Source organism: Nelusetta ayraudi, unplaced genomic scaffold (assembly GCF_046127955.1).
Source record: "Nelusetta ayraudi isolate G7.1 ecotype Tasmania unplaced genomic scaffold, CSIRO-AGI_Nayr_v1 ptg000031l, whole genome shotgun sequence".
Lineage (NCBI taxonomy): Eukaryota > Metazoa > Chordata > Actinopteri > Tetraodontiformes > Monacanthidae > Nelusetta > Nelusetta ayraudi.
Genome location: NW_027466081.1, coordinates 6,189,252 through 6,307,500, shown reverse-complemented (window position 1 = coordinate 6,307,500; position 118,249 = coordinate 6,189,252). Strand labels below are relative to the sequence as shown.

Genomic DNA, 118,249 nt, shown 5'->3' with positions numbered 1-118,249 from the left:
TTGAGTTTCATTTGTACAGGGTCCACCTTTTAACTCTGCGCTTCTTAGGCGGAAATGGAGCCGAGCGCCCTCCCCCAACCCCAACCCCACCACCACCCAACCCCACCCCCAGACACTCTCCCTTCCCTCCCTGCCTCCCCTGCCTCCCTCCCACCGCCTCGGATCTATTTCGCCGTTTTCCCTTTTTTTCCAGTCGCTTCTCTCTCGCGCCGTGTTCACATCGTCGTCCCTTTTGTGCCATTTCAAAATGACACGGGGCTCGACGATTGTTTGATAACTGCGTCGACGAGTCCCTCGAACGTCGGGGGAACGTCTCATCTCTGTTTCTTTAAGGTCGACGACACAGCTGCACCGAAATGTTTATTTTCATTTGTGGAAAAAAAAAAATAGGAGTGAGGAAGTCAGGCTGATTTAATTTAGAATTTACGACGTGTAACATCTTGTTGATTGAATAACTGTTTTTGGAAGGACTCAAACTGTGTTTGCCTGCAAGACTTTCGCTACATTGAGGTGATAATTGTTTCTCAGCGGGTGATTGGGCTTTTTTTTTTTTTTGTTGCAGAGGAATTTAAATAAATTATAGGCTCTTACACGAGCTAATGCGTAAAGTTCAAAAGGTATCGCAGCGTTTAAAAGCTAGCAGCTTTTTATTGAATTAATGACTTTTGGAGTTCAGAGTTTACACTTTTACTGTCCCTGAGTGGAAAAGTGGAAAAGTGGAAATTTGTCTTGGACTCTGAATGCTGCTTCCACAGAAGAATAAACAACAGCGGCGGGACAAACGCATCACGTATAAACAGAAAGTGCCTGTCAGAAGTAGTGTTGCCACCCGTCCCGTTTTTCCCAGAATTGTTCTCTTTTTTCACCACCTGTCCCGGGAAAAATAAAATGTCTCCCGGGAAACAATTTGTCCCGTATTTTTTAGGGAAAATTGACAAAACCTCATTTGATTTCTGTCTGTGGTCTAGATAGGGTTGCCAACCCTCCCGTAAAATACGCGATTGTCCTATATTTGGCAATACTGATACTGATACGGGACGCACTTCACTTTCTCCCGTATATTTCGGGGATGCCCCCCGGAGTCGCAATGCGGTCAGAGACTGTGCGTCCTTCCCGTCAGGTAACCTCTAACCAACTACGTAGGAATGCCACCTAGTGGACAAACACACACATTGGCAGAAAATGGCTCTTACGTTATTTTTTTTTTCGGTGTGGATTGATTCAGACGAAGCACAGCTGGGGAACGACTTCTGTTTGGAACGTGTCTGTCTTCGCAGCGAGCGCAGACACAAGAAGTGCTAGCGCGCCAATAACGACAGCCAAAACTCCCTTGTAATGTAGTTCATCCCGTATTTAAGAACCCGCGAGGCCACGTTTGCGACTCTGAAGACACTCCGGATCTAAAGTGGCGTGTCTAAAGAAGCCTCAGACAATTAGCCAGAGTCGCTCGTTTCCACCAAGTCGATGGCATTTTTACAACTGTCCGTGTGATTTGTGCTGTTAATTTAGCCTTGGACCTTGAGGCCCCTCCCATCGCTTTCCCTCCCGACGCCCGACGCCCCCCCCCCCCCCCCCTCGGATGGATGAGACGAGTGACCACAGGCGTGAAGGAGTGCGCGCCCGCCTGCGTGCGAGCTCCACTGGATTAGTCTTCGTTTGGCGCCGGTGTCATAAAGGAGCGGCGAGACCGCCGAGCGCCGTGTGTGGCAGAGCAAAGGAAACACAGCAGGTCAGTGGAAGACACACACGCGTGCGTGCACACAAACAGAGGTGTGTGCACTATTAACCCCACCACGCCACCCCACACAGACACACACACACAAGCTCATCAACTTTATTTCGCAATCTTCCCTCAGAACCATTAGAATACCCTGAAGAAATGACTTTCCAATTAAAAGAGATCTAGAAGAAGAGGGTTTTTTTTTTTAATCTCCGGTTCCTGGAGTTCTTTATTCCAATAATTTAAATTGGAATTGATTTTTCAATTTACCCGCTGACTGCTATGGACGCGGAGCGTGGGGCCAAATAGGACTGCGCTTGCAGAATATTTGTCATGACGGCGCACTACATGTAAATTTGCACGGGCCTCTCGAATTGTAATGTATTTCCTCCTGTGAGAACAATCAGGCATTGCAGCACAATCAGGCCGTGTGTGTGTGTGTGTGTGTGTGTGTGTGTGTGTGTGTGTGATTATTGCTTCAGGTGTTTACTGCTCACTTTAAGGGGGATGGTTCACCCCCAAATAAGAGATCTCTCATGAACACATGACCATCCTGACAACATTGTTTGGAAAGATCTTTCTGCCAGTGTGGCAGTGCCAATGACTTGCATTCTACTATTTGACCAGTAGGGACCGCCAAAGTTGGTTGCATAAAGACAACTGGCTGTCATGACTGAAAGAGCACAAAATTAATTTCTCTACAAACTTAATCTGTCAAATGTCGCCGTTGTTGGTGGGGTGAGCGCATGCAGGTCAAGTGAGGGCAGGGCTGAGGTCTAATTGTTTCAGAAGAAAAACACTATGTTGCCATCCCGCTTATATCTTGTTGCTCAACTGTCGGTATTTTACCCAACAATAGTCGCGCCCAGCCACAAGCCGCCTTTATATGATCACATTTCCAAAGCTCTTACAAGAGACAGGAACAGCAGGAATGTAGCTGCTGTAAATGCTAACGTGCTTGTCTAGCAAACCTGTTAATACCATCACTTGGGGTCATTCAAATACACAGAAAAGTTTGCGGTACAATTGGTCTCAGAACAGCAAAGACAGCACAATGATTTTTGTTTTTTTTTACAGAGAAATAAAGTCACTCCTCTTCTACTTTCCTAAAGCTACGCTAAGTCGCCAAAGGATCCGTTTTATTATTTGCCACTCCCACAAGACTTTACGTGTTTTTTCTGACTCCTCAACTCGGGCCAAACTCTTCCAGTATGTTCTCAGAAACGGGGGCAGAACAATAATCCGTCCCACGAACCGCGGGGGCCCCCGCCAACTGCAAGTACGAGAACTCCAGCTGCGTTCTAATGATCATTTATTGTGTCTGCCGCCTTCAAAGTCCAGGCCCCGGACGCGACTGGAGCTGTTTTACAGATGCGTCTCGAGATGCCGGGGCCGGCCGCGTTCTCGTGCGGACGGATGGCTCCGTCTCTTGCGCCTGACAGCTTGCGCGAGGGCTCGTTGTCGTAGTCGTCGTCGCTCTCTCCTGAGTTGTTTTAATAAAGTTGTGCTGCCGGAGCGGTGAGGGAAGATTAATGGACGCACAGGAAGTGTGGCAGTTGTGAGAGGATGCAGGACAGAGCGGGCCAGCAGCCATCTGTTCCCTCTCCTTTACAGCTCTCTTAATAGAGAAGCAAAAACCAAACAACATGGATCTGAGCCCTGCAGACAGACACGCACGTACACACGTGCGCGCGCACACACACACACACCTTAATTGCGCGCCGCTAAACACAAAACATCACTTTCTGTGACAGAGATGAGAGCTGGGCTTTTGTCATTGTATAGTGTGTGTGTGTGTGTGTGTGTGTGTGTGTGTGTGTGTGTGTGTGTGAGCTGTGCGTGCATGCTCGCCTCCCCCCCCCACCCACCACTCCCCCTCCTTCCCTACCTTTCAGCGAAATAAAGTTGGGTGCGAGCCACGGCTGTGAGATTTAGATGAAAGACACAGCCTGGATGGAACGTGATTAAGAGATATGTTCTTGAGGCGAAACAGGACTTGGCGTCGGCTGAGACAAAACCTAATCAAATTAAAGCAAAACATGGCCATTGTTATGGAGTGTGTTCTGCGCCTGTGTCACGTTTGAAATGCGACGGTGTAAAAAAAAAATTTAAAAAAATGGACGCGTCCAGGCCGCGCGCGTGCGCCGCATCTCCTCGCGCGCGCGCGCGCACGTAAGCGTTTTTATTTATTTATTTATTTATTTAAGTCACATTTGCACGCAGGCTCTGACTAATGACGGTCGGTGCCCAATGATGCCTACAGCGCTTTATGGAGCTGTCTGGGTTATAAAAAATGTTTACTGTGATGGAGCTGAACGGCTCACTGAGAGAGTATTATTGTTTACAAGTTATCGCTGCGGATTAATTCACTCGGCAGGGCGGTTGAGGTCGCGGGTCGAATGGCGCTGGACTGTCGGTTCTCTGCTGGGGGGAGGGGGGGGGGGCAGTTTGACCGGCCCCAGTTTTGGTTTGTGGCCTGTTGTGCATAAATATATACGGAAAAAAAAACCTCTGTGTGAAGCAAACTGTTGTGTTCAGCCTCGTAATTGTATTGAAATAATAAAATTCATCCACCCATCTTCGATACCACAGTCACGGGGGTCGGGGGGGTCTTGCTGGAGCCTCTCCCACCGGTCATAGGGCGAAGGACAAGTCGCCAGTTCATCACAGCACCACAAAGAGACAAACAACCATTCGCACCTACGGACAATTTAGAGTTTCCAATTCACCTCACATGCATGTTTTTGCAATGTGAGGTGAATTGGAGAACCCACGCAGACACAGGGAGAACGTGCAAACTCCACACAGAAAGGTCCCAGGCCCGGAATCGAACCCACAACCTTCTCGCTGTGAGGCGGCAGCACTAACCACCAACCAATAAATTCAATAATGTCCTAATATAGTTGTTAAGTTAAGTCACAGAATTACTCAGGTCGTTGACCTGACCAATTCATTTGATTCTGTTTTTCATTCAAGGTGCATTTCTCTAACGCCAGCTGTGCTTTCTAGCGTCTTGCCCTGCTAGCGCCGGCTCTTCCTCTGGCACTTTCCTTCAGCACGTCCAGCTGTAGCATTCTTTCCCCCGGCCTTTTTTTTTTTTTTTCTATTTCTGCTCCCTCCTTGATCGATATGTGCAGCAGCCGACGTCCAACATCCTCTGAGGAGCGCCGCTGACTTACTTGCACACGATGGGCAGGCCGTTGCCAAAATGTATTTCCATCACCGCCCGGGCAGCTCTCTGCAGGGACGCCTTGCACCACGAGCTTCATTGCAGTGCCGCGACTGAGCGCTGACCCTTGCGACCCAAGAACTCAGAAGTCCGGCCCCGAACCAGAACTCACCCCACAAACAGCCAATCTGATCCCGGCCAGTATTTGTTTCTCTTGAGTTTTTTTTACCCTTCTGCCGTATTTATCATCAGCCTCTAATACGATTGACAAGTCCGACCGCCTCTGATTTGCTCCGACTGTACGTTAAACGACAACATGTGTCGTGGAAGTCATCCCTCCTCCCCCCTTTCCCTCCCTCCCTCCCTCTCCGTCCAGTGAAGACATCTGTACGACATGATGAAGTTTCCTCTCCGAGTATCAATCCTGTAATTGAGCCCAGGGAGAGAAGACGTGACGTGCACGCAGAGCTTGAGGGGGAGAGGCGGGGGTGGTGGTGTGTGTGTGTGTGTGTGTGTGTGTGTGTGTGTGTGTGTGTGTGGGGGGGGGGGGGTAGGTAGGAGGCCTCCTCAACAAACCGCAGCCGACGCTGCGTCCTCGTCCGCCTCCGCCCAACACGCACAACTCCTTCTGCCCCCCCCCCCCTCCTTTAAGCGTCGGCCGGCTCTCTTTCAGATGCACATTAGCTGAAATGAGTGCATTAGCATTAGCCGCCGCAGTATCTTAGCTCGCTGTTCCTGCATGCGCAGCAGCAGCATTGGTGGCGGCGGCGGCAGCTGCGGCGGCCCTGGGCCTCGGCCACAGAGGAGCGACACGAGCTGAATCCCATAAACGGTGTCTTCACAAGCTCGCCGCTGCGTAGCGCCGTCGCGGCGGCGTCTCAACTCGCGTCTCCTTAAGCATCTCGCAGCGTCTCTGCCCTCCCTTTTGTCGTCGCGCTCCCGCGCCGCGTCGGATCGCCGTGAAAACCTGAAGTGAGACCGGATTAAATATTAACCTGACACCCCCACCCCCAACACCCACACCCCCACTGGAGCCGCTATTCTACTTGGCATAATACAATTAAAAACATCCCCACATCCACTGAGCAGGGCGGCGGCGGCGGCGGCTGTAGGGGGGGGGGGCACTTGTCGAGAATACGGCGCTTTACTGACCTGAAACTTAAAACTAATCTATGGAGAACCTGACAAGGCCAAGGTTTCCATGCGGCACTTAGTCGAACAGAGAGCTGGGCGGAGGAGAAAAAAGAAAAGCGAGAATGGAGAGAGAGAGATGAGAGCTTTACATTATTTATATGTGCTAATGGCGGCTGTCTGTGCTCGTGTGGAGCGCGCGCGCACCAGCAACAGAACAATCTGCTAAAATAGACACACGGCTGCAATCAAGGCCGCGCGTTTCCTCCACCGCTGTTAACTGCAGGGTCAATTGCAGTCGGTTGAAGCACGTTTGAGACCCGTGCGCGAGTTGATCTCCTCTTAATGGAGACAAAACACAAGGCAGGAGTAGATTGCAACTGAAGTGGACATTGAAAAAAAATAATAAAATACGAGCTGAAAAATCCACTTTTTCTTCGCAAGGGAAAAGGAAAAAAGAAGTCTACGTGCACGCCCGCACGCACGCACGCACGCAGAGAGATACCCCCGGAAGGGGAACAACAACAGCTCGCCGTTTAACCTGATTTCAGCCACAAAAGGAATCTATTAGTCTTATTATTGTGCCGCCCCCTCAAGCTCGCAGCGTCGCGGGGAGGGAGACCCACCGTCTCGCCGCGCGTACGCACGCGCACGGACACATGTGCCTCTCATTTCCTACGCGGGGGCCAGAAGTATTCTTCAACATCCTATTGTAAAGTTTACCAGGGGAGAGGTTTGACGTATTAAAGCGCCCGGAGAGAGAAAGAGAGAGAGAGAGAGAGAGAGAGTGAGAGAGAGAGAGAAAAAAAACGTTAAACGATGTAAACGCAGGCAGCTGCCGCTTGCTAATGCGCTACACTAGACAAGGAGGCCCAGGCGAGGCTGGATGTGTACAGTATCTATATAATATTATAGGCTCCCTTTCATGTCCTCATGCCCTCTAATGGGAACAATATGAAGACTAATGGCAGCGGTAGATTACCGGGAACGTGGCTCCAGACCAAACTGCAGCGTTTGGTCTGCGTCTGCTGTGCGCTTTTTTTTCTTCTTTTTTTTTTTCAATATAAATATATGAAGACGGCGGCACGTCTGAGTGGCCGGAGAACGCAAGCTGCTGACGTTGGAGCAGTGCAAGAGCTCAAAGGATAGGAGTGATATGTTTACCCTGATTGATGAAGGGGTTATTTATGTCGGTGGAGTTGAAAAGGAACAGTTGACTTTTGACCCTCCTGTTTTTTGGAGTTCACGGGATAAATAATCCTGTTGACATTGTCTGGTTTGGTTATCAGAGCTTTGCAGTTTTTATTTCCTGTTCTGGTGTTATACTCTTTTTATTTATGATCCTTTTTTTTCTTATCAAAATATCTTTTCCATGACTCCAGCAGTCACCTCACCTCAACTTATTTGCCCCCCAAAAATTCAGTAAATCTCAGAAAAAAAAAAAAGTGTATTTAGCCCTCTGTTTATAGCTTCCTGTTAAAAACCAATTCTTTCTTGAACCTCCCACATTTTCAAGGGGCAAAAACATTGTGACATCACAAAGGGCAGTACTCCAGGACAGTCATGTTCACCGACAGGAAGTTGATTTTCTGTCTATCTTGTACTATTGTTGCACTATAAAGGTGTTTAATTTAATTTAATAACATTTTTTCATTATATAGGAGCTATTGTTATATATTTTCTCATATTATACCATACAATGCCAAGATTTCTGCTCAGGCATTAATTGAGCCATTCAACAGTCTGTGCACACACCTCCCAGCACCAAGCAGGAGGACCCCGGGGCCAGCAGCACCTCTGGCTGGGAGTAGTTGGGTAGTCCACCCAGGGCCGCCCCCAGCTGTACCCCGCGTTGCTTTTCTCACATTCAAAAGCAGCATTTTTGCCCAAAATCTGTTTCCACATCCTGTCGGGACCTTCGACGTGAGGACTCTGCCCGGAAGAGCTGGCCGACGCCCCGCCGTGCCACCGCCCCCGTAAGACGACGCCTCCGATATCGCCGCTTGATCGTCTGCCGACACGCAAACTCTATTAAGCCGTCTTCAAATATGCAAAAATGATATGATTTTGCAATGATTACATATTCACTTCCCCAGCTGGCTGGCTCCGAGCGCCTCCATTTGTCATCGACTATTGTGTCCAATTATATGATTAGCTTTGAACACTCCAGCACTTCGAGAGCTCTCGTGTGTTCTGCCGCGGAGAGTGATTCACAAACAAAGTCATTACAACATGTATTCACACATATCAAATAACAAAACAGATGGCCACTGCGCTCGCCGCCTGATTTGTTTTCCACACGAGTGGTGGGAGGAGGAGGGGGGACGGGGGGGGGGAAGGAGGCAAAGGGAGGAGAAAAAAAAAAAAAAAGGAGGTATTTTGTGTGAGCTGTGTTTAATGCTGACTGTTTTTATTCCCAGAGAAGAGCAGCTGGCTGTCGCGCTGTTAGATCAGCTCCTATGAAAGACAATCTTGTTTTCATTAATTTCTCTACAACAAAGGCACTTGTTGGGAAGATTTAGAATTACAGCAGGTAAAGCTTCCGGATAATTCATCACAGGGGCTTGACAGGAAACTTAATTGTTTTAAATGCCAGTTGCCGTGAGCAGCATGGCCGTCTTTTTTTTTTTCTTTCTTTCTTTCTTTGCCTTTTTTTTTTTTTTCCTTTTCCCTTCTCATCTTTGATGTGTAACAGGTGGGACAGATAGACGACTATGTCTGATGCCTCGCCTGACCTTTGACCCCCGTGGCTATAAATCCGCTCGTAGCTCCGGCGGTACAATAAACCCGCGGTCGCGGCTCCCAGAATTCCGCGCGAGAGATGGGAATCTTGTCGTCGCCCTCCTGTTGTTGGAGCGGCGTAACTCACGAGTGTCGCTGTCGAGTGTGCGAACCCCCGCCGCTGCCGCCGCCGCCGCGCTGAGTCACGTTGTCACGCTCAGGACTAAACTTGGAGGGAAAAAAAATGCTTTGTGTCAGTTGAAATGTTCTTTCTCAGCATTAGATGCCACTAAATCTAATGCTAATCACTGGTCCTTTCATTTAACAAATTTTCCTCTCATTAAGCTGTTTTGCGACTGACTATTTATACAAGCCGACGACTGCCGTGCCGCTCCGGTGTGTCTAGACTGTCTAATGCCAAGAGACACTAGTTACTCAGTGACACTGACACTCTGTGTAATCCGGTTAGGTGTGACAGACACGCTAACTCGATTTATTTTAACAAGTGGCAACGCCGAATCAATTCTCCGATCAGGTGATTGTTGGTTTGTTTTTGTGCAGGACACCTTCAAAAAAAAAAAAACACACACACACACACACCACCGTTGGTTTCCCCTTTAATTTAAATCGCCCCTAAAATAAACACGCTGCACGCACACACATTTTGTGCCTATGCTGTTATCGGTGGACGTGTGATTGCAGGATGTTGCATCGCACATTAAAATTTTCCACTGCGGTGATGTGTGGTGTGTGTTTTTTCCCCCTCCCTCGTCTCTTTTAAGGTTAAGTTTGCTTTAAATCTTGTAAATAGCTTTGCTGACATCTCTGGAGGATGTTACTGTAAATGCACTTTAAGTGACTGAATCATTTAACATCCGATCAATACGATTCACATTGCACCATAAACACACTTTGGTTGGATTCGTGCAGGAAGCTGCCGCAGTGGGGTGTAGTTAACCTCCCCGTGCTGCCGAGGAGAAACCTCTCCTGCGGAAAGGAAATGTTAAAAAAAAAAATATATATATATATATATATACATATATATATACATATATATATACATATATATATTTGCGATTACAAAGTCGGCTGACACCAGTGAAGACACAGACATGAGCGCTTTAAAACACTTTAAAGCAGAGGATCCAGAAATCCTTTAACACTTTACTCGTTAAGTGAAGAAAGTGCTGTTTTTGTCTCTCTGGCAGGTAGATGGTATCTAGCTGTGCCATGCTGCCATCACCTGGCTGACAGGTGTACAACAACATTCAGCAGCGTTAATTATGGTCCTGCCCTGCATGTGGTGGCTGGGCTCCTCATGCAGACGTTGAAAGAAAAAGATTTAAAGCAACACTGCATGGGTTTTCCACCTTGAAGTGATGGTTTTGAAAAAAAAATTAAAAAAATGGTAAATAGTTCATCATCTTATAACAGGAAGAATTACACCTCCGCAATTGTCAAAGTGCCGCCTGGTGGTTCTGTAAAGGAAGAAATGTCTTTTGGTTGCGTGCCCAGCAACCTCTGGTTTGAAGACACCTGTTAAGTCCCTTATACGCATAGTCTTGTCTCTTTGTCTCCTTTCCTGACATCTGCTATTAGAGAGCTTAGCTTATGTGTTGTAGAGTGTCGCTGTGAGGCAAGGTGTGAGTGCCGGGCAGGCAACCAGAGTCCTCCTTTGTAAGGACAGACTGGCTCACTGCATCCCATCCAATTTCCCCATAACAAAAACAACAAAAACATCAAAGTTGGGGAAATTGAATTAATGAAGAGACAAAAACAAAAATACTGTTGCTTGAAAATATCTCTTGATCTGATTGCATCATTGGACCATTGGGTGAATGAGGTCATGGAGCGCAAATGATGAAGCCATGAGTCACACTAAGGTGTCGCAGAGGCAAAGTCGTAAATAGCAAAACATCAAAAAGCAGCAACCTTCCAACTAACCCCCCACCACCGCCACTATTTCTAGCAGCTCCCCTCCCCCTGTGGAGAAAAATAGACACTGTCCGTGACACAATGGCAGGCTCCAAAATGTAAGTGTACACAAATTAACAGCAGGAAAGACTATAGATTTCCCTCTTCTTGGTTTTTGGTTGTTTTTTTTTAATTACGGTGAGATTTATTCACACCGGCTCCGGCTACACCTGCGCCCCGCATCCCCTCAACGCTTTGTCTGCCAGAGGAAAAAGATGGGGACAGGGAAAACATTTCAAGTCTCATGGGTGAGTCAATCAGCTCGGAAACGCAGATGTTTTTCGCCACAGCAGAAGCACTCCCATACTGTGAGCGTAAATTACTGCCTCGGATATTAATTGCAAGTTTTGATCCTGTTGATAATCAGACAAAGTGCCAAGTTTCCGCGGAAATCCGCCGGTCGTTGGGCCTCGCCTCCCGCTCCCTCCCGCCTCATATCATGGCGCTGGTAAAGTTGCTCATGGACCGGACGCTGCCCCCGTGGCGGCTCTTGCGCCTCACGCTCCGCAGGTAGTTGCGGTAGAGGATGACGCTGATCACGCGGTCCTGGAACTGCTTGGAGACGATGTAGTAGAGGACGACGTCCAGCACGGTGCTCAGGCTCATCAGGAAGGTGGTGAAGACGGCCCAGGTGCCGTACGGCCGGTCGTCGGCGGTGGCGTCCACAACGCCCACCACCCGCAGCACCATGTGCACGTGGAAGGGCACGAAGCACACCAGCACCTGCAAGATGAGCGTGACGATGATGCGGATGGACTTCTGCTTGACCTTGGGCTTGAGCTTGGAGGTGCGGCCGTGGACCAGGTTGTCCACGATGACCACGTAGCAGCCCAGCATGACGCAGATGGGCACCAGGAAGAAGAAGATCAGGCGCACCAGGTTGACGCTGGCGTCCCGCCGCCCGTGCAGCACGTCCTGCATCTTGTGGCAGGTGGTGTGGTTGGAGGCGCTGTCGGGGTCGTCCTCGGAGAAGAGCAGCGGCACAGTGCTGCCCAGCGTCATGAGCCACACGCTGGCGCAGGCAACCACCGTCTTGGGGATATTCCTCAGCTCCTTGCTGTGCCGAGGCTGCACGATGGCCATGTAGCGGTCGGCACTGATGAGGGCCAGGAGCCACAGGGCCGTGCACGGGTAGAAGACGGTGAGGGCGGCGCTGGCCTTGCAGAAGAGCTCGCCGAAGGGCCAGTAGTCCCGGTAGTAGTGGTAGACCATTCGGAAGGGCAGCAGCAGGATGTAGGTGAGGTCCACCACCGCCACGTTGATCATGTAGACGGTGACCGAGTTCCTCTTCTTGGTGGTGAGGGCGAAGACCCACAGGGCCGTCAGGTTGACCACCACACCGATGACGAAGACGAAGGAGTAGAAGACCAGGCTGACCGTGTGGTACTCCGGGGATCCCTGCTTGGGCGGGGCGGCGTCGGGCGTCAACGACATGTTGGAGGCGTTCAGCTCCATTCTGAAACCGAACAGACCAATGGTGTTTCTCATCTATTCGATTTATTTAGACCAATTGTTTTTAATAGGATTTGATTTAAAATAATTTCAAACCGAATGGGTCAATGTTTTAGGATATAAATCTACGAATCAAAAATAAACTAATAAAAAATATGTGTGTGTGTTAAAACATATTTGATGAAAATATCAAAAGCAATACCTAACAAAAAAAAAATCAAACAGTACAAATGGCAAATAGTAGTTACTCTATAGTTTGACTAAAAAAGGAGAATTGAAACGTACCTGGACACATTATGTAGAAGTGACCCCGTGCTGTTCCAAGAGTCTGAAAAAAATGACAAATTAGATTGAAGAAAGCAAACGCTTAGAGCGTCGCGGAACAGTTGCGCCTTCGCCTGAAACGTCTTGGTCAGTGTGAGCTTGAGGCTGCGGCTAAATAGCACCATTGGAGGGGCGTCTCAGAAGCTGCTGATGACATAATTTGTATAATTATTTTTAACTATCTTGCAGCTGCATTGTGGCTGGGAAAGAGAGGGAGGAAGTGAGACACGCCATGTCTGTTGACTGCAAAAACAAATCTAAACTAAAACCCACAACCGTTTGCCAGAAATAAGAAAAATACCCAAGTGTGGACATTCCCTCACCACTGAAGGTATGCAATTACACTGCAGCAGTACAACCTTTACTTGAAAGTAGAAAAATGCATAAAAGACACAAACTATAGTTGTTTAAAATAAATGCTATTCATTTATTATAGACCAGGGGCTGCACTGTTTTAGTGAGAGTAGAAGAGCATCACAACTCTTTCACTCGGACCGAACAACAGATGGTCGCAACAAACATTGTTATTATCAGGGTAGTCTACCCTATCTTCTACTCGCCTCATTAGCAAAAGTGTCTTTGTCAAAAAGGAGAGAAGTGGAGAGAGAGTGGAGAGTTCTCCAAGTGAAACGGAACACTTTCTATTTGTTCACAAAGACGAATGGGAAACCTGTGTGCTTGGTGTGTACGCAACAAGCTGTGCAGTGCAGAAAGAACCTTAATATTTGTCTCTCCTAGTAAACGCATAATGGCAAAAAAAAAAGTACAACAGCCTGAAGGACAACTGAGAAAGGAGAAGATAAATGATCTGCTCACACGCTTTAGGAAACAGCATACAATTCTCACCCGCAGTCAAAGGGTCAGGAAGGCAGCGGTAAAAGCTAGCCACCTAAGCTAGCAGCTGGCGAAATAGCATTAGCATTCAAGCCACATTCCGACGGTGAGTTCGTTAAAAGGTGCATAATGAAAGCTGCAGAAGTCGTGTGTCCCGACGAGCGACCTTTGCCAACGTTAGCCTGACGAGGAATACCGTGGCAGAGACGATGAAGCAACTATCTGCACATTAGGAAATGAAAATGAAAAAAGCACAATTTAATGTGACAGCTTCAATACAAAAATTTGTTTTGTTTTGGTGGAATTGTTTTACACACACAATGCTATTAAATTTATGTGTATATCATTTGTGTGGTTCATGTGTGTGTCATTTGTGGATAGTCACGATTCTACGTGTGAAAATGTCTGAAAAACAGAACAATTTCTGTTCATGTGTTTTTAAAGGGTACTTCATTAAATATGAATGTTTTCCTAATGAACTTCTTTGCAGTAAAACTAAAAGGGGAAAACATAAATTTATTGTTGTATATGGATAATTCTGCTATGATTTTACTCGTCCAGCCCACTTGACATCTAAATCGGCTGTATGTGGCCCCCTGAACTAAAATGAGCACCCCCTTGAAAAGGCTCCTTCTTGCGGTCTGTGGGCTGAAAGCGATAAGTTTAACTCCGGAAAGTGGTGCGATGTCAGTAAATCATGTGACTTCCCCTTGTCAAGTCAATGCAGCTTTTCCACAGTCCGTCACTGTAATCCTGTCTGTTGTGTGTCTGTGAGTGGCACACACAAGAAGCTTTGATAATGCTGTAAAATAAAACACCGACGACTGCAGTGTAACATCAAATAACTTTAGGAAAACAAGACCGGTCTGTAATCGCAGATCTGACACCGACATCTTAAAAAAACAAACAAACAAACAAAAAAAACTAAACAACTGATATTTATCTCCATCTTACCAAAAGGATCCGGTCGGCCTCGGCGCGGAACAATGCGGAGCTGCACTGATAATCTCTGTGATGAACCTGTGACAATGGTGTTCTGCTCTTCATTTGAGCACTCTGAGTCTCAAAACAGGGAAGTGAAGAAGTGAACACTCTCTCTCTCTGAGGGGTGATGTGATAGCAGCAGCAGCAGCAGCAGCAGCATGAAGGCCCCCTCCCCTGCATCACTTCCTGTGTTGACCGTGGCGCGCTGCGGTCTCGTGCCTTTACTGCGGGCCCCGCAACAAACAGAGGAGGGAGCCGCGAGCTCTTTTCCGCCGTCTGCAATTACACCCCCTTAAAGAAAATGATGCGCCATTAGAAGTGGGAGTGTGTTTGGCAGGCTGAGAGATGGCAGATTTAGGGCGAGTTATTGATTGGAAAAGTGGGGTCTGTCACAGCACATTAGTTCTCAGGGGAGTAATCCACAGCAGGTTGCTGCGAGAAGCATCTGCTGCTCGAGAGAAGTAATTAAAAACAGGATGTTGAGGCAGTTGCCATATAAACAGGAAATAAGACTGTGGTAATAGACACTTCACGCTGATGCCGTGAGATGTTTTCCCCCTTTTTTTTTTCTTTTTTTTTAAAACACCACGTCGACTTAATGGATGCAAAGCGCATAGCTCAGGTGAAAAGCTCAAGGTCAGGCCGGACCTGGGCTGAATACAGATTAATGTGTGTGATTAATGCGTGTGTGTTTGAGTGTGTGTGTGTGTGTGTGTGTGTGTATGTGTGCGTGTCAGAGGGAGCTGCTTACAACTATGAATTAGGAGATTTGGCTCAGAGAACGGTGTGCAGTCCAAACATCTCCCTCCTTCTCTTCGTGCTGACGCTCTCCTCTCCTATCCTACAGCAGATCTTCAACAAACTTAAAGAGATTCGTACTTTCCCACCAGTCAAACCGTTGGCTTTTCCTTTACGCACTTCCTGCTTTGATGCCTGACTCATTTATTTTGCACACGGCACGGTCTTTTTCTTTTGCTTTGCTTTTTTTTCCTAAATTACAGTATTTATATATAAGCTGCTCATTTCACTCTCATTCTTATTCCCGGGAAATAATTATCAGCTATGTGTCGAATAAATATCATAGCAGATGGCACTTTGTGTTCAAGGCAATATGTTGTTATGACAACAGTCTGTGTTGTGTTTCTCCCCCTCCCCGTCTTTGATACTTGTCATTTCACATTCAAGTTCTCCACTCGGTTACAAACCCCAAATCATCCCCGCCAATAATTGCATTTTGCACAGTGCATGTTGATATTTAATCACTCAACATCAAGCTCTTTTTTTTTTGCTGTTTTTCTTTTTTAGGAGGTGTGCTTGCACTCAGACCCCGTCATTATAAAATTGACGTGTTATTATTCCATGCAAAATATTAAACTTTGCAAGAAATTCATTAAATAAAGAAGTCCATACTTGCAGCCTGTCAATAACAAACCCCATTCTGTCGTATTTTAATAACACGATTATTGTGTTCTACTGCCCTCTAGAGGCGAAATGCACTCACTGCAAGTGGATGAGCATCGTCCGTTTCTAACACTGATTGATTACTGTACAGAGGGTGTTATGGAACCACAGCCCATGCATGACGCTTTTTTTCCAAATAAGGCTAAGAAATTATTTTTATTCGGCATTTGAAATATATGTGTACAATTTATCCGTGGTTAACAGCTTCACTGTCCATGAACGTGACAAAAAAATTCCCCCCATTCATATAGAAAACTGATTCATGTAAAAGCAGCATACTCGGTTTACTTCAGGTGTATTGAGACTTTTCGCTATGCCAGGCAAAGAAAAGCCTAAGATCCATCACTTACACATACATTAAACCGTCTATTAACTTCCTCAATCTGCAACTGAACGCAGACCACTTCCTCTTTCCCTCAACTTGCATATTCACCTCTGTCACGCATATAAACCGGTGTGTAATGCTAAATTACATTTTCCTCTTCCTTGCAACATTCCAGTTGGCCACAATTCAAACTTAAAAAAGTTGGCTGCAGGGGGCTTTTTCTGTGCTGCAAAAAAGTGTTTTGTGCTCAATAATGTGACATTGACTTGTCACAATACTGATGACAGCAGCATTAAACTGACTTCAGATGACAAACACTGGCCACGAGGGGCTCTTCTTTGCCACATCAGGATGTTGTCTCTGTACACTGAGTGAACCAAAACCAATACAGAACTTCCCCTTGTACTTTAAACACAAAATATTTGAAACATTTTGAGGCAAAGGACAGCAAAAAAAAAAAGTGGCTTTCAAGACTTTTCACAGTATAATAGAAGATCTAATCTATTTATTCTTCTCTTCCTTTTCTTGATAAAAAAAAAACAACAATATCACATTTCAAAAGACATGAGAAATCACTTTAATTTTCCTAATTTCTTATTTTCGCAGCTGCCAGACATGGCTGCAGCTCTGCACTACATTCTTGCCAACCTTTATTTTTCAGCAACATTGTTTAAATGTTGCTGTAGATTTACCTGAAACAAAAAGATGGGCAATATTTTTCTTCAAGGTTTATTACTTTAGATTGTAAAAGAAATAATAATAATAATAATAATCATGTCTAATGCCAACTTCAAAAAAATCCTTGAGATGCAGTCACACCAACCGTAAAAATATAAATACAATGCTATTGGCAAACCATCGCTCAAAAAGCTGACTCAATGTTAAACGACAGTACAATCATCAATCAAAACAAATGGAAAACATTGAAGTGGCAATACAATTAAAAGTAGTTCAAGCTTCCGTTGTTTTTCTCACCTCAAGACCGAAGAAAAAAGAAGTGTTAATTTGCAGCTCTGTTTTTGGCAAAACTTCAAGAAATGGCTTTAATTGCACAGACAGGTGCATGTCACACTTCACAGTCATTGTCGGCAGGGAAGTGATAAAAAAAAAAAGTCATGAGTTGAGACAACACAGCTGTGTGCTGAACTGAAACCCAGTTGCGAAACTTCTATTGAAACTCCTCTTTAAGAAATTCAGTTGATGGAGCTGCTGAGACGGTCCAGCTGTCCACCTGCAGAGTTGGTGGCCAGAAAAACAGCATATTTATCCTTCTGTTTTCAGCTTCCTGCTGAAACCGCAGCTTTGTTTCCACATGTTTTTCTGCTAACCACCAAAGATATTGCTGGTGATTTGTTGCATGATGTGATGTTTTCTGAATGCATCTCTCCGGTAAGGAAGTCCTCACTGGTAGCCGGTTTCAAAGTGGCAGCATGGCTGACTAGCAGCGTTCGCCTGGTCCAGCTGAAAGGAGGCCCCTTCTATTCATGCCGTATCACTCTCAGTTCTGGGAATCTCTCGGTGACCGAGGCCGTGACCGAGCTGTTGAGCTGGATCTTGTTCCCCTCGATGATGTCCTTGGAGGAGCCTTCGGGCGACGTCCGTGCCACGCTGGAGAAGGACATGCTGACCTGGAGCTTCAGCAGCTTCAGCAGCTTCCGCTTGTAGCCCTTGCAGGCGAAGAAGTAGACAAAGGGGTCCAGGCAGGAGTTGAGGTTCATCAGGCACACGGTGACGTGCAGCGACACCTGGAAGGCGGTGAGGTCGGCGCAGTCGGGTTCCGACGCTAGCTTGCGGATCATGTACTGCAGGATGTTGATGTGGTAGGGGCTGTAGCAGACGACGAAGACCAGTGACACGCAGACGATCACGCCGATGACCTTGCGGCTGCGGCCCGACTTCTCCGTCAGCCGGTTGCTGTTGGAGATCCGCTGCAGCTTGAAGCACAGGATGGAGTAGCACACCAGGATGGTGACCACGGGCAGCACGTAGCCCAGGACCACGGCGCCGATCAGGATGGCGGCGATGTGGTCCACCGCCTCGAAGTTGGGGTACTCCATGCAGGTGATGTAGCCGTCGGCCTCCTGGTTGCTCATGGACATGTTCAGCAGTGGCAGGGTCTGGCCCAGCACCAGCAGCCACACGGCCATGCAAATGTAGCGCACGTTGGCCACCTTCCGCATCTTGCCGAAGCGCAGGGGCGTGACCACCGCGATGAAGCGGTCCACGCTCAGGCAGGTCATGAAGTTGACGCCGGCGTAGGTGTTGATGTAGAAGACGAGGCCCGAGATCTTGCAGAGGGCCTCGCCCAGCGGCCAGTGGAAGCCCTGGGCGTAGTAGGCGATCCTGACGGGCAGGGAGAGCGTGAAGAGGATGTCGGAGATGACCAGGTTGAGGGAGTACAAGGTGGTGGAGTTCATCTTCTTCAGGTTGGGCCAGATGACGTGCAGGGCCAGGCAGTTACCCAGAAGCCCCACCACGAATACAACGCTGTAGATGAGGGGCATGAGGACCCGGGCGTACTCCCGGTGGTCGTACAAGGTGTCGCACATTGGACGTTTGGAGTCATTGTTGGTAAAGGAGGAGTTCATAGCGCCGGGCCCGGTGGTAGAACCCATCGTGACTTGGGAAGGAACCAGCAACTGAAAAAGCAAAACAATATACTACTTAAAGTCACATCATCCAGGTCATTATCTGGGAGGGGAAACAGAGAGGACCTAGCCAACAAACTAGAGCGACTTTTTTGTAAACGTTTTTCTCATTTCTAATTTCTTTTTTTCTAAAAAAAAAAAAAAAAAAAAGGTCATGTTTATCAAGGAAACGAGCGAAGGACTCTCGGGAGAAAGGCATCACGCGCAGCTCGCCGTTCAGTCGCGCAGTCGCGCATTTGGTGGAATGCAGTGCCACCCTGTGGTTGTTTTAGAGCAATGCCGACCAGAGAGAAATCCCGCCCTTCAGCTTCTTAAAACAGGCACGGTATTCAGGTGTGATTTATTTTTTCTTGTCACTTTGTAGTTTCACACTGTTTAATTAAAAAGCACCATTCACATAAACACAACAAAACTGATGTATGATATGTGGGAGAAAGGAGAAGCTATTTCTTCTTCTCAATGGCCTTAAGAAGGCTGAAGGTGACTGGTTAAAAAAGGAGACGAAAATGAGTGTTTAAACATTACACAAAGGAAGTTTGAGAACAATAACAGGGCATGGGTGTGATTCTCAATGCAGCTGCAGCGCCTTCACACTCTTGCCTGCAAAACAACTTGGTGTTGAGTGATAGCCTTGCCAATGAGGAAGTCTGCCTCCCCAGGGCGCTCTACTTTGAACGGCGGGCGGCTGGAAAGTTATATTGTTTGCGACCGAGCGGTTGCCCACTTGAGCAGGCGGAACGATGGCCACGTTTCCTGGCGATTAAAAGTGAAGGAGAGTGTGGGACAGTAGGACCAGTGGCCCATTTTTACACCTCTGCTCTGCAGGGTTTAATGCAACAAAACAACAAAAGAAAGAAAAATACATTTTGGGGTCATTAGTCTAATGCCAGTGAAGATGTGGTCCAAGTTGTAAATCCTTTGTTTTTTAAAAAAAAAAAATTGCCAAATTCCTTCCTAAAGGATGTTTTTGTCATTTCTTTTACTCTGGATAAATAGTCGCAATTGTTTTCCAAGTGGTGGCTTTCATATTAAAGCTGCCATCACTCACCACTTGTGAATTTAAATGTGTTCATTTGGCAAAAACAGTTTAGTTGGTTTTCTAGCCGAGAGTCAAAGCCAAATTAATATTGTCAATTGGGAAGCCAATTTGACGGCACAGCTCTATAAATCCAAACTCAAATCCTTCAGACAAAGACATATATATGACAAAAATGACTCATGAAGAAAACTTACCTAACAGAAGTTTATGCTGCTTGCTTAATTTTTTTTTTTTTTTTTAATGTTGTTGTTGTCTTTATATTGATCCAGGTGACATGACACTTCTTGGGCACTGAGTCAGTCAATCAGCCATGAGGTTTAGTCCAGAGTGAACTCTTGAGCACACTGGCCTGGAGGAGAGTGAGGGAGGGAGAGTGAGAGAACAGCGCGGCAGACCAAAAAAAAAAAAAAAAAAAATCCCAATCTGTTGCCCGTAACCTTAGTGACAAAATATCCTGCCTGTCTCTTTCGCTCTCTCTATCTTTGCATGTGCGCGCGCACGCCCCAGTGCCCACCCACGCCCTCCCCTTTTTTTAAAAAAAAAAAAGAAGAAACGCCTTTTGAAACTCACACCGACTGCATGCCGAGAGTGCCCCGGCAGCACGCGCCACTCGGCTCGTGTTTCACCCAGCCTGTCTGCCTGGCTTGGCACGCCCGCCTCCTTTGATTGATAAAGGCAGTTTTGTGGCGCATGGAGGAGGTGGGGGAATGAAGAAGGGGGTTGGGGAGGAGGCATCATCCGTGTCATATTTTTAGGGAAGGCGAGGTTTCGTACACACGGCCCGCCATGTGCGTCCTCTGGGGAGGATGTGGCTTTCCGCTGCAACACAGACGATCCGCAGTTGCTGTTCCGACGCAGTTGCTGCTCCTATAAAGGAGCGTTTGACTGATGCCAGGGCCGCTCCTTCTTCTTCAGGGACAGGTGACGACCCCTACTGTGGAATTCCTCCTTGGAAAAAAAAAAATATATATATATATATATGCCCCCCACCCTTGGCGTCACAGACAATTATGGAATGGGCCCCAGCGATAAGACCCAATTGTTCACTTTTCTTTTTTTTTTTCCAACCGCACCGACGTTCTGCGAAACTTCCCTTTTTCAGCGGCGAAGCACTTCTTTTTTTTTGTTGTTTTGGACTCGTTGAGTAGTGACTTGTCAAAACACACTCGCAAACTGTGTTTCAAGCGCACGTCTGTCACAGCTTCTGTTTTTTTTTGTTTTTTATCAATGCGAAACTGCGCGTGCGATGCTACGAGGGGCACTCGCCTGCCCTCGTGCTTTGGAAGCCTTGTGAGCTCGAGAGAGAAGACAGAGAGGCACATCAGTAACGCTGGCTACACGTGGGTGTAGTTTGTTCTTTACCCGAAGCGCGCCGGCCGGGCCTCTGAGTGAGAAATCACACGTGAGACTCCCTCACACCCAACGTATAAAATGTTGAAACCAAGCACAGGTTAACTCAAACAGTATGTTGTTGCCCTTGTGGTTTTCACACCTCAGAGTAGCTTAATCCTTACGTCGAATCTCTGCACCACCGTCTTGAAACCTGAAGGCACCGCAGCGGCGATCCAAACACAAAGTGTTGTTTTTACAGCTCGTAACCCACAACACTTGTTTTTTTGAGAACACTGCTTTGAAATGAAAGCCAACACTGCTCAGAATGTTTTCTGCCTCTCTTCGTCTAACAATTCTGACCACGCTCCGGACAAAGTTTCCTCGCTGCAGCGAGTCAGAGGAAACTGGGCGACTTCCTCACGCCTGCGGCCTTGTGGATCTGAGTCACTGGGCACCAGACGGCCACATCACATCCATCACTGACAGACGTGATATTTTGCCACGTCTATTTTTAGAGGACAATGGAGGGTGAATGTTGAAGGAAAAGTCGGCCCGTTATGCTTTTTTTTTTTGGTTGTTCTTATTGGGATCTTATCTCCGAATGAGAAAATACAAACCAATGATTTTCATCACATTGCTAAAAAAATAAAAAATAAAAAAAAAAAGTCAAAATAAGTAGACATGGAGTTGTTCAGAAAAACTGAGGGCCAACCACATGCTGGCAGGTTGTTTTTTTAAGATCAAATGATACTATACTTTCTAGTTTGTGTTCTAGTTTGTGGTGAGTGCGTGCTCTGCACTGAAAGGAAACGCGAGGAAACTTCTCAAAAAAAACAACAAAAAAAAAACAACCTCTTTACATCTAATGAAATGCCACGTAAATTGCGACAGATCACATCTGATTGCAGACTTATTCACTTCCTCATTGAAACTCACAACCAGCCACGATTTCAACTCGTTTTGTGACACGTCCAAGGACCATTTTTCTTTTTTATAATCATTAAATTATACAATTTTAAACAGGTTGAGTATCAGATAATATTAATAGTCTGAGTTACAAATTCAAAGCACAATTAAAGCCTTAATTTACAAAAGCCTTTTTTAATCATTAAGGTCATGCTCCCTTTTAAACCAAACGTGTATTTTTCTCTTGTTTGTTGTAAAGGAAGTGAGGTATTGCTTTCTCTTCTGCGCTTCCTAAACTGTTTTGTAAGACGCACACCTGTGACTAGCGGCAATGACTCAGCTGGCTGATTTGTTCCCACCGTGGTGAGGTTTGTCCTGGCATTGGGTTTTTGTCTCGTCATTTCCTGTTTTATTTTGGAAGACCCAATTAACCTTCCTCTCGTTTCAGATCACATTCCCCTGGTAATGGCTAGATGGTATCAAAGATTCGTAAGGAAGACGTAGCTTTGTAAGGAAGTGACATAGATTCTAACAAAGTCTTGTAGATTCTTTCCAGCTCTCATCGGAAGAGATGGAGTTTCAGAGTATCCCAGGCTCCACTGCAAGCATGAATTAAATAAAATCAATCAGTCAACAGTTAGGTTTAGGATCAGAACTTTGGTAACGGTTAGGTTTAGGATCAGGACTCGGGTTGACGGTTAGTTTTAGGATCAGGACTCGGGTAATGGTTAGGTTTAGGATCAGGACTCGGGTTGACGGTTAGGTTTAGGATCAGGACTCGGGTAACGGTTAGGTTTAGGATCAGCTTGTGGGATACAATAAAAGACAAATTTGTACTTTTATCCTGCAAATTTGTATAGTACAAGACAAACTTGTACTTTTATCCTCCGCTTCTGAGTCCTGCCTCGAGTCCTAGCCTGACAGTACACTCTGGCCACTGTCAGGCCAGGACTCGAGGCAGGACTCTGATGAAGAAGAAGGTGCACAGGAAAATGAGCTGAACGGAAAACCGCTCACTAGGAGGAAAAAGGACTAAGGTAGATAAAACCAAAAGCTAGATCTAATCTAATAACAATTGAAAAGCACTCGCACAGACGAAAACATAGTGGCAACAGAAGCTCACTTGTAAAGAAGGGGCAAAGAAACAAGAACATAAATTCACAATAGGTAACTGTGACTAATAACAAAATATTATCACAAACAAAAAGAAAAGAAACCCCCGCTCAATTTCAAGGGACAGTCGTCTTGCTGTGAGCAAGTTCAGGGGCGAGGCGTGACGGACGAAGACACTCTGGCACAAGATGAGAGAGACACAGACTATTTAAACACACAAGGTAACAAGGCACAGGTGTGAGTAATTAGGTCAGACGCACATGTGGCACATGAGGGGAATGTGCTCTGAAAGGTTAATCGGGTCTTCCAGAATAAAACAGGAAACGACGAGACAAAAGCCCTATGCCAGGACAAACCTCACCACGGTGGGACAGTTTTGATCTCATGTAAATCTATGTATTCCATACTATGTAATAAAAGGGAGCCTTGTCTCGATTAGACGATTAGGTCAGATTGCACGTTATCCTCCCATTTGAAATTTGTTTTTAAAGTCAGCAGTGCAGCACGTATCTGATGCTAAATAAGGAATGCCACCAAAGCTGATGGCAGGGTAATGCTCCTGTCGTATTTTCACTAAATACGTGTTGAGACATTCATGTCTGCCTCAGGGCGAGTTCCAGAGGATGTAGGGACACCGTGCGATGACTATTAGTTCATCAAACTTATAACAAAGACTCAGGGCAGGAAACGCACTTGGCAGCTGTGGCAGCTTGGCAGTAGCTGCTCTGCTGTGACTGTGGTCACGTCTTCGTAGAAAGCAAAGTTTGCCCGGAGCTGCTCTGCGCCGAGACTCTCTCGCAAGGTGTCTGTTGAACTCGTGGTCTTGCAGGAGCTTGGTTCTCACCAGCCCTGCGATGCGATACGCCGTCTTGTTTTCACAACTTTATTTCATTCGATCGTCAAACACCTGCTGCAGCAATGCCAACAATCACACTTCACATTCGACACCACCCTCCGTACCCGAAAGGTTTCGAAGGAGATGTCAAAAGCAGACATGAGGTATGCGCAAGACTGCACGGCCAGCTTAATCCAACCTAGAGTAAAGTTATTCAAGCAGCTCAACAAATCGGTGCAAATCTGTGCTTCAGGTCCACCGGCAACATTGATAGCAATGTTGAGCTTACAGACAACTCAACATTGCTATCAAGCCGCTGCCCGATAAACAGCTCAGTCACGAACGACTCCTGATGGCAAACTCTGCCTCCTTCTTGTCTCCAGGAATCTTAGGTCTGCATAAAAACAGGATGCTTCACAAAATAGTCAAATGTAACAAAAAAAGAGCTTAGACAGACAACCAGGGTTTATCTGATAGACTTAAAAGGTTACTTCCAAAACTCTAATGGTATGCAAGGAGTCATAGCCAGTTTATGTAGGCGAGTAGATTATAGAATAGATTAATGTCAGGTGTGCTTTTCTTTATTTGCTTTCAGCTAGCTTTCTAAGTTAGCTTCCTCAAGGGATGGCTGCTAATTTGCCTTCTCTTTCTGCATGCCACTCGCTTTGGAGTTCCATTTGACGGCCACGCTGCTGACACAGCTCAACCACATTCTCACACTCTGGCCTCGACTTTGTCGCCAACTCCATCACACAAACTGTTCACTCTTACTGCCTGTCCACAAATAGATAAATCTGTGGATGAACCGACTTCCTCCAGTTAAACGGCTCCTTAAGCTGAGATCTTTTTTAAACTGGCACCCTGCATCAGAGCCAGGACCCTCCGTAACGTTCTTGGTGTTCTCTGGCCAGGCCAGTCAGCTCTTACCAGACTTGACGTAAGGTTCACTCTGAAGGCACGTGTCAAACCTCTCTGCAGATCCTCTTTTCAACCACTCAGAGTCATTATGAAACACTGTCTCAGACTCAACCAACCTGGTGCTTAGAAGCTGTTGATTGCTATGTAACAGTGATGACATTTGGTACGTTCTGTTCTTAGTGGTGCCAGGAAATGGCATCAAACAAAAACAACAAATATACACCCCTGTCATATTTTACTTTTCTGTAAGAAAAAAAAAAAAAAAAAAGTATTAGGTGGGCAGATAAAGTTCCATTTGAGTGATGGCAAGTCTGCCTGTTTTTTTGCTTAGCACGTGGTTTAGATAAGATTGCAAAAGTTATGCAGGAAGCTGCGGCTGTTCCTCTAACTTCTGCAGAAAAAAAGCAAGACGTTGGTTTGGCAACAAATGTCAGTGGCGGTATAGAATACTACTAAGGGTGAAGACATTATTTTAAAAACGGAAAATACTTTAATACTGTTTTAACACACACAAATCCAGTCAAATATGAATCTTTTGCCAGCAACTGCTCATCACTGAACTTTCTCCACACTTGAGCAGAAACTTGCAGTTTCAGCGGTGGACTTTTTCCTTCGCTTCTGTGTGGTCACGGGTCATCCTAGTTTTAAAGTGTGATTTGGTAGCAAACAATATGTTCGACAAAAGGTTACACCTGTACGCCCTCAGCGTTGTCGTGTTGTAACTTCAGTACGTCACAGGATGGCAGCAACGTCTCGACTGCTCAATCACACAGGATCTTACGCAACAGAGGAAGACGCAACCAATCCTTGGTGGCTGGAAGTTCTCGCACTCTTAAATGGCCAAAAAGGTTTCAGGTAGACTTCTGCTGTGGGACAGTTCACATTGGGCGAACTGCACTGAACAAACCATTTAAAAGTAGATTAACAACATCTGAAGAGGCTACATAGACGCTTACGTACCGGAATCAGTGATTCTTAATATTTTCTCTGTGACTTCTCTGTATTTTCTACATGCGAGTCTGGTTGTCACGGCCCCTATCTTGTGATCGTGCCTTTCCAAATGACTGAGTTAATGCCCCTTTTGGCCAGGGGACCGCTGACGCATCAAACGCAACTTGGAGTCACATGTCGAACAGATGATGCCTGGCAAAATGCCCACGATGGACTCTGACTCTGTGCCTTCGAGGCAGGAACTCGATTCCTCGCCAGCAGAGGGTTAAACAAACCGGTCGCGGTGGAACAGTTGGCAGGCTTTACAGGGAATGTGGCCGCAGAAGAGACCGATGCACATTGAAGCTGAAACAGGTGATCGAATGTCCACCGTGCGTGTGCACAAGACTTAGAATGCTGTGCATTTTCCCAACTGAATGTGTACAGCTTCTACTGTGATTCTGACCAAACCAACACAGATGTGTGTTCAGGTTTGTGTGTCAGTGTTGTGGACGGGCTGCAAAGTCAAAAAGAGACGCTTCCTCACGGTTCAGACTGTGCTATTTGGAGGAAGTTTTGGAAATTTGGCATCACACCAGCTTTGAGACACCATTTCTGCGCCACACCCTGCAACCACCTGACCATTTGCCACAGAGAGACAAGAGAACTGAAACTGAAAACCGCAACCTGAAATGAGATGAGGAATTGTTGGAGGGTAGTGGAGGGAAGGGGGCCATAGACACTTGAAAAAATGAAGTAAATAAAAGACAAATACAGCACATTATGGTTATATTGGTCTATCACACGGGTCACCAACCTGTGTGAACCTGAGAGCTACTTCATGGTTACCGAGTCATTTGAAAGACAACCAGGTTGCTACACTCTCCTGAAATAACACATTTATTCAGTTATATATTATTATTATCATTATTAGTAATGATACTGACCTATGTGAAGACACTGATGACGTTAATGAGTTCTCAGTAATTATCCACAATAACTTGACAGGGTTGGATAAAATTGAATTTTAAACACAGCTCAATGAGTTGTGCTATTTTTAGAGGACGCCTGCAGGCTACTCGTGTAGTACTTGGGGGCTACCTGGTGCTCTTGGGCACTGTGTTGGTGATCCCTGCTCTATCGTATCTGTGTAGATTCCAAACTGATATTAACATTTCAGTTTGTCAATTTGTCAGGGTTTCACTTTTACACATTCTTTTAGTCATTGATTGAATTGAGAAAAAGAAGAAGTGCTCTGACCCTGTGCACAGTGAAGGAGATTTTTATTTAAGTTTTCATTTCGAGTTTTAAGTTGATTTTTCGTGAAAAAAGTCGATATAGAAAGTAAACATTTTGAGAATAAAGTGGGTGGTAGATTAGCCCAGTTACCCACAGTTAAACGTAAACTGCTGAAAACAGGTTTATCCCACAAGGTTCAACCACAGTAATCAGGAAACTGGCGCGCAGAGACATTTTTACTCACTTAACATTGACATTAATTGCAAAATTTCGATTTTATTTACAAAATTTCAGCTTTATTACGTCAACTTTATACTCGAAATTTCGACTTTAATCTTAAAATGTCATCTTTATTCTCGAATTGGATACTTGGAAAAAAAGTTCTATCTTAATTTTTTTCTTCTCTTGTGGCCCTAATCCTCTTCCATACTGTGCACCAATGCCGTGTAAGACAAAAAAAAAAAAAAAAGTCAGTCCAGCTGAAAGGTTTGCACGTTTCAAAGTGTGTAAAAGAAGCTGCAGGTACATTGCGGTTGTCAACTTTTGCCATGGCGCTATCAGAGGAAACACGACTGGCTTCTGAGTTGTGACTGACCTCATCATGGGGTTTATCGTGCAGAGGTGAAGCCTTGTTTTTGTGCTTCTTTTTTTTTCCCATAAAGCCTGACCTTTGGGTGACTGTGTGTCACTGCCAGTTGCCTGCTGGCTGTTGACACCGTCACGCCCCGCTCTGCTCTGAGTCAGAAGCAGAATCGGGTCGTAAGAAACGCTGACTTTTTCAGATCAGATCAAATAATCGTTTGCGATGCTGTTCTTCCAAGAAAATAGATGTGTATTGTTCCTGTCCACCTTCACATTTCTGCATCAGATGTGCTTTTCAGTCAAATACGTCATCATGTGACCGACAGATCTACTAAGACCAACTTTCTGTCAAGTTCAGAAGTTGAAAGTAGATTAAAGGTCACTGACAGGCAAGTGACGTTTTACAGTAGAAAACATTAGTAAATCAAGTACAGTTGCTATTTGCATTTGTTTTGTATTGTGATAGCTCCAACAACCATGTCTGGGAATCATTGGGTGATCTAAGCCCTCAAGTCCAACCCTGAATACTGAGTGCCAAGCAGGGAGCCAATGGGTATCATTTTTACAGTCTTTGGTGTGACCTGGCCGGGGATTAAACCTACAACCTACCAGTCTCAGAGTGGGCACTCTACCACTAGACCACTGAGCTGACCTAACCCCTCAATTAATCAGAATTATTAATCAGGAATCATTTCCAATAGATCACAGGTTCATAGGTTTGCACAGCATATTTCATTTAATTAAAAAAAAAAAGAAAAAAAGAAAAAACAAATATCGTAGCTTTCCTAAAAACCCAGAGAATCGAAAAGGTTGACAGCAAGCACAGCACGCGCACACACACACACACACACGTGCACACGTGCACACTGGTTTCACACACACAAATGGAGAGCAGCCCCAGAAAAAGATGCGGTAACCAGGGGCCGCCAAGGGCAGCAGGAAAGGTGGGCTGAGGAAGTGGTGACACCGCTCGCACACTCACGCCCACACTCCACTCAGATGTGGCAGCGAGGCGATGTGCGCGACATGTGTTTTGCATGTTCTAAATTCAACGCACTCCACATGTGTCGACACGCTCTTCCCTTCAGCGAGCAGCGAGAAAACGTTGGTGTCTCGTCTAATTTTCGTTATTGTAGATGCGCTTACGGTTGACTTCTGCACCTGATTTTGTCACACGGCAGTAAGAAAGAAAAAGGAAGTGAGAGTTGACGTTCTGCTGCATTGATGACCATAGGATGCTGACACGTTGGAAGTCGCTTTATTTACTTAGAAACTGCATCTGACCTTTGCCTTTACACTGCAAGCGAACACTACCATAGCCTTCTACTTACGTGCACTAAAATATAACTTTTACATGACACTTCTCAAGAGGGAAGGAGGCTTTTTGAGATATTAAAATGTACATTTCCCCCCCTCGCAAACATTATTTTTGAGGCAAATTTGATCAAATTCATACATTTTACTTCGCAGGCCGCCAATGTAGAAGCTCGGCTGTTGCAACACAGCAGTGGCGACGGCAGCGACGCGCGCCGACGGCGAAAATGAGGCAAAAGTCGCACTGCTTGAGGTGAACGCAGGCCTGGCGACTTCGCCGGATGTGGGCACATTTCCTCAGCCGCGGCTCCCCTCAGGTGTTGCTGCTGCTGTTCTCTGCCGTCGTTTTGGAGGTGGAGGTGGCGCTGGCTGCGTGCAGGTAGTCCTTGAACAGGTTCAGCACCCACCTCTTGTAGGTCTTGATGGCGAAAAAGTAGATGACCGGGTCCAGGCAGCAGTTGAGGTTCATCAGGGACACGGTGATCTGCGGAAGGATGGCGGCAGACACGTGAGGCGGCGCCAAGTCTAGCGTTGGAGTCAAGACGGCACCAACCGAGACCAAGACCTTATCAAGACTAGAGATTATGGAGATCAGGAGAAGAAAAAGACATTTGGAGGTCGGGGCCGAGACAAATCCAAGACTGTATATCAGTCTTGCAGCTGGATTCATTTCTGTTATTATCTTGTCATTGCATTACTGACTGAGTCTTAAGAAGTCTCGAGACCAAGACCAATCCCGAGTACTCCAACACTCGCAAAGTCATCAAAAAAGCCGTTTGAAATCGCAAAGGTCTAACCTGCAAGGACACCTTGAAGACCCTCATCTCCTCACAGGTCGGCCGGTGGTGCATCTTCCTCCACATGAACTGGATGATGTTGACGTGATAGGGGCTGAAGCACAGCAGGAAAGCCAGCAGAATGAGGAGGATGACGGTGTTGGCCCTGTGGCTCCTCCTCGAGCGGCCGGCGACGGGGTTCCGCTTGGCGGCCGCCCTCAGCTTGAGGTTGATGCGGGCGTAGCAGAACGCAATGACGGCGAGCGGGCCGCAGAAGGAGACGGCGCACGCCACGATCAGGAAGTGCGGGGTGACGCGGGAGCCGTCCAAGTCCACGTACTCCATGCAGGTGCGCCTCTCCCGCCGCTGGTGCAGCGTGCTGCGGAAGAGAAGGGGGCCCACCTGGAGGCAGACCAGAAGCCAGACCAGGCAGCAGACCCGGCGGACCACCTTGACGGCCCGCAAGCACTGCAGGCGGTGGGGGTGCACCATGGCCAGGTACCGGTCCAGGCTGATGCAGGCCATGAAGCCGATGCCTGCAGGAAGCATAGCATTGGATGGGACACGTACCATTGTTCGGATTTTTCTTCTATAACAGACACATACACACCTATGTGTATTAAATGAAGACATAATGAATCCCTCTCAGTTATTATCAATAATAATAATGACCCCAATGACCCTGAGCTCAACAACAAGCTCGTATTGAAAATGGATGGATGGATGGGTAGATGGATAATAATAATCATAACAATAATAATAATGATGATAATGTCAATATTGCATTTTATTCAAAGGTGCCTTTTAGAACACTGTTAGGTCACCGTACAGCCAGATTTGAAATGACAGTTAAAAATCTAAGGACAAGGCACATCTACACCATGAACAGAATAAAAAATAGAAATACAAATTTGCAGCCAGACATTCATTCATTTAAGTGTGAATGAATGAGTCCATGTTCCTGACGTCAGGAGGGAGGGAGTTCCAGAGGCAGGGGAGTGGGGACAGAACAGCTGAAGGCCCTGGACCCCATAAAATGAATTAAACTGTATTAATGTATAATGCCTGAAGTGGATGTGACACAGTTTGGGAAAATTGTGGAACGTCTGCCACTGAAAACCGCTCATGATTGTACGCTAAAATTACCAGACTGGGAACTTTTCCTTCCCTCTTTGTTTAAACCAAGTGCACCCTTGTTACCTGCGTATGTGTTTGCGAAGAAGAGCAACGTGCTGAGCCGGCACAGGAAATCGCCGAAGGGCCAGTCGAAGTGGCGCACGTAGTAGACGACCCTGCCGGGCAGCGCCAGCGTGAAGAGGGAGTCAGACAGGGCCAGGTTGATCAGGTAGACGGAGGTGGAGTTGAACTTCTGCCTCCTCCGCCAGATGACGTAGAGCACCAGGCCGTTGCCGCACGCGCTGATGATGAACACGGCCGAGTAGAAGACGGGGAAGAGGACCACGGCGGCCCGCTGGTCCACGAACAGGTCGCAGGCGCTCTGGTTGAGCGAGATCTCCGCCTGCTCCGGGGTGACGTTCGCAGCAGCAGCCATCCTGACACCTGTCACGTTGAGGAGGGGGTGAATAGGGTTGGTGATGGGGGGAGAAAAATCACAGTGTAAAAGTGTTGTAATAATGTTTTACAGCTAACAGAAGAGCTCCTCTACTCACTTTGCCTCCTTTTGGGTTCTTGGGTTTGTTTGCTTCGAGCACTGAAATGTTCTCAAGTTAGAGTTTTTGTTAAGTGCTTAAAAATACCCCCCCCCCGTGTCTTCCTAAATCCCACCTCCTCTTTGTGACATCACAAGCTTTTCTGTGTCTCAAGTGGCAGGTGCATCCATTCTGCACAGAGAGGCAAAAAAAAAAAAGAAGTTGCAAATGCACCAATCCACCTCCTACTGTAGCGTGTCCTAGATTCACTTGTTGTTGTTCCGGCTTTGGCTTTTGTGGCCTTCACCTGTGACACCACCTGAGGTTCAGTAGGGGTAAATCTGACTGTCATGACTTCGACTCAAGTGTTTTCTTTTTGTTTTGTTTTGCTTTTTTTAAATGACAGTGTGGCCCACCGCTGCAAATGAACAAAAGCAGGCGGCTCTAACGGCTGCGAGCTGTCACAGAAGCTCCTTTTCCAACATCGTCCAACATATTTTGTTTCGTTCGTGGACTGGGAGCCGTGTTGAGGTTCTAGGCGCTGTGCTCAAAGGCCGGGAGATCGGCTGAACATCCAGGGATTTCTGCTGCCACCCTCAGGCGGGGGAAGGGAACTGAGTCAGACATGCGAGCGGGACCACAGAGCGTGGCCTGTGCGTGCATGTGCGCGATGAAAGAGAGATGAGTGGTTTGTTTGTCGTCATGTTCACCGACCCAATGCAAATTTCACTGTTACTGATACAATCAATGTTTGTCCACATTCTACGTCATTGGATCGCTCTGCTTTTCCAGAAATGAGCCCTTTGTGATGTACCAAAGGGAAGTGATACCTCTGAAGCGAGCAGCAACATCCCTAACCAGGCGATGGCTCCGCCTTCTGAGGTCAGCTGCTTTGCTTTTTGTCCCCTTCCAGAACATGTGGGGGTTCAGTGGAGATTTTTGGTTTGTTTTGTTTTTTTTACAGGGCAGGCTGTCAACAGAGGGCTAAAAGTTTTCAGCGAGTTAATTGTGCACACCTGCCTTGTTAGCATGCAGAACAAAACAGGTGAAGACCTGGAAACGGGTGCAATGAGGGACCTTTGAAAGGTGCACACTGGTGATGTGCATTTATCGCAATAAGAATATCTCACGTGCAGGCCAGCGTGCCAGCGTGCTGTGCAACCTGTTGCCTGCCGCCGCAGCTTAATAGGACCGTGCGTATGCGTGCTGCCGCCTCGAGTCAGCGAGGCGGTGCGCTCGAGAAAAGGTTAGATGAAGTGATAGAGCGCAAGGTTTTACATTAGGTTGCCGCCTGAGGTTTTTCTCGTGTCGGCGCTCTCTGTGGCTGAGATGAAGGGAGCCGAGGCCTGAAGTGGAGCTGATGGAAGATACAGGAGGAAGCCGAGGTGCCGCTGCCAAACTGTCATAATCCACAATGAGACGCGTGGATGAATCACTAAGCCAGTCGCGTGCTCAACTGAACAACGACAACAAAAAAAGAAAACCTCACGGTGTTACTTTCTGAGAAAAGTGGCGGCGGTGAAGGAATGTGGCAACTCTTGGCTCAGGCAAGACGCAACTTTTCGTACTTCTGCATCTTCTTCTGTATCTGACAAGATTGTGGCACATTGCAGCACAGTGGCTGGCGTTCATTCAATAAAAACGATCCGCCTGCAGCCCAGATTAATGCAAAATGAGCAAATTAACAAATAATGTCAGCGCTGCAAGAATTAACTGTATGAATGCATTTCCACCAAGCACGTAATAGAGTCAATGGCCCAGCGGCCGAGCAAACTGGTCGCTTGGAGTCATACGCCAGGCTCAGTGTTGGCTCTCCGGGTTGGTGTAATTGAAATGGATGGCTGCTGGATAGGCAAAAGGTCACTAATTGTCACCAGTCAAATGCAGTTATAATACAGCTCACTTAGGTCACAACGAGACCTTCGTGCAGACAATGTCACCTGCAGGTTAGGAGCCTGCTGCACTTCGGCCCGGGTTTCACGCTCCATTAATCGCCGAGCTGAGCATCTTGTGTCATTTGGACGCAGCATTGGGGGATGTGGACGGGAGGGGAAGTGAGGGGTGGGTGTCCCGAGGGTCATTCGGTGTTAAATACTGCAGAAGAACAGGAAGAAAGACAGAGAGGTGAGAGATCATCACTACTTCCCCCCCAAAAAACTGTCACCTCACACCACGCGTAGCACTCTTAACGTTGTGACTAATCTACGGCAGTGTCTTTGGTGCTGTCATGTACTTTTAGAGGGCTCATATTTTTGTTGTTCAAAAACAGTTATCTAAAAAAAAAAAAAAAACAGGACAGTAAGAAGGATCTAATGATTTTAAATTGAAAATAACAAAGAATCAACCAGAAATAAGAGCAAGTGGCACGTAGTGGACAACCGGAAACCTCAAATAAGGCAGTTTGATACAAAAGCAGGTGCAGCCACAACGGAAATGATCCTGACAAAATTCAGAACATCCTCTGTGACGTAGCGATGGTGCAACACAGCAATTTTGCAAATGTGTTTTAGAAACACTTTTTACACTGGTAAGGTTTAGACAAATTCTTTAGAAATCTGAAAAACTTGCTTGGTAGCTGTGCACTTTGTGACATCACACGTGTAAAGCCAAATGATGTTTGGCTAAAAAATGTATTCACAGGCCAAAAACCATAGATCATTGTCACAAAACATCAAAATATACAAAAAAAATGCATTTATACAAAAGTACTGTTTGGGATATATTGCATTTAATTTCTCACTGTTTTGCCACCATCACTGCCACTGAAACGGTGCACATAGTAGCGTAAAGTGTGCCTGCAGTTCCCTGGGTTGATGAGTGCGTGACATGAAAGGTCTTAGGAAATCGAAAGTGACGACCCAGCATGGAACATGCATGGAAGTCACTTCTCAGAAATGTGACCTTTTTCTGGTTGTTAAGTCAGGGGTGGGCTTTAAAAAAAAAAAAGGGAGGGAGGGAGGGGGGAGCTGATTCGAAGAGAATCATACAATAGTCGGCGTTGCAACAGCAGCCCGTGAAAGAACTCCCCCAGAAGGCATATCGTTTTAAAGGCACCCTCGTGGTGGTGGGGCACTAGTGGTGTGTCACTGAGGCAAACTTGGGATGACCTCCGCAGGGCGCGGCACGTGTGGAGTGGGAGCCAGCGTGGCTCCACAAACGGTGCCTGATCCGATTTGGGGTGTCGTCACTGCCAAATTACATTTTTGGATGAAACTTCCCCCAGTTCGGTTTACATTCTGATCCGGTTTGTCAGACTGTGTTCAGCGTGCAACCCAATCCTGCAGGAATGGAAAGCAGCACATGGACAGGAATTTTCAATATTGGGCTACGTAAAGGTGATTACTCTGATAAGCCATGTAAGTATAAGATTTTCTTTGTTGTCTGACAAACAGTAAAATTGCTTAACCTCCCCATCCCTAAAAAAAAACAAAAACAACAACAACAACAACAACAACAAACCCAGAGCATTTTTTACAACAACATGAGAAAACACTACAAGTAGCATTTTGAATGCCTTGTATTCTTTCATCAAAACAAGAGTTTAAAGGGTTATTATTAAACCAGTTTCTAGTGCTCTTTCTTTATCCTGAACTCCAGTGGTAGAGTGATTCCCCTCGACAGCTCCACAGCTCTCCAGGAAACAGCATGTCTAGCCCTCTGTTTACAGCCTCCTGCTAAAAACACTTGGTTTTAACCTCCTACCAAAATTGGTGCCTTTTCACACTAAGGTGGTCTCAGAGAGAGAGAGAGAGGATCAGTGCCCTTTGTCACATCTTGAAGGCCCATATTCTAGCACACAGTGTCTAAAGTCAAGTGAAATTTATCTATCAATTACATTCAAAGAAAAATATCTTGGAACTCAAAACAAAGGACATACTCTTTTGTTTCGATGATGTTGAGTGATTTGATGCAATTAAACGTATTTGTCAGAAAAATTGATTAAACATTCTAAGTTAGTTTTACACATGCAAAAAACCTTAACGTTCAACCGTGGTACAAGAGGCTTCAGAATTTGACTGCTATAAAACCTGCGACCACTAGAGGGCGTGCAATCATTAGATATCAGGACAAATCTGACCGCCAAGCAGTTCTTGGGGTCATTTCTTTTTTTAATGTGTTGCATTCGATGCGATTATGAGTAAAAGTGTATTAACAGTTAAGAATAACAGTATATTACCCGCTCATGTACATTCATCTCTTTGTATATAAGTGTGTGTGCGTGCGCGGAGAGGCCGCTGCACGTACCGCCGGGGGACCCCTGCACCGTCAGGGGAGGCCTCATGTGGCTCGTGTCGGTTCTCATCATCACCACCTCCCCCCCACCTCATGAATCAGCCGCTGCCTGTCCCACTCGGGGCCCCGACAACCACTAGCACCACCAGCACGCTCGCGTGAACACTCCCAGTTCACACTTTGCCTCCTCACGCTTGTCACCTTTACCGCTGATGAGCTATTTGTTGTTTTGCCTCAGCCGACACGTCTAAAACACTCCTCATTTCACAGAAGCTGCTGCGGCATGAGGCCCCGGCCGCAACCACTGGCAATGCTGGGCCTAGATTTGCTCACAATTGGCCGCCGCATGTCCTTCCAGGTGTCGTCTGCGTAGAGCGTTATTTTTTTTGTAACGCTCTACGCAAAGGAGGGACGCCCCTACACTCCGCTCTGGTTGCGGCACGTCTCTTCTAATGCATCATGTCACACTGTTGACACTGTTGCTGGTTGTGAAAAACACACACCGGCTCATTGTGCCGGGTGTCCTTTTGACTTCACACCCGGGGGACACGCTGTGAATTGCGCCTTTCTGACACTTTTAAAGAAGATCTCATGGCACTGACACACACCAGTTAAACGGGCTCGTCGCACCCTTCAGAACAGTCCAACTTCAGCCATATTCACTGAGAAAATGGACCCATTAATTTATATTTTTATCCTGACCATCCAACATTGTTGGGATCTGATTCCGAGTATGGCAGACAAAATTTTTATAGACATTTTATTAAAAGTATTTGGGCAGAAAAATGCTTATTAGATGTAAAAACTAGCACTTTACTGACTTAAAATTGGACAATAGCAAATAATGCCATCTCTGCCTCACACATTCAGTGTTTACAGCGTTTTAAATCAGCCAATAGTCTTGGAGGCAGAAATTTGACTTCCACTCCGTCAGATATTGATCTCACATTTCTTCACACTGACACCTACATCATTCCTTAAACCCTGGTCATTGAGTGATGATTGCTCTAATGCTGCAACCAGACTGCCGCTATGGATTTAAGACAGGTGGGCTCGTACAGGATGTGCAGTAGCCGACAGGAGGCCATTGTCACCTGATATGAAAGGCAGCACATTGTGAGTCAAAAGGTAATCTTGCGCAGCAGCACCTTTCAGCTGAGGTTACTGCCGGCTTAAAAAGCTGGTTGCAGAATGTACACATTCTCAAGAAAAGGTGCAAATTTACAAACAAGAAGAAGTCATCGAAGTGCCAGACAGCACTGACAATAGTTGTGGCAAGTTTGCAAAACTTTTATACAATTTTACCACCACTTATTATAAGACAAATATTAATTTAATTACGGTTTTATAACTTTATAAGTTTTTATACACTTTTTTAATCTATCAAAAATGAAAAACTTTGCTTCTATTTGCAGCTCTGAAAAAATGACACGTAAAGAGCATAATTTTTACACTAACAAATGTATTTCATACCACTGTGTTGGCCACCAGACCTGTCACACCACTGTACAGCATCTTTTCACGCTGTTTATGCCTTGCCAAGCGATTCGTGCCTGATGTGACCGGGGCAGTGTTGGATGCTCAGCCGCATTCTCCGGGTCCGAGCAGCGGCAGGTTTTCAGGTCATGTGAGGCGACTCGCATATTTTGGATGTCATATCGGCTGTTATATTATTGTTTTATTCACAGGGCATGGACTAATTATTTCAACAGCCCTCGTCGCTGGGGAGCAGACTGACAGTTGCCGTCATCGGAGTGATCAGTCCGTTTCTCCGACTTGGCAGAGGGTATTTGATGTATATTAACAATAATTGGTGCCACCGCCACAATGATGTTTAGTAAACCTTTGTGCTATTTTCCACGAGGATGCCCACGAGGAATTTTTTTTTTTCTTTTTTCTTTTTTTCCCCCTTCGAGGAGCTGCTCGAACCCACAAAGACGCCTCTTGCGGTCGGGACGGATGGGCTGGATTGCTGTCCTCTGCAGATCACACACACCACGGCCTAATCATCATTATCACATGCGGGACATACAGTCCTTGTCCAGTTGTCTCTTCTGATCACTCGCCGAGGCTCGTATCCACCGCATACGCTCCAGATCTATTACTGTAAGACTGTGTGGAAGACAGTTTGTCCCATCGAGCTGCTCACATACAGTGAAGAGTTGGTTAGGATTAGCAAATGTGTCAAATCTAGCTATAGTAGACCAGAAAACAAGTCAAATTTACTTGGCATTTTAGTGTAAAATTACAGACAGGTTTCGAAATATTCAGGCTATAAGACAAAATGGACAGTCACAACAGCAAAAATTTGAACATTTCAAATCCCGTCTTACAGCTGATTCTCTCGTTCGTCGTCATCCTATTTGACCGACATCCCTCTAAATGCGCGTCTGCTGTTGTGTCTGATGTTGGAGCCACACGTGCATCGTGACAGAGTGCCGACCGGGGCTGATGCAGCAAGGTGTAGGTGCACCGTGCACCGAGCGGTGATTCCAGCAGGTTTTTTTTTTCCCCTCCTCCTTTACCCCGGAGTCTGCCAGATTCTACAAGTGAATGAGAGGCAGATGTGCGGTGACAGCACTACGCTCATTAGGCCGAATCAGTGTCACACCGTGACAACTGGCTAACATGAGGCTTCTCTCGTCACTCCGTGCCTAATCCATTCAGCCAAGACCAGCTCGGACCCTCCCGGACCTCAGCCGGAACCGTTAATTGTTCTGGCATCTCTCTTTTGTCTTAAACTGATCCATTTTAGGGCCGAGTTAGGTGCGCACCTTTTTTTTCCCCTTCTTGAGTTCAGCCTCCTCGGCCGCGATGTTCCCTTTTCTTCTCTCTTCCGCCCGACGCCTTCCCTTCTGGTCACGGCGGTCTTCCCTGGTCTATCCCTGCTCCGCAACCCAGCTGCGTGGTCATCTCCGGCCCCTGGGGGCCCGCTGTCCCTGGGCTGAAGTTGCGATATCTATTTCAGTCCGCCAGAGACCAGACAGCCGCGGCCGTGGCCAGGCACAATTCCCCCTGTCCGGCCATTACTGGCGGCCGCGCTCTCTCCTCTGCTCATATGCTTCAGCATCTCTCGCGTCCAAACTGCTTAGCATCTGACGGGTCGCTCCGAGCCATCGAGGCCAGTTTGCAATTATAGATGTGTGGCTGCTGGACACAGAAACAGATGTGCTTTGATCTATTTACGGTAGGCTGGAGGGGTGGGTCGGTGGGGGGAGGAGGGGTCATAACAGCTTACTTTCATGCGTGGGTCAGCTCACGCACCTCTGACACTCCGCGTCTTTCAGTTCACTTGACATGCACTTGTGCTGCTCGGCGAGGAGGGGAGAAGGGAGCGCAGTGCTAATGGGAATTAAGGGGAAAAGCAGAGTAGCGACCTGCGTAAGAGCGACATCGGGCCATCTGCATGCAGGCGAGCCAGTCATGGGCGGAGGTGAGAGGCTGCCGAATGAGACTTTAGGACAATCCTGTGGCACCGCATAAAAAAAAGAGGCCTCATCTGCTGTAGCGCCAAGACTGACCGAGGGGCAAAGTGGTTACAGTCGCACTACATTTTTTAACACCTTGTCTCCCTCACGCCCCTCGCGTCTCTCGGAGTGCTGTGGGTAGTGAAAAATGGAAAGCAAATGTTCCGTTGACAGCTTTCCTGCGCCCAGGGTGTGTGTGAGTATTTATATTATAAAGGTGCCAACACATCCTGGTTTTACAGGCTGTGCGTAGCTCGGGGGGTGGGGAGAGGAAGGGGGCGGGGTCGTGGGGGGCGGGGGGTGGGGGTCTCCTCTAACTCAGACTCACTAGACCGATGATGAATAGGCTCCCATCAGATTCTGGGGACGTCGCTTCACACTCTAGTCTGCGTCTGAGTTAGTTTTTTATTGCAATTTAGCTCCAGACCGACGGCGCCGAAATCTGCAAAACCGCAGCTGCCCAACGGCCGTCGAGTCGGGCCGGATATCTTCCAGGACCTGGACCGCATTAGGGCCGAGGATAAGGAAGGACAGCAAAGTGGTCTTTCCTTCCTCTGAAGTGGCTCAGGGCACCGTAATAACAGGAAGCAGCCGTGAGATGCGGCACATGCCTCAGTAATATTCAGTCCCACAGTCATTCTTCCTCCTTGTCACTTGTCTTATTGTCACCACTTTGGCTGTATTAAAAATTCACGGGTCACTTGTATGGCATTTAGTGCTTGTCACTGGCCGGCTCCATGCTCGCACTAACTAGTCAATTGTGACCACTTTTCACAGCGGCGGCGGCAGCGCCTTGGGCGAACCGTTGATTTCATAATGTTTACCAAGTCGGTCGCGAGTCCTGACGGCCAAATGGTAATAATTCCACCACCATTATGAATAATGAATGAACTCATATCATTTCATAAATCAAATGCGACGCGCAACATATGGAAATAAGCGGGGGCGTCTCGCCACCGGGTTTTGTTTTTTTTTCTCCTCCCATTGTTGAATAAAAGTGGCGCGTATCAAACGGCTTTACCGTGCCACACTGTATAATATCACCCACAGCGTGCTGTGGGAGCGTGAGTGTACCATCACACAGACCCATTCAGCAGTGCGCACAGAGGGAGTCCGCCGTTGACATTGTGCTGTGAGCGCGCCTGTCCCGAGGTGAACCGTGTCGTACACAGCTTTAGGTCCTCTCTGATGTAGGTGTTCCCTCGGTCCGCCCGGTCTCGTGGCGCGAGGCCACTTTCCCACAGCGCCTATTCCGCGTCGGACTGCTGTGAGGTGCACTATGGGAAGGCTCATTCATCCGTCCGCGGCCCATTCATACATACGTCGGTCTGCGCCACTAGAGCCGTTTCGCCGTCTCATCCCCGCGGTCTTTGACTGTACTATCGACTCGCTGGTCACGTAACAGCCGCTCTCCAATCCGCCGGCGAAGCAAGAGGTGCCCAGGAAGTAGACGTTTCCGCGCTCTGGCTGGACCTGCTCATTAAATCAGTTAAATGAAGTGAGAGAGGGGGAATCAGAGTGAACCGAACGGGGGGAAAAAAGCCTTTAAAACTTTAAAATTTCCTGTGATTTGAGCAACGTGCAGAAAAGACGTTTTCTACATTTTTCTCACACTTTCCTACATTTTGCCTCCGTTTGCAACGTTGCTCGTCTTTGCTGCTCTACCCGTGATTGCTGGGTCAGCAACTTGGTGCCGCATTGGGTCAAGGGGCACGGTCTGGTTGTGTACACCTTTTTCGGGCCATGACTGCTAATGCCTCCTGACACGCTCGGCTCCATCAGCCGCGGCCGCATCATTTGAGTAATGCAGAAGTCATCGGGGCCTGGGATTGCGTGAGGGCTCTCATCTGGAAACCCAAACAACTTTCACCTCATTGAGTTCCCGTAGAAGAATGCAAAAATTAATGAATGGATTATGTGGCTAGTTTGTCTCATTGGATTACAGCGTGTTGTTTGGGATTGGCTGCATTTACCGATACTTATCATTTCTAAATTCCAACTTCCAAAAAATGTATATTTGCTATGTATTTATTTGTCAATGTCTGACTTAAGAAGCTGCAGACAGAAAATCAGTTTTTGCCTTTTTTTTTTTTTTTTTTGCTAGCGCTCCGACCTTCTCCATCCATACTCCACTTCCTTTACAGGCACTCGAGTGAATTGTTGCTTAACCTGCGCAGTGACCCTGCCACATGCTATCTGCATCCCTCTCTCCCAGATCCACTACTACACAATTCCCCTCGTGGGCAAAGGTTTTGCTATGTGTCAACCCAGGCCACAGACTCGCGAAGGGAAATCCATAAACCTTGTGTTGGGGCAGAGAAGAAAGAAAAAAAAAAGGTCTGCACCAGTGCTTACTCATCTGTTAAAAACGGAGTGATCTGCAAAGTTTGTACGAGAGGGTTTTTGACGGTGCCCTGCTGCTTTGTCAGTGCAGCACATGCTGCAGGCACTGGCATCCCCTATTGCCTTCCAGGTCATTGGCCAGGCTCAGCGGGAGGCGGGCTTCCAGCCCCATGACACGTCCCTGATTCACAGCTGGATCCGTAACAAGGTATCATAGCAAATGAGTCGGTAAAACATCACTGGTTTGAAGAGCGTGTAAAATTGTCATGATATCATTTGTAATTCCTGATCTGGACTGCCGCTGCCATAGCAGAGAGCCGGGAAGAGAGAGAGATGTGGCAACGAACAGGGGTTCTCAGTGCCCCTCCATCTCCACCAGCCCTGGCTCGCCCTCCACCCGGGGGAGGGGATCCGAGCTAATGTAAGGAGGCAATAATTAAACATCTTGTGATTTGCAGACAAGTGGCTCCGAGGTGTTGGATCCTTAACATGGGAGCTTTGTGACACGTTGTCCTGTTCTCGAACGTTGCTTTAGCCTCTCATTGCACATGACTCGCGGATGGTAGTTGTGTGTCAGGCCGGGCATCTACTGGTGTGCACATAGTGGTGACATTTCGGGAGGTTGCGCTGGGTAAGTTAGTCAAATTGTGTTAGAAGCACCACAGCTGCTGAGCTCACACTTCAGTACCTTTTTTTTTTTTTTTTTTTGAAGGAAGCGCTTGTAAAATGACAAACAATATCCTTTGTATAAAAACCTGTGTGTCCTGCATACAGTAGATACTACGTAGATAAAAACAGAAAACATTGAAGGATATGCATTGTTTGTTAATATTTACGAATTATGTCAGTGTCATTTGTTCTGTATGTGCACAGACCACAGATAAAGAGCATAATACTTCCCAATTTTTACACTGAAATTAAAGGAAGTTTTTTTTTTGTTTTTTTTCAAACGTTGCATAAACGTCACTTTATACCGTGCGCTAAAATTACACCCGTAAGCTCGTAGGACCTTTGACCTTTTTGTATTTAGAGTACAGTTAGCTGTGAGGCTGTGTGCTGGTTTGATGGATGCAAAGAATGGACAAACATCAGCTCTCTCTTTAACCACAATGGAGACCTTGGATCTAAATGTCATGGTTTCATAACGGATACACTGACATTTGTGTGATGGGATTTAGCCATGGGTTAATATAGCCATTGCTGGCACACCGCATTGATGTCCATCTCACTGGGGCTGTGAAGTCTTTCGCACCATTTCTTTTTTTTTTTTTTTTTTTTTGGTGGCCTCACAGAAGTTTTTTTTTTTTCCTTTCAAAGGCATGAATTGGATTCTATGCTGGTTAAAGCCAATTATTTTATCCAAAAGAACTGTTTGATATGTAGGTTTGTTTTATATGATTTTAATGTGCCTCAGGAGTGAAACTGATTTTTTCTTTTTCTTTTTTGGTGAGTGTCAGGCTGGTGTGCCGTGGGGTGGGGGCTGCAAGGGAAGGTGGGCCATCAGCGTCAAAATCAGAGCCATGTAAATCTAATCAATTATACAGTTTTTTTTCCTGAGATAAAGTGTTGGTAAATCAAAACACATTTTCCAAAAGTCACAGTATAATGAGAAATTTAAATTGGAAAGAGAAACCATTTGTTTATTATAAATGCCAGAGTGAGGTGGTGACTTGCCATCCATAAATTTCGTTATCCTTTCATATTCCTTTTATCTATGACTACAGCTTTGGCACTCATTCAAGATTTTAATGAACCCAGACTTCTGAGGCATCAAGGCCTAGTGATGCATTGTCCATTTGGATCAGGGAGTACAGAAGCAGGGACAAAGGGGAGAGAAAGAAAAAGCTTTTGCCTTTGACATAATATTTTAAATTCTATTACCTTACAGGGGAGTCATTAGGTGATTGCACATTTAACGACATATCAGACTGACAAGGATAAACACATATTCAGAATATATTAGAATCAGTAACCAAACTGATCATCTGTTTATACGTAAGCATCCTGTGTGTGTGTGTGTGTGTGTGTGTGTGTGTGTGTGTGTGTGTGTGTGTGTGTGTGTGTGTGTGTGTGTGTGAAAATGGGTGACTTGAATCAAAAAAATAATTTTCTGTGCTTTACAAGGATACAGAGCACCCCCCTGCTCTGGCGCGACCTGGTGTCGGCTGCTTTCTTGGGCTCAGAGGTTCCTAGGGGAGACCAGAATGGAAGTTGAGCATCTTGCTGTGATCCAAAGAAAGTGTGCCAAATGCTATCAAAACTGGATTAGAAGACAACAATTGTGTTCGATGAACGGAAAGGGGAGGCAAAGAGGTAGTCTCCAAGTAACCCATGGGTGGAATTTTCCAACTCTATTGCATTTTTCTTTTTTTTTTTTGTAATCCAATGTAGGAATAGATGTCCGCTTTGAGCCTTTGTCATAGGATAAGATCTTTTTCAAAATGTTAAATTTTTATTTATTTTTTTGCCCAAAAAAATGTGTTTACGTATGTGTGTATGAGATAAATAGCAGAGTGAAGCGTTTGGAATTTATTTGGTAAAAAAAAAAGGTTTATATATAAAAAAAAAAAAACAGTGACCAATTTTTGCTTATAGGTTCTTCAAAAAAATGAAAAATCTGTTAAATATCTTTGTAATATTCCAATCAAAAACAAGGTGAAATAGCAATAAATAACATATTCAACAAGAAGAAAACTGGAGAATGGAGGATAGTTAAATCATATTATAGATATGTCATTTTTTTATTTATTTTTTTTTAGCTTGAATCTTCAAGGGTTTCTGTGAACATTTACTCCCGGGTGTAATTTTAACCACAGTCTGATGTTTCCTGTTCATCCCCTCTTAAAGAGTCAGTGCCCTGCTATTAGAATGAAGACGATAAACATGAAAAAAGCATGACCAATTTTAAAAGGAAGCTGTGAAGAAAGAAATTCTTACTTAATATAATCACACTATCTGTATTGTCACCGTTTTCTATATATGTTATACTTTTATCCTTGTTATCACATACAACCTTTTTTCCTCCCCTTCCACCAAATTATGTCATTATAAGTATATTTGCTACAACCTCCATAAAGTAAAGTAGACCTTCCTCCAACGGCACATACAAATTTAAATGGACCTGCAGCCCAAAGGCTGACATTTGGAGCAAATCCCCTGCTGACTTAATCATGCCAAATATTGCGTGTCATTTTTGCACCACACTTGGACCTGGCTGATGGTAGTAGTAGTAATTCACCACTGCTGTGAGAGAGGACTCCTGGGGTGACGTGCCTTGTGCTAGAGCCTCTCCTCTCTCCTCCATCCGTGTTTTTTCCTCCGCTGCCGCCTGCCTGCCTCCGTCCCTTCTGTCCCATGGAGCAGAAGGACACCGACGTCAGAAAGACAGAGACCATCTGTGATGTTAGGCAAAGAATACTAGTAGTGGCAACACCACCGATAATCTTTTATTATTAACGTCACAGCTACAGTTACGTTTTAAGCATTTTTTATTTTAAAAGATAAATACATAAATAAGAATAAGAATAGTGTCGCATATAGCATTTTTATTTCATTTCCCCTCTTGTGGCACCGCCTACTTCAGTCAGCCTTCCCAGCTGCCTGTTTACCTACCCATGTGCCGCGAGCCCCGCAAAGCCCGCCTCTCCCTCACGTTTAGCCACTCATCTGGCTCCTTTTGAATAAAGGAACTGCCACCCTGTCCAATCATATGAGTGCTCTTTGACAGCGTCAGCGACTTAAACATGGCAGCGCACGTAGCCGGGGCGGTGAGAAGACTTGTGACACAGTAAGTCCTGTCGTCCTTAGCACACGTCCCTCCTCACACACGGTCAGTCTTTATTGGAAAACCCAGCCTGCACAATTTCACATCCCTTGAACGCTTGTGTGAAAAGTTTGACCGCCGTTTAGCGGTCGTGGGTGTTGGCCAAGTGTCAGTTGTTTGTTTAGCTAAACAGGAGTGTAACTAAACGCTAGGAGAGATGTCAGGCTACTACAGACTTTAGGACCTGGCTGTGGCAGTGTTTTCTTCTTAAGGTTTCCCGAGACCTCCCATAAGTTGTATCACATCTACTTCATTGTTTGCTAGCTGCGCCGTAAATTCAGACGCTCGTATTGCCATTCACCTTGGTTGAAGTCAAGCTATGTGCTTTCCCATTAGTTTGTTCAGGTTTGTATTTTAGACGGAGTCCGTTTTTGGCGGCACACGTCTTGACCTCTTCTGTCTGTTGTTTGGTTTTATGGAGCACGTTGTCGCATGCAAGAACTACAGATATTTGTCACTCAAGGTCACATGAGTAAACTTAATTTTCAGATATGTATTCACAGTTGGAACGCCCTTTTAGCCGACGTTCACAATGCATGTATTGAAATATTTTTTTATTTTTTTATTTTTTTCTTTGCATGGTTGGTTTAAATGCAACTATCAAACTGAAGTGGGAACACACGTGTTCACTGTCATAAAAAAGTCAGACATGGGCCAATTTTGCTTAATTTATGAATGTAGCCTCGTCATCCCATAAAAACATTTGCACGTTTACATGTTACTTTAAGTAAAACCCACCAAAACCCTCTCACACAAAAGTCCTCAATCACACATTTCATTCACTTGGCACAATAAAACTAAACAACAACAACAATCAACCCACCCCAAATCAGTCATTATTTTAGCCAAAAAGAAGGAAGATTTTACTCGCAAGATTGCTTAGTTCAGTCTGTTTAGTTTTGTTTTCAGTTAAAAATTTCCTATAGCTAGTTAAATGTTATCAATTAAAACGATTCTGATTCAGAACAAAGTCAAAGTTAATTTTTTTTTTCAAACTCAAATAATTCCAGCACTTTCTATATTATTTGTCCCTGTTCAACTTTAATAATCATATCAATCTAAAAAAAAAACAACAACAGATGTTGTACAGATTGACCTTTAGTGTTCCAAGCCTTTTTTACACTGGACAAAATTCCAGTTGAATATACTTAAGAAGAAATGCTTGTACATTCTCCTAACTTTTAAAAACTTTGTTTCATCTGTTTACTTTGAAGTATACGAACTCAAATCGCTTAATTGCATTTCTGTCAGAGTCTTGAGAAACGCGACTAACAACGCTTGAGTTGAGTGTCCGTTTACGTTGCGATGAAATTCAGCGGCAGATGTGCGGCTGTCAGACTTGTCCTGTCAGCCGTTCTCAAGCGTCATATCATGCAAATCTTGTCCGACGTGTAATGAGAAACTTGAAAGAGTTTGAATGTCATTTACAACGGAGTTAAGCGGCCTTGATATTCCGGGAATGTCTCTGTGCCGGCTGTTAAACTGCACTGTGACATGCGGCTCCAATTCAAGGCACATGCATTTCCAGAGACACACAGCTGATGATGCTTCCAAATTAGAGGGTGAACTGACTGTCATGCCTGTGTGTGTGTGTAATGATACCCAAACCATAGTTTCTCAGCTGTCTTTGATTCCCTTTTATATTTAATTTTATGTTTTTTCCTTTTTTGTGAAAAAACAAAAAACAAAACATCCAGTGAAAAGAACCTGCATAAGCATTCAGCACTGCTCAGCATATTACTCACGGTGAATTTTGGGAAGCTGCAGCTGCCTGGTTATACGCAGCCCTCTCGGAAGGCTGGGTTTCTGGAAAAGAATGTGAGTGCTTGTTTTTTATGGACAGCCTAGAGCCCTCGTCGCGGCATTGGCGGCAGACTGCTCTTTGTCACAAACACCCCCCCTGTCAAAGATGCAACAGCATCCTGGAGGAAGCATTGACTGCTTGCAATGAAGTCGACAAGTGATGAAAGTAGCCTAGAGGTTGTCAATTAAGAGCGCCAGGGCCTGGACCTTATAAGTTAATGGGCAGTTTCCCTTCTCTGTGCCTGCTTGTGCTTTATAGCTCAGCTTATAAAAAAAAAAAAAAAACTCCCAAGTGTAAATGCACCCCTATAACATTTTCAATTAAGATAAGGAGCATAAAGCAGTGCTGAGACTTGGCAGCCATGCTTAAATGTGGCATTTGGCGCAAATTAGGAGGGGGGATTTTCAATTGCCTCGGTTGTTTTAAAACAGCAGCCACTGTGCAGAATTTTATTTTGATGGCACTTCATGCTGACTGGAAGCATTACAGACGTCCCGGTGTCTTTCCATTACCGGTTCCTTTAGCTCGGTCGTATGGATGCACAGCCTGATGTTTAAAAGCCGCGTCTTCTCTGTTGCACAAGGCATGACGGGCGAGACGTTGCTCAGACGTTCATTTGCAACATCGCTCTCTCTCTCTCTGAGCATTAGCCGACAATTAACGTTGTAAAGTAATTCATTGTTCCCCAGAAGATTGGCTAATTTAAAAGTCCAAAACCCACTAGAGGGTAACACAATTAGCCGTAATAAAAATAAAGCTGAGCTGATTATTTTACAACAACTCATTTTCCCCCTCCTTCTCTAATATTATTGTAGAAGCTTAGAGGACATCATCTGTTCTCATCTGGTGTTGAGCGCGCTCTGGCTTCCGGCAGAAAAAATAAATGAGTGTTGAATAAACACCACTGTGTTGACACCTCATTTCCTCATTGATTGGTGGTGGAGGCTGGGCTTGAGGTGTGTGGCCATAATCCAATCAGGCAAGAAAACAACCACGGTAACTGTGTAACCAAGGTCTGAAGCGAGGCTGTGCAAGACTGCCCGCTTGATACCTTCATCCGGGACTAATACATAAAATGACAGCAGCACTAATAAAAAAAATACGACTTGGAATAAATTAGATGCCCAAATAAAACTTGTTTTATTGAGCCAAATTAATGTTTTTGTTTTTTTTCAACAGTTCCATTGCCTGCAGTTGCATTTACCAGCGTCGACAGGGACATTTTGTCTTTTTTTGAGTTGAGGGAATCAATAAGTCGCTCCATTACCTGTTGTTGACCCGGCCACTCGCCCCTTTGAAACTGGCCACGGAGCGTTAAGTAACACATGTTGCTGTGCGAAAACAAAGCTGCGGTGACTGGCGTGGCGGCCAGCTGAGTAAACGTGTTGAGAGAGCGATGTGGGATGACAGAGGAGAGAGGGAGGGAGGCCTACACTTGCTCCAGCTCTGACCAAGGTGGATTCATGTAGCCAACAGATGGATTGGTTACCCTGTATCCCCATAGAGAGAGAAGGGAGGGCGGGGGGGGGGACCCAACCAAAACAAGTGTCTTTGCTCGAGCAGTGAAGCCTTTGATCAACAGCACATCTTGGGCTTCAGAGCTGGACTCCTCGGGACCCCGGGCGCGCACATGGAATCGCATCTGTATAAACAGGGCCAGGGAGGAATGTGTGAACAATGCGACCAAAGTAATTTTTTTTTCCTCTCTCTCGAAACGTAGCACTGACTTGGCTAATGAGTCATTTGTGCGTTGTTGTTTTGTTTTTTTTAAAGAAACGAACTGAAGTGGTCTGGTAGAATAGAAGTCAGGGACATGTTTTTAATCAGCGAAGCACAAACGGGAAAACATGTTTTTCTTTTTCCCAGTGTGAGGTAATGGTACCATAAAGAAATTATGCCTTTTTTTTTTTTTTTTTTTCTACAACGTGACACCTTTCTTTCGTCTTATTTGGTGCGTTTTTTGTTTAATTTTCTGATAGATTGTAAAGCCATCTGCAACATTGACGTGCTCCTGCTAGATTAAATCTTTGCATCACGTGCAGTATGCGCACATTCCCTTTTTGTCGCACACAGCCCAAACTGTGAGGAATCCCCCATTTCTTTCCCCAGCTCTCACGGGGCGATTTATTTACGCTATATCCATCTTTTTATGGAACTCTTAAGGATTTACTGTATGTATGACTAACCATTTCTAATAAAAAGTGTGTCGGTCCTGTAAAGCTCAGCCTATATAGCATTAATGGGTAGCAGTCGGTTGTGTGTGGGCAGGATATTGCTTCCAGATTTCTTCTTTTTTTTTTTTTGTTACCTTGGCTGCGCTGTCTGAAGGGCGAAGGGCTTGTTTTGGCCATGAAAGGGATTCAGGTTAGATTTTCACCTCGCCAGGGCTGCGTTTGCATCGCTTGTTTACATTTTTTTTTCTTCTTTCCTTAATTAATCAGAGGAAGACGATTCCGCCTCCCTCTCCCCCCTTTTACCCAGGTGGGATTCTAGTGTTCTCACGGCAGGTGAGGTTGGCTCGTTGCCACCATGGCGGTTGGCTAGTTCCAGGGCGGTGAGGTGTAATTTACCCAGCATTTCCTGTCTGATACACAGCACCCTAATGAGTTAGAGAGCCGCTTTTATAGCAGAGTGTTTGGTAACCAGGTACAGCAGGGGGTTGTGTATGTATGTGTGTGTGTGTGCGATGGGGGGCTGGGGGTGGGGGGTTCTCTGCATGTGCCTTCCTCTCCTTTCTCATACTGTACATCCACCTATTGGTGGGACTTTTTTGTTATTTTAAATAACTGTGCTTGGGTCCTTGTTCTGGCCAAGTTGCTGCAGTTCTTGGTCCAACCCCTCGGTGTCAGGCTTGACGGTAAGCTTAGTCATGGGGAATCCGGGAACCCTGTGGCTGTGATTCATGTTCTTTGTCAAGTGAAGTTTCTTTTTTTTATGGACGGAACGCAAGAAACCTCTTTTTCAAACTCAGTTGTAATCACATTGTGCTGTTCAGATAAAAAGAAAAAGATAAAGATTTGCTTGAATACTTTTCAAGTAATTACTACATTTTCTATATCCTAATTAACAAGTAGAATTTGTCAAATTATATGCAGCTGAGAATCATTAGGTTGTTTTGGGGTTAGCTGTGGTTATTGACGGAAATGCGTGTGTTTTTCATGTAAATGCACAGAAACTAATTGATGCATCTATTGACGGCTGCATGGATGAATAGGGAGCGAGGTTCTGAGAGATCCCTGTGAAAACCTGGAGCTGTGCGTTGCACTTGTGTCATTGGTATTCACGTCCCGCTGCTTCCTCTTATTATATTTCGCTAATTCCAGTTTGTTTGGTTTTTTTCGCGCCTTAAGAAAACTTCCTGAAGTGACAAACCCACGTTGAGCGTTTCTGTGATCATTATCACCACGAGCTATAAGAAGAAAAGAAGGCGGCCTCTCGTGTGGCTGTCTGCATTAATTTATGGAAAGCAAGAATTTATTACTTCTGACTCGCAGGCCTGGAGGCTTTTTTTTTGTTTTGTTTTGTTTTGCCATATTTGGCGCTGACTTGCACTTCTTCATCTCTTCACGCGGTTCAGACAGGCAGCCTCCTGCTAACGTTGTACTTCATTAGAACCAGGCTCGAGCGCTGCCACACACATTCAAACAGCACGGCCATCTCCCCGGCATCAAAGGAGGGTTTTATACAAAGGGTTGTCTCTGTCTGTCTTCCCATTAGACTCTACTAATGATGCATGCCGCACACGTTTTTTTTTGTTTTGTTTTTTTTACATCGACGCCCCCTGCTCCACGCCACTCATTGACACCCTCAATCTTTTGCCTCCATGTCCAACTCCTCTCCTTCCCCTTCTTCTCCCTTCTCTCACTTCAACTGTGTTTGTTTGGCTGCTGGGTTTTGTTTGTTTATTGTTTCCAGATGGCAGACGCAGACTTCATTTGAGCGGCTTTCAAGTTCCCAGAGAGATTTTTACTGCCTTGGCTCAAGCGCTTATCCTGTTTCCTCTAGCAGGGCTTTATGATGGGCCCTTTATACGAAGCAACTGGAAACAACTGTCACTACCAGTCTGGGTCAGGAGAAAAAGACAGAAAGTTCCTATTTATTTTTCCCCGAGCGCCCTGTCTGAATATTGCAACGGGTGAAAGTGCAGTTGAAGACGCCCTCCCTCCTTCCCAGTTGATAATTACCTTAATTGGCTTCAGGGAATAAGAGAGTGTGCTTAATTGCGTTCCCCAATCCAGACTTCAAATGCATCATCACAGCGGTCCCAGAGGAAAATCATGACAGTTACGACAACACGCTCGTAGTCCTCCTGAAGTTTTTCTTAAGTACCTTTCCCCCGTCTAGTCTGGGCATCATTAAGTCCTGTGACATCACTTATTTACAGGAAAACTTGCCCAGTAATTGTCATGGGGGTCGTACCCGTGCGTGTGTTTACTCATCGGATGCGGTTTTTTAAGACGGAGTAGCAGTCAAAGCCCCTCGGCTTTATAAGACCCGCCCCCTTCTCTTGAAAGAGGCCATTTCTCCCGACGGCTGCTGAATGAGTGATTACCCCGGCATTCCGACCTGCCTAATCCCATTTCTAGCCACGATTTAACAGAGGAGCAGCGGCTAAGGCAGCACATTCACTGACTCACACGCGAAGGATTCAATGGAATCAAATGTCAAGCTGTCGGCCTTAATAATTTTCGTATTGACAAATAAGTTGCCGCACGCGCGTCTCACCGGCACAGTGGCGTCAGTGAGCAACACATCGAACCGTATGTTTTCAGATTTTTACTACATCATGCCTCAATATCTTTATGCGTATATAGACGGCGAGGTTTGTACCGCACGTGTCGCCGGCCGCCGCACTAACCCGACGGTGACCCACAACAAGACGGTCCGAGCTAAAGTGCGAGGGAGATCGGCCTTAAACATTTATGTAATCGCTGGTGTTTGTGTTTTACCACCACTGAGCGCCTGGCTGCTCGGCTAATCTCATCAGGGTTTGGGCGCTGGTGCCGGGGTGAGAGAGAGGGCAGCCTAGTGTGACCCATATCTCCATGCCAGGACGGCCACAAAAACGCTGGCTCCTCGGAACACTTCCACCAGAGTTTACTACGAGGCTCGCTGCCAGGGTGTTTACTACCGAACTGTCTGGTGCAACAAGATAATGCCTCCGCTAATGCCCTTTGAGGACACAGACACTCTTACTGAGGAGGTTCTGCTCCTATTTTTCTTTACGCCAGACTATTTGCACCTTCGTCATGCCACGTCGGTGTAACGGAATATTGTAGAAATCATTTATGGGGTGAATATCATTTGATCATGTCATTTCTGCTGTGAATCCTTTATCTCTTGGGAGTCCATGAAATGCTTCCTTCCAATGTGGTAGAGTTTGATGATTTACCAAGATTGCCCATGCTGACCCAAATCTCAGCCATATTTGTTTTTATTCACCCGAAAAGCGTGCAACTTGTAAAAGGCAGTGCGCTCTCCATGGAAGAGTTTAAAACACATATAGCTCATGCAGTTTGGAAACAAGTTGTTAATTGACATCAACAAACATCCTTCGTTCCGATATTTTAAAGTCTCAGCTGTTGTTTAAAATTGGCAAAGTTTAAAAGTGAGAATAAACATTGAGGAGTGAAATCCATTAAGATCAGACTGATCTATTACTATGGCTGCAAAGTGTTTTAACTTTAGCAGCTCGTAAAAAAAAAAAAGGAAAAATTGGTTTTTCACTTCCTCAGTTACACAGATCATTTGCGTAAGTACACACAGCAATATCTCAACCCACCATTCACATGGTGCAGACAGGCTCGCAGGGGGGTGTGGGGGGGGAAAGAAAGGTCCAGTGGGCTGTTTGATCTAATTTAAACCTGGGGTTATATTTGAGCCATTTCAGTCCCCTGACGTCTCTGCAGTCTGAGCTTTGGGTCCATGTAGACGCAGGGGCGCAGTAAAGGAAGTTCCCCCACACGAGATATGGCCAGTTTTCCTATTTTGCTTTCAGGATGTGTTCTAATATTTAACTTTCCATTTTGTAACAACGCTAGCCATTGATATGGTGGCCAGAAATTGCTGTGCTGCCCCTTTGTGTGTCACGGGTTTGGACCTTTACTGGTTTCCCGGTGAAGTTGAGCAACTTCAACTGAAAGAAAAACGATGTTATTTCATCCAAATTCAAAGTGGAGAGACTTACAAATGACTTTTGCACCGGCCTGTCTTCCTTCAAACTGCTAAATAGCCAAAACAGACAGGTGCCGATTGATCATTATGCCAGAATCACCCACCAAGAACTGTTGCGAGCGGTGAACCAAAAAAACAGCGTACGGTCAGACAGTCAAACGCATCTCCACGGCTCTTTATACGGCCGTGCCAACCTTTCCCATTTCATTAACACTGTCTTCACCATCTGCTCTCATTAACTCATCCCTGTCCAAGCTGTTGTTACTGTGTCACATGTCACTAGTGTGACCAAACGGCACACCTGTTAAATAATTGGCTCTTTGATGGGTGGACCAAACTTAAGACTTTACCTGTTTACCAATGCATGCATTACGCTTGTGGCACATTCTAACCAACAAAGGTTACAATTTGGCCTTTCTCTCTTACTGCGCATTACATTTTGTATGAAACTCCCAGACCAACTGACTTCTCATCCTGATTCCGCGTAAAGCCGATGTCTTTCATTGCTGGTGAGAGCAGAACAGTTTAATGAAACACCATACGCAGTTTGGTGCGGGCCTGATGGGCCTTTGAGTTGCAATAACGATTAATGCAGAAACCCATCTGGGAGCGCATGTTCACATCAAACAAACCATTTAAAAGAGTTGAAATTCTTGCTGGGGCCTAATTATAGCTGATATGGCAACAAACAAGTCATTATTATCTTGTTTTCTTCCATTAGCCCAGCCCACCAGACACCCGTGAGTATTGTAATGAATAGCTTTTGTTTCTGAAAATTGATATGGGGGCTGTGAATTACACATCAGATCAATTTGAATTTCTAATTTATTCTCCCTGAACTTGAGAATGTTTCAGTTACGGTGGAAAATGTGAGGATACACATGCGAGACGTGAACAGTTTGGGAAAGCTCTTATTTATTTATCTAGCTGAGGAAGGCTACCAAATTTCTGTTACTGTCATCAGTTCTCCGTAGCAGCCTTTTAAGAGCGATGACCCTGTGTACGTCTCGCCTAGTCATGAGTTTAGCTCTTTAGCCAACAGCCTTCTACCTAAGCGTATTAAATCGATAGATTAGAAACACGCCTCGCTGTGATGTAAAGGCTTGTATACTGTCATGCACACAAAGCACAATCAGCGCTCTAGATTCACCAGTGTTTGATGTATTCAGATTGACAAACGCACTTCCCCCTATCAAACCCTTCCAAATAAACTCCAACCAAAAGGCTGACAAACAAAAGGTGCCCCTAGTTTCCTCTGATTGTTCCTTGAAATGATTTCCGACATGGATCTGAACTCCGTGTACCGCCGCTTGATCTCTCTGCGTATTGCACAACGCTTTGTCCAAAGTCGTTTGAAGACATCCATCCTCTTTTAGGTTTGCATTTTGTTTCTCATTCGACCCTATTCAGCATGAAAAGTGGAATCTGCCGTGAATCGGGAGGCAGCGTAGGCAGGACCACAAGCAAATTGCCATGGCTTTTAGTCCCGTCTTCGATGATGCGGTACTTCCTCAGGCTTTTGTTTCCCGTTTGGGGCACAGCTGTCAGACTAGGTGCTATCCACGCTCCCCTCCCAAAAACCTCAGGCCACGCGCCACTGCACCCCCAAACGCTAAATGGGAGCATTAGACACACCATGTTAAGGACTGCTGGTGTTTGAGCTGTGGCTCTGGGTGCGTATCTTGTCCCAAGGCCAGAAGCATGCACATTATCGCAAACACCCGCTCGCAGCTGCACGCCATTCTCCAAAAGTGATCTTCTGCTTTGTGCCCCGCTCAAAGACAATAGATTTATTCTTTTGTGTTCACCATCCCATTGTCCCGCCACTGACTTCTGTTTTGCGCGCTTCCCGTTGACCCGGCCTGTGCTTTTGTCCTCCCTCCTCCACCCTCGACCCACCCAGCTCCTGATCTGCACCATGAAAATACCCACAAGGGCCTATCTGCCCATATGTAGTGTTGCAGATTCTGATTATGCACCACCGGCATCACACCTCAGCAGGGTATTTCCAAACATGAAAATTAATTCACAGCTAAATGCTGCTATATGCAGTCAGAGAGGGAAAAGGTGAAGAAAAAAATCAAACACAGGTTTACACCAGTGAACAGCATCAGAATTAAGAAAAGAGAGCCTTGAGGCAGGTAGAGGCCAGTGTTCATTAATGTGCAAAGCAAATGTAACTGCCCTCACAGCCCCCCCCGCCCCCCCACTTCTTTAAAGAACACGCACAGTTGCACAAATTCATGGGCCCTTCTCAATAGGGAGACAAGCTGTTTGGTTGTTGCAAAGTTCATTGGTTAAAAATAAAAAATAAAAAATTGACCTAAATAAAATAAATGTAAAATATTCCTGGAGCTGTTTCAAAATCAAGTTAATGGAAAAAGAAGAATAAAATTAGCATAATGAGCAGTAATTATAAACAGAGCTGGAAACTCATTGGAGGACTGCATTGATTAACCTGAAATTCAAAAAGTTTGGGTTTGAAAAAAGCAAACTTTATCTTTAAGATAAGCTTCCCTCCATTATCAAAAACAATATGAAGCTAAAAAAAAAACACTTAACATTTAGATTAGAAGTCATGCTCAAATATAATTTCTTAAATTCGAGCATTTTATTTATTATAGGGCATTGTGAAATTTTTAGCGGCAGTTTATGTGTCTTGTAAGAGGGTCAGTTATGAACTTTAGCATGAAAGAACTTTGGCTTGACTTTGTCTCAGAGCAATGCAAATGGAATTGCCCCCCGGTGGTTTGGAATGCACCCAGCTGGCCTTTAAAAGGTGATAATTGGAAAATACAGGATGAAGCCACAGTCAAAGTGGGAACCTTGTGTTAGACCAAGTTAGCCATGGTAAGGATGAAGGAGTAAAACATGTAGCATGGAGGGTTAAGAAAAACACACCTTTAACTGAAATCTCACAGTTTTTGCTGTTTTTATTCACTTGCACATAAGTTGCAAAACTGACTCTTAACTTGACACTTCTTTCAAAACATGTCTTGAGACAAAGCCATGGAAAATGTTCCTGCAAACACAAGACATGACTATCTCATTCCAGAATTATATTTGTAATTTATAAAACAAATCAACCTGAATGCCTGATTGAAATTCAATATAAGTGATACAATCATGTTAGCTAGTTAACTACTAGCAGATATTTGAAAGTGTGAAGTCTCTGTCCTTCACACTCACACAAAGCAATGTTTTGAGGGTGAGACTCACACACTTATACAATCAAAATTTTAAGTACAGATTGATTTAGAAGACACAGAGTGTATGTTATACTTTATATGCGACCAAGATAATTCTAAAAGGACCCGCTGCATTTCCAAGTTTAGACTACTTCGTCGTTCCATTACTCTTTGGGATTTCAGTCAACAACTGTCAAATGAACGGCCGCAGTTCAGAAGTATATCAACAAACTCCAAAAATAGATCCAACCAAAAGACCACTGAAGCCAATGGGTCAGTAGTTGATGACGTTTGGATAACTTCCAATTGTTGACAAAGATATAACTGGAAGAAGTTTCGCTTTTCCACGTAGGCTTAAAATCTGTCACAATGTTTCCTCTCCGTCTTAGAAAGGAAAGAGTATCGTGGAAAGGGTCAAGAGGCCACTACAGGAGTTGCTACTGTTGCATTCAAAAGCTTTTTTTAAGCCCTCTCCTTCTGTCAGCCAAGCCTTGTGTAAACGTGCGCATCCGGTCTCCATTACTGTGTTCTCGTCCGGGGGAATGTGACCGTGATAAGACTCCTTTGAAGTCCGGCCCAACTGCAGGACCTCGAGCAGAGGAGTAGAGCCAGAGGCAAGCTGCCAAATTGAAACAAAATTCACTCGGCTATCTACCACAACCAGAAATTTGAGTTTCAGGACAAATATGTTGTCCGAGAGCCCGCGCTCTGAAATTCCGCGTCTTGAAAAACCCAACACTCCTCTCTGCCAGTATTGTTTTTCCCCTCACAAAAAGAACAAAAGACGATCAAAAGAGGGGAAACTCCCACACGGTGGAATGCCTTAGCATTAATAGGGTTTATTAGAGGTTATACCTCTAATAAACAGGTTTATAGTCGTTGTACCTCTTTCAACCCTCGGAAGTCGACGGCGTGTGGAATTACTTTTTATAAAGTGCCATTTCTGTGCGCATGTGAATTAATAGCATTTCCATAACATTTCAGAAAACACATCACTGACTGGGCCCAGCTCCAGTTTAAACAGTCTGCAGCATGTCAGCTGTCATGCCCGGTGTCAGTCAGCAGACATTTCCAGCAGCAGTATGCCAACACCCAATCTGTACTCTGTTCAGGAAGCCGTTTAGTAACTCCGAATGGAATCTCTTTAATGATTTCCTCTACCTGGTGACTTCTGTCGCATTCAGAATTTCCAGAAATGGGCGAGTTGAGTCAGAGTTCCTCCACAAATTCCACTATTGTCTATATTGTGTTTTTGTCTTTGCCTTAAAAATAAGATTTAAATTAAAAAAAAAAGCTAATTGGTTGATAGAATTCAATTTGTGCCATTAATATAAGGTGTTGATGCATTTATGGAATGTCGCGCATTGTTGAGAATTTTCTTCTTATTGATTGCCGAGCTCTGTGGCACTGGATGCTTAAAAGGTATTTTTCGGACCAATCCCGGAATGTTTTGGAGCCGAACAAGTTGAACTCAGACACCGACTTTCCGTGTGCCTCCCAACACAGGAAGGAAGGGGCACTGGCTGTTACCCACTCCCACCTGCCCCACACCCATAATGGAGAAATAGGCCATGGGGTCCTGCTTTTCCACATGGCTGTCGGATCAGTGTTTTTATGTCTCTCTGTGACATTACTGGCGGTTGCTGCGTCAGCTTTTACAACTGCGGCGGTGGTATGTTGGGCTCTGGAGTAAAATGGCCCAGTTCTGTTTTAATGCGAGGCTTTGACTACCTGGTTACTTCAGTTCAATGAAAGTCAAGAAAGAGTTTGGACCCTTGTGTTCTGATTCTAAGAGAAAATCCCATTCTGGTGGTTGTTTAAAAAATCATTCTGACAATGCTAATAGGTCAGAATGTACCTGGAGCGTGCGGTTTGCAGTGGCCTGACCTATTATGTTTTGCATTCATTTTTCATCGCCCTTGTGCCATGAATGGACTACCCGCCAGCCATTGTAGTTAATCGCACTTCATCATACAAGTTTTGCCGTCGTTTGGGGTCCGCCCCCTGGCAGTTGGAACTTGGCAGGTTGGTTGGAATTCTTTTTCAAGCAGGTCAGAGTGTTTAACTCCGAGGCCCCTCCTCGCCTCGGTCACCTCCTCAGACACATCCAAGCCCTTCAGGTTGTCATTTGGAAGCTCTGTCACACTGAGAAGACCGAGGGCAGTTTTAAGGGGGCGGGTGGGAGCAGGGTGGAGGGATCTTCTGTCGTTATTCTAAAGGGCTTGAAAAGTAACCTTTTAAATTTACTTCAGCTTTTGCTTTTTTAACATGGATGATTTTTTTTTTTTTTGTGTGTGTGTGTGGAAAAAAAAAAAATAAGCCAACAATTTTCTTGCTTTTGATTATGGTGGTGACAAAATGTCAGCACTGCGTGACTTGGCACGGCTTCCTCATCAGACGCCGTGCTGCTGTGAAACCAAATACAAGTAGATTCACATATAGAGATTCCAATATAAAATACCTTCATTCTGCTTCATAGGAACACAGTTTTGATTTAAAAGCTGACGATTTAATGCAGAGGGGAAAAAAATCTGTCCGTTTTGCTGTTTTGGGTGGCTGCATTTATACAGTGAAAACGCTGTGGTGTCTGCAGTGGTTATTATTTACGGGGGAAAGTGTCAATCATCCCAAGTTTTCATGGACTGAATAGAGGGGCTTTCAGCATACAATCCTTTTTATGTGGGCAGTGGGGAGGGGCCGTAGGCTGCTATGGGGGGTTGTGGCCTATATAATACTTCCATGGTTTTGGCAGTCAGATTTTCAAGAAACGTCCTGGTGTGTCAGGATCAATCGGGCCTAAGCCAGTCTTAATTAAAGGCTTGGGGCTGGGCAGAAGTTGAGGGCAAAAGGCATCCCTGTTGGTTGAAAGAATGAAGCGTCTGTCATTACGACGCTATAGGGAGCATCAGTCTTATTACTTAAAATTCCTTCTTAACAGACTTAACGCTCAATAACGACAAAACGTGGCACGTCCTTTCTTTCCCCCAGTTAGAATTTAAGTCATGCCAGTAGCGGCGCCTTTATTCCCTTTTTGTCAAGCTTTATATATTTGCTCATTTTAGGCACGTATAATAATTGTCAAATTGTTCAGTGGTTTGTTGTTACGGCATAAAAATACCCTTAATATTTTTTTAAAAAACATTGAAATTTCAATGAAAGATTTGATCATGGACGATAGTTTTGCACACCCAATTAGGAAGCAGGGTTGGTAACACTCGCATGCGTATAGAAAATAATTCCAGCTCTTCGCGAAGAAAGTAAAATCTTTTAAAGCAGTATTTTTGTAGCAGACTTGTAGTTGATTAACATCTAAGCAATTAAACTTAAAAAATTTGGTTTGTTTTTGCATTTTGATTGTTCTCCATGTGTTTTATACAGCAGAGCGGTGTAAAACACTCAGGTGAAGCTGGAGATTTAAAAAGGGATTTTGAAATAAATGTCTTGGCAACCGGGCAGAAATTACTTCTCTTGAATTAGATGCAGTTATTATTTCCTGCCACTTGGGGGCACAGGCAACTTACATGGAACATTAGAGAAGCCGCGAGCTGGTTGGAATTTTCTCGGCGTGGAGGAAGGGGGTGTGTTTGGGGTTTGTGGGTGAGGGCGGAGGGAGGGGGGTGCACTTCATTAATTAAACGGAATATGATCCAAAAGGCTCTGCACTCATTCATGATAGAAAAATGTCCCACAAGAGAAGAAATAAGACAAAAAACGCCACAGATGTCCATTTTTCTCGGCCCCGTTCGACCCTCATGCTTCCCTCCAAATCCAAACGTCAGACAGACAGCAGCGCCTTAGTATGTTTTGGTCTCCCGAGTGGATCTTTCCAGTGCACCCATCTGTCAGACTTCTTTCCCTAGTCCGAGGAGGGGTGTTGGTGGGGCGGGGTGTGTGTGTTTGTGTCTGGGACTGGGCGGGTGGAGGGGTGGGGGCCGCAGATCAGACGTTGTACACATCACATCGTAGGCCAAATATCCTAATAGTCTGATGTACCATCTGATCTGATGTACTATTCATATCCCATTCCAAGCACACCCCAGCCCAGGCTGCCCCAGATACTGAGAGTTAAAAGATTTCTTTTTTTTTAACTTGTCCACGCCTGAATGTCTTTTTTTTTTTTTTTTTTTTTTTTTCGTAATTATTTTTCCTCTTTCTGCGCTTCAGTCACCAGTCTGTTTGTTTTAGCCTTAATCGCTCCGCTTTCATTTCCATCCACTCTCTTCTTGGCGAACCTTTCATGTCCTCAAGAGGACCCTTGACACTTGTGGAGCCGCGGAAGCGTTTTCCGCCGCCCTTCAGCCTCCAAATCTCCGGTGCCGTTGTCCTCGAGTGCGAGTGAAGACTTCCTAAAACAAATTGCCTTTTTTTCGCAGCGTCCCCCGTTTTAGAGGCCGGGCCCTAGCCGGGCCCTGGCCGGGATCCCACGTACGTGCAAAGTGCCACGCCGTTTGCGAGCGGTGAGCCGAGTGTGAAATGTTCTCACTTGCAGAACTAATATTGTTAATGCATTCGTATCATGGAGAGTTATGTAACTGCGCGGGCCGACACAGAGAAACGCCGCCCGCCACCTTGCCAGTCTTTTATGCATTCAGCCTCCACGACGGTGTCAGATGGCCCCAGTGATCCGAGGGGGGCTCAATATGGCGATGCCGTTTTACAATTCGGATATGCCCGCCTGCGCTTGGGCCAGGATGTGTGTGTGGTGTTGACGATGTGTGTATCCATATGCTTTGGTTATTTTTTTTTTTTTTTTAATGTCCTGGTGTGATTTTTTTTTTTGTGTGTGTGCCTTCCTCTCTGCATTGACCCCGTCTTTACCTCAATCAAGTCGTGTGACCCGAGCGTTGTCATGTGACTAAGTAGCAACTATTAAGCAGCCAGCCACTCCCTTTTGCGCTGAGCAACTACTCCCCCCCCCCACACCCCCCGAAACAAAGTGTGGGGTGAAGGTGGTCTCTCTGTTCGCTGGAGCCTCTCTATTTTGCCGTTAGCTTGACAGCCTTCTTAAAACGCCCATCAATCCTCACCGGATCCGTCTTCGCCGTCTTTCGCTCTTAGCTGCCGCTAAAGACTGACACGGGGACACGAATTACAGAGAGATCTCTCCTCCCCCTCATCATCCTCCCCCACTCCCCGCCTCTTGGCTCCCATGCGCCGCGCTCCCGACACTGAAAGCCACCCCTCGCCTGAACAAGTGTCACTCTGAGAATAGAACGCGCAAGTCGACTCCTCCCTCTTTCTCCCCAGCCGCGGATAACATGCGCTAATGTTGACGGAGCGACAATTAACTGTACGGTGATCACAGCGATTGCGGCCTGTGATGCCGCCTCGCAGCCTCGCCGAGGAGATAAGAGGACTGATCTTGACAGGGCGGCGAGTGGGCAAGTGACAGATAAGCACATGAAGAGACGCTTTTCTTTTCTTTTTCTTTTTCTGTTTCTTTTGGTCCGGACGACTGAGGCCGCGATGTTTTCACAGAGCTCTTTTGGGCGCCGTCTTTCGCTGATAACGGCCCATTTGTGCTTAATTAAATTCTGAATGTTTAATCATTGCCATGCTCGTCGCACAGGACGCAGAATCTTTTGATGAGATTTGAATGAAGCTAAAAATGTTAAACATGTTGAATCAAAGGTGATTTAAAAGCTCTGTTTTTGTTTGACGCACGGTGCTGCCTCATTTCTGCCGTGCGATGTTAACCGGCTCACGCCGATTTCCCTGTCAGGAAATGAAACGGACAGAAAAAAATTGATGTGGAAAACGGACATCCTGGAATATATTGTCGTTGTCCACTCTCGGGTTGTGAGTTGGTACAGACGTATTTGCATGCAAAATGAGAGTCCCTCTCATGTCCAGCCCTGCCGTGGCCAAAGGTTTAGTGTCGCAGATGCTTGCTCCATCTGGCCTTGCGCTCATCACCTCCACTCTTACATCATTAGAGCGCCCTGCTCCATCGTGGGTGATGTTTGCTGGGTTTGCTTAAATGGCTAATCTCATCCCTCAACGTCCTGCGGCCATTGTCGCGAGGTGTCTATTTAAACTCATTAGGCTGGTGCGCGCGACCGGGACACGCGAGGATAAGGGCGTCTGAGCTGTCGACGCGTCTTTTTTTTTTTTTTAAGTGAGTCGCCACTCATTGTTTTTTGTGGTTCGGAGAAAGCCGGCGCTGAATGGTCTTCTATCTTGAGCAAACACGGACATGGTGACAGCCCCGGGGACAACAAACCTCCCCGAGAACCAGCCTCTCCTGCCAACATTCTCCCCGCCTCCCCACTGGCTCCCCCCCCCTTCAACCCTCAGCCCAAGGCTGTGATCCTGCATAGCATAGCATCCAGCATAATGAAGCCATATAAGCCTGTTATTTGCGGCTTTATGGCTTGTTTTATGAAGGTGAGCTGACAAGCGGCCCTCAGAATGGTTCCTGTCACTTTAACAGACAGCATTACCAAGAGAAAAGGAGCGTTGGAAAGGGTGGGCAGGGCCGGCAAGAGAACTGGCTGCGGCCTTTATGTTGGCCCTGCCAGGGCTTTGATGGGTAGAGGTCTGGCTGCAGGCTATCACTGGTACATTTTACGTCTTCCGCCTTTTGTCAGACCAACATTATTGACGTTTGACCTGCGTTCTTATCCCCACCTCCTCCTCGCTAATCAATTACCGCATCGATCCATTAATCAGCCAGGGTGATAGCCAGTGAAAGGGCCCGTGGGTATCTGTCGAAAATTGCGGGAGCGGCCTTAGGCTAACAGAGAGGAGGGCCTTCACCTGTGGAGCACATTGGAAAGCATTTAACTCACAACAGATGGGCTTACACATACTTTACAGTCATCTTTCAGTTCTCTATTAGACACTTATTAAAACAAAGGGGGGCAAAATCTTACGGGAAAAACACCCAGGAGTTGAAGACGTCTGAAGTATTTTTCACTTTATGTGGAACCCTGAAAGGATTCAGTAGTGAATGTTCGTCTTCATAATTTAGCAATTAATTAAAAAGAAACAGCCAAAAAACTAGACATACACACACCCACACTGCACACATGCAGTGATTCCCAGCCCTGGCAGCCAACTGTGTGGCTAACCAACAGGAAGCATCCTTATTAACTAATCATTATTGAGTCCGAAACATTGGCTCAATAATCAGCCGCCATTATACTGTCCCTCAAAACAAGGATCCTTTTAAAAATGAGAGCAAACATGTTTTTGTCTGTCTGACTGTTTCCATGGAAGTTGGGCAAAGGCATAATTGTGTTTAGGACACAAACAGAAACAGATCAGATACACAGACAGCCAAGAGATCAAAACAGGAGTTGTGGGAGCGGAACCCACCACGCTTTGATTAGGTTTGGTTTGGTTGCGGGTTTGGTGTGTGTGAGCAGACTGAAACATCCGCCTCAGTCTGCCACTGCCCTCTGCCAAGTTGTTTGCCAAAACGGGGAAAGATTTGGGAAAGAAAGTTGGAGAGAAAAGCTGTGGGCTGTTACAGTCCACCCCCCCTCTGGGCGGCCAGGGCCAGCTGACAGTCACCCAAGCTCTTGTGGGTTTAGTGAATTGAGAAGACACTTCTTGTGTGGATTTTTCAATTCTTCAACATGTCATTTGGCCGGGAGTGCCATTGTTCCCTTCCCCTTTTCTCCCTGCTCCTTCTGCCGAGACGAGTCGTGTCATCCCCTCGTGATCAGCACTTTTGTTGCCTTTGTTTTTGGCCCTACCTCAGAAGTCCATCTTGTCTTTTATGTCCCGGCCTTTCATGCATAAGGGAACAGTTGTGGCCTGTTGTGGGGCTGTTCCACTGCATTTCCACCAGTGGGGTTTCCTTTCATTCTCTTCAAAGTACGACAATGGGGCTCTGAAGGCCTGAATGCCCAATGCAGAGTGCACAATCCTACAGAGCCCTCTCATTTTGTTTTGCCAGAGTCAATAAAAATGCTAAGTTAAAAGCTAACCCCCTTATGCCCTCCTCGAATGGAGCGATTGGCTTGACCTTTCTGAGCTCCCCTCTCAATTAACTTTTAATGATGAATTCATTGATTTGCTTTCATCTTTACTGTCAACTTGAGTGCAATTTTGTAATTAATTGGTCAGATTTAACAGTTCAGCGTGCGCTGTACTCAAAGTGAGTCGTCTATTTGGACAGACAGTGAGCCAGGCGTGGCCACTATTTCAATATTTTATTCTCTATTTTGATACTCCTGGATATGATTTCCGTGGTTGGCCGTTTGCGTTCTAACTTTCCCTGTCGTCAAACGCTGATATAGTCATCCTTGCCCTTCCAAGGAGCAGGACTTGACTAGTTTTAGGTCGAGGGATGAGAAAAGAGAAGAGAAAATTCTGCCTCCGTCTTCGGGCATTATGGCAAAGGCCTCCCATAAAAGCATTGTGTGCCGATTTCTGAGCCGGGAGAAAGCCAGGGACTTTGCAAGGGATTACAGGTAGACAGACATTGGCTGCCGAAGATAACCGCCATGACTTCATCCTCATTGTGTAGATTAAGGCATAAAACCCCAAGTAGTGCCACCGGAAAGGGGGAGAGGACCAGAGGAGGAGGAGGAGGAAAAAGGGGTATTGTTGATGGCGAGAGGCACCGTCATTGGAATTGGATTTGAAAGTGAACAGAGGACAATATGATAAGTTAAATGGCATGCATAGATCATTGTTTTCCTATTACAATGATAAAATACTTCATAGTGTGGCTGAAATTTTAGACCATAGTAGTGGTTGAAGCTTGAAAGGGTGGCAACGAGTGTTAGTTGCCCAGGGGTGTTTTAATCTATAGCTGAAACGATAAAACCATTAATTGACTCAAATATTGACTCAATATTTTTTTTTTTTTACAGTATTTCTGAATCAAAGCTTTGTTTCCTCATTTCCGCTGCCAGTCAACACTGATTTTGCTGTTGTGCTACACGCAGATGCTTATTGTGACGCACAGCAAGTGTCCTGACAAAAGCAGAGGTTGTCTTCTTCTCACACGCACTTTTTTTGTTTTACCCATTCAAACACCCTTTGAGTTGACTCTAATCAAAGCAAACAAGTGATGGCTGCAGCTCTGATTTAATCTCACTTGATTTGTTTCTATTAAACTCGGCTTGCTGACACGACACGCCGACACTGTCGGTTCAGTCAATATCAAGTTAGTTTGGCAGAAAAGAGACGGAGCTGGAAATTTTTTTCCCCCTTCTTGTTTGACGTCCGTCGTTAATTTTTTTTTTTCCAACATTTTTCAGCCATCAAGTCCAACACACAAACACAAACATGCACAACCGACACCATGCTGCTCCGAAACCCTTGCGCAGGGAATGCTTCACTTTTCTTTCTTGTCTTTTCATTCCAATTCAAAACAACAACAAAAAAACAAAACTGTCCGACAGCCATGTTGACACGGCGCTTTGTAAACATTGATGACTGTTTTATTTCCCACCCGCCGACTGCTTTCTGCAGATGGAGAGTCTGTTTACGCTCCAGCAACATTGATTTCCTCCCCTGCTCTTTATTCATGTTTATTTTCACCAAATTTAATCAGGAATCTCGAGCGCCGGGGACCTCAAGATGTACTTTGCATATTAAGAAGTAGCTGATTATCGTGGGGCAGAAATACAGATCTCTAATTTCGTGTGTTTCGGACACAGCTTCTGCCGGCGCCACCAAGCTGGAGATTATTGTAGAAATCTACATATTGAGAGGAAAGCTGTCGCCCGGCCCGGTTTTGGAGTGGGCCTCTTGTTATCTGCTGTAATGCATGTTGTAGGATGAATATTACCCCCTGAATTAGGCTAATATGCTGCCAGGTGGAGGCCAGTGGAGTTGCAGCAAATTGTCATTATCATGTCATGATAATGAAGTGATTATTATAAACTATTCATAGTGTAAGAATTATTGCCAGACCACACACACACTCACACACACGCAACAGTGGAGAGACATCATGTAACAACTCAAATGTCAAGTTAAATATTCATCAAGGTTCTGCAACACTTTTCTCTTCTTCCCGCTGCCTCGAGGAGTTCTTGTCCCTGTTCCGCAGTTGCATCACAGCTTCATGTAACTCCACAAATTTGTTTTCTTGGATCATGATTTGTTATCATGGAAATGCATTGGTTATTGGATGAAAGTCTTTTATCCGATTATTCGAATAAAACAAATGCGTTGGAGGAAGTTCCTCAGGAGCAACTTGTGTTTTGTTTTTGCTTTTTTAAAATTTTTATTGTTTCACTTTTTAAGTGACGACCCGTTTAGGTGGTCGGCATTGTTCTTGTGCATGCTAACCAAATCTCAACATATCTGAAACATAATTCCAACAAATACACTTCAGAGAAGATTTACACAGGGCTGCTTGCTTTGGTGTTAAACTCCAAATAGGATTTGTGCCTTTCTTATTCTGAGCAACAAAAAAAACAACAATAACAAACAAACAAAAAGAAAACCTTTCTCAGGGGAGTCTAACAGGTAGTTTGTCGTTTACTTGTCCTCTTGCCATGTGGGTGGGTGGGGGGTAAGGGGAGCCAGCTGCAATAAAGGAGAATGGAGGGCTGTATGAACTCCAGCTCCCATCCGCTTCAGATCAGCTATAACCGTCATCATGGTCATCGTTGTTTTGATCTTCTGGTTGAGGAAGATTTGGAAGGAACCGCAGTGTCTTTTTTTTATACAAAATCATAGCAAATATTGTAATGTAGACTTTTGGATTTGCTGGAATAAAAAAAAAAAGAAAACAAATTGGTGATTAATGGCAGCTCGACTTCAGTCAACATGAATGAATAGTTTGATTGTTTTAAAACGGTTGTTGAGCAGCTTGAGTTCCATCCTGTTAAGTGAGGTAACCCAGATAATGAGGCATGGCAGTTGTTTTCTATGTTGTCTTTTGCCTGTAATTGCAAACAAGACGGGTCTCTAAAAAGAGGCCGTGCCTCAGAAAGGCCCACGTCTAGTTGAACCTCGCCACTTTTACACCGCAGCCTGCCCCCCTGCCTTCCTCCTCCCCGTCCCTCTCTTCATCCTCCCCCTTTAGTGCCACTGCGGGCTGCGTCTACCTCCGCCCCCTTGCTAATGAGAACCAGTCGCACGCGGCACCATATAAACCTGCTAACACACACTTACCTCTGATCTCAGACCAGTAAATGTAGTCGCTGCGGCCGGGTCCCACCACTTTACAGCCGCCAAGTCGGCCGCACGGACCTGTGTTATCATAACCTTTCATGTAAAAAAAAAAAAAAAAAGGAAAGCGGAAAGGAAGAGGGAGGAAACAAAGTTGTTAATGTGGGCGCGCACAGTACTTATGCAACTATAAAACGTATAGGCCACAGGTGTGTGTGGTGAGTCACATGTCGGCGCCCACCACATGTATGATTTTAGTCATGTTGTTGTTTAATCATAGCTTGTACCGTCGTTCCTGCTTTTCAACAATCAAAGGTTCGTAGTTAAAGTGCTCTCTTTGTTTTTTTGGGGAGGTTAATGACACAATGTTTGAATCAACAAGATCATTTATTTGAAAAGCCAAAATAGGAGCACTTGCTTGACTCGGGGCTTGTAGGTTGCAGGTAGGCTTTACACGATCACGATTTTTGTGCCGATCACCGATCAGTGAGTTTAAATAAACCGATAACGGGTCTCCGATCACGTGAGGAGCAATATTTAAACTACTTGTTTATATACTTATGTACTTAAGTGCTGTTTCCTGAGTATCAATAAAGTTGTTTGCTTTAGAATCCGTTTTGGAGTTTGCTTTTCTTTTTCTTTCTCCGCGCTGCATTTCTTGAACTCGACATGCTCCTCCGTGTGTATCTTTTCCAAGTGCCTGAAATTTGTCGTGTTGAAATTTTGACGATGTTCCCCCGCGAGGTACTGTAGTGTTGCATATATTGCAGATAGCTCGTGTGATGACTGTTTCTCCCACTTTGAAAAACTTCCACACCTCCGACATGTTTGTTTGTGTCACCCATGGATGTTGCTGTCGTGAAGATTCAAAGAAACTTTATTGTCCGTCACATAGCGACAGTACTCAAAACATGTTGATGCTGTGGAACTACTTTGGAGTAAATGAGACAGATTAAAAAAGTTTCAACACGACCATGACGTCATTGATCGGATCGGATCGGTGATTTATGACGTCACGCCCGATCACGAACATTTCAAAAAATGCCAAATATCGGCCGATCCGATATAGCCGATATGATCGGTGTAAAGCCTTGTTGGAGGTGCTCTTTGGATGGGAAAAACCAAGAGGAAGCGAAAACAGGAGAAACTCCAAGGCACTCTCATAGAAAATTGAAAAAGCCTTCATTGTAACGTAAAACAGTTCTTCCAGAGAAGAGGAGGTCTCAAGCAGAATGTCAACCAATCAGAAATCTACACCTCACAAGGTGTTGGACAGGTGCCCTAATGTCATTATATTCAGCAACCAGCAGGTGAACTGTTTGACTCTCTGAGGAAGGCTTGATTGCCGAAACGCGTCAGAGCTTTTAATGGTTGGAATGTGACAAAGCCACGATCAATAAAGATCTTTTTTTTTTGTTGATTCAGGAAAAAAAAAATAGTGCTGATTATGTATCAGCTAGACTTGAATCTGATGGGAATCTGATACAGTGAAGAGTTGCACACGTCCACTCAAAGTTATCCAAGTTTTTCCTCCAACTTACTTGGCTGAAACATTGTCCTGCCCACACTGTGCCTGTGATGTTCTCCTTTAAAAGTGAGTGAGCCACGCGCATCACCGGTCTGTTGTGTTCACTGGGAATATTAGCATTTCAGTGGCTGGATATCAAAACACAACGCCGCTGCTGTGTTTGATTTTGATAAGCTTTCCTCCTCCTCCGCACCCTCTGACAACGTCTTCTCACACCGTTTTTTATTTTTTGAAATGAAGCGGTTTTAAATCCATCCAAAGAAATGGATGCCAGGTCCCCGACTACGTTTATCCCCCGCTTTCTTCTAGTTTTCCGCTTTAAAAACCCTCCTGGTAGTTATGGAAAGGCGGCTCTCGATAGCATGCCAGGGTGGAGGTGAAAAATGCTGATTCCATCCCTGTTATTGACCTCTGCCCTTTGTCTTTTCTCTACCTCACATCAAGGCACCACTGGCCCCTTTTGCCATTTATAGTCTCCTTTCTTCATAATGACATCCACTTGTTATAGCGACCACTCTTTGCCGGATATTATAATGTATATGCCTTTTAAGTGCCCACTTTGTATGGCTTTTTTAAAATCCTCCCCCTAAGCCGTGTGCACAGAATAGATTTAATTTAGGTCTCAACACCCCCACCTTTACCCCCTACTACCTGGAACTCCCACCTCCATTCGCTTAGCCACTATTTTCTTGCCTAATTTCGCTGTTTGCCTTCTTCCCTCACTTTATCAATTTGGCCTCTGTAGCCTTTTGTTTCTCAAATAGCCGTGAGCTGCATTTATATTCACCAGTCCACAATTTGATTGTGGTAAAGCACCGCTGCAGACTCTTTTTTGCTACATTTTCATCACTGGTCTTTTGCAATTATTTTTTTTTCAAATGCAACATGACCCTGTGAGCATTAACAATGTGGAGGTCACCACAAATAGCTTTTGCCAGCTTATAAGCGTAACCTTTCAGCAGTGATTAGACCTGATTTGGACTGCGGGGCACATGGAGGCGTCGTGGTTAAGTGGGGACTGAGTTGGCTTTTCAATAAGAGGCTGGTTTTCCCCTCTTTCCAGACCAAGGAACCTCACTTCCTGTCTTTTTTTTAGTCTGTAGCCAGCGAGAATCTGTTTCATCTTAAGTTTTATTTACTAGATGGCATTTCAAGTATCCAGTCACAGCCAGTCTGTGTTCAGCTTTTTGTCTGTGGGAAATGCTGAGGAACAATCCGTAAGTCCCTCCAGTCGAGAGGCGACTATAAAGCCATGTAGGTCAATAAGTTATTTTCTCCCACGTCGTCACAATCGCATTTTCTTAACAAACAAACAAACAAACAATGAAAAAGACGCTGCAGGAGTTGTTTTTTTTTTCTACGACTCGACTCCAGTCGCTGCCGACGTCCCCGCTCGCTCACTTTGCGCCCTGCCCTCCATATTCAGCAGCGTGTCAACATTAGCATATGAGTGGCCCAGTGTTTGGGTGAGTTTGTCCCCGACAAAGGGAGCCAAAGGCGCAGGTCAGCGTCCCTCATTCACGCCGGCGGATCAAGTGTTTTCCAAACACTCGCTGATCAGGGGGGCGTCAGTCGGCGCAACGCAAACACTCCACATATTATGAAGATGAATGCAGCAACAACCTTTAATTATTCATTGCCCTTTGACGAGCCGCGTGTGCTTGTGGGTAATTGATGCTCTAAAAACACATTTGCGTGCCCACTTGTGTGTACAAAGTTCCATCTTAAGCTGTATGTGTCTGTGTCGCACTTTTTTTTGTGTTTTATGCATACGTTTGTCTTTTGACATCGCAGGGAGAGATGTCGGCTCCTGCCCGCCTCCTGGCAGCTGTGTCATGGGCCACGGCGCCGCAACCATCATCCGGCGGGACCCTCACCACGCTACGTACCCCGCAGGGCCGTTCTCTACTGTCCCGGCAATGATGAGCGCAAGCTGAGGAAGCTCGCCACCCTGGACGTCGACTGCGCGGTCCTGGACTGTGAGGACGGCGTCGCCCTCACCAAAAAGGTAGAGAAATACCTGGAATGTAACGGCATGGGAAGTTCTGCGGTGCCACGGTGAAGATGAAGCACGCGGTGAAGCGTCAGCGAAGGGGAGTCGGTACTGCAGTTAGTCGTTGACCCATTCGCCATCATCATCTGCGCTCCCCCAACCAATCCAAAGTTCTTGTGAAAGATGGTTTCAAATATAACAAACAGATTTTTTTAGAAATGGAAGGACAAACAGTATTTAGATACAGTGTTTCCATAGAATGGCAAAATGCAAACTTTTGAAAATTAACTTTCAAGCCAATAAAAAGACAGAACACAAATCCATTCAGTGATTTGATGCGAAGTAAAGAGGTGATATAAAACATGGTGCAGCGGAAGAATGGAAAGACATACAGTCAAGAGGAGCTGCGTTTCCATTCCAGTTTTTCGCAAATATAATTTTTTTTCTAAAATTTCAACAAATTACAATTGTGATGTACTTTTCGATTTCCATTCCATTTGTTTGTTCATCCATTTGTTTGCTGTCAAGAATGGTTGTTATATTTTTGTCTTTGATTACTTGTAAAAATCGTAATGCGCCATTTTCACTTGAAGTGAACTGGTCACGTGACCGCCGTACGTCACGTAACGTGACTCGTAAATGCGAAACAAGTGTTTCCGTGACACTTTTGCGATATATCCTGTATATCAATACGTCTGAAAAACCACCTCATGAGGGCGTAAAAACGTTTTGGTGATATTTGAGAGGATTTTTGAACTTTAGCTGTTTCCAGTACCAGTTTTTTATTGCGATATTTAGGTTTTTACGCAATTCTTGAGGTAATGGAAACGCAGCAAGTGGCTGTTCCATTTTTGTTTTTCGTGAACGAGGACAGAGGAAAACTCCCTCATCCTGTTTCCCTGCTTGTTCCCGAAAACATCCAGGATGGTACAAACGGCGCAGGTCACAGCTGAATGTTTGCTACGGCTGAATTAATTGGGTAAATTTGCAGGTTTACCAAATTAATTAGCGCTGCAAATTAATTTGGTAAACCTGCTTCCGTTAAAAGGGTTGCGCTTCAGAAAGGCTCAAACTACCTCAAGCAAGCGCACAAACTAACACGAATTAGAGGAACTTGTTTCCAGTGACACTATTTCTACTGCAATATTCTTCTTAATGCACTTTAAAAGCTTTTATACACGTACATACTGGAAGTTATGCATACACCACCTACAGCAGCTCTGGGCGCACTCGGCGGCTCGCAGGTGCTTTGTGCGCGCCGACTTTAATCGCTGCACTTGTGATTGAATGCGGCGCAGATTCCTATCAATAGGTCAAATTGGGGGAGCGCAGCGTCACGCGCAGCTGCGTGATTCTGAAGGATTTTAATTCCTCCTTCCCCGCACACCAAGACAGGTGCTGGGTCTTAATCACTGAGAGGAAAACTACCTCAGGGAGATGTTTAAAACAAGCACATTTCACCCTATTATGATGGCATAAAGGCCAGGGAGCCCCCCCATCAGAGGCCTTTAAAACAAGGTGACCATACCCCACTGGGGGGAAACAGCGGGAAAGCACCAGATGCAGCAGGTTAAAAGCATTCTCCTCCCGCCCACCCGGGCCCCTGATTGGCTGTGCCGAACTGCCCATGAAATTGTGATTGGAGAGAGGGATAAAGGCGGCGGGGGGAGGGGTGGGCACGGGTAAAAAGTTAACAAAGGTTCCCTAAGTCATGATAATAAAGATGATTGATATGGCTGCAGGCTGTTCCTGTAGCGGACAAAGACAATGAGATGATGACCCGTGTGAGTGACAGGCCAAGACGGTGACCCCGCCGCCACCGCCGCCGACTCGGTGGATGTCGGAGCTTCTGTCTTCATTATGTGTCGGAGGAGAAATGTCGGGAGGAATGCGGCACTTAAAAGCAGCCATTCAGGCTTGAGGGGGGAACCAAGATGCCGGACTTCATGAGCTGTCAGCGTGTGACAGGTCGGCGTCTCTATCGACGCGCCGCCCCAAAAAAGTAGCCCTTTTCCCTTGCTTCGTCCGAGTTCTTTCGCCGAGCCTCCGACATTTAGCATGAAACCTTGTTGTCGGCTTCAGAGGTTTTTGGGGAGACAGTAATGAGATTTTCTTAGCGTGAGTCGTTTTCTTTTCTCCCCCTTCCTTCCAGAGCTCTCTTTCTTTCTCATGAGTCGCCTGGAGATTTGCACCTGTAGGGAAGCAGCTGGCCTACGCATGTCGAAATCAAACGGCAAGTTTCTCCAGTTGCAAAAACATTTTTTATTGTCCTTCGGTGGCTGTTTTTTCCTTTTTTTAAAGCCGCACCAGCGGTGATGCTCATTAAAATGCCCACATTTACCTCTATGTTTCCTTTTTCCTTTTTAAATACTGCCTTCATTTTCCTCTCCTTCTAATTTTACCAACTCGACCAATTTCCTGCGTGTTCAGTTTTTTTCACTACTGATGTCTGCCGTCTCCTGTGTGTGTGCACTGCATGTCATCCTGTTTGCAAAGCCACTGCCGTGCGCATTTGATTTATATTATTTCATCTTGGTCTAGTGCAGTGGTGAGCACTGTGGCCGCTCGGCAAGAAAGGTTTGACCCCAAGGGTCTGGGGCCTTTCTGTGTGAAGTTTGCATGTTCTCCTTGTGTCAAGTGTTGGGTTCTCCCCGAGTTCTCCCGAGCTTCCTCCCAATAATTGAGTTTGTTCATAGGTGTGTGTGAAGGCGAATACTGGAAACGGCTAAACTTCAAAAAACCTCTCAAATATCACCAAAAGGTTTTTATGCCCTCATGAGGTGGTTTTTCAGACGTATTGATGTACAGGATATATCGCAAAAGTGTCATGGGAACACTTGTTTCGCATTTACGAGTCACCGGACGTGACGTACGGGGGGTCATGTGACCCGTTCACTTCAAGTGAAAGTGGCCCGTTATGTTTGGACGGAGGAGGAGACGTATTATTTTTCACAAGTAATCAAAGAGAAAAATGGAACAAGCATTCTTGACAGCAAACAAACGTAATTCTCGTAAATCTCGCGGGACGAGTGCAAAGGGTGAATGAATGAACATCTTAGTCTAAAAGCAGTAATCCTCATAGCCAATTCTTAGCGCACCTCCACGAATAATTACGATTTGCACAATTGACAGTTTTCCCTGAAATCCTCTCTGCAGCCTCCTGCTGCTTTTGTTTGCCTCTGCTTCTTACGCCGGACACGTAGCGCCGTCCAATGACATCTTTTTTTTTTTTTTTTGGGGTTTCAAAGTAAATTTTCAACGATTTTGCCTCAAAATTCCCTTGAACAGTTGAGTATTGCCCTGAAACGCTAGTTCTTCTTTCTTGGAACTTGAACTTTGGCTTTTTTTTTTCGACATTACCGTTCTTCTGTATTGTTTTAAAGAGTGAGAACGGAAGCACCTTGACAGTTGTCTTTGCAACTCGCCGTTTGCCTCCGCCAACGACGGGAGTGGAGAGGCGGCCCACCGGGTGCGTGCGCCTGCTCGGGTCTTGACAGAGCTCCCCGTGGACAGAGTCGCCCTCCTGCTCTGTGCCCGTAAAATGTATGCTTTTCATTAGGCCTCACCTTCACCTTTAAACGGGCGACGATATTCACGACACGGAGGTGCGCCGTCAAGGTCGCTCCCCCTCCCACCCTCCCTTCCTTCAAAACTCAAATCCAGGAGCGCCCGCTTTAATTGCCCCCGCCGCTTTTGACTCCGAAACTCGTCCGCGGCGCTGCCGCCGCCTCCCCCTTCCCCACCCTCAGGCGGGAAGGGGGAGGTGGGGCAAAAGGCTACGAGCCACCCAGAGCTCGCTAACTGTCATCGCGGACCCGGAGGGGAGAGATGAAGGAGGAGGAGGAGGAGTAGGCGGAGGAGGAGGAGGAGGAGGAGAGTGGCGGAGGGGGGAGGGTGGGGGAGACAAGGCTGACTGCTCTAACACTCTTACACATATCATCATATCTGTATGATCAGTGGGGTGGAGGAAGAGGCAGGCCAGGTTGAAACCCTGGAGCGGAACTGACGGCTACACCTGTCCTCGCCTCTCTCCTCCTCTCTCCGCCTTGTTCTCCCCCCCCCCCCCAGTTCCCGCGCTCGTCTTCCCTCGCCAGGGTCCACGGGGTTAAGATTGTTTATCTCCCTCTCTCATGTCCAAACCCCCCCCCATCCCTTTGCCTCGCTCGCCCGCCTCCTTCTCTCCCGGTGCCCTATGGTCCAGTTTTCCTCCTGGTGTTTCTCTCTCTCCCCACATGTGTCTGTCCAACCTCCCTGACTCCCCCCTGCCTCCCCGCCCCGTAGAGATTCCCTCCTAATCCCTGGAAGTTTGGAACTAATGAACTAACTGCTGAGCCACTGCCACGGAGCTTGGTCCCAAACTATACTGTACTTCACACTCGATTTCCTCTCCAGATGGCACGGTGGCACCGCCGACACGACGGGGAGGCGCCTCTCCCGCACACCCGCACGCGCCCCGGCTAATGCGCATGAGTGCGGCGGCGCCCGAGGAACACAAACATGCACACACATCCTGAAATGTATATGCAGAATATTTTTTTTTTTTGGACAGTGCTCCTCCAAGCACCTCCAAATAAATGCAAAAAATAGCAGAAAAGATGAGTTTACAAACTTAGGGAAAACTGAATTTCATTGAAACAATTATTCAAATTGTATTAGATTAGACTATTAAAAAAACTACCAAGAGAAGTTTAAGTGAGAAAACATTAGTTTGCCCACACTATGTAAATTTTCACGTTTCCAGGCCAGCTGCGTTGCACGGCTGATCACTCAGGAAACTCTTAAATCCCCAGAGAGCAGCATACTGAGCCCTCTGTTTAAAGCCTTCTGCTATCGTAGCTTTATTTGTTAAAAACCTGTAGTACATTCTGCGCGATTGGGAGGGGGAGAGATGTGTGGTGGCCATACACACTAGGTGCTCGCAAAGTCGGGAGCAAACACATTCAGGAGTGTTGTCAATAACCCGGGAGCCGTATCCGTGAGGCGTCAAAGCCCTTTGTGACATCACAACAGGCCGTATGGACGGCAGGCAAAAAAAAAAAGTTCAGACTTTAGGGCTTCAAAGTTCTGTGACAGGATCAGAATTGCATAATTTGGGACCTTTAACCTGCCGCAGGTCCGATCCTCCCGCTGTGCAGCACTGCAACCCACTGGTCCAAACTCAAATCTGTGTGCCTGCGGTGAGAGCAGGTGATGGCCAGAATAAACGGTACATTTAAAGGGGGAATGACATTATTACGCTCGATTACCTCCCCCCCGCTTCTAATGCAGTCCGAATATGAGCTATGCATGAACTGTGCCTGACACCGGAGATTTCCAACTTAACATAAATTATGCATCCAACTGTCAACGGTTACATGAACCCCTTTCCAGGGCCCACTTTGTTATTCTAGAGGACACCGAAAGATCTGCTTTCATTTGGAGTGGATTGGAACGACTTAAAGGCTCGGGCAGAAAGTGCTCTTGGGGGAGAACAAAAGTCTCAGCCGGTTAAATTATGAATGCTGAACATTTGTAGTTGGTGGGCAGTTATGTCCTTGTGTGTGCTGTACATGATCTTGTGTGCATGTGCTTTTATACTTAACCCGCAGCGGGCCCGCGGGAACTCGAGAGAGATCCCCGGTCTTGCTGCCGTGGCGCGCAAAACGAGACGCGAGCTGCTCATCCAGGAAATGGTCTCCGTGTTTGAAGGCCTTTTATTTCAAACACGACCGTCTATCCAGGTGTTCAGCCCGGGAGCGCAGACAGTGATGGACGTGGGTGGGCCAGTGCTGCCCGCTCTGTAGCCTGGCCCTGTTTAAACGATCACTGTCCAATCCAACGCCTGCAACCGGGACTAAGCGGGAGTTTGGTTGCCCCAATGTAAACGGTTTATTTAGGTGGTAGACTTTTCGCCTTTAGTCGCATTAATGTTAAAACAAATGGCTTAACAAAGTTTCTAATGTTTCTTATGGGAAAAGAACCACTTTTTTGACGGCGCGCTTAAAGTCCAACTTCCCGCCACCACCGTTATGAGACGTTTAGCACAGGACAGTCCTGTGTGAATTTTCTTTCAAAATAAGCCCCCTAATGAATTGAATCTTTCTCCGGCCCTTTTGATTATCTTTCGTAACGCACACTGGCGCGGCGGCTCCAGATGCTGCGGGTTAAGGGCGAGGAGCGAGGGCCTAGCAAGGGAGTCGGAAAGAATGCTGAGGCACGGAGAAAAGAGAGGCCCTCTCTCCCGTCCTCATTATCCTGTTACACTTGTGTGTTTTCACTGGCAGAGCTGCTGCCCGCGTCGCTCGGCGCTACGTGGGCTGCACAGCGCAGCACTTGGAGAGTAACCCCAGTAGGAGTGATGATGGAGACGGCGGCGTTTCGGAGGAAAAACACGAAAGGATGGACGGATGAATGGGGCAGATGTTGCTGCATTCTGAAGGGTAGTTTAAACTCTTGGAATTGTTAGAAGTTGTTGTTTTTTGGTTTTTTTTTTAAAGATTTTAAGGTGTGTTCCAAATGGTATGATTTGATTTGGATTTTGACAAGCGTACCTGCCATTTTGCAGTTAGTGTTTTTTCAATATTTTGCGCAACTTTTTAATTTTTTTTTTTTCTGAAAACTTTTGTCCCAGTAATGACCAAGAAACAATATAAAAACCACAGAAACGTTTTGGCGAGCTATTGTTGTTCTAGCTCCTACTCCAACTGGGTAGCTAAGCTAAGCCATATTACTCCAGATTCAGAGCACAAAGGTATTCGGCATACAAAAAAAAAAAAGAACTAATAAACACCACATTGGACATGTGCTCTGTGCACTCTGGTGCTCCGTTTCTGTGGGCGTGCAGTCGTGGGTTATTTTTAGTCTTCAGGCAATTAGCGGTTGCGTGTTTCCTTTGTGGCCTCGAGAATCTTGTTTACAGTGTACTTGTCATATTATCGCACCTCGATCACCTTATTAGCACCTAAGCCACATTAATTTATAGTTAATCCTCCTTGGGCGCAGCGTCGCTTTCATTTGCACGGGGATTACGCGTGAGGCTTTTAAGCATTTTGCCTTGTGTGCTTGAGGAAAACAAAATTTGGGGGCCATTTCTGTTGTTGTTCACCAGATGATGTGTCATTCGAAGCAGTTACTCTCAGAAATCCTAACCAATAGCCCGTTGTACCTGCAGTCCTCTGGTAGTTTCACGAGCGGCTGCCAGTTCATCGTGTCTCGGCGCAGGTGATGTGGTGTTTGACATGCATTTATGCACGCAGCAAGATGAATGGGGGTGGTGGGGGGGGCAGGACGGTCACGTGTAATGGCCTGATTAAGTGAGTTTCTGCTGACTAGCGATGGTGGAGAGCAGCTGTTCGGTGGCTGCGCCTGCCTTCTGAGGGCGGAAGACCCGGCCAAGCGCAGGAACTTGGAAGAGTCATCTTTAAATTTTGCAGCTGAAGGCATTTTTTTTTTTTCCGTTGGACTTTCTGATTGTGCCTCTCAGAGCTCAGACAACGTTGCGTGGGTGGCAGGATTTTTTTTTTATTATTATCATTATTCATTTGTTCTCGCTGTTAGTTCGAACACAGTTTGGGAGCTTTTTAGCACTCACTATTCAGCGTTAGTCTATTGCTGTTGTTGTTGTTGTACCATGTGACTGAGCAGCTATTAAACGTAATGTTATGGAGTGTAATATATCAGCGCTATGTGGAGTTTATCTACCGTGCGAAAGCAGACAACATCAAACACAAGCAGTAATTCACAATTTTCTTTTGTTTTTCTTTTTTAGAGTATGGTTTCTAATGCTCCCCCCCCCCCCCCCCCCCCTCCTTCACGCTGCTGTACGAACCCTGCCACTCTGGGGATTTACAAGCCTGGACTGTTTCCCCGCTCTCACGTGAAACCGCAGCATGACCAACCCAATTTGGTTTGTGGCCTTTATTTTTTTCCGTGTTTCAATTTAAAGGGGCCTGATTCGAGGCTCACGGTTGAAAGATGCGCCCTATCTCGCGCAAACCTTAAAGCTCGCACACAAAGCCGAGTGCGGCTTTCATCCCCGCTAATAACGATATCGCCGTATCAGCCGCCGCGTTTTTTTTTTTTAAAAAAAGGCGAGCCGATAAACAATGACATCAATTTTATTCATAATTAGTCCTCTATGCGCACAAGTTGTCTTTATGGAAGTAATGGGCGGAGACGGGCTGCGCTGGGAGTGGGGAAATGAAGCGTAAATCATTTAAACTGATGCATAATCATGCAGTGACGCTCGGTGACGAGCCTTCCTCCGTTTCGCCCAGCAAAACGAGAAACATAGCCTTGGGAATTAATTTACTACAAAACATTGAAATGCAGCTCGTAATGAACTGTAACCAAGGAGCTGTAATTGGCTTCTTTTCATGGCTAATTAAAGTGAATAAATAGTGTATGATAAGTAGCTCCCCCCCACCCCCCACCCCCTCCCCTACCTCAGGCTGTCAGTTTTGACCAACAAAGCAGGTTCCCTGATTTACAAATTCCTCCTCGTCGATCCGGCTAGTTATCGCTTGTTGTCTGGCCCTGACAGGATAACGGATAACATGCTCTGCCTCCGACTGACAGGAGCGAAGGCCCCGAGTCTGCTTCCGCTACGTCTCAGTTATCAGCCCGCACCTGAATTAGTCAGTCGCCTCGCCGCCGCTTTCTGGAGTGCGTCGTGTCACTTGTCAAGAACCATCCCGCGCCGACTTGAAAACCCGCCTCGGAGAAAGGCAGGCGCGTGCGCGCGCCGCGACAGTGACAGACGAACAAATGTGCGCGCAGTCACACTTCAGGCAGGCAGCCTTCACCTGGGATCGTCTGAGGCTCATTTTAAATGGCATCGCGAGTTGCGCAGCGGGGCGCAAAACGACACCCCTCCAAAAGGTAAGAGGAGAGATGCAAGAACAGCCAGACTCTGTGTTGCTTTTCCACTCGTTTTCGCCCAGAAACCGAACAGATACTCTTTGGCAATCAGCGCCACATATTTCAAACTGTCACGAGTCTTGTGATTGGCAGCTAATCACTCCTCGAGTCTGTCTGTGCTTCACCTGCAGTGATTTCTGCCTGCAAACCAATCATATCCACTTTGTATTTGCTACTCTATCACACCTTTCAGACCATACACAACTCTGTCTGCACGTCTCTGTGCTGCGCTTGACGTGGCAATTCCAGTTCCACACAAATCTTTTGGAGTTTCGGGGAGGGAAAGAATTCCACACAGAGAAAGTTCAAGGTATCCATGTACTGGGATGTAAAAATGGAAGATGTTATGTTTGACTCCACGGCCACTTTGGACCTCGACTGTATCGCTATTAGACAGAGTTCCTTTCCTTCTGTGAAACTCCGGGTAAAGTTTAGGAAGCTGGTTTCAAGTGCACATGAATGCAGCTTCTGGCTCTTTGTTGTGTTCACATTTAAGTCCATGGCCACTGCAGATGTCGATTGTATTGGAATTACTTGAAACTCCCTCCCTCTCTCAAACTCCAGAATCATCACGTAGACTAGAAAAAATGTCAACTGGGCCTCCATTGGCTGGGTGACATTTACGCTCCTCTGAAACTCCCAGAGAAAAATGGAACGCTAACAAGTTGGTTTACTTGCTAATCCAATTTGCTTTGTCACCGTGGATACTTTGGATGTCTGGTGGACACCTGGAATTTTTCTTCCTTGACATGCCAGTCCAAGGCCAAGGTGGACTTCCATTGTATTGACGTTGGTGGACTTCCATTGTATTGACGTTGGTGGACTTCTATTGTATTGACGTTGGTCTGCTATTTTTGAAATTCCAGAATGTTCACTTTAACACATCACCAGAGACCTCACAGTGGTCAGAAAATGGGCAACATTGTAAAGATGGGGTTTTTAAACACACAACGAAAGCAACGATTGTCAACAGTCGCACCGGTTTACTGCGTCTCGCGCCTGGATGTTGGCCATCTGGCGCTGGACGGGAAGGTGGGTCCCACTGTGAAGTGTACACACGTCCTTTCGTTCGGACACCTCCGGTCTGATGGTTGGCGGACGGAGGCGGTGGCCATGCTGTGACATGTACACACGGTGCCGCGTCTCGGGGCCGCGCACTAAGGAGTTGACCCCACTCCCTCGGAAGGTCGGCATCTTCGCCACTTAAAAAGCTTCCTCCAGCACACGGCGGCCCTGCCTGCCTGACCGGCCGACCGCTCGCCGGCCCACCTGCCTCGTGCGTCGGCCTCTAATGATGAGGATGATGAGGGGGAAAATCAAAGGGGGGACGGCACTGACGTCGGGGTGGGGCTCGCCGTGGGGCTCCAGGTGATTGGGGGGAAAGGGAGCTTTGAAGCAACTTGTTGGATGGCTGTCCATTAATGTAAAATATCTGCTTTTCAAAGGGCTTTATTCAAGCTTGGGAGTAGCGGAGCCCGTGGGGGTCACGGTGTCTGGCGGAATAATCTCTCTCTCTCTGTCTCTCTCTCACTTTAGAGGGAAACGGGAGATGAAAGGGGGATTGGCGGACGGTGACCTGGCCGTCTCCTCCTCAGCCGATCCTTGGCGGCGGCGGCGGCTTTTTGAAAAATCCCGTTGCAAATGGGGAAAGAAATGCAGAAGAAGAAGAAAAAAAACATCCCCGACACGCACAGTTTCCGGTTACTTGACTAAACTTTTATACATTCCGGCTCCTTTTTATTCCCAGGCGGAGGTTCAGGTTTGATCAGAGCATCGCAAACAAACGCCAGCTTGATCATTTGCGCATCCGATTTATCTAGCTCGGCCGCGGGGATCAGCGCAGATCCCGGCGTCCGAGGGGCAAGCAAAGCAGATCACTTTTCCCCCTCAGCCGCCGCCGCTAGCCGGGGCCGCAGGGCAGACAGAATTTTATCTCCCAAGTAGCAGGTTTATGAAGAGTGAATTATGGCTGCGTAAATCCCCACCCCCACCCCCGTCCCCTACGGCCGTCTTGGGTTACCACAATACAGTTATGGGCCTGTCTTGGCTTACGAGGGTCGGGCAACCAGAGAGAGTAACAAAGGGGTTACGGCAAAACTTGAGTAAGAGTCAAAGATCAGAGCGCGCTCGTCACACGGGCGCGACAATCCCTCCTGTCTCGTCTAGCCTCGTCGGGAGGGCAGTGGGGGGGTTGGGAGGGGGTATGGTGATGACATCCAGCCGTCCGCGCACTGCCCGCGACCCCTATTAAATTCAAACGGGTCTCTTTTTTTTTTTTATATATATATGTGCTTCGATACCTTATTTTATTGATACTGGAGGGGGCCGATCGGAATATCAAGTGCGGCCCCGCATTCCTGGACATCAGAGGGCCGGCGGGGCAGGGCGGGGGAGGTGGAGGGGGTGTTTTGTCTCGGAGGCTGTCCCCCACCGACCCCGCCAAGGGGTGATTTCACACAACCCAAACCGAGGTCTGCCCCCGAATTGTCTTCTCTTTCCTCCTCTTCTTCTTCTTCTTCTTCTTCTTCTCCTCCAGTTTTACAAGAGCGTGATGTATTGACCGTGTTCCGCGCGCGTCTCCAGTTGCTCTTTAATGGCCACGCTCAGATGACGAGCGCCGGCGATCTGCCCGCTCCGGTGGTTTGTTTAGAAAGATTTTCCACCCCGGCTGATTCATGGGGATCTAGTTTCTGCCGCGCCGCGTTGCCATCAGCCATATTTTAAGCCACGTTTTAATTACTCGCATTTATCGGCCTTCACAAAGCCAGTGCATCCAGGTTCTTTGCGTATCTTCTTTCACGTAATATCAGTGAAAGCTGGGCCGGTTTTCACACACGCTCTCACACAGGCACTCAAAGGCTCCAGCCTGTGATCTGACCTGACAACTCCTGAGCAACCATTTCCTCACGCTGCTTAACTCGGACCACATTTCTCCCGGAGAGCCTCTCTTCTCCCACGAGCCGGACTTCTCTTCCCATTCCGTCAGTCCTTCTCTCAACTCTGGTAGACCAGCATCTGGTTTGAATATAGTGGTGTGTGCTACTGTGTAACTGATAGAAGCCGTGGCTGTGGACACCTCTTTGATTTTTTTTTTTCTTCCTCTTTTAACTTGTTTTTTTATTCTCCCCATTTCTCTTCCTGCTCGGCTCGCACAAAGCCCGCTTTGAGGGAACAAAGTTGGGTGTGCGGTGAGCGCGGCACAAGCCCATGGCCCTGTGCTGCAAAGAGACAAACTTGGCGTTTTGTCGAAATAAGTTAAAGGTCCCGTATTGTACAAACTTCTCCGGCCTGAACTCCCCAGAAATGTCAAAAAGTTCGTCCCTCACTTCTTTTGTTCGCTCCATTTTTTGCAAAGTGTGTGCTACAGCACAGGAATCAGCCCTTTGTGATGTCACAAGAGCAGTGTAGCAGGAACCTGGAAACAGAGGGCTAAATGTGCTGCTTTAAGGAGATTAACAGCAGTTTTTGCATTATTAGTCCTTTGAGGTTGCTTCAGAATGAAAAGTATTTTTCTCAAAGTTGGGATAATGCAAGACATTAAATGTTTTATTCCAGCAATATTTATTGCAATATAAACTGTTTTCTTTGTGTACTTTTATGATGCATTATTTTGTGGCTCAAAAGTTATACTTCATGGTCATGGGGTAATTTCTAGTAAGACATTTTATCGCGTTTAGTCCCTTGAAGAGTGGATGTTGTTGTATGTTGTTATTCTTAAGTGTTGGTGTAAAATGTCGTACTTGAGCTTCATTTTGGGACTAAATGTTGCACCTTGCCTTGTGTTTTGCAGACCGAGGCCAGAGAGACCATTCCCCGGATGCTAGCGGAGCTGGACTTGGGACGCACAGAGAAGTGTGTGAGGGTGAACTCTGTGTCCAGTGGCCTCGCTGAGGCTGACCTGCAGGTCATCCTGCAGGCTGAGGTTCTCCCTCCCGCCATCATGCTGCCCAAAGTGGAGGATACGGAGGAAGTCAGATGGGTAAGGTCCACTTATCGTACCTGCGGAGGTCTTTATTTAGGACCCCGTGTCGCAACATACATGTGAAACCCCTAGAAAGGAACTGCTTTGCATTTCTCTTGCTGTCATCTTTGCGTCTTAAAAATAACAGTGCCAAGTCATGGAGTAAGAGGAAACCACAGGGAATCTTCAAAGCAATCAAAACAAACTTTTCCACTTCTCGGTAAAACAAAAAAAAAAAAGGAAAGGAATGGATCCCTGTGGCCGAAACTCGGGGACGGAGTGTTTTTCTTGGCCACCACTCAAGGCGAGGCTGGCATTTCTTCTTGGGATTAGCTTCAGAAGGCTGCGAGGTCTCTGTAGCTGCGTTTCCATTACCCCTAGAATTGTGCAAAACCTAAATATCGCAATAAAGAATTGGTCATGGAAATGCCTAAACTTCCCCTCAAATATCGCTGAAAGGTTTTTACGCTCTCATGAGGTGGTTTTTCAGACGTATCGATATAGATTCATTTCACAAAAGTGTCATGGAAACACTTCTTTCGCATTTACACGTCACCGGACGTGACGTACGGGGTCACGTGACCAGTTCACTTTAAGTGAAAATGCCGCGTTACGTTTGGACGGAGGAGGAAACAATATTTTTTACAAGAAAATAATACAGAAACATTCTCGTAAAAATCTTGTCTCGCAAGATTTTATGAGGATTACGTCTTCACACCATTCAATGGAAACACCATTGCACTTTGTCAAAATTTTAGAAATATCGCTTTTATTTTGCAAAAAAAATGTAATGGAAGAACTCAAAGTGAAGTAGTCATGCGTGGGGGGAAAAAAACCCAGTCATCACCAAACATTTTAGCCACTTATTTCTACAAACTACAAGGTGTTTGTCCAGCCTCGGCCTTCCTTCATTGCTTTCCATAAAGGGGCGCAGTACGGATGCCAGGTTCCCAAAGGTCAGCCGACAGTGACATCATTAATGCAAGCCTTTCTGATCAGCTCCATATGGTTCACTTACGAGGAGGAAGCAGGTTACTGTCTGCCTCCTCTCCCATACAGTTCAAAGCTACTCGCCTCCTCAGCAGCCCAAATTCTAGTTGACTTTCTTTTCTTTTTTTTTTCTAAAATGCTCAACTAACTAACTTCACTAAGCTTAATTAGACAGCTGCTTGGATCTGACTCGTGATTTGTTTTTTTTAAATGGTGAGGGAGGGAGGCGGGGTCATTAATCCTAAATGTACGATGGGTGTTTAGACCTGCACGCACACATACACATACACATACACACGCGCACGCGGCCAGGGCAGGCACAGGAAGTTTTTAACTAGTGCTTTTAATTAGGACACATCTATTTCCTGCTCCCTTTTCTTTCATCCAAGTATAATTGCTGACAGGTGTTCAGTAATTCTTTCATTTAGGTCAGCCTTTTCTCCCTCAGCAACTTCTCCTTGACAACAACATTTAAAAAAAAAAAAAAAAAAAAAAAGTTTTGACCATTCAATTATTTTGAAACGTCAAATTCACACTGACCTTAGGAGAAAAAAATAATCTAAATAAATCTAAAAAGCCTCAAACTTTACTTTTCTTTGCCGATGCTGGACTCTCCTCCAGCCAATCTATCTTATTTTCCTCCTCCTCACTTGGACTGCCGTGCAGTAAATCCCTCATCTTCTTGTTTATTTTCCTAACCCTCCACCCCAACCCCACCCCCTCTTTTTTTCTTTTTTTTTGCCCCTACAATGATATTAGCGCGGAAACCTCCAGACTGATTTGTTGCTAAAAGATGGACTTGCTTGTTTCCCTTTGTGCAGAAACCTTTAGCTCTGCCTTCCTCCTCTTCCCCCGGCCCTTGTGTGACTGACAGGCCTTATTGGGCCATAACAGGCGTAACTCCCTCCTTTGTCCGCGGACAATTCTCACACAGATTCGGAGCCGTGCACATTCTTTGCCCGCCGCACTATTTGGTGTGCAGTGGGACCGAAAGAATCGCGCCCTGTCCCCGCTCCGCCTCCTCCTCCTCCTCCTTTTTTCCCCTCCTGCTCCGGGGTCCCCTCCCCTTTCGTCCCTTTTCTCCGCTTCCCCTCTGTGAAATGAACACTTCAGCAGGCCGGAAACATTTAATCTGGCCCCCTTTTGAAGAAAATTAATTGAAACTTGTCCCACTATAGCCTCCCCTTTTCTCCGGCGCCGTCTCTCCCACCTTCCTTTCTTCACGATCGGGAGGCAAAACTGTCCAGATCGAGGGGCCGCTCGTTTGCGGGACGCGGCTTTCAATGGCGGCGAGAGGCGTCGCTGGTTTCTCTCTTTTCTCTCGTCCCTTTTAATTCACTTTTGAATATCTTCTCGAGGGTCTCTACTCCTGAGGGCCATTGACCGCTAATGGCCGACGGACGCGGCGTGCGGGTGTGCGCCAGAAACCGGAGCGGCGGGCCCTCGACCCGGACAATGGTCTGCAAAGTGGGGGGAGGGGGAGAGGCGCGGCGGCGGCGGGACAAGAAACATGTAATCAGAGAAGTTAGCCGGGCTCTTTATCCGGCGGCGCGCCATTGAGCTGTCAGTTGTTGCCCCCGCAAGCGGAATCCCAACAGCCGTCGCCGAGCGCACGTCGCGGCTTTGTGGAGGTTTTCTCATTCTTTTTCTTTTCTTTTCTTCTTTTTTTTTTTTTTAGCTGTGCGGCGCACCGTCGCGGGCCGGTAATCTCCCCTGTGCAACAACGGCTAGGTTTCCCCGCGACGGGCCTTATCCAACTAGTTTCCTCTGTCACAGAAATAGGTTTATCCACACCCCCTTTTCACGTCCTCCCCCCTCCCCAGTGGCACCGTCCCTTCCTGTGTTTGCAAAGGAGGGCTGGGCAAGGGGGCTATATTATGCTAAGCCCCCAGCGTTAGTTTTTATGTTGCCATAGCAGCCTTGCTCCCACAGGGTTGTGACCTCAGATGATTACAGTACAAAGCCCATTGGGTCTTGAAAACCTCTTTGAAGATGAAAAGTCTTTGATGGTTTGTATTTATGCAAATCTCTCAGATATGATTTATCCGACTGCGATTGAATGGAGAGATGATTAAAATTGCCCCTATTTTTTCTTCTTCTTCTCTTTTTTTTTTGAAATCCTTCAATGGAGGCCCCACTCTTTCACTTTCGGAGAACAAGAGTGGTGAGTGCGGCGCGCGTGAGGGTTATTTTGCTCTTCATTTAGGGAAAAAATAGCTGCGCTTCTACCTGAGGATATTTATATCTGTCTTTTTCCTGGGGAGCCCGAGAGGGAGTGAGAGTTAGGAGAAGAAGAAGAAGTAAAGGGGGAGGAGGCAGGAGACGCAGAGTTAGACATTTCTACTCTTTAGCTTTAACGCTCTCCTCTCTTTTCTTTCTCCCTTTCTTTCTTTCCCTCTTTTTTTTTCGACCGGCTTTGAAAGGAAATATCTGACGAAGGGGGCTTTTGTGTGTTTCCAGATGATAGATTTTGGAATTTGGGCTACCCCACTGGCAGTCCAGTGGCTCGCTGTGAACTGGTCTGTTGGAAAAAATTGAAACGCTTTGGTCTTCAAAGCGCTAAACTTGGTTTTAAAGCCCTACTTAGGTGTGCGTGCATATTAGCGGGAGTCGCGCCGAATAAAAGGCCTCGGCAAAAGTGTCACATCACACTCGGCTCCGGTGTCCCCCCCGCTTCCTGTCGCCGAGGAGGGAGAGGGGGAATAATGTCGGGGCAAAAGCGCGCTCAAAGACATCCCCAATCTTGTTTCTTCTCCCCGTCTTTTTCGCCTTTTTTTTTTTTTCTTTTTTTTTTCCTCGCCCCTTTGCCGTGTGTGCGTGGCGTGCGCTCTCTCGGGGGAAGCGTGCGCTGCAGCGGTGCCGAGCCCGCGAAACCGGGGGGAAGGAGCAGAAGACTCGAGATGAAGGGGGGAACCCCGGTGATAATGTAAAATATTTCATTTCACCCGTTGCCGCTCTCCCGCGCTCGCCCTCGCCGTTATTTGAACCTTCACGGATTTGTTTCTGCTCCCGAGGACTAAAATGGGAACAGTGCAAGTAATAAAGGTGTCAAGATTCGTATCAAAAGTGGGGTTTTTTTCTCTCTCTCTCCCTCCCTCTACCTAAAGCCTCCTCCTCTTCCACCTCCTCCTCCTCCTCCTCCTCATCCACTGCCTGTCCTACCCCACTGTGGATTATTTTGAAAGACGTGTCATATCATTTATCTATTTTCTCTCTCTGCTGAAGTTTTATACCCCCTCTTTTAAATTCAGTCTGACTTTCCCGTGTGTTTTTTTTCCTCCCATTTTTTTTGACTGTCGGAGCCTCTGATGCTGTGTTTTATTCCACGTGCAAACTGTAAACAGGGATGAGTGTCATCAAATAGACACATAAACAGACAACACACTGACACACTCCACATACAACCACATTTAAACAGGAATTATAGCCCCAAAAAAGGTCCTTTGAGGTCTTCTTGCTTAAACGTAATGCGGAAAAATACTTTATTTAAATAAAAATTTACCACTTTTTTGTCATTAAGTAAAAAAAAAAAAAAGAAGAACCTGGCGGGGGGAAGGAATGTGTCCGAGCACAAACAAAGCCATTTGAAGAATGCGGCGGCTGCCGCTGCACAAAGAACAAGCTCATTGACTGTAATCGTTCCGGAGGTTTTATTGTTTTGCGTCTAGAGGAGCCGCGGGTCCGTTAATGAGTCGTGCATGAGATTTCAAGATCTCCCCCCCTCACCCCCAAACCCTCCTTGTGTGTTTAGTTTGTTGACAGGTTTCAGCGCGGCTTGAAAGGACGCCCACTGACAGAACCCATTCGACTGGTCACCTTTGTGGAAACCGCTGTGGGCCTGCTCAATTTTAAGGTAAATCACAAACAACATAGAAGGAGGAAAAAAAGAAGTGAGGTGGGGGGCGGGGGGGCGGGGGGGTTTGGGGAGAATTGCACGCCTAAGACGTTTTTAGCCGTTTGTCCGTCATTCACTTTAGATTGAAGCGAGCGTCGGCGAGCAGAAACGCTGCACATGTCCCAAAAAAAAAATAAAAATGAAGAAGCAAAAAAAAAAAAAAAAAGGGATTCAAAGCTTTCGGACGCTCTCTCAGCTTCTCTTCCCTCCCCCTCTTCCTCTTCCTGTCCGCGTGTGTCTCTCCATCCCTCTCCAGACACGCTGACATTTTTTAATTAGATGTGTTTTAATATCGTCGTGGTGGTGGGGGAAAAAAAAGAAAAAGAAAGTTCTTAATGATTTTTTGGCAAGCATCAAAGCGCTTGCCGCTACAGCGCGGCGCAACCTTCAGCCGCGCGGGGGGAAGAAAGGGCACGATTTGTGGCATTCGGGGAGAAAACGGGCTGTCCTTCCTCTTGATTCGTCTTTAACTCCCCCCATTGTGGTCTCTGTGTTTGTGGTTTTTAGTGAGTGCGTGAGTGCGTGCGTGCGTGCGTGTGTGCATGTGACGGCAGGGGGTTGCCTCTGTGTGATTTCTTGAGTACACCCTGTATCTTTGCCCAGACTGAACCCCAGGTTACAAGCACAAAAAAATCACTGTGGCACAGCCAGTGGTGAAATTAATTTGGAGGCCGGCGGGGGAAAAAAAAAAGGAAGAGCTGCCGTTTGGATTGTTTTCTGCGATTCCCACCAACAGGCATTGTCCCAGGATTTATTATATACTTTTTTTTTAAATGGTTTTATTATCACGGCCGGATATATTTTTTTAATTCTTTTCTTCACTACTATCACGGTCGCAGCCTTTCATTTCAGCCCTTCTTTTCTTTATTCCGCCTCTTTCCTAAACCCAAAGTCTGAATTTTCCGTGAATTGTTTTTTGCCGTTTGGATAAAAGTAGATTTACATCAAAAGGCGGAGAAAAAAAAATCCGGAAGTGCTTAATCCTGATCCATCATTGTGTGGCTGCTTACTTTGGCCAGAGTGTACAAGTGCTTGCAAAACACGTCTGAGCAGCACTGAATGGGATGTGTAATACCTGAGTGTGTTTGAGTCCCTGTGTGTGTGTATATTTGTTTCTCAGTGGCTGTGGTGTTTTTTCTGCAGGCGGTGTGCAAGGAAACCCGCCGCCTCGCTCACAGCGTTGGCCTCCACCACGACGGCGTGGTGTTCGGCTCCGACGACTTCTGCGCCAGCATAGGTAGCTGTCCTGTCCTGAACTGCACCTCGCTCTCCTGCTCTCTTTCCACCTTTTTTTTCCCCAACACATATAATAAATCCTAATATTTTTGAATGAGGAGTTTGTGTCTTAATGCAAAAAGACATGCATGCATTAGACCTCCATGATGATGATGATGATGATTTGGGATGCACCAATATGATACTAATTTTGGGTGTCAGTATCGGTACCGATACCTGGAGTGCTCCACTCGTACTCAGAAAATATGTGATACACGACACCGGTACCAGTTGAATATGTATGTACACTACCAGTCAAAAGTTTGGATACACCTTCTCATGCTTTCTACACTGCAGATAGATACTGAAAACATCAAATATATGAGCAAGATATATGTAATTATGCGGCAAAGAAAAACATAGTGAATGACTCAAAATATGCTTTTTATGAAAGGTGGCTATTTTAGAGAATTTAAATATGAAACGTTTGCGTTATTTTACACTTTTATTGTTTCCTACATAATTCCATGTGTGTCCATACGTCGTTTTGATGCCCTCAGTGAGAAACTGCAATGTCAATAGTCACGAATAGTCAAATGAAAGAGAAGACATTCAATTCATAGGGCGTGTCCAAATTTTTGACTGGTAGTGTATATGACAATTTTGTTGTATTTGTGTATTTTGTTTGCATTGCAGTGAAACTTGTGACAGTCGCTCTGTTCTAGAAAAGCATGCGGAGGAATGTTGTTCAAATAACAGAACGTAATAAAAGTAATTCTATCATGTGTAATGGCCTTATAAGCACTGGGCATCAGTGAGTACTGAGAAGCACACTCTTCCTATTCTGTATGAAAGGTGTGTCGGTGCATCCCACTAATAATGACCATGATATTTTTCTTTTCCACTTACACAGGCGCCACACGCACCAAAGATGCCAGGGAGCTCCTTTATGCCAGGCAGAAGGTGGTCGTGACCACCAAAGCCTTCGGGCTGCAGGCCATCGACCTGGTCTACATCGACTACAAGGACGTGGAGGGTCTGAGGCGGCAGGCCAGAGAGGGCGCTCTCATGGGCTTCACCGGTAAGAGTCTCTCAAACGTTATTTTCAAGACGCCTTGTCTATCTGACTGTTTGCGCTGTGATTTGTGAGTTGTTTGTCAGACTAATCAAGCTCGTCGTGTCTCGTTTAAACTGCGACAGCAAAGGAATCGCCCTCCTTGTTTAAAATACGAGCAGGAAGAGACCAGCGCGGCGCTTTTATCTTTCGTCGCACGATCGTTACACGTTGCGTGCGCGCACAACGGGAACGGGCAGCGGGAAGCAATCCGATGTGCCATTTACACGGACTCTGATGGGCTCAAACACGAGGTTACAACCACGGCTTCCGATCCGATTGAAATTTTCGATGAGATCGGCGGCGTTTAATCCGATTTGCTACAGTCTACGTCTACGACTCGGGTGTAGTAGTGTCATGAAAAATAAGGTGTTAGATCAGTTTCCCATTGGAGGCAGCACTCGGGCAGCTCACCTGTTTTTTTCCCCTCTCTCCAGCTTATGGAGTGATTTCTGATTGAATAACACCAATAACAGAAGCAGTCCTAATGCACTGTTTAGTAACCGGCGGAAAGACTCTCCAGCCTTTACGGTCGGCACTGATATCGACTTCTCTCTTCCCCCCCCCCGGCGCTCCAGGAAGTTGACGGGGCAAGCGCTCTACCTGTTCTTTTTAATTTTCCATTTTTTTTTATTTTTTTTTTCCCCTGAGCTAAAAGAAAAAAAAAAAAAAAGAAGTGTAAACAACCCCGAGGCATCCCCCAAATGCATCCCTGACATTTGTGTTCGCGCCACGAGCGGTCGCGGAAGCTGTGTGCCTGCGTGTGTACGCAAAATGAGCACGTCGCGTGTGTGTGTGTGTGTACAAGTATGATAAAAGGGTGCTATTAGTGAAGAGCGCCGGCCGCTACCTCCGCTGTAGCGGCGTGAGGCGGTTAGGCGTAGCCAGGCAACGCTCCCTCCCGGGCTGTCTGTGTGTCTCTGTCTGCCCGTAGAGCCTGTTGTCGAGTGGATGTTGTCGTCACGATTCCAGTCAAGGTTACTTCCAAAGAAGTCAAATTCCCAAGTTGATTCTTTGGAATCAAAAGATTCCAAAGAACTGCAGCAGATTGTTACCGCGGTGTCTTTTTTTTTTAACATTTTTTTTTTTTTTTTTTAAACTGTGGTCGTTTAACTTTAGTGTACCTTCATTCGCTGCCTTCTGTTTCTTTTCTTTTTTTTAATTCTTTTGTATGAAGCAAAATCTCTGCGGTCCAGTGTGGCTGTCTGGCCTCGACACGGCGCCACCTGCTCTCATCGTTGGGTCATCCCTGAAAATCTACCTCTTGTTGTCCTGTTGATTTTCCAGATGACATCACATGTAACCTTTACCGTCTATTGCTGCAACATTTCCCCTCTCTCTCTCTCTCTCTCTCTCTCTCTCTCTCTCTCTCTCTCTCTCTCTCTCTCTCTGTGTTAGTATATGTAGACAGTATCAAGCAAATAGTGATTGATACTGTCAATGAACTTTCCCCACTCATGAGAAAAGTTGCTTCATTGCTTCCTTCCTCTCGCACAGCCAGCCCCTTGTGATGTCACAAAGGGCAGTGGCAACGCCCTCCACCTGGTGTTTCTTCCTCATTCTCTGATTGCCCCGTGGCCTCCCTCTTTACGTCTCTCTCCACAGGAGGTTGTAAACAGAGGGCTAAATATGCTGTTTTCAAGAGATAGATTTGTGATGGTCTATTATAGAGTTCTGCTCCAATGATGTCGGGGAAACACTCCTGTGAACAAATATGGAACCTTTCAGTCAACATCTTTCTAGTTTCCCAGTGACCTCTGCTATCACTCAATGCTTCTAATTTCTTTGGCATTGTGTTTTCCTCTGTGCTTTTCCATTGTTATGTGGCAACATAGATGTACACAATCAGGTAGATATTCCCTTAACAATTTAACCTTTTAGGCGCCACAATCAAAAGACATTCAGCCATTTTTGTCGTAATTGTTTTTGTGTTTGTTTTGAGCCGGTGTTTCATATCATCTAAACCCCTGGAATAATGGAAGCAGCTGGTTGGCGGAATAAATGGTCACATTTGATATGGAGCGCATCCATTCACAGCACTGGATTAGTGGCTTACAAGCCATGGGCACTCTGTATAATCTTAGTTAGTAGCTATTACTGGCCAGAGTGCGCTTAAGCAATAAACCAGCGCAGCCAAAAGCCTCTACCTGTGCGGTAATTGACCTTGGCAGCATCTAAGCCGCATACAGCACCCATTAGCACAGAACACACTGGTGGACACACAAATGCCCTGCACTTCTGTCTGGTAAACGCTTAAAAAAAATCTGTCGAGGAGCAAGGTCAATCATTTTGTGGGTCTTTAACATCTCCTCACCTCATTATTATGTGCAGGCAACTCTGAGGCGCTGCCTTCAGGGGAAGAAAAGGGAAAAAAAGAAAAAAAAAATACCTGCCTGCCTGCCCTCAAGGAATGAAGGGTTCCACAAAATTCTCTGCCTTCAGAGACCACATATCACTCCATCCCCTGGACCCCGGCATCATTCGCCTGAGAGCACTTTGCTAAATGGCAATCCTCCAATGAGACGCCGGCGACACATGGCGCGCTGCGATTGGCTGGAGGGCGTGAATGATGCAGTTTGGGCGACCAATGGCTCGGAACCGAGGGCACCTGAGTCACCCTGGCTGTTTCTTTACCCTGTCATTTTGCACACACACACACACACGCACAAAGACACACCCTCCACCCAGTTCCCCTGTTAAAACACACTCCCATCTTCAGCCCGGGAGTGAAACAGGTGGTGGAGGAGGAAATGCACGCTGTCGGCGCTTTGCTTCTTAAAGGATGCATCTCTCTCTCGCTCTCTTTTTCTCTCTCTCTCTCTCTCTCTCTCTTTCTCTCTCTCTCTCTCTCTCTCTCTCTCCTCCACACACACAAACGCACACGATTATACACATCACACACAATGGGACATCCTGTCTCTCCGGCACAATAATAATCTGCTACTGACGTCTCGCACCTAAATTCGTGACAGCACATCGTGCAGGTGACATTTCCAGTGTGTATTTACACCTAAACATGGGGTGAAGTAGCAGGATGGAGAGACTGGATCCCCCTCCGCTCCTCCACCCACCTCCTTTCTTTCTCACTTCCTCGCAGCCCGGCTCTCTTGTACTCTTGTTTTGTTGTTTTTTTGGGTCCCCACCACCACCACCACCACCTTCTATTCGGGCCCGCCCACTCGGCCACCTTGAAGGATTTGCTGCCAGCGACACGGCTTAAGCCCTAAAAGTGTCGAGTTCCCGCTGGCTGCCGGCGAGCTGTCGTTCACGCCAGACTCTTCATAACCTCAATTTATCGCCGCCAGTTTTGATCTGCATGGGATTACGTGTGTATCGAGCGGGTGGGCCGAGTGGAGCGGCGGCCTCGGCAGCGCGGCAGCGCCGCGTTTCAGTTCGGGCGTAATGCGGGATGAGCAGTCGAGATACACGGGGGAGAGCAGAAGCACTTGCACTTATACAGTAAATAAATAAATGTAAGTTTGTCATTTGTGCTTGAGTTCTGTATTTTATGTAACCGCGAAAGCTTCGCTGGGTCTGACTGTCAAAATTAAGCAGTCTGACATTTTTTTTTTCCTTTTCTTTTGACAGTAGGACAGCTGATGTCCACGATGATGCACAGCCTCCTCTGTTCCTTTCCAGTTTAACACCAGCTTAAGTTTTCAAGTGTTTGCCGTTTTGTGCCTGCCTCATGTCCTGCCTTTGTTGCCGTTGCTGCGTGCAGGCATTCCTCCCATTTGTTCGATCTTTGAAAAAAAGTTTCCAGTCCTTCCGCTTGAACTGTTCTAAGCATATGTTTGAGAGATTGAAATTGTGTGTGTGCAAGATTCATTAATGCAAAGGTGTGAAGAAGAAAAGTGTATCAGTTTTGCAAAGCACTTTGAACTGCATTCCATATATGAAAGTTGCTATAAAATATAAAGTTTTATTTACTGACTGACTAATTTCAGCGTGTTTCAACAAATAGATTGCTGATCGTTGTTGTTAAAGTCTCATTTTCTCTCATTGTGTGAAGGTAAACAGGTCATCCACCCGGGGCAGATCCAGGCCGTGCAGGAGGAGTTCTCCCCCAGTCCCGACAGAGTCCAGTGGGCCACAGAGCTCATTGCTGCTTTTGACCAGCACCAAAAAGAGGGAAAGGTAACATTATTTTTTTTACCCACAATCCAAAGGCTTTTCTGATTTCTTTTTTTATCCAAATAATCTTATATTCCCTCTAATATTATTATATGGTGTTTGTCGTACAATAAGCCCTAATATCAAAATGGATTATTTGAATAATTTTGCCGAGTACTTTGCCCAAACCTGTCCGTTATTTTGCCCACGTCTTCCTCCACGTCTTCACCCATGGCTTGTTTTGCTCTGAAGAGCCTCACAGAGACTTCAGCTCACCTCCTTCCTTTGACGCACCACGGCTGAGTGCGTGCCGTCCTTCCTCCGAGTCTCTGTCCGGTTGAGGCGTCTTCGCTGACACAACCAAACTTCCTGGGGAGAGAGAGAGAGAGAGAGAGAGAGAGAGAGCGAGAGAGAGAGAGAGGGGGAAAAAAGCTGTACACCCTTGGGTGACTCCGACTCAATTATGTGTACAGTATTATTGTTCCTAATTTAGTGCATGGCTGGGTTCTGTGTGTCGAGCTCTGTGGGCTATTTGCTGAGGTAATACGCAGGCTGGCCGCCCGGCCCTATCTGCCAGCGCTGCTGCTGCTGCTCAGCCAGCACCCCAGGGACTCGCATCCCACCCAGTCCACTAGAGTAGTTGGACGAATCCCAGGTTGTTCAGTTTGTTTGCGGCTAACCCTCCCTGTCTGTCTGTTCAGGGCGCCTTCACCTTCCGCGGCAGCATGATCGACATGCCGTCGGTGAAGCAGGCACAGAACATCGTGGCGCTGGCTGCCGTGGTGCCGACCGCTTCGTCAGACTCCTAGAGAAGAAACCGGAATGGGACGCCCTGTACCCACCACCCTGCAAAATGAGCACCCCCGGCAAGGAGGAGAGGTCAGAGGTGGTGTGCAAACTTTGGGAGCAAACTGGACTTTTTTTAAAATGATTAAAAACAAGCAAGCAAACAAACAAACCGGGAAAAAAAGAGAAAAAAAGTTGCAGTGCGTGACGCTGATCTTTTAATCTAATAAGTGTGTTTTGATCGGATTCACTTTTACTGCCGTTCCAAGCCGAAATAGCCCAGTGTTGTCCGCTATAAAATGTGAACATAACAAGTGCGGCCCCCCGACCCCTCATCCAACCCCTGCACTAAACCAACCGGAGTGGTTGGCAGTTTCTTGGCACAGCTGGCAGGATGTGCACCCATGCCTCCCGCTCCCCCTCGGTCAGACCGGGTCGGCCCGACCCTCTCTCTGTCTCTCTCTCTCTCTCTCTCTCTCTCTCCCGCTCTCTCGCTCTCTCCACCAACCAGGCAGCTGGGCGAAAGGGTAAACAAACACAACAAGCCACTGTTGTAGATCTTTTCATTCATTGGGCCCCCGTTCAACCACTCCAACCTCAACCCCCTCGGCCCCAAACACCATCCCGCCCCAGCCCTGCCCGGCCAGGGGACCTGACTCGCAAACATCAAAGTCTGGCTTCACATAAAAACAACAACCACACATGGAAGTGTGTAAACCCGTGGCCGAGGTGTTTTTTTTCTCTCTCTCTTCACCTCCTTTCTTTTGTGACTGACTTACTTGCGGGGAAGACATGCAGCTACTTGGCAGCTTGGAGGCCCACAGTAGAGCTGCAGTGTCTCTCCAGGCCTTGGTCAGGCTCCAGCGCCATAAGACTTAGGGAAGACAGCATTAGAAGTGAATGCTGCAGCCATTTAAGGAGGTCTTTTGGAATATTAAGAGCAACTTTCTTTTTGTCAGGAAAATTAAAAAAAAAACATAAAATCCAAAAATCAATATATTCCTGCACCAAAGTTTGCATATTTAGGTTTAGTTTTTAATTCCAAATTTCTCCAAATATGGCAAATACAAAAAGAATTTGAATATTTGATTTAATTGCATGGTTTTTGGTAGAAACATGGAGGCGCACGTTCCATTAAACCTACCGGCATAAACAAACAAAACGTAATAAAAGTGATCACACACTAAAATAAACACAGTCAATGTAATTCCTCACGGTACTCAAACGCACACTTCAAGTCAGACTCACAGTTTTTGTCTCCGGTTTCAATGCAGCGTTGTCGCTACATGGAAAACAAAAATACAGCGACTCTCGCTCTTACAAAACGGAATAAAGAACTCCTCGACAAGTTCGGCAGTTCGTCGAATAAAAAGTACAATGGGGTGGGGGGTACTGGTGGGGGCTCTGCGGAGCACATCTGACTTCCAGAGACAGTGGAGTGGGTGTGATGTTAGAGTGAGACAGATTAGTGGCCATGTTGTTCCAGCAGACCAGGGCCTGGGCTTTGTCTCTCTGACTGTGGATGGGAGGATAATTGGGGGGGTGTTGAATGGTTAATAGTGCCATTGGTGACCATGGTAATGAAAGGCACCAAGCCTCCCCTGCACACACATACACACACACACACACACATACACACTCCCTCTCTCTCTCGCTCTCTCCCACTGTATGATCCATTGTGTCTGGGGCAGGACTGGGACTGTGGTCTGTGCCAGGCCAGGCCAGACAAAAAAGATCGAAATCGCTCCTGCGCCCGGCCAAACGGCCCGACAGTAAGCCGTCTCGCTGGCGTTTGGCCACATATTTCCTTCACCCCTGGCTCACTTTTTTTCTCTCTCTCTTTCCCCCTGTCGGGGTTGGGGAGGGGGGCCACTCGCATTCAGCGTGTTTGTTTGTTTTCGGCCACTTCAGCTCCCATTCTACCCCCGAGGTTGGGAGACAGAGAGCGCCTTTTATCCGCGACTCGAGCGAGGCGACGCGCTTGTCGGGAGGTCAGGGCCGTTTTGTGAGACTCTGCGAAACTTTAGAAGGCGGCCGCTGCCGGTTGCCGTCTCTGTTTTTGCCGGAAATTTAATTTTGGGTGGGTGTTTAAGAGATGCGTTCGAGTACCAGTCTTCGCTGATGGCCTTTAACTGCCTGTCTTGTCATATGTTGGTGGTTGAAGTGGTCATTTCAACTCTACTCAGTGCGATCATTCAGCTAAATCAGTCTGATGTTAATGCATAAATGCCTTTCATGAAATGTCTCCTATGTATTAACTTATTAATGATTGCAAATGAATAAATACAAGTGCTGTTGAAACGGTCCAAAGCTTTCCTTATTAGTGTGATTGCCTGTCTGACAAGTTTTAATTAATACTAATACTAATATACATTTTTATTAATTTTATTTATTTATTTTATTTGGACCTCAAGTGCCTTCAAAAAGCTTTGATAATCCCTGAGAAGGATAGTTTATCACAGCAGAAATGCACAAAAAGCTGCAAAAATAAATAAATAAATTCCACAATCACATCCACACACTTCTAAATATCCTGCAGCTCCACTTTAACAGAGGTACACTAGGGGATTTTTTTGCTTTTTTTTTTTTTTTTTTTTTTAATTTTTGAGTGGGAAAGAGGCCAGTGTGGTGGGACAACTGGCTGATTCTGCTGCTGGTGCTGCACCAACAGGTGTCCCCGTGGACAGGAAGGAAGATCTCCAAGCGGAGGAGAGGAAGCTGCAGTGGGAGTCCTGCAGTGACGAAGCAAAAAAGAAAAAGCAAAAAAGTGGCAACTCTTGAGAGGATGGGTTCACAATAACAAAATCCACCCCCCACCCCCTGTATTATATATTTTCCAGATCCGTTTCCGTTCACTCCAGTTAAAGGTGAGCCACAGTTTTTCTTTTGCGTGTGCGCGTGCGTGCGTGCGTGCGTGTGTGTGTGTGTGTGTGTGTGTGTGTGTGTGTGTGTGTGCGTGCACCGGTTGAATATTGCGAAAACACAAAAGGCGGCGAGTGTGAGTGACGTCTCTGTTGCTTGGAGGAATGCATCGCTGTCCGCCTCCGCTGTGTAATTCTACATGACATTTCTATTATGCGTGGAACTGATACAATCTCCTCCGTCCGCTCGCCACTTTTATTTAAATACCTCTGCGCGCTATTCCCCGAGAGAGTAAATTACAATTAACACGATTATAACCTCGCAAATTTGGGACGGGAATCAATTAGGCTGCGAGCAGTATTTCATAGGCTGGTAATGTGCCGGTCGAGATTGCTTTCATAAATTATGAGGGGGCTGCGCAGGCGGAGAAAATGCATGTATGCAAAACACTGTCAGAAGAAAATTAAAACGAAATGTTTTACATATTTTTCCATTAATCTTAATGGGACCCGTGTGGCAAAGATGGTTTTATTCTAATTCCCCGCCTGGGGATGCCCAAATAATGACTTGATGTTTTAATAGACTTCTAATGACAATATATGACAAAATAATTGCGGCAAAAGATTATTCTGCAGCGATGAAATACCTCGTTATTGTAGTCGGCACAGTTTGAGGAGAGTGAAGCCATTAGGTGGAATGGCTGAAAATGTAGCCGATCAACATAAAACATTTGCTCTGATGCTAATTGGCCGACTCAATATTTAGGACTGTAGTTCAAATAAATGAGGAGATATTTGAAGTAGCTACAGGCCATTCTCTGGGAAATGATGGCAAAACGGCTGGTTCTTGTCACAGCAACGAGGATGGCATTTCTTTGCATTGTTTATTTCCACCATAATAATAGCAGCATTTTTTTTTTTTTATTCAATTGATTTTAATTGATTTTCGGAAAACGGATAACCTGTGTATAAATTATTATTATAATAGTCTGAAATTTCTTCATTTTAGATTTAATTTTTTTTAATGAATTCTTATTCTTCAATATTAGTATTAATTAATGACTATATTTTATACAACATGTAACGGTGCTTCACCTTATTTTAAAATTAATTTCTTCTTGACATACTCTCAATGAGGACATAGTCAATCATTTTTGTCCCTCGCACTTGCTTAAATTCACCCATATTTCGTTTTTATTTGGAATCCTTCCCTTTATTCGTTATGAGCTCTACTGTCTGTCTGCCTGCCTCCCTGTCTGCCTGTCTGCGCTCCATGCCTGAGTGATCAGGCACATGTGGACCATTACTAACTTCATTTGTGGGGACCTTTTGTCTGAATGTGTCTGTCACCGTGGCAGTCAGCATCAGGCATTTTGAATCACATTCTATTTTTTTTTTTTTAATGTAGCCCTCCACCTTTTTATTTTGAAATAAATCGATTCCATCAGTTGGTTCGTATGGCGAACGAGAATATACACCCCCTCCATATATATATATATATTTAATAATTTCGTATTAGCCAAATTTAAACAGTAAATTTATTCAAGCAGTCAGACAGTAATTAGTGCTGTTGCCTGCAACAAACCTGCCTTAAGGTTCCATTTTTCCCCCCTTTTTTTCCAGCCATCAAACTCGACCAGGGCCTCTGGGTTTGAAGGCCCGAGTCGTGCTCACTTCCTGCTGATTGCTTCTCCCGGTAACGTCCAGGCGACCCCTAGACATTCAACTGGGAGGAGGTCCTTACCTTTTCAGTAGCTAAAAGAAATCTGAATACATTTGGCATTTACAAAAGAGACTTCCGGCGGAAGACCCACCTCTCGTCGAATATGCAAATGAAGAAGCTGAAAATATAGCTTACAAATTCCACTCCTGTTCCCCAAAACCCAGAAAATAACATTTCAGCTGGGATAAAAAAAATAATAACAAAAAATGTGGTGTGTGATATTGAAAGGTGGCCGTACCTTCCTCCGGGGCCCCTGTCGTCCCCCCAGACTCTCCTCTCTTTAACGGGGCTCAGATCAAAGGCGCAGCGGCCCCGGCGGAGCCCACTAAAAATCCGCCCGCTTTGTCTGCCGTTGCCAGGAGTGTCCAAGGGTGTCGAGGGGCGACGGAGGGGGCGGCATTGTAATGAGACTCGTTACATGGCGACAAAAAAAAGTATTATTTAAAAAATGAAAGAAAAAAAAACTTTACACCAGATCATTCGGGGGTTTTTTTCGTCATCACTGCAGTATTTTATTTATTTATTTTTTTACCTGGTATTCCCTGCAGGCTGGTACACTTTCAACTTGAGAGTACAAACCTGTCGTGCATATCCCAACTTTTGTTCAACCAATAAAGCCCCCTCACATCCACCTCCTTCCCTTTGTCGGACAGGTTCGTGCCACAATATAGTCGCCCTGCACAGGAAATAACAACTTCCCAGTCGCCGCGCTCGTTTATTTGCTGCTCGAATCTGTTAGTCAGAAACAGTCCGCGGTGGCGTTTTGCGTATTTACAAAAGGAAGAATATGAAGTCCCGACTGCCGGAGAGATCAAATCTCACGCACACGCCACTGGCAAGGGGTGAGGGAGGGAACGGTGATGGATCCAAAAACCGGCTGACTGACTGACTGCGGCTTCTTTTTGTTGCTAAATAAAAGGCTCCAATAAGTTGTGTGTGTGTGTGTGTGTGTGTGTGTGTGTGTGTGTGTGTGTGTGTGTGTGTGTGTGTGTGTTTTTCATTGTATTTTTTGTAGTCAAATTGTGGCGTGTTGGCACGAATCCGCTCGACCTTGCAGCGATTTAGCAACCTTTTTTTTTTCCACGTTATTTTTTTTCCTTCTTTTTTCGGAGGGAGGAGGGTGTGATGTCTGTGCGCTCTGCCCCTCTGATCCGTCCCTTTGTTCCACCGATGCTACCTGTGCGCCAGACATCCAAGACTCTTGTCTGAACGCTTTCACAGGGCGGCGGCGGCGGCGGCAGCAACTTCCGATGCAAACATGAGGCGTTTATAGGGCAGAAAAAAGGGAACCCCAAACATCAGTTGGGTTTGTGGGGACTGTGGATTTGTTTGATGACGTTAAATCAAACATAGGCAGAGCGAAAGAGAGAGAGAACAACGTTATGCGCAATTTAATAATAATTATTATTATATTTTTTTCTGTACTCTCTGCTCAGATTCATCCGCGCTGATCTCTGCTGCGCCGTTGAGCAGGTGCAGGCGCCGCGCGCGCGCGCGCACCTGCACACAAGCTCACGCGCACAGGCTCTCGTTATCGCCCCATGTTTGATGGCTGGCGCCGTGCACGCTCCCCGGCAGCTCGTAAAGCTCCCTAAACGCAACAGTTGCATTTGCAACATTTGTGACATTACATCAAACGGATAATTTTGCACCTATAAGTGGAGGGGCCGAATAATATCTAATGTTGTGTTTTTGATGCGCCTGGCATGTTGTGAAGCCTTTGACTTGTCGCCACAAGTCACACGTCTGGCCGCCGGCCCGTGCAGCTGACTTTTGGTGTCGCCCATCCCTTGTTTGTCATGCTCCGGACTTCAACATGACACCCTCTAATCCAATTAAACACGATAACCCCGCACTCACGTATTATTCTCACCCTCTTTTTTTCGCCCCTCTCCCCTCGAGTTGCTGACAAGCACTCTTGGTTTTGTGTGAAAGAGAGAGTCAAGAGCCCTCTCCTAATCCCGGCCACGACGAGCAGTGATTGAAAAGTGGAAGAAAGCCCTCATTGGTCCTCCAGCTTGATGGTGTTTTCTTTGTCCGGTGCGCGCCGGCGCCTTGTTTAGGTCTTCACGCATAGCGGGCCATTATTGTGTGTGTGTGTGTGTGTGTGTGTGTGTGTGTGTGTGTGTGTGTGTGTGTGTGTGTGTGTGTGTGTGTGTGTGTGTGTGTGTGTGTGTGTGAGCGAGAGAAAGAGAGTCTTTACAAGGGGATCACGTGGGCTGGAAAGACTAGCGTGTCAGGAAGATCACCGTAATAGTAACGATAAATCTCTATTCATTATCTTGTTACGTTGTGCTTTTAAAACAAACACAGTCCATACTTGTAATCCACACTGCCTGCTAATTGGGATTTGCAAAACAATTACACCTTTCAAAGTGTGCCTAATTAGACGTTTGTTTGAAATAATGTAAGCAGATTAAGTCTAAAATGTTCATATTAAAACAAATAGATCCAATCAATAAAATCAATAGGCTGCTCTGCACTGAAGAAGGAAAGAAAATCAATAATGGAGAAATTTAAATGTGAATAGGCCAATAGGCCATGCTACAGCATTATTATTATATTAGTCTCCCTATTGCCATTTAAAAGTTTAAAATGAAAAGGGATGGCGTTCTAATTACATTAGGGCCGAGCCCATGTAGCATATTGTAGGTGTTTGAAAAATGACAGGTAATTGACATTAATCCGCTCTCTCCCAGACTCAGAGGGGATCTAAAGTAAATGGGGATACGGTTAATGAAGCACCACTTGCCCTTTGAGTCTCGGTCACAGTGTGCAGCTGGGGGAAGTTGGGTCCAAACTCTCGTCGGTTGGACCCACTTTCCCTGCTCGTCATCACAAAAACGTGATGAACGGGGGCGAGTGCGAGTGCGACACAGGCAGGGAGTAAACGGGCAAGGAATGCAACCTCAATGCAGTGGAGATGGAGGGCCAACTCCGTAAAGTGATGACGCCGTTCATCCGCTCCCCTCATTATGACAAACTCGGCGCATGGCGCGGGGTTCTGCCAAGCTGGGGCTGCCGTAATTCTCTTCTTCCCACCCGGCTTTCGCAACCCGCGAGGATGGTATTATTTTAATGCTTATTATAATGTATATTTGGGGTTCTCCCCCCAATAGGAGCCGTGACAGACCAGACAGACAGACAGGAGAGGTGTGGAGAGGCAAGAAGTTGCGCTTCTCATCTGAATGCGCACGCAGCGCCGTGCTACGACGGGCCCCTGTCTAATGAGGGCGCCTACGGTGGCCCTCCTGGATGGAGAGGTGTCCTAACCCTCGCCACGGCCGGTCCAAATTCCAGGCGACGGCAAACTTTGCGATCCCCCTACACCCCCTACCACCCGCCATCACCCGCTCTATCTCTTTCCGCCAGTCCCACCTGGCACCAGCCAGAGTTTGTCATCTGCGCACAACTTTTTTTTCTTCCCCCCCTTTGGCTTTGACAACTATAATGATGCGCATGGCGATGCTGAAAACGCGAGGGGCTGCAATAGGGAAATAAGGAGCCAACCGTGTGTGATGAAGGAGGTAGGAGGTCCTCGGGGGGCCCATTCCCTTCCAGTGGAAAAAAAAGTAATGCTCTCTGTGAGGACCAATACTCGCCCTGTCTGGCGTTGGAGCTCCGAAATTGGACGACATTTTTTGCAATGGAATGAAATCGGCAATCATTAGATTGAAGAAAACTGGAAATATAAAAACAGACGGGGCTCCGCGGAGGCTCAACACCCAGGGTTTTTATTTCAAGATTTTCTGGAGAGCTATCAGTCACTTGAGTATTATATTGCCTTCACCCAAGGTTTAGTGTCACGCAGATGGATAAGCCTTGGTAGTTTTTAGGAGATGTACTGTCATTTACTATGGCAAGTGTCTGCAGAGGGCCAAAAGGTTCCCGTCCCCAATGGAGCTGGCCTAATTATACAATTAGTCTTGTGATGGGGACAGTCCGAAGCCATGTGTCCTGAGGGAGGAGCAGACACATTATGGCTGTCAAGCATATCTTCACCACCAAAAAAAAAAAAAACCTCGGGGTAATAAGTGTGCTCCTTCTGTTGTCAGTTGAGATGATCAGTGTTATACCTTAGTGTTCCTTAAAAAAAATGATCTTGGTCACTCCGTCTCGGGCCAAGCGTTTTCTTTTTTTTCCAAATGAAGTGAGGCCAACACAGGGTGGACGGTAGCTTATTCCTGGCAAACCCTTAAAGTAAAACCATAGGTCATCTTGGTATTCTATCACCTATGTCTTCAGCCTCACATGGGGCCTTGGCAGGACCATCGCCACATCTCTTTTGAAGTCGCCCATCAGATGGACACTCCTGTATCTCAATCTCATTGCCTATCCAGCTATATATCCGCTCTGGCTTACCCCCCCGCCCCCCTCCCCGTTCAGTCGGAAACATCAAGACTCCACATTTTCTCCTACCCATCCACACCCATATCTGTTGTTTCCAAACCACAAGTCTGTTGAAAAAAATAAATAAAAAATCAGGATGGGTGCGGGGCTTGTGATGTGTTCGGGTCCCATGTGGACACCTCCATGAAGTCGGAGGGTGGTCCGAGTGCCGCGTGGTCTATAGGCGGTGGCGTTGGTGCCTCCTTGCTGTATGCTTTAGCGCCCGGTGCACTGGCTTATCACATTGGATTAGAGCTCCCACGGCGAGACTGGAAGCTGCAGATGAATGGTACCCAACTTCAGCAGCCCTGATGAGGCTGCAGCAGTTCGACGACGATAGGGACAGTCAAAATGTCCCTATGTGAGTAGGGGTCAGAAGCTTATCTGCGGTTGCAAGTCTTATTACCGACTCTGCTTCTCAAGTTGAATCTGTGCTCCTCACCTGGACACAAGCCCTCTTGCTTCTCTTGACTCTGCCTTTTACATGGATACCCCCCCACCCCCAACCCCTCCCCATTCCTTCCCAGCTGTGCCAGAATATTCCCCTCGCCTCCCTCTCCCTGAATGCTGACCTTTACCACAATAAAACCAGATGCATTCAGGGCCACTTCTCTGATGTGGCCGCCGCGATAGTTCTGCACAAATCTGGTGCCGATAACGATCTTATGGCCACAATGGAGGAAGTGATGGTAAGAAAGGAGAGGCCATAGAACAGGGGGTGGATTAGGGTGGTGGACCGGTGGTCCGCTTTTTGAACTCATTTTTGAAGCATCCTAGATAGCTTCCTCGGGTGTTTGATGGTGCAAAAGGAGGACGATACAGAGATTTGAATTTGATTAGTATCACACTGGTAAAACCAATTCCATATTTCACTGTAGATATAGATATATTTATATAATTGATGGATAGATACAGATATACGTAACAAGTTCACACATATAGCATTTTGGTGTTCATTTACAGCCGCTCTTATTTTTACAGACTCTCCCAGATTTCGCCCAAGAGGAAGCTGTTGCTTTTAGTTGAATTCTGTACCTTGTAAGTAGCAGCATCCTGGGGTGCAAATCAAAAAAAATAAAAAAAATACTAAGAGTCCATCTGTTTGTTCAGAGTACCATCCACCATTTCCCTCCAGTCTGCTCGGCCCTAGTTTTCCAAGTACGCTCAAGCCTACATCCTGCATTTAGAGGCTTTTAGGAAAGCCCTGTCATTCAGTAAGGGACTACTGGGTCAGCATGCTCACGCTTATTGAGTTTCTACTTTCTGGCCGTCGGGCTATATAAGGACCAGGTAGCAGGGCTCCGGCTCATGCGGTTGTCCGTGGACGACCTTGCACTCCTCACCTACTGCTTTGGAGTGGCTCCCAGACCCGGGATGGGGCTTTGGACCTGCACCAAGTCTCTACCCCCACAGATGTTACCAAGCCACCAGATATTATGTCAGTTTCTGAGTGATGTATCACGCCTCCTCTGAATCACAGGGTAGGACTGCAAAGTGGCAACGGCGCACGTGTCCACATATAAAAACTGCTTGAATAAAAACATGATTTCCTCTAGAGTCTAGACTGATCCTGATTTGCTGGGTCCAAATTTACTGTCTGGTTAAGGTGTTTCAATGGAAAATATTTACTTGAATACCATTGGATTAAAAAAGAATCACAGAACAAACCTTTTGAAATTGATTTTTGTACAGGTTCTACTTTGAAAAAATGTTTTTTTGGAGTTAGAAATTACAGATTTTTTCATAGGTCATAGAAATCGCATTAGAGTACCTATTGACTTTATTTTAATAATTAAATTTTGGTTTCCCACACCGGTGAGCTGTTCTTTTATTTTTCCAGTCTTTTTTTTCCTCACTATTCCCCCCAGATTTAAATGATGACCATGACTGGGTGTTTGTTTTTCAGTGCAACTTTCTTTTAAAATAATATAACTAACTAACTGAACAACATTGTGATTGTGTGACTGGCATTCTGTCTTGGTTCTATTTATATGGTGTTGTTTAAATGTCAGGCTAGGGAATAAAAAAAAAAAACACCGTCTGTGATTATGTTTAACCATTGAGGCACCTGAAATAACAAGACAATACAGAGGATTTACAGAGGAGAGAGATTTCTCTATCGAACAGCAAAGTGGTAAAAAAAAAAATATTAAAAAAATCCACACAGGAAAAAAAAAAAATCTGATGTGCTCATCGGGTAATTGATTTAATGAAGTTCATGTGAAACTAAAACCAAGCGCAGGTCAGTGGAGTAACCCCCCGGCGTGCCCGTTGTCAGATGTTTAACTCTCCCACTCCTCTGGGAAAGACACCGGGGCTAATAGGTGAGAGCACAGCTGCTGAAGTTCGGGGCTGCAGAGCAGCGACGTTCCCCCAGCAGACGTCCGACAGTCGGAGTGTAAAACCAGAGCAAAGAATTCTCAGCCTCTGCTTATCCATGAAAAGGGGTTGGAAATTGTCCTTCCTTGGAATTGTATTGATGTTGCTCCCGGGTTTCTTGCAGAATCTGTCTGCCGGAGGGGTTGAAAAAAAATAAAATGCTGTGAAAGTCTAATCGCAGAGCGGAAATAGAAATGAAAGAATCCTCTTCGGAGGAAACCTCGGAGTGGAGGCTGCTGGTCGTAGCTGAGGCGAAATGCGTCGTTTTCCGACTTGATCGTGAAACTTAAAGTCGGTAGGCAGGTAGGGAGCCCGGGAGGGGGGGGGGGGGGTAAGGTTGGCAAAGTGCCTGGAAAGCAAATATGAGGTTGTAAAAAAAAATTGTGTGTGATGAGAGAATGTGACCAAGAGGAGAGTCACGCAGGGGGAAAGTTTTACACTGGGGCTGACAAGCAGGTGATGTACTGAAAACACATCAGTGATTGGACGTCATGTTGATTTAGTAGTTTTTGGTTGTTTCATTTTTTTTCTCTTAATAATAATAACGTTGATAATAATGATAATTGTGGGACAATTTAAAGGCAAACGTGGAGTTTAATTTGGTGAGTTTTAGAGTCTTTTTTTTCTCCTTATATTCGTTTGACAGTCTGTATTGGTGTTTGGTTGGAGTGAAAAGCAGATTTAAAAAATCAAAATCAAAATTTTCACGTCAACAAAAAAATTGAGTATTGAACCACACAGCAATTAATAGCGTATTTTAAACTTGCGTTTTATTTCTGCACTGCGCATCCTGTTTATTTACGGCGTTTGGAGTTTATCACCCAAATTTATTAAACATTTGTCTGTTTAAAAAAAAAAAGTGATTTCAAATTGGAGCGTGAAAGCAGAGCAAAACTGTCACAAGATGCTGCTGTTCTGCTACATTTCGTTCCACGTTTTACTCCCCAAGTTAGAAAAAAATAAAATAATAATAATAATAAGGGGGGGGGGGGTCAGCGTTGGTCTGTATTTTTCCGTAAAAAAAAAAAAAAAGAAGGAAAGAAAGAATTTCTTTTTTTCCTTTTCTTTTTCTTTTTTTTAAAGTGCTCTGCTGTCAAGGTGAGCCAGTGCTCGCGCCGCCGTTCAGCGCACAGGTGCTCGCCTCCGAAAATGACCTGCGTTTTTCAAGCTGAGCCTCTTAACTCTTGTAGCCCACGGTGATCGCTTCACACAAGCCATTTTCGTGCGCATTGTGCGAGCGGCATTCAGGGGATGGATAATGCTTGTAAAGTCTGACAAGACGGCGTTTGTTTTGCCTCTACGCTCGTCTTGAGAAATTATCATTCAGGCCCCCTTTTTTTTGAGAAAAGGACCCGCAATTGAGAAGCACAGGCGCGTTTTCACCGCGACTTTCCGCTTTGTCCTCGCCAAAGTGGCGTCTGCATGTCTGACTCTGCCAGTTACTTATTTGCAGGCAGTATGTTAAGGTGGCCCATGTAAGTGATTTCCACGGGCATCACACTAAAGGAGAACAAATCGCTGACAAAGGAGCGCCTTTCCCATTCAGCGCCGTTGTTAGGACAACCGCAAGTATTTCTCAGATAATAAGTTCTACTTCAAAGCGTTTCTCGCTGAAGGGTGACTGCTTCACTCCTTTTATTAAGTCTCCCACCCTTTTTAATGCCGAGGGAACTGTCTCTGGTTATTTTTCATCGTGTTTATTTTGCAACATTCATTGAGGGCTTGTTTCCAAACGGGGCTTTACAAGGAGGAGGCTAAACTCTTCACACACAAAAAGCGCACAAGTACTTTTTTGGGGGGGTGGGGGTGGGGTTACGTTTCGAGGAGAGGAAGCTGTAAAGTGAATCGAGCACCTTTTAATACAACCCGATTAAAGTTGCCGGTGTGTTTTGCACAAGCGCCACTCACTGTTTTCTTTTTCCTCTGGGCCCCCTTGCAATGTTTTGGCCTGCGTGCGCATCTTCCAGGTCCGACCCGAGTCAAGTGGCTTAATTGATGGGAAGCAGATTCATTGCAAACGAGCGCAAGGTTGTTGTGTTTTTTTTTTGTTTTTTTTTTTTTTGGGGGGGGGGGGGGGTTCAAAGCGGCAGGTGTTTGCGTCCATCCCACCTGCTCCGCCGTTGCGGTGCGTTCACGGCCGCCGCGTTCGTAGCTCATATCCGCAGAGGGCGCATCCCCCGAGCTGTGATTAGGGTTCATTTAGCGGCAGTTAGTGTTTTTTTTTTGTTGTTTTTTTTCCTCTCTCCTCCTCCTCCTCCTTCACCTCCTCTTCCAGTCCTTCTCGCTACCGGGCGTGTATATATTCACAAACGTGTGCGTCTCGCTATAGCCAATCGCCATAGAAATCCTAACGCGCCGTGAAGACTGTCTCAAAGCGGTCAGCCTTCCTCTCAGAAGCTTGCCCTCCTTTGAAGTGGCGCAGGACTCGCGCTGGTCATTTTTATTATTATTTTTTTTCTTCTTCTTCTTCATGCATTCTTACAGGCCGGAGCGCCGCGCCTTTGAAAGTGAGATCGCGCGTTCTAATGGAGGAAATAAGAGGGGGAACTTGTTGTATACACTCTATACAAGGCAACGCTTATTGTCAGAAATCTTTTATCTATTATTTTTCGCATGAATGATTCATGCCTCGGTCGCTTTGTGCCGTCAGAGGTAGCGCCATCGGGGGGCTATAAGTTTGATTTTTGTTTTTTCTTCCCCCTTCAGCACCGTGATTAGTTTGCAGCAGCAGCAGCCTTCTTCCGCAGGCGGCTTGGTGTATTTCTGACATGTTGTAGAAATGTACGGATTTCCTTTTAACTGAACAAACTGCTTCTACTTGTCAATGAAATTTAAACTTCCAAAAAATGTATATACGTACACCTCGTACTCAGTCCACCTCAGCCCCCATTTTCTGCCCCACATCACATTGTACAATTTTATAATATAGTCACACGATTTACTTCAACTTGTTTGTTTTAAATGTTCTCTGTACATTAAAAAAAAATCCCTAGCATGTCATTTATATTAGAAATTTATTTTTTTCCTTTTCAAAAACATCGACGGTCTGCACAGTCATAAGTGATTCACCTTTTTTCTTTTTCTTGTTTTTTTTTTTTTTATCCTTTATGTCCAACGGCACCATGCAACTCAAAAGAGAAATATCACTACAAAAAGGCATGCGAGAAATGGGACTTTTCACATTACACAGCTTATTCAAGTAAACGTTTTCTTCTTTTACAGACCACAGTTTTAGAAAAAGAAAATTGTATGAACCAAAAATAAAACTATAAAATTGGAGGGGGAACAAAATCCCACATCAGCAGGTTACTATGCATCACCAAAACTGATATTATTATTCTTTGGTGTTTCTGTAATTCCAGTTCAACAATGATACCAGCAAATAAATTACAATGTACAAAACAACATTTTTTTTTCTTAATTAAAACACGAACATTCACAATGCATCAGTTACAATTATGTATGTACAAATCCTACAGGGTCAAAGCCTGTCAGTGTAGACATTTAGGGTCTCGAGGGACTCGCACTCGCACTCTTTAAAACGAGCCTAACACTTGTTTATTTTTGCATAAAATATAGTCTTAAATAGTTCTTAAATATTACAAAAATCCCATCAAAACACATGTATAAATCTGCAAAGGTAAGTGAGAACCCCCTTAAGACACTCGAGATGTTCGCCGCCTCCTCTGTCCTTTTTTTCCCCTCTCCAAAGTCTGTATTGTAATATCAAAGTTTGTACCACGTCTTGAAGAAAGCAGGTAAAAAAAAAAAAAAAAATCTACCCTCATCATTGTCCTCTGTACAGAAAAGGTGTTTTTTGTTTTTTTTTGCCATGTGAGCGCTTTCAAAGCAGTACCTTTCTCTTTTTTTAATGTTTGTTTTCTATCTCTCTCACCTCCCACACTAAAGCGTCTGGAGCCGGACAGTGATGGATAGCAGGGCAGTTATTGAGCTGAGAGAGGATGATGGGAGGGCAAATGAAAAATGTCAGATGAGTTTTAAGTCGTTCAGTTAATTACACCCTGCATCAAACTCGATGGTTTATTTAGAGAAATGGACTCTGAAAACCTTCCGAAAACTCCACTTTAAATTCAGCTTACATCAGTGTTGAAGCGCAGATCATAGATCATATAGCATGGATGCCCCCACACTCACTTTTTGGGGTCTTGATTTCTATTAAAGGTCAGGGGTCATCTCCAGATATCCCTCCCCTAGCTGTGTGTGTGTGTGTGTGTGTGTGTGTGTGTGTGTGTGTGTGTGTGTGTGTGTGTGTGTGTGTGTGTGTGTGTGTGTGTGTGTTTAAGGCCTGCTCTTTCGCACACAGGTTCGTAACACAACAATCTGCGTTTAACACGGTCATTAAATAAGAGTACAGTCGGGGGAGGAACGAAAAAAAAAGTGATCAATAGCCCAAAAGCGCACGGGGTCAGCGTGGATGTGCGCGTGCACTCAGTGCACGGAGATTGGGGGGCGGGCGGGGGGCTCATCAGAGCATCGTCCTGGGGTCTGAGCCTCGGAAAGAGTCCTCGTCGTCCGAGTCCGACGTGGGCAAGTCGCTGGAGGGCGTGTGCAGGTGGTTGGGCGCCACGCTCCCCTGGCACACGTACCACTCGTTCAGGTTGGTGACCTGCGGCGAGAGGTTCGCCGAGCGGCTGCTCCGGTGGGCGTCGGAGCCCGGCGACAGCGGGTCGCCCAGAGGGTTCGTGGACGAGATGTAGGTGACGCCGGCGGAAGGCGGCGGCGGCGACTTGCAGTGCACCTTCATGTGCTTGCGCAGCGAGCTGGGGTGCGTGTACGACTTGTCGCAGCCGCGCACCTTGCAGTAGTAGGGCTTGTCGCTGGTGTGCACGTGCGAGTGCTTCTTCCGGTCGCTGCTGTTGGCGAATTTTCGGTCGCAGCCGTCGAACTCGCACTTGAAGGGCTTCTCCCCTTTTTTGGGGGGAGAAAAACACACGAGAGAGAGGGAGAGAGAGAGAGAGAGGTGTGGTCAGCTGTCTTTCCTCCAACACACACACACACACGCGCGCGAGACACCCCCCCCCCCCCCCCCCCCAGACCACTTTAAATAAACACAACATTGCTTCGTGCATGCGCAGCAGCCTCGCGACTCCTCCACTGGGGCTTCCTTAATCACTAAAACATCTCCACACCCACTTGTCCAACGCATTTTCATGTGTGAACACGTGTTACATGCCTTTAGGCCTCGCGCGGTTACGTGTGTGTGTGTGTGTGTGTGTGTGTGTGTGCGTGTGTGTGTGTGTGTGTGTGTGTGTCCCTCCGGAGACCACCAGGAGTCGTTTATGCGTGGTGCTGGTGGACACCGCTGGTTATGTATCAGCGCTTGTCAGTCTACTGAGGTTGCGGAGGACCGCGTGCGTGTACCCCCCACCCCCCACCCCACTCACCCCCATACACACCCTACCTCCTGCATGTAAAAAAAATAAAAATAAATAAAAATAAAAATATAGCTCCAACGCTACGTGCGCGTGATATTCCGCGTCGTGCACGGAGGGCCCGCGAGTAAACATGGTGGCACCGGGCCAATATTAAACTCCCTCTTGGCCGTAACGCGGATTAGAACGTGTGTTGTGGCGTCACTTTTTAAGCAGAGGTGGCTTAAAATAGTGGCCGTGCCCGCGGATCATGTTACAGATCACAACGTGTTTGGCTTTTTCCCCCCCTTCTATCTGTCATATACGCTGCTCTCTTCGATTTATTCTCTCCCGTTGATCAATCTTTTTTTTTTTCCGTAGCTGTTTACGCACAAGGGAGAATTACATTTACGCACGTTTCGCCGTTTATTCGCCCTGTTTCTAACGTCCGTGAATTGCACGCGTGATAAAGTTTTAACTTGCGACGGGACGTGTTGTGAGGCGGTTGCGCGCAGTGCAAAAACGTCACCGAATTATCGAGCTTGTTATTTTTACTCGTCTCTTGTGCGCAATTACGCGCTGCCGGCTCGCTAAAGGAGCGTCTCGACGCGGCGGTACACAGGCAACATCGCGCACATTCGCTTTCCCCACCGACCTGTGTGCGTCCTCTTGTGGATCTTCAGGTTCTCCGACCGCGCGAAGACCTTGCCGCAGCCCGGGAACGGGCACGGGAAGGGCTTCTCCCCCGTGTGAACTCGGATGTGGTTGATCAGCTTGTACTTCGCCTTGAACGCCTTCCCCTCTCGCGGGCATTCCTCCCAGAAGCAGACGTGGCTGCTCTGCTCGGGTCCGCCGACGTGCTCCACGGTGACGTGGTTGACCAGCTCGTGCATGGTGCTGTAGGTCTTGGAGCAGGGCTTCTTCTGGCTCTGCTCCTGGTCGATCCACTTGCAGATGAGCTCCTGCTTGATGGGCTGCCTCATGTATCTCAAAAACGCCCCCGCCGCTCCGTGAGGAGCAGACGCGATGTTCACATTGAGGTTCATGGAGTTGTAGCTGTGCAGGGACGAGGGTCCATAGTGCTCCGGCCTGTGCCCGAAGTGCTCCGGCCTGCCGTAGATGTCCCCCGGTAGACCCAGGCGCATCTGCCCGTTGAGGGCATGGTGGTGGGCGCCGCCCGGGGACGCCTGGTCGTGAAGTCCACTGAAAAGTGAATGGGCCCCGCTTTCCGCGTGCCCATAAGCACCTGTTGGGGAGATGAACATGCCATGGTGATGAGGGGAGGAGGCGGAACTATGCTGCTCGCCAAGTGCGTGCATAGCAGAGGCTGAGAGTTCTCTCCTGAGGATGAAGTCCCTGCTGCTTGAGTAGCCTGAGTGGGGGTGAGCCACGGGGAAACCAACTGTGGTCTGAGCGGGAGTAAAGGACGCCGCGGTCTGGGCTTCGGGATGGCTCTGAATGTGCTGAGACGGGCTAAGTTTGAGAGCATTTGTCTGTGCCATGTGCTCGGGTCCAAATGGAGTGAGTGCCACTCCGGGGTCGTTGGCCAGCTCCCCAGGATGGAGGTGGGCATGGTGGGAGAGAGGGTGATGCCCCCCGAGCCCCGGGAAGCCTGTCATATTCTGATGAGGAAGGGGTTGAGTCGCTGCCAAATCCGCTAATCTTATCGCCGGATTCCTCTTGCTTAAAGGGGGTTCCATAACTACACTGACAAGTCCATCCGCGCTCACCGCAATTTGTTGTTTTTGTTTTTTTTTCTATCTCCTCCCGCCACACCACGCTCTCTAAAACATTAGGAGAGGGGGGGGGAAATATGTATATAAAGGCTCTATAAGTTCTTTTGTCCGGCTTCTAACTCTGCTTGCTCCCTTTTCCCACTCTGTCCTCAAGCGATTGGCAGAACATACAACAGTTGGAGGACACAGTGGGGAATACAGTTTAGAAATGGCACTGCGGGTATTGGACGGATTTCGGTGACTGGCAGTTAGGAGAACGAAGCGATTGGCTGTCGTTCAGCGCAGGGGCTCAGCAGGGTTCCGCCCCCTCACTCTCTTTATCGCTGTTGACTCCAAAAACTTGTACTCACAAAGTTACCAGCGGATCTGTTTACTGGCGCCGCGGCGCATGTGGATGGCCGAAAAGTGTGGCTTCATGTCGCAAGCCCGGCCAGTGGTTGTTATTATTTATTTATTTATTTATTTGTTTGTTTGTTTTGTTTGTGCGTGTATTTCGCGGCGCTGCTTTTGACCGAGTGTGCATATCCCTCAGTCTGACGTGTCCAACCGGGGTCAGAAGAACGAATAATAATATTAAAAACCAAAAAAAAAAAACACGCTGCTGATTTAGGAGCTGGTTATGATTGAAACATGATTGACACAATTTCATTCATTAATAAATTATATTTCCTTTTTTTTTTTTTGAATGTCATTTAACACAACAAAACGCAATGAGGTGTTTTTCTATTATGTCACCAAGCCACCTATATTTTTTTATTATATTTTTTCAAGGGATGGACAATTTGCATGTATTCGTTTCTATTTCAAATAATTATTTGAATCGAGTTTATTAATAAGTCACACCAACAATGTCTAATTCAGGTAGAAAGATTATAAACATAATAATTTTCATTAAAAAAAAAAAATACCGTTCATATTTTTTTTATCATACGAAGCAAAATTTTTAAACCGATTATCCTGATGCATTATGGCTGTTCGTTTATTCCTGAGAAGGTTTAAGCGGTGACACTGGCGTGAGATTTTCCGCCTGGTCTCTTTTCTTGGACTATTAGAGGGAAGCTATCACATCTCCTCGCACATTTTCTCTGCGCATTGCTTCGTCAGCGAACATCCTCTCTCAGAGCTCTGGGGGCTGTCAGACACTTGGTGCTAACACTGCGCCCAGGTTACTCTGCGTTCGCTTCACGCCATTTGAACCGGTCCCCCCTTGTTGACAGCAGGACGTGGATCTGTCATTGATACGTCTTCATTCCGACACCTTTCCAATTGATTAGTGGTGGCCGGACCTCCAGAGTGCAGCTCCTGGAAACCTGAGCAGCTTTAAATGTGTTGAACTCTGAACGGCGACCTGTTTTTTTTTTTTCACCCAGGAGGGTTTTTTTTTTCTTTCCTTTTTTTTTCTCCTCCCTTTAATGGTTTCCATCGTGGTGCACGGCAGATTTACATGTTATGGGCCTGTTGCACGTGCTGCTCTGTTGAAGCTGATTTATGATCCTGATAATCATAACAAAGGCTTTAAATACGATTTAATGGTAACTGATAAATTACATGTAGTGGGGTTTTTTTTAAGGGCAAATATATGCGCATAAAAATGGAAGTGGACGTGGTAGTTGAAGTTGGGCTTGTTAAATGATTTCTGACAGAGTCTCAGTTGCACTTGTAGCCTAATTACTTTGGCACATTGCGCTGCTTAAATGGATGAAGGGACTGAACCAAAGAATGAAATACTGAAAGAAATTTAAAAAAAAAAAAAAAAAAAGAAAGGAAGGAAGGAAGCTCTTGTATCAATGAGTGCGCGTGCAGCCGCCTCGCTTTCATTTTTGTGACATAAATTTTTTCAAAATTTTCAAAGCTGCTGTGTGTCCCTCTGGATACTCGTAAAGCACAGGAGCACTGCTGCGTCTCTCTCTCTCCCCCTCTCTCTCTCTTTCTCCCCTCTCTCTCGCTCCCTGTGTGTGTGTGTGTGTGTGTGTGTGTGTGTGTGTGTGTGTGTGTGTGTGTGTGTGTGTGTGTGTGTGTGTGTGTGTGTGTGTGTGTGTGATTTGTTTAATGGCCCCTTCACTCCATACACATTCAATTAAATGGGCCTATCGCTTTAAACGGCACCAAGTCCACACAAGAGTGAACAGGAATTATCATTTTTATTGGGACGGAACGGGCTGCAGGTCTACTGTTCCTTAAACATGATGCGACTATACGGTGATATTAAACAGTCTTATTTCGCCTCCAATTATCCAATTTTCACATTTTCAGCCCTTTTAATCGAATTTAATCGAATGTTTGTCCATATCTATGTCATACAATATTTCTTTCACCGAGCTGATCGTCACAAAGGGACACTGGACTTTATTTTGAACTTTATTTCCGTTGCCTTGCACCCTCCCTATTGAGGGCGGTGGGGTGGGGGGGGGCATCTTAAAGCTCTCCCTCCCTTTTTTTTTTCACTCTCACACCCTTTAAAACAAAGACGCTTTGTCATAAACAGGCTTATTTTACCAAAAGGAGTCGAGGGGGGGCAACATATGTGGTCTTAACGGGTCAGAGGCCAAACAGCCATAAAACACAAGGTCACGGAAGCCACACCAGCAACCTTCCAATGTGTCAACATATTGATATTGTCAGATAACACAGAGGAGAAGTGCACCACCACCACGACCCCCCCCCCCACACACACACACACACACACACACAGTGGTCAAGTGCAAAACTAAACTGCTGAGTCTATTGATAAATTTCCTTCAGGTAAACGCTCCTCTCATTTATTTTTTGGCGAACAGTCTATTTCACATGATTCATATTTCATATTTCACATCAGTCCTTCGCCTCCACATCAGGCCACTCTTAGTCCCTAAGGAAAAAAAAAACTGTTGAAATTACGGTCGCTTGGCGTAGTTTTTTTTTTTTTTTTGAGGTTAGGGTTTCTATTCTTTCCCAAGAAAGAAGAGAAAACCCCGCAGTCCGACTGATTTTTTTTCCTCCCCCCTCTTTTTTCATTTCTTTTCTCCCCCTCCCTTCTTCCCCCCCTCTACCAGGCTAAGGTTTTTGTGGTTTTTCCCTGAGAAATAAAGAACTTCTTATAGGGGTCGGCAGACGTGACTTTGAACTTGGATCAGCTCCCTGCGTTTCCTGCGGTGCGGGTTGAAATAGACTTGGGAAGAATGGCGCGCACAACGCTCAGCCTGTCCCACTCTGAGCCGTACACAATTACAAAAAAAAGAAAGGGGGGAGAAAAGAGGAGAGAAGACAGAAAGTTAAAAAAAAAAAAAAAAAAAAAAAAAAAAAAAAAAGGTTTCCCTCTCCTACATCATTATTTGCCGGGGAGCGGAGACGCTCAGGTCTGCTGTCCTGGACTGGAACGCACTCGTGGCACTGCTTTTGTTTTGATTTGGTGAAAATGTAAGTACACGTTTATTTATTTATTTATTGTGCTTTATGTGAATGAGCAGCTGTGGCGCGTAAGCCCATTTCTTTACGCAGATTTAGTGCTTGCTCGTAAAGGATGCCTGCCAGTTTAATAATGAAGCAAATGTCTGAGGGAAGTGGGAGGCGGATGTGTTCATCTGCTAAGTTTGTGTTTGTGTGTGTGTGTGTGTGTGTGTGTGGGGTGGGGAGGGACAAGCAACTCTCATAAAGAAATTATTAAATGGGGGTAAACAAAAAGACTGAATGGCTGCCGTCCGTGGTTTTCTCCTGGGGGGAAGCGAGGGTGGACCCATTGTTACTCAACATTAAAAAAAAAATCTGACCTAAGCTTTTTATTACACACACACACACACACACACACACACACACACACACACACA

General features: G+C 46.1%; 5 protein-coding genes and 1 long non-coding RNA gene across 8 annotated transcripts; 2 read left to right on the top strand and 4 right to left on the bottom strand.

Moving 5' to 3' along the window:
* Window positions 1-1,604: 1,604 nt before the first annotated feature.
* On the top strand, window positions 1,605-31,733 carry LOC142891511 (uncharacterized). The gene is made up of 2 exons (XR_012927281.1): window positions 1,605-1,729; window positions 31,113-31,733. It is a non-coding gene; the product is annotated as an uncharacterized LOC142891511 (long non-coding RNA).
* gpr18 (G protein-coupled receptor 18) lies at window positions 9,343-14,774 on the bottom strand. Its single transcript, XM_076031108.1, has 3 exons — window positions 14,280-14,774; window positions 12,453-12,495; window positions 9,343-12,171 (listed from the first exon to the last, which is right to left on the bottom strand). The coding sequence occupies exon 3, from the start codon at window positions 12,168-12,170 to the stop codon at window positions 11,148-11,150; it is 1,023 nt and encodes a 340-aa protein (XP_075887223.1). The 5' UTR covers window position 12,171; window positions 12,453-12,495; window positions 14,280-14,774; the 3' UTR covers window positions 9,343-11,147.
* gpr183a (G protein-coupled receptor 183a) lies at window positions 16,030-42,711 on the bottom strand. Of its 3 annotated transcripts, XM_076031104.1 has the most exons (3): window positions 20,353-20,465; window positions 19,977-20,131; window positions 16,030-18,734 (listed from the first exon to the last, which is right to left on the bottom strand). In XM_076031104.1, exon 3 carries the CDS (start codon window positions 18,708-18,710, stop codon window positions 17,574-17,576), a length of 1,137 nt encoding a protein of 378 aa, XP_075887219.1. In that variant the 5' UTR covers window positions 18,711-18,734; window positions 19,977-20,131; window positions 20,353-20,465; the 3' UTR covers window positions 16,030-17,573. The 3 variants fall into 3 exon arrangements, with proteins under 3 accessions (XP_075887219.1, XP_075887220.1, XP_075887218.1); XM_076031105.1 differs by lacking the exons at window positions 19,977-20,131; window positions 20,353-20,465 and adding an exon at window positions 42,705-42,711; XM_076031103.1 differs by lacking the exon at window positions 20,353-20,465 and having other exon boundaries at window positions 19,977-20,241.
* Window positions 28,883-31,512, bottom strand: LOC142891509 (G-protein coupled receptor 183). Its single transcript, XM_076031107.1, has 4 exons — window positions 31,398-31,512; window positions 30,928-31,287; window positions 29,749-30,263; window positions 28,883-29,435 (listed from the first exon to the last, which is right to left on the bottom strand). The coding sequence occupies exons 2-4, from the start codon at window positions 31,277-31,279 to the stop codon at window positions 29,265-29,267; spliced, it is 1,038 nt and encodes a 345-aa protein (XP_075887222.1). The 5' UTR covers window positions 31,280-31,287; window positions 31,398-31,512; the 3' UTR covers window positions 28,883-29,264.
* A 2,432-nt stretch (window positions 42,712-45,143) lies between the features above and the next one.
* clybl (citrate lyase beta like) lies at window positions 45,144-96,969 on the top strand. The gene is made up of 8 exons (XM_076031106.1): window positions 45,144-45,206; window positions 70,816-71,029; window positions 83,703-83,891; window positions 88,615-88,716; window positions 89,902-89,995; window positions 90,887-91,054; window positions 95,100-95,224; window positions 95,902-96,969. Exons 1-8 carry the CDS (start codon window positions 45,163-45,165, stop codon window positions 96,007-96,009), a joined length of 1,044 nt encoding a protein of 347 aa, XP_075887221.1. The 5' UTR covers window positions 45,144-45,162; the 3' UTR covers window positions 96,010-96,969.
* Window positions 96,970-111,658: 14,689 nt separating this feature from the next.
* Window positions 111,659-114,434, bottom strand: zic5 (Zic family zinc finger 5). Its single transcript, XM_076031101.1, has 2 exons — window positions 113,366-114,434; window positions 111,659-112,267 (listed from the first exon to the last, which is right to left on the bottom strand). Exons 1-2 carry the CDS (start codon window positions 114,408-114,410, stop codon window positions 111,825-111,827), a joined length of 1,488 nt encoding a protein of 495 aa, XP_075887216.1. The 5' UTR covers window positions 114,411-114,434; the 3' UTR covers window positions 111,659-111,824.
* Window positions 114,435-118,249: the final 3,815 nt, after the last annotated feature.

Excerpts from the sequence above, each read along its gene's own strand:
- LOC142891509 (XM_076031107.1), bottom strand. The coding sequence starts at position 31,279 with ATGGCTGCTGCTGCGAACGTCACCCCGGAGCAGGCGGAGATCTCGCTC. Across the intron at positions 30,264-30,927 it reads CTTCGCAAACACATACGCAG|GCATCGGCTTCATGGCCTGC; the intron begins GTAACAAGGGTG and ends TGCTTCCTGCAG. Across the intron at positions 29,436-29,748 it reads TCTTCAAGGTGTCCTTGCAG|ATCACCGTGTCCCTGATGAA; the intron begins GTTAGACCTTTG and ends ATCCTTCCGCAG.
- zic5 (XM_076031101.1), bottom strand. The coding sequence starts at position 114,410 with ATGGAACCCCCTTTAAGCAAGAGGAATCCGGCGATAAGATTAGCGGAT. Across the intron at positions 112,268-113,365 it reads CCACAAGAGGACGCACACAG|GGGAGAAGCCCTTCAAGTGC; the intron begins GTCGGTGGGGAA and ends CCCCCAAAAAAG.
- gpr18 (XM_076031108.1), bottom strand. The coding sequence starts at position 12,170 with ATGGAGCTGAACGCCTCCAACATGTCGTTGACGCCCGACGCCGCCCCG.
- clybl (XM_076031106.1), top strand. The coding sequence starts at position 45,163 with ATGGCAGCGCACGTAGCCGGGGCGGTGAGAAGACTTGTGACACA. Across the intron at positions 83,892-88,614 it reads ATACGGAGGAAGTCAGATGG|TTTGTTGACAGGTTTCAGCG; the intron begins GTAAGGTCCACT and ends TTGTGTGTTTAG. Across the intron at positions 91,055-95,099 it reads CGCTCTCATGGGCTTCACCG|GTAAACAGGTCATCCACCCG; the intron begins GTAAGAGTCTCT and ends CATTGTGTGAAG.
- gpr183a (XM_076031105.1), bottom strand. The coding sequence starts at position 18,710 with ATGGGTTCTACCACCGGGCCCGGCGCTATGAACTCCTCCTTTACCAAC.